The sequence below is a fragment of the Schistocerca cancellata genome, chromosome 1, assembly GCF_023864275.1.
Source record: "Schistocerca cancellata isolate TAMUIC-IGC-003103 chromosome 1, iqSchCanc2.1, whole genome shotgun sequence".
Taxonomy (NCBI): Eukaryota; Metazoa; Arthropoda; class Insecta; order Orthoptera; family Acrididae; genus Schistocerca; species Schistocerca cancellata.
The window spans coordinates 1,138,664,841-1,138,809,019 of NC_064626.1; the positions used below are offsets into that span (position 1 = coordinate 1,138,664,841).

Consider the following 144,179-nt stretch of genomic DNA (forward strand, 5'->3'; position numbering starts at 1 on the left):
TGTATTTATTGTGAATCTCTCACCGAACAAAAAGTCCCAAGTGAATGGAAAAAAGCGCGGGTGATTCCTGTATATACGAGGGTAATCCCAAAAGTAAGGTCTCCTATTCTTTTATAAGTACACAGACCTGTTTATTTCTACAATGGTTTACATCACTTTACAGCTTGAACATTTAGCTATTTTTCGACATCACCATTTCTGTCGATGCATTTTTGTAGACGCTGTGGCAGTTTTTGTGTGCCCATGCCATACCAACTCGCCGCCATGCTGTTCAGAAAGTTGTGGTCTCAGGTGTAAAGTGGTATGCCCAGGTTTCGTCACCCGTGACAATTGAATCCAAAAAGTTGACCTGTTCAGCTGCAAGGCGGTGAAGAAATGCGCGGGAAGCACCAACTCGTTGTCGCATGTGGTCCTGAGTCAGCATGCGTGGCACCCATCTTGCGCACACCTTCCGGTAGTTGAGTGTTTCCGTTAAAATTCTGTGAGCGGTACTTCGGGAAACCTCAGGAACCAACGTGCAGAGATCATCCAGGGTGATCCGCCGATCTTCACGCTTGCTTTGCTCAGCCTTCAGCACTGTCTCCTCAGAAATTGACGGACTCCCACTCCTTTGTTCGTCGTGAATTTCGGTCCTACCAGCTGCAAACTCTCTACACCACTTAGGAACATTTTTGACATCCATGCACGACTCACCATACACTCCCGTCAATTGGCGATGTATTTCAATCGGCACAGAGGCCTTTGCGTTCAAAAACCGAATAAGTGCGCGCAATTCGCACTTGGCGGTAACATCCAACAGAAACTCCATTCTCAACGGCTGCCAAGCCAAGACTGAGCGCCTCAGCGCGGCGTGCGCATGTTTACACACACCGCGTGAAGCAGTCTTCATAACAGTGTGACCAACTGCCACACAAACAGAATTCTGTACTTATAAAAAAATAGGAGACCTTACTTTTGGGATTACCCTCGTTAAGATTTGAGAAATAACTGATCCACAGAATTACAGACGAAAAATCGTTAACATCCTTTTGCTGCAGGATTCTTTAACACATTCTGAGTTCGAATATAATAAATTTCCTTGTGACAGAAAAGCTTCTGAGCACAAATTAGCACGGATTTAGAAAGCATCACTCGTGTGAAACTCTGCTGGCTCTTTTCTGACATGATATTCTACGGAAGGCAACAGCAGATTCCATTTTTTTAGATTTCCGGAAAGCATTTCACACATTGTCCCACTGCAGCCCATTGACGAAGGTCCAAGCATAAGGTTTAGCTTCTAAGATATGTGACTGACTTGAACACTTATTAAATAATAGAACCCAGTATGTGGTCCTCTATGGCGAGTGTTCATCAGAGACAAGGTGTCGTCAGGAGTGCCCCAGCAAGAGTGATGGGGCCGCTTTTGTTCCCTAAGTACATAAATGGCTTGACGGACAGGGTGAGTAGCAATTTACGGCTGTTTGCTGATGACGCTGTGGTGCATGGAAAGGTGTCGCTATTGAGTGACCGTAGGAATATACAAGACAGATAAAATTTTAAAATTTTGTACGTTGCTGGAACAGCGACCCTAGAATGAAATCTTCTTGTGCAAATGGTAATTAGCCTGTCAGTTGAAGACAAGAAGGTTTATTGAAACCCCTTTGCCGTGGTTTCAACATTTATTAACAGTTCATCCTCTGAACGGATATAGACCACCTGAAAAAGTTAACGTTTTTTTTTTCTTTATTTTCATTTCGCTCCCCTCAGTGGACACAATTTGCCGCTCTACAACCATATCAGAGTAAAAATTTTAAAACATATTTCAAAATTAGACACGGGAGTTAAGAAAATTAATGTTTGACATACTAAAAAGACGTAGATTCAGTTGATAATTTAAAATATAAAAGGCGGATTTGCTGATTAATTAAAAGACTCACACATATGAAATGAAATATGAATGTTTCCCAAAAGATACGTAAAAGACAGAGGGACAGTTGCACAAGTTAAGAAACTAAAAATCCAGTGTGTTGACTGATTAAAAAAAGATACATAGATGAGTGAAGTTATGAGTGAGCCTAAACTGTTAGGAAGAGGGATGGCATGCGAATGTTGCAGTTAGAATAGTGAGTAAGAGGCTATTTGTGTGAGCGGATGTGTGCAAGAGGAAATCAGGAGACTGAAGATGCCATTCCAGATGAAACCCTAGGATGTGGGTGGAGAGGAGTGGAGAGGAAGGAAACCCTAACAGAGGGAGGTGCGATGGGTTGTTGGGGTGGAGGGGGCTGTCAATAGGTTTGATGAGAACTGTTAGCTCTGGTTTGGCAGGTGGAGGTTGAGCCTTGCACTTGGAAGAGTAAGTTAGGTGGGGAAGGTTACAGGTATTATATGAAGGAGGAGAGGCAAGGTTAGGACATTCCTCGAAGAAACGGTGGGATTTACAATGGGAGCAGGTGGGAGGGTTTTTTCAGACAGTGGCTAGGTGCTCATTATACATTAATCATCGTTGGCAGTGGTGGGATTGAGGACGGCATTTGGATGGCTCAACAGCGTGTCATTGTTTGTAGATCCGGGCCACTTGGTGGAGAAAGTGGTCGATGGTGGATGGAGATTCAGTGAAGGTGTTGACTTTCAAGGTTGGGGTAGAATTGTCAAAGATACAGAGTGCTTTCCAAATTTCAAGGCCAGGATGGGAGCTGAGCTCAGACTCTACCTTCTCTGTTATGGTCTCAACATCGATCCCTTTGATCATGGTGGTGAGGGTGGGTGGACAACGATGAGGTTGTAGGTTGTAGTTGCTTGGTAGGTGTGGTTGTGGAAAAGGGTTTGAGGTATGCACAGAGACTGAAGGCAAAGTGGGGAATGTTCTGGAGGAGTTTGGTCTTGAATTTGGGATCAGGGGATTTAACGAGGAAGGAGTCTTTTCTAGAGATGATCTGAGTGGTTGGCAAAGAAGGGATATATTTTCCGATTTCGAAAAGGAGGAGGATTTTGATTTGAGGAAATTGGAATCAGGATGGAAGAGGAGGAAGATATGAAGTTCTGTAGTCATAGTTGCAGACAATGTGGCCTGGCAGTCCTTGAAATCTGGGCTTTCCGTAAGTTTCAGTGTTTTCCTTCTTTTTTGGAATCAGGTGTGGGCAGCATCGTAGCTTAGGCATTTGGCACAATCTTCGTGACAGGTGTAGGTAAGAAGGGAGTGGTGGTTACAACTGGGTGTAACAGGTGACAGGATTGTTTGGAAGGAGGTATGGATGAAGAGGGTACCACAGTCCAGGAGCATTCTGCAGAAACATCCGGCTGAGTCGATGATAATGGCGCAGGTGGGTCGATGTGTGGTGGTGGCAATTCAGTGTTGATGCTGCTCATGATGATGCTGGTCCTTGTGCTGCATCTGAAGAGGGTACTACACAGGGTGGCGTGCCTGTAGAGGAGATGACTGGGTGTAGGGATAAGCCTGATGGAAGGTGGATGTGCTCCAAGCGATGGTTGTAGGGAATTAGTTACATCTGGTGCTTCAAGGTTCCATCTTGGGTCCATTGCTTTTTCTTGTGAACATGAATGATCTCTCATTTGTTACATTGCCAGAAGCTAAGTTTGCTTTGTTTGCAGATGATACAAACATTGCAATAAGTAGCAAGTCAAGTACAGATTTAGAAATAGCTGCTAATCAAATTTTCACTGACATTAAGAAGCGGTTTAAAGCTGATTCACTGTCATTAAACTTTGAGGAGACCCACTACATGAAGTTCAGAACCTGTGAGAGATTTGCTTCCAGCATTTGTATAACATATGAAGAAATGCAGATCGAAGAGGTCGACAGTGTTAAATTTCTGGGATTACAACACGATAATAAGTTCAGTTTGGAATGGCATACAACAGAATTGCTTAAGCGCTTAGACAAGTCTGTATTTGCAGTGAGAATGATGTCAGATGTAGGAGATATAAAAATAAAAGACTTGCATACTTTGCTTACTTTCATTCTAATTATGTCATGTGGGATCATATTCTGGGGCAACTCATCAAACCGAGCAAAAGTTTTTAGGGTGCAAAAGTGTGTGATAAGAATCATTTGTGGTGTAAATCCAAGAACATCATGTAAAAACTGTTCAAGGAACTTGCTATTCTAACCACTGCTTCTCAGTACATTTATTTCTTAATGACATTTGTTGCAAGTAATACATCTCTATTACCAACCAATAGCTCAATACATAGTATCAATACTAGGAATAAGAACAATCTACGTAAAGTCCTAAAATCACTTATCTTGGTCCAAAAAGGGGTCCAGTAACAAGGAACACACATTTTCAATAAATTGCCAGCAACCATTAAAAACTCGGTTTCAGGTAAAGAATGGTTGAAACGGAGTTTGAAAGATTTTTTGATGGTCAACTCCTACTCCATAGATGATTATCTTAAAAGAGACTTAAGCCAGCTGAAGTAAGAACGTCTGTTAGATTTCAGTTTTGACAGCACTTGGTCTCAATAGTCAAGATTAGGTATTTTTTGTACTATAAACTTATTCATAGTGCATAACAATATTTCATTCTGACAGCGTGTTAATTCTGTAAGTATTAGCTGTTCCAGCTTCACCTATTTTGACAATCTCCTGACAAATGATCAGGGTAGTAAGTATTATATTCAAATGTTTTATGTTTTTATGATATACTTTCTGACGTGTTCCACACCCACGAGATCCTCTAATTTTTTGGGCCTGTGGAACGGCAACTGAATCTAATTTAATCTACTATAATCTTCATCTGGAATCAGTAAATTGATACACATATCCGGATGTAACTATCTGTAGGAATATGAAATGGAATTATTGCATAATCTCAGGTGCAGGTATAGCAGGCAACAGAAGTGGCAAAGTACTGGAAAAATGGGAACAGTATACGAAGGTGATTGCTTACAAAACACTCGTGCAACCCATTCTAAGATATTGGTCTAATATGATAGAGAATATGTATAGAAACAAGAGCAGCACAAATGGTCACATGGTTACTTGCGTATTTGATCCGTGGGAAGCCATCACGAAAATACTGAAAAAAAGAAGACTGAATGGCAGACGCTTGAAGACAGACATCAGATACCGTGTGGAAGCCCACTTACATAGATTAGAGGACGATAGCAGTATACTACAACCCACTATGTGTCAGTACCCTAGGGACTGTAGAGATAAGATCAGACTAATTACAGTGCACACAGAGGAATTTAAGCACTCATTTCTCGTGCACTCTGTACTCGAATGAAATTGGAGGGAATCCAAATTAGGAGTACTCTCTAACAAGTGCATGTAATTTGTGTATCTTGTTACAGCCCCTATAGGCATAATGTATGCACACCTTTCTTCTTCTGCAGAAAGACGTTTTGAAACATCCCCTCAGAAAAATTATAAACAACAATGCCCAACGCAATCTGACTTTCAGTAATCCCTACAAAAGAATGGCCCTGACAAACAATAACCTATACCTTTCATGAATCACTTACCTCTCAAAAATCTTCGTTACTGGAACTGCTGCAATACAGCGAGCAGTATAATTTTTCCAGGGGAGGCGAAATTCCCTCAGACTTCAAGAAGAATATAATAATTCCAATCCCAAAGAAAGCAGGTGTTGACAGATGTGAAAATTACCAAACTATCAGTTTAATGTCACAGCTGAAAAATACTAACGCGAAATCTTTACAGACGAATGGAAAAACTGGTAGAAGCCGACCTCGGGGAAGATCAGTTTGGATTCCGTAGAAATGTTGGAACACGTGGCGCAAAACTGACCCTACGACTTACCTTAGAAGAAAGATTAAGGAAAGGCAAACCTACGTTTCTAGCATTTGTAGACTTAGAGAAAGCTTTTGACGATGTTGACTGGAATACTCTCTTTCAAATTCTAAAGGTGGCAGGGGTAAAATACAGGGAGTGAAAGGCAATTTGCAATTTGTACAGAAACCAGGTGGCAGTTATAAGAGTCGAGGGACATGAAAGGGAAGCAGTGGTTGGGAAGGGAGTGAGACAGGGTTGTAGCCTCTCCCCGATGTTATTCAATCTGTATATTGAGCAAGCAGTGAAGGAAACAAAATAAAAATTCGGAGTAGGTATTAAAATCCATAGAGAAGAAATAAAACTTTGAGGTTCGCCCATGACATTGTAATTCTGTCAGAGACAGCAAAGGACTTTGAAGAGCAGCTGAAGGGAATGGACAGCGTCTTGAAAGGAGGATATAAGATGAACATCAACAAAAGCAAAACGAGGATAATGGAATGTAGTCGAATTAAATCAGGTGATACTGAGGGAATTAGATTATGAAATGAGACACTTAAAGTAGTAAAGGAGTTTTGCTATTTGGGGAGCAAAATAACTGATGATGGTCGAAGTAGAGAGGATATAAAATGTAGACTGGCAATGGCAAGCAAAGCGTTTCTTAAGAAGAGAAATCTGTTAACATCGAGTATAGATTTAAGTGTCAGGAAGACGTTTCTGAAAGTATTTGTATGGAGTGTAGCCATGTATGGAAGTGAAACATGGACGATAACTAGCTTGGACAAGAAGCGAATAGAAGCTTCCGAAATGTGGTGCTACAGAAGAATGCTGAAGATTAGATGGGTAGATCACATAACTAATCAGGAGGTACTAAATAGAATTGGGGAGAAGAGGAGTTTGTGGCACAACTTGACAAGAAGAAGGGACCGGTTGGCAGGACATGTTCTGAGGCATCAAGGGATCACCAATTTAGTATTGGAGGGCAGCGTGGAGGGTAAAAATCGTAGAGGGAGACCAAGAGATGAACACACCAAGCAGATTCAGAAGGATGTAGGCTGCAGTAGGTACTGGGAGATGAAGAAGCTTGCACAGGATAGAGTAGCATGGAGAGCTGCATCAATCCAGTCTCAGGACTGAAGACCACAACAACAACAATAACAAGGGGATGTTTCAGTTTTTGTGCTGAAAACACCGAAAATACACTCACACGTGGATTAAATTCCAAGTGACTAATCCCACAGCCACGAAATACTACAGGACGAGTTCCGTAGCGTGCAGCAAATGGTACGAAGACGGTGTGAGCAGTTCCACTTCCACTAGACAGGTAAGTGACAGGTGAGCCTGCTCCAGACTGACGCACGGTGTGCTCTGTTGTCCCACAGGCCAGCGGTCCCCTTCTCCGCCGCCCTGTTCGCCGGACCCGTACGCCAACATTCGGCGGCCCAAGCGTTTCTTCTCGCCACTACGAGGTGAGCCTCTGCTGATACGTCTGCCACTGTGTTCACCTATGTAGTCATACTCGAGTTCAATGGAAAAAGAATTGTGCCTCCACCCTCCAACCCCCCCTGTAGAGAAGTTACATTAGTAAGTACCCTGTGACGCTGCCTCTGTCCCCGATAGCGTGAGACTTTGAGCTCCCACTAGAGTGGACGTGTGAGTGACCCGGCCAGACTGAGCCGTGTTGTTGTGACGCAGGCCGGCGCACGCCGACCCCGCCGCCGTGTGCGCCATCCCCATGCGCGCCTGCACCCTGCGCGCCATCCCCATGCGCGCCTCCACCCTGTTCGCCAGCGCGTAGTGCACCGCCGCCCTGCTCGCCGGACCCGTACGCCAACATCCGGAGGCCCAAGCGCTTCTTCTCGCCGATACGAGGTGAGTGTCCGTGTATGCATCTAATGAACAAAGTAAGAGCATATGGACTTGTGTGATTGGATTGAAGAGTTCCTAGATAATAGAACGCAGCATGTCATTCTCAATGGAGAGAAGTCTTCCGAAGTAGGAGTGATTTCAGGTGTGCCGCAGGGGAGTGTCGTAGGACCGTTGCTATTCACAATATACATAAATGAACTTATGGATGACATCAGAAGTTCACTGAGGCTTGTTGTGGATGATGCTGTGGTATATCGAGAGGTTACAACAATGGAAAATTGTACTGAAATGCAGGAGGATCTGCAGCGAATTGACGCATGGTGCAGGGAATGGCAATTGAATCTCAATGTAGACAAGTGTAATGTGCTGCGAATACATAGAAAGAAAGATCCCTTATCATTTAGCTACAATATAGCAGGTCAGCAAATGGAAACAGTTAATTCCATAAATTATCTGGGAGTAAGCATTACGAGTGATTTAAAATGGAATCATCATATAAGCAGATCATATAAGCAGATGCCAGACTGAGATTCATTGGAAGAATCCTAAGGAAATGCAATCCGAAAACAAAGGAAGTAGGATACAGTATGCTCGTTCGCCCACTGCTTCAATACTGCTCAGCAGTGTGGGATCCGTACCAGATAGGGTTGATAGAAGAGATAGAGAAGATCCAACGGAGAGCAGCGCGCTTCGTTACAGGATCATTTAGTAATCGCGAAAGCGTTACGGAGATGATGGATAAACTCCAGTGGAAGACTCTGCAGGATAGACACTCAGTAGCTCGGGTATGGGCTTTTGTTGAAGTTTCGAGAACATACCTTCACCGAGGGGTTAAGCAGTATATTGCCCCCTCCTATGTATAGCTCGCGAAGAGACCATGAGGATAAAATCAGAGACGTTACAGCTCACACAGAGGCATACCGACAATATTTCTTTCCACGAACAATAAGAGACTGGAATAGAAGGGAGAACCGATAGGTACTCAAGGTACCCTCCGCCACACACCGTCAGGTGGTTTGCGGAGTATGGATGTAGATGTAGTGTTCTCACCTGAGGCGCCGTACTCGATCTCACTGGAAAAAAATAGTTCTCCACCCTTCCCCACAGACAAGTTGCGTTAATACCCTGTGGCACCGCCTCTGTCATCCATAACGACCTCAGCTAGGAGAGTGGTCCATTGATAGAGACCGGGCCAAATATCTCACGAAATAAGCACCAAACGAAAAAACTACAAAGAACGAAACTCGTCTAGTTTGAAGGGGGAAACCAGATGGCGCTATGGTTGGCCCGCTAGATGGCGCTGCCATAGGTCAAACGGATCAGTGACGCTACTCACTTCGCTACATCAACAACACACTACTGACGCTCAATCGTAGCGTGTTAGCACGTGCTGAAAACCTTAATCGTATATATGTTACTAATTGAAATTTAATTATAACAAATTGTACCAAGAACAATGCTTTTTGGGTGGATCTTCAGTGTGTCACTGCCTTCAAATAGCATACTCTCATAACACGCAAGTTACAATAATTCTTTTGCCACGAATGTGATGTTTCTCATTATTTTATTGGAACGAATCACACAGTTAACAACAGGTTTTCCAGTGATTCTCAATTTTCTGGTGCCCAGAAACGGCATATGTACTTATAGTAGGGTGTCCATTTCATTTTCATTGAAAATTAGAGAAAAACCTGGGACAACGAAGAAAAAACGGGACATAAATATTGTATCGATTAAATTTAATACACATACAAATTTACCTTCACAACGTGCACTCAGATGATCCCAAATCAATTTTTACAATTATTCTGCCGCACTATATCACCGTACTTTTCACTTTTATGTACGTTATCAAGAAGTGCATTTTCGTTTGAAATTGTATCATAAAAGTCAGTACACGATACACCATTAAAGTGTGTTTTGACAATGAGCAGGGCCGTCACCGTTTCACCTTTCATTCTGTTTTTTTCATCTGAGCACAAAGAGTTCACTAACGAAAACATACGTTCCACACCAGCATTTGACCCAGGAATTGCCAGACAAAACTCCACCAAAGGAATCATGTTTTTCATGTTAATGTTTTTACTTTTGAAATAAGCAAATATTTTACACCACGTTGCACTAACACTTTCTTTGTCTCCTTCTTCACTTTTTATGAAGTTCTGTGCATATGAAAATTCATCAGACAGTTCGTCTTCATCAACAGGAAAATTTGGTACAATACTTTTAACAAAAACACAACAGTCCTGAATATCCTTCCACTGTAGCTGCTCCTTTTCAGTATTAACCCAGTCAAATTCTTTAAAAGGTGTGAGAAATGAAAACACCATTCTTTAATATTTCTACAGTAATTTCAACCTCTTCTTCCAGCTTTCTTAGAGTCTCATGTATTAAGGATGTGAGAAATCTTTCAGATTTTCTACATTGTAATTTGCCCAATAATTTGTTTATTTCTTGATAAACTTCCACTATTGTCATTTCTTGTTTCTAAATACATTTACCCCCCATGAACCATGGACCTTGCCGTTGGTGGGGAGGCTTGCGTGCCTCAGCGATACAGATGGCCATACCGTAGGTGCAACCACAACGGAGTGGTATCTGCTGAGAGGCCAGACAAACATGTGGTTCCTGAAGAGGGGCAGCAGCCTTTTCAGTAGTTGCAGGGGCAACAGTCTGGATGATTGACTGATCTGGCCTTGTAACATTAACCAAAACGGCCTTGCTGTGCTGGTACTGCGAACGGCTGAAAGCAAGGGGAAACTACAGCCGTAATTTTTCCCGAGGACATGCAGCTCTACTGAACGATTAAATGATGATGGCGTCCTCTTGGGTAAAATATTCCGGAGGTAAAATAGTCCCCCATTCGGATCTCCGGGCGGGGACTACTCAGGAGGACGTCGTTATCAGGAGAAAGAAAACTGGCGTTCTACGCATCGGAGCGTGGAATGTCAGATCCCTTAATCGGGCAGGTAGGTTAGAAAATTTAAAAAGGGAAATGGATAGGTTAAAGTTAGATATTGTGGGAATTAGTGAAGTTCGGTGGCAGGAGGAACAAGACTTTTGGTCAAGTGATTACAGGGTTATAAATACAAAATCAAATAGGGCTAATGCAGGAGTAGGTTTAATAATGAATAAAAAAAATAGGAGTGCGGGTTAGCTACTACAAACAGCATAGTGAACGCATTATTGTGGCCAAGATAGACACAAAGCCCATGCCTACTACAGTACTACAAGTTTATATGCCAACTACCTCTGCAGATGATGAAGAAATAGATGAAATGTATGACGAGATAAAAGAAATTATTCAGGTAGTGAAGGGAGATGAAAATTTAATAGTCATGGGTGACTGGAATTCGTCAGTAGGAAAAGGGAGAGAAGGAAACACAGTAGGTGAATATGGATTGGGGCTAAGAAATGAAAGAGGAAGCCGCCTGGTAGAATTTTGCGCAGAGCAGAACTTAATCATAGCTAATACTTGGTTTAAGAATCATCAAAGAAGGTTGTATACATGGAAGAATCCTGGAGATACTAAAAGGTATCAGATAGATTATATAATGGTAAGACAGAGATTTAGGAACCAGGTTTTAAATTGTAAGACATTTCCAGGGGCAGATGTGGACTCTGACCACAATCTATTGGTTATGAACTGTAGATTAAAACTGAAGAAACTGCAAAAAGGTGGGAATTTAAGGCGATGGGACCTGGATAAACTGAAAGAACCAGCGATTGCACAGAGTTTCAGGGAGAGCATAAGGGCACATTTGACAGGAATAGGGGAAAGAAATACAGTAGAAGAAGAATGGGTAGCTTTGAGGGATGAAATAGTGAAGGCAGCAGAGGATCAAATAGGACGAGGGCTAGTAGAAACCCTTGGGTAACAGAAGAAATATTGAATTTAATTGATGAAAGGAGAAAATATAAAAATGCAGTATATGAAGCAGGCAAAAAGGAATACAAACGTCTCAAACATTAGATCGACAGGAAGTGCAAAATGGCTAAGCAGGGATGGCTAGAGGACAAATGTAAGGATGTAGAGGCTTGTCTCACTAGGGGTAAGATAGATACTGCCTACAGGAAAATTAAAGAGACCTTTGGAGAGAAGAGAACCACTTGTATGAATATCAAGAGCACAGATGGCAACCCAGTTCTAAGCAAAGAAGGGAAGGCAGAAAGGTGGAAGGAGTATATAGAGGGTCTATACAAGGGCCATATACTTGAGGACAATATTATGGAAATGGAAGAGGATGTAGATGAAGATGAAATGGGAGATACGATACTGCATGAAGTGTTTGACAGAGCACTGAAAGACCTGAGTCGAAACAAGGCCCCGGGAGTAGACAACATTCCATTTGAACTACTGATGGCCTCGGGAGAGCCAGTCATGACAAAACTCTACCATCTGGTGAGCACAATGTATGAGACAGGCGAAATACCCTCAGACTTCAAGAAGAATATAATAATTCCAATCCCAAAGAAAGCAGGTGTTGACAGATGTGAAAATTACCGAACTATCAGTTTAATAAGTCACAGCTGCAAAATACTAACACGAATTCTTTACAGACGAATGGAAAAACTGGTAGAAGCCGACCTCGGGGAAGATCAGTTTGGATTCCGTAGAAATGTTGGAACACGTGAGGCAATACTGACCTTACGACTTATCTTAGAAGAAAGATTAAGAAAAGGCAAACCTACGTTTCTAGCATTTGTAGACTTAGAGAAGGCTTTTGACAATGTTAACTGGAATACTCTCTTTCAAATTCTGAAGGTGGCAGGGGTAAAATACAGGGAGCGAAAGGCTATTTACAGTTTGTACAGAAACCAGATGGCAATTATAAGAGTCGAGGGGCATGAAAGGGAAGCAGTGGTTGGGAAAGGAGTAAGACAGGGTTGTAGCCTCTCCCCGATGTTGTTCAATCTGTATATTGAGCAAGCAGTAAAGGAAACAAAAGAAAAATTCGGAGTAGGTATTAAAATTCATGGAGAAGAAGTAAAAACTTTGAGGTTCGCCGATGACTTTGTAATTCTGTCAGAGACAGCAAAGGACTTGGAAGAGCAGTTGAACGGAATGGACAGTGTCTTGAAAGGAGGATATAAGATGAACATCAACAAAAGCAAAACGAGGATAATGGAATGTAGTCAAATTAAGTTGGGTGAGGCTGAGGGAATTAGATTAGGAAATGAGACACTTAAAGTAGTAAAGGAGTTTTGCTATTTAGGGAGTGAAATAACCGATGATGGTCGAAGTAGAGAGGATATAAAATGTAGACAGGCAATGGCAAGGAAAGCGTTTCTCAAGAAGAGGAATTTGTTAACATCGAGTATAGATTTAAGTGTCAGGAAGTCGTTTCTGAAAGTATTTGTATGGAGTGTAGCCATGTATGGAAGTGAAACATGGACGATAACTAGTTTGGACAAGAAGAGAATAGAAGCTTTCGAAATGTGGTGCTACAGAAGAATGCTGAAGACAAGGTGGGTAGATCACGTAACTAATGAGGAGGTATTGAATAGGATTGGGGAGAAGAGAAGTTTGTGGCACAACTTGACTAGAAGAAGGGATCGGTTGGTAGGACATGTTTTGAGGCATCAAGGGATTACAAATTTAGCATTGGAGGGCAGTGTGGAGGGTAAAAATCGTAGAGGGAGACCAAGAGATGAATACACTAAGCAGATTCAGAAGGATGTAGGTTGCAGTAGATACTGGGAGATGAAGAAGCTTGCACAGGATAGAGTAGCATGGAGAGCTGCATCAAACCAGTCTCAGGACTGAAGACCACAACAACAACAACAAATACATTTAATTGTAGTGGAGAACGCTTTTAGCTGGCTAACAAGAAAATGTAGAAGAACAATAGACACAGGGTTATCAAAGAATTGTTTAAGGATAACAGGACACTTATCAAGGGAAATAAAATATGATTTCAAAGCAGGAAATATCTCTACAATTCTTTCCAATGCTGGTAGCTGGTACAGTTTTGTATTCAGTTTCAGTAAACTTACTGAATGACTTCAGAGATTCAACCCTTACTGTATATATGTGGAAATGCTGGTAGATTTTGTTTACAATTAATTGGCAGTGGATGGGGAGGCAATCTGAGCCAGTTTGTAAGGAATTGTGCACCACATGTGTGGACAGCCAACACCTACTATATTATTCACTGTGTTCTGTTGCAGTTTATAGAACAAATTGTTTTTCCTTTCCTCTACTTACCACCAAAATTGGTGTTAGTTTTGTCTGCAGAAACTGCAATCACCTTTCCCTCAAGATCATATTTCTTTAACACCTCCAGCACATAATTCTGAAGTAAATCTGAAGTTTCTCCAGCTAAATTAACCAATTCGAGCACTTTCACCATGATGCCATTTTCAGAGTGAAAGTACCTGGTAAGGTGAGGAACTAACTACAGATCCAGAGGATTCAATGTATCAATCATTATAGAAATGAATCGAGCACTTTCCAGTTCATTTAAAACCTGCTGAGCTGCATACGGTGCAATAACATTTGAAATGATTGAATTACATTTTGTGTGTCCACATGTGAATTTAGGATGGAAAAGTTTTTTAACAACTGCTGTAGTACAGTCCATTGACTTAAAGCTATGGTTATGCATTGCACTGCGCTATGCAAACGTAGCTTCTTGTGCTGCCAACTACCTATCCATTTCTGTTAGTGATTTTAAGTTTGCATAGTAGTCACTCACGCATTTATTTGCTCTTTTCGTTTGATCACTCATGTGATGTTTCTTCTTCTTAATGTGATTCACAATGTCAGACCTTCCACCATGGCCAATAGCAAATTTTGATCTGCACAAAGTACATTCTACAGTTTTTCCACTAACAGTGATAAAAGGAAACTCGCTTTTTATATTGTTGTTAAAATTACACTTTCGTTTTGGCATAATGAAACAGTGATTCCACAGTGCAAAACATTAACAGTGTGGTGACGAAAGCCAGAGAGCACGTATCAATGGTGTAGAGTATCTCTGGACTGAAAGTAAGGAACTAAGGATTCAGTGGATCGATTTAGAAGAGAAGAATCTTCGTTGTTATTCGTAACCTATAGTGTGTTTAAAATAACTTGCGATTTTTGACAGTTCGGTACATGTTTGGGGTACGCTGAAAGTCATCACCCGCTTCCTAGCGTAAATAATTGCGCAGTTAATAGCAAGTCAAACATCCAGTAGCGTAAAATACTCTAGCCAAGAGGAATCATAAAAAAACGAGACATTTGAGCGTCCCCAAAAAAACTTTCGGGATAGCGGGACATTTTGGTAAAAAACGGGACTGTCCTGGGAAAAACGGGACGAATGGACACCCTAACGTATAGGCTTGAAATGAATGCCAATATGGCGCCTCACAACTCTGTACTGAAGGGAGACGGCGTGCGTGTGACGTAGGTGGCTTTGTGCCATCTCATTGGTCAACGCTCAGACGCACGCTCAGAATATCTGACATGCTAGATATTACTCTGCACGTTCAGAAGACTCCCAAAAGTGCTATTCCATGCTATGACCTCAGAAACTCAGCATGCTCTACGCTCAACGTTCGGTTGCACGGTCCGTGTGCCGACAACTTAAGGCTTCCCGCCAACTAGAGCTGTAGAGAAGAGGCTATGGAACAAGCCAGTACCTGCCGAATACCAATGCTGCCAACTGTTGAAGAATTACGGAAGTGGAGGCATTACTTTTCAGTTAACCCTCGTACCTTCCACACTGTAACAATAGGCATATTCAATTCTGAGCAGGGACATCTCATTGATGTACCGGGACTACGAATGGGAGACTGCTGAACTTATTCAGTTGCTGCGTCAGAGGCTGCCGGCATCCTGTGTGTGCCACGCAGCCAGTTTCTGTGAAACTATTGTATCAATTGACAACAGTTTGTTTTTGAGGTGGTGGGTTGCAGCATTGAGTCCTGAATTGTCTCCGAATTGCAGTAGTGGATTTGGATTCATGAAACCATAAACAACATTACTAACAATCTACACAGTTATACAACTCCATGATGACTGTTGGATTAACTCATTCACACATGCCACCTAGTGGGAACGTCAGGAACTAACAGTGTTAGGCGGAATAGAACTTGAAGATATACTACATTCAGTGCTGTGTCACACATTTATATAAGTTACTTACCCCTTTGACAATTAAAGGTTACTTTTGTATAAATAATTTATAAACAACCTGTATTCCATCTCGATTCATCGCAAAAATAAACATCTGCTGCTTGCATATTCTTTGCTTTTATTGCTTCTTCAAAATCTTATCTCTAAACATACCTACCTAATAATGTTCCACAAAATAGAAGCAAACTATAAATTAACCATTCATCTTCTGCCACACTAGTGTACATTGGTGATAAATATTAACATATTCCTTCTTTCACGTCTTGATACACACATAAAGGCCATCATGGATTTTTTTTCCAGTCAGTGTGTCCTTAAATTTCACTTAATGTACAGCACTATTAGAATTTAATTGCAATACCTGTTCGTTCCCAAAAATATTTGCCTTATACCTTCTTAAGAAATTCCTCCCAAGACTCATGGTAATATTTGGCCCTAGAATCACTAGGGAAACAAGTCTATACAGAACATCCTCTACATCCATACACAACATAGCCTTTGTCCTTATTGGTGCATAATAATTCTCCGTTTGTAGTTTTATCCATATACCTGTGACTGAATGTTTTTCACAATCTATTGTACCCCAGATAAAATTTGCAAACTCTGGTGATAACTTGCATAGGTAACTATCAGTGCCCACTAAACCACTCTCTTTTACATTTCCTGGTATCCAAGTAATCATAAACTGTTCCCTTTCTACTGCCTCAATTTTCTGAACTACCCCCCGCCCCTTACGGTATTAGCAGTCTACCATTACACTCAATTGCACCACCTCTTCTATTCCCTTGTAACGTTTGACGTTTGCTCATCACACACATCTGTTCCTCACTGAACACTCAGAAATCCTTATCCCCAGCAATCACTTTGTCAAAAACACCATTACATTTAGCGTCCATCTCACCAGGTTCCTTTACATGGCTTGCATAATCAAACTTAAGAATTGCCCGCTTATGATGTGCCCCTTTCAGAAACCATTTAGCTTTAGCTACACAGTCATTGCCATAAAACTCACTCTCCTCCTCAGTCAGCCAACGTTCAGTGCCATCGTCATTATCATCAACTACATTTTGTTCATCATTAATACTCAAAAATGTTTTAATTTCATCATCATCCCTACTAATTCCACTAACTTTAGTATTATTACTATCATGATTACCTGTGCTATCTTCAACAAATAAACAAACCTACCCAACCTCTTGATTCATACCATTTGCAACGGAATTTACTTCCTTCAGATTTAGTGTATCACTCACAGTTTCAGCCACAAAAACCCATTTGCAGATACATCTGCACATCACAAGAACCACTGCCAAAACCATCTGGTAGTGGATCCATTGATTACTCAGAATAAATCTCAACTGCATCACTGGAGATTGCACCTTCTTGTACACACTCATTCATAAAAACATTAGTTTGGAGTTCTATTGTCAGCACATAATTAACATCGACTTCCAGTGAAGTAAATTCAGTTCCACCTAATTTAATATTTTTACTGCTGCAGTTCACTCTCTCTCTTATAACGCTACAGCACATGTTTACTTTATCAGGCTGCACAGCTGATTGTGATTCATTCTGTAATACTGCCGCAAAACCAACACTATTTTCTTCAGCATTCATAACAAAAACGTTCCCTTGATTAAATAAACCTCCAGTATTAATTTCCGACCTTTGAGACCTTGTTTCTTTGCACAAATTTCTCGTACTAGCGTTTATTTTATCATGGTGCTCAAACCAGCCTTCTCATGATTTTCATTTCCCAAAACTATCTTCATTCTACTTATTCTCTCTTCCCTTACTTTTCAATTTTTATTGTTATTGAAACAACCCTTGTTTTTTGTCTACAGTTATATCCCCATCTTATAGTCCTATGTCATACATGATTTCTTCTCCCAATGTGGACCCTAGTTAGAACAAAATTTACGTTTCCAAATTCTGTCACTGTTGTCCTTTATTATTCAGTTCACCTATCGTGAGCTAGTTTTCTTGCATTCGCCTTGGTTCATTCCTGTAGTTATTTTTCCATGGATCCTTCTGATTCCTGTTCTCATCACTAAACCCTTGTTTCGTCTCCAATTCTCATTCTGATTCCTATTACTGTTCTGAGTCGGCTTATTCCCCCTCCCCCCCCCCCCCCCAGTTTCTGTAATTCCTATTATCTTGGTAGCGCCACTGATTGCTTCGCTGATTATTACCCTAAAAGTTTGGTTTGTGGCACATTGCCCGATTCACCGTCTCTATAGAATCTAATAAACTTTTGTGGAATCAGTAGGACAATATATAAATTCCGAGTATAAAATTTCAGGTAAACTTCTTCTTAATATCGAAATTTCAGTGTGTACTACCAATTTTACCACCCAGATCATGTATATAATTCCCCAGATTATCGAGACGCCCAACTCTGATGTTCAGATCACCCCTAAACTTACCCATTTTGATCAATTGATTCATAATTGAACTAAGTATTGAGGCTGATGGCATTTCTGCTGCTACATCCTGCCTCTGTAGGCTCTGAGGCGCATTTCTACTAGCTGCGGCCTGACAATCTAAGTTCTTTTTCCGTCACTGTGGCTAGCAAGCGAGCTGGGTTCCAAAATAAAAATGACGCACCTACTGCACCACGTAACTTTTGCTGCTTGTTGCGACTCTGCTGCTGCTGTACTGATGTAATCCGCTGTACTGAGATGTGCCGCTACCCACCCCCCTCCCCCCGTGTTGTGACTTGCTGACTTCCACCACTGGCTGCTCGTCGTGGCAGTGCAGTGTGTGGCTTTACTGCTGGCCCTACTAACCTTTCATGTAGATCGTTGATATATATAGTTTCACACACAATCCCGCACTGCCCACCAGGTCAGTTTGCTGTGGACTACCCTGGACCTAAGTCCACAAATGTGACGTACGAATCTACCAGGGTGAGTCACTAACTATTGCCCCATAGACCCCCTAGAATAACTCTGAAAGTATGATAGTAGCTGAAAAGTTTGTGGGACAAATGTTGCATGGGGCAACAAGGGCCATAACATGACGTTGGTTTTTTGTTGCTAGATGTGGTCGCGTCAGAAATATGAAGGTGAACTTTGCTTTTTTTTATTTTTTTATGGGATGCTATAGTTTGGTACTTATTTCCTGATAGCAGCTATCGAGACGAATCCAATGATGTGTACCAGTAAGGTCTTTGAAGGTCAACAAAGGTCAAAAAGGTGGCATCAACGTCCATTTACAGAAGGTGTTCAAAGTGATGACCGTTGGTATCAATGCAGTACTGCAATCTTCTTATCATGGGTTGAGTGGTACTCCTTATCACTTCAGCACTTATCGATGCACATGCTCTGACAATTCTCTCTCGTAAATCGTGCAAATAGTAAATAAGCGCCGAATACTGCGTATCCATCTAACGTGCCATTGACATGTAAACACCATTCGACGGTTTTGCAATACAACACTAATAGGGATGGTAAGACTAGTATCGTGGAATGAAGCGAATGTGAATGATGTATTCCTTCGAAGAACAAGTCGATATGCTTCTCATTTACGGAGAATGCCAACGAAATTCAGTGAGAACTAGAGACTTATACGCTGAAAGATATCCTCAATGTACTCACCCTACACTTCGTACATTTAAATATGTATATGATAAACTGAGAACAACTGGATCTTTAATGCATCGGAAACATGATCAGGCGAAGAAAAGTTACTAATGAGGAAACGGAAATTGGTACTCTTGCCACTGTGGTTCGAGATCCTTGTATTAGTTCGTGTCAGATCGCAAAGGAATCTGGCATGAGCCAGAGTAGTGTTGTTCGTGTTCTGCATCGCCATAAATATCATCCTTACCATATCAGTCTCCACCAAGAATTAACTGGTACGGATTGTATGTCACATTGAGTTCTGCCAATGGGCAGATTCAGAGAGATGACACATTTATTAATTTGATTTTATTTACTGACGAGGCTACATTCACGAACCATGGAAATGTTAATTTGCATAACGCTTTGTTGGGCAGCTGAAAATCCATGTTGGCTGCGGCAAGTTGCACACCAAAAACCGTGGTCGGGGAATGGGATTCTGGAGGACAGTATTATAGGCCCCTATTTCATCGAAGGAAATCTTAATGGTAGGAAGTACACCACATTCCTGCTAGAGACATTGGGTCTGTTGTTGGAAGAAATACCTTTAGGAACAAGGAACAGAATGTGGTACCATCACGATGGTTGTCCGGCACATATTTCGCTGATGGGTAGAAATGAGTTGCAGAAACAATTCCCAAATCGTTGGATTGGATGCGGAGGAGATGTGTCGTGGCCGGTTCGTTCGCCAGACTGACAGCTGTGGATTTTTTCTTGTGGGGATTCGTAAAAGACATTGTTTATAAATACGTTCCAACTACACCTGAAGATATGTGAGAGAGAATTGTCAGAGCTTGTGCTTCGATAAGTGCCGATGTGATAGGGAATGCCACTCAATCCCTGATAAGAAGATTGCAGCACTGTATTGATACCAATGGCATTACTTCGAACACCCTCTGTAAATGGACATTCACACCACCTTTGTAACCTTCGTTGACCTTCAAAGACCTTACTGTTCACATCATTGGATTCGTCTCGACAGCCGCTATCAGAAAATAAGTACCAAACTATAGCACCTCAATTAAAGAAACAAAGTTGACCTCCATATCTCTGACACAACCACACCTAGCAACAAAAAGCCAACGTCATATTATGGCCCCCGTTGTCCCATGCAACATTTGTCCCACAAACTTTTCAGCTACTATCATACTTTCGGAGTTATTCTTGGCGGCAATAGTTAGTGACTCACCCTGTATATGAATAAAAATCAGTTTTTGTATGAAAATCTTAATGGAAAAAATAGGACGGAAGACTTGACTGTTCTGCTGTAACATGTTTCCATCACAAAAATTGTGACATTCAGTTTGACAGTTCTGCTGTCGCATGTTTTCATAACAACAAATTCCGCATTGAATACTGTATTCATGTTCTGTGAAAAAGAATACAATTGAAACAGATACTTCAGTGTGTTATCGGTGGTGAACATATCTGAATTGATGTCAGTTTGTGGTCATTTGGCGTGTTGCAAACATTCAGTTAATGTCAGTCCATAGTTCACGTATATGGAAAAAAATACCACCAGTATCAGTCAGTGTTAAGCATGATGCAAGCCAACTACAGGATCGTGTCTACAGATCTCTCTCATACCTCGTGTTCCAATGATTCCGACCATTTTAACCACTCCTTTCGACTCCCAATCAAGTTTCTGTTTGCAATAACAATAGACAAGGCCAGAGAGAGGGGGCAGATGAACAGAGAAAGGGGAGGAAGAGTATATAAAGGAGGTAGGAGGAGATATACGGAGTTTGGGATAAGAGATGTACAGGGAGTTGGGAGAAGGTGATGGACAGAGATAGAGGAAGGAGGAAAAGATGGACTAAGGGTGGGGGGAGGAGAGGGATAGGGAGAGGGGGAGGAGGAAATTACGATGTGTATCCCAATTCTCACACATGTTTAGATGTTACGAAGCACTGACAGGTTCGCTGGCTTGTTGATCCCAGAAGAGAAGAACATATGTGACCAAACAAATGTTTATTTGCTACACTGCTGCCGACTAGTTGCTTGGAAACAAATAGTTATTGACAAGATCTTGTACTGTAGAATTTACCTTTTGGGGCCCCAAGTGCAGGTGTAAGAATTATATATTGAAAGTAACTGAAAGTCACAGTCTGTAGGGCCTGAGAATGCACAGTTTGTTTCTTAAGATTTGCCTATGCCAATGTCTAGCGACTAACCAATCACATTTGTCTCATTTACCCTCAAAATCTAGTCGCTAAGTTGAAAAATATACAGGCAAGAATTTGCAGCGAAAAATAGTGTTCCCATCTCACAGCATTTTACGAGGTCAATTCAGAAAGTAGGGAATTTTCCGTCTGACGCCGCTAGGCGCGCGCCGATCCCATGTATTTTGGTATGTGCATGCTCAGCAGCTCAGTCGGCATCCATCCGTGACAGCGGGAACGTCTCTGCGCCTCTGGGTTTTTGGATATTCGAATGTGAAATTTGTGCTGCAATCGAAAATCCCGCCATTTGTGAGGTATGGTCTGTGATACGGTTTTTGTTGGCGAAAAACCTAAAATCTATAGAAATTTAGCGTGAACTATGCGAAGTGTGAGACTTTGGTGAAACATGACAAATGCGAGAAAAAATTACAGTCCATGGAGTGGGGCCACACAAGGCCCCCCCCAAAAACAAAGAAAATGTTTGCAAACCCTGTCAGCAGGGAAGCTGATGGCGACATTGTTTTGGGATAGGCAAGGTGTGCTTCTCATTGATTTTCTCGAACGTGGAGCAACCATAAATTTTACCTGTCAAACTTTGCACAGCCTTAGAAAAGCAGTTTGAAACAAACGCAGGGGAAAGCTGACGTCCAAAATTTTGTTTTTGCACGACAATTCCGACCTCACACAGCAAACTGCACTAAAGAACTCCTTAATTCATTCAAATGGGAAATTTTCCCTCATCCGCCCTACAGCCCCAGTCTTGCACCAAGCGACTTGCACTTGTTTCCCAAGATGAAGAAATGGCTTGCAATGCAGTGCTTTGATGAAGACGCCGAACTCCAGGCGGACGTGACTCACTGGCTGAGTTCTCAGGCGGCCCAAATTTACAACGAAGGTATTGAAAATATTGTCCACCACTATGATAAGATCCTCAATGTTTGTGGTGACTATGTGGAAAATTAGTATGTCAGTCGCTCTTTCAGATGTGTGTAATAAAATGTATTTCATGTACTTAGTTTTTTTAATGCCAAAACATTCCCTACTTTCTGAATATTCTTCGTACAGTTTAACAAAACCTGTTTCTTTAACACTATAACTGCTTAATTATTGATCATAATTGAACTGAAGTATGACTGTGTGAGAGGTCAAATCGAGTGTCGCGTAAACCTATGGAAAAATCTACAAAAACAAACCTACGTTCATTCAGAATAACTAGTTCCACCATATTGAACTAGTTAAAATTACAAGCTGGGACCACTTGCAAATAATCACAGTCAAGTGCAGAGTTCAGACTGGTTGGCCTAACATGTATTATTCAAAGTTGATAGCTGAATTATGTCAGTGTGTGTGTGTGTGTGTGTGTCACACTCTCCTGAGTATCAGAGCGGAATGCTGCTCTCTGCTGGCCACCAGACTGCACAAGATGGCGTCCACTTCTCTGAGATCTCGTCTCGTCCTGAGTTAGGTTCAGATAGTTCAAATAGCTCTGAGCACTATTGGACTTAACTACTGAGGTCATCAGTGCCCTAGAACTTAGAACTACTTAAACCTAACTAACCTAAGGACATCACACACATCCATGCTCGAGGCAGGGTTCGAACCTGTGACCGTAGCGGTTGCGCGGTTCCAGACTGAAGCGCCTAGAACTGCTCGGCCACACCGGCCAGCCCTGAGTTAGGTTCACATACTTTTGACCTGCAGAACATCCTTAAAAGCTATTAATCTTGTATTGTGTACATGTATGTATGTACATGTACCACACACCAGTTTGTATGTAAATTTCAACTATCCATTGTTACCATTCGTTTTATCTTAAATGGTTTGCTCGATAATTGCTTCACCTGATGGTGAACGCTACTTTGTGCTATTATGTCGCACATAAGTATAGACAAATCAAAACTGAATACATTCATAAGTCGATGTCTTAAGTTTACTTCGTAATGCTGCCACTACTTTCAACGTTTTGTTAAAAATTCTGGTAAAAACTCATGTTATTACACACGGAATCCACATTCCGACCTTTAATTTAAGATATGCAACATATATACGAAATCTACTATTATATTCTTAATTGGCATCATCTGCTGATGACTTCAAGATAGTCGTGCGGCTCCTCTAAGCTCAGTCACTGCTATGGCCTCCACGCCTCCTTTTGCTGTCAGAATGTGTGCCAACCCAGCTGGGCACATCCTCAGGTCACAGTGGCACACACTCTCACAGCCGAGTCTGCTATTTACAGTATACAGTAATTCTTATTGGGATCCACCCTCGCATGGTGAGAAAGCAGTTCACTGCTCTCGTGCCAGTGCACATACACAGCATGCATTTGTTGGTGACACGTACAGTACTGAGGGTGGTACAGAACCAGGCTTGCACGAGAAACAGCATAGCTACACTACTGAAAATAGATAAAATACACTTGCTCGAGGGGTAAATTTTTTATCAGGATACATCACGGGCACGGAGATGCGGGAGTAATAGTTTGCCAGTGTGGGACTTGTTGCTCCCACTTGAGTGGACACGTGAGTGCCCCACACTGAGACAAACTATGCTGTGTTGTGTTGCAGGCCGGCGCGCGAGGACCCCGCCGCCCTGCGCACCTTCGCCCTGCGCGCCTGCGCCTTGTGCACCTGCGCCCTGTGCGCCTGCGCCCTGTGCACCTCCACCCTCCTCGGCGCCGCCCTGTTCGCCGGACCCGTACGCCAACATACGGCGGCCCAAGCGCTTCTTCTCGCCAATACGAGGTGAACCTCTGCATGTGCATCTGCTGGTATTCTCACTTGAGCAGCCGTTCTCAGTCTCACTGGAAAAAAGTTGTCCCCCTTTCCTGCAGACATATTATGTTAATACCCTGTGGCACTGCCTCTGTCATCTCATCTAGGTGAGTGAGACTGTATATGTCCAGCTGAAATCACTCGCTGATGATTATGCCCTGTAGTACTATCAAATTCTGAGAAGCTAATCGCTATGTTATACTCCCTGTTCCAAATGGTTGGAGTTATTTCCTATGGGATGCAAGTGCAGCACTGTGACCACAGCTATCGGCTTGCCAGTCCAAGTATTGACCTGGAGCGAAGATCGAAGATACTCAGGCTTCATACCACGGTCAGAGCTGGCTCCTGCAAAGGGCGGCACTGCAGTGGGGGACGTGTAGATACCGGCACCAAGGTTGATGCTGCGTTTGTTGACTTCTGGAAGACGTTCCACACTGTCCTGATATGTCGCCTAATGACCAAAATACGAGCATACAGAATATCAGACCAGCTGTGACACTGGATCGAAGAACAGTGTGTCATTTTCAACAGACAGAAATATTTGGACATAAAAGCAACATTGTGTACACCCCAGGGGACTGTTCGAGGACCATTACTTCTGGAAGGCATTCCACACTCTCCTGAACTGTCGCCTTATGAACAAAATACGAGCATATAGAATATCAGACCAGCTGTGTCACTGGATCGAAGAACAGTGTGTCATTTTCAACAGACAGAAATATTTGGACATTAAAACAACATTGTGTACGCCCCAGGGGACTGTTCGAGGACCATTACTTCTGGAAGGCATTCCACATTGTCCTGAGCTGCCGCCTAATGAACAAAATACGAGCATACAGAATATCAGAGCAGCTGTGTCACTGGATCGAAGAACAGTGTGTCATTTTCAACAGACAGAAATATTTGGACATAAAAGCAACATTGTGTACGCCCCAGGGGACTGTTCCAGGACCGTTACTTCTGGAAGGCATTCCACACTGTCCTGAACTAATGAACAAAATACGAGCATCCAGAATATCAGAGCAGCTGTGTCACTGGATCGAAGAACAGTGTGTCATTTTCAACAGACAGAAATATTTGGACATAAAAGCAACATTGTGTACGCCCCAGGGGACTGTTCCAGGACCGTTACTTCTGGAAGGCATTCCACACTGTCCTGAACTGTCGCCTAATGAACAAAATACGAGCATACAGAATATCAAACCAGCTGTGTCACTGGATCGAAGAACAGTGTGTCATTCTCAACAGAGAGAAATATTTGGACATAAAAGCAACATTGTGTACGCCCAAGGGGACTGTTCCAGGACCTTTACTTTTGGAAGGCGTTCCACACCGTCCTGAACTATCGCCTAATGAACAAAATACGAGCATACAGAATACCATACCAGCTGTGTCACTGGATCGAAGAACAGTGTGTCATTCTCAACAGACAGAAATATTTGGACATAAATGCAACATTGTGTACGCCCCAGGGGACTGTTCCAGGACCGTTACTTTTCTCAGTATTTATAAATGATATAGCAGATACGTTCAGAAATTCCATGAGTCTTTTCACTGATAGTTCTCTTCTGTACAGACAAGTTGCAACACAAGAAACTGTAGAGCAATGCAGGAAGATCTAAAGAGAATTGACAGTTGTTACAGGGGTTGTGAGTTAACCTTCACCTTAAACCAATGGAACGTATTGTGCATAAACAGACAGAAATAGTCGATACTGTATGATTGCATGATTTCACAAGCATCACATCACATCCGTGTAACATGTAGGAGTTTCTGTATACAAGGTGAAGCGAAATTCGCGCATTCGGGCTTTAGAACACGACTCTTCACATGCCAGCGATAAAAGAAAATGTCTCTCACCAAATTTCATCCGTCGGTACATCTGGCAGTAAAAGGACTTTACAAAGTGGCAATCTGGCAACACCATACCTACATGTATGGTAACTACCGCTGTCGTGCTGTACAGTTGGTGCAGTGGATATAGTTTTGGGGTAGCATTCAGGAGGTTGAGTGTTCGATCCTGGGTTGGGGCGCTTTTTATTATTTGCTAATCTCATTCTGGCGCTGTAATATACATTGTTTCTTAGGTGACATGTATCCTAAATTTACAATATTTTGTAACGCTGAACATAACATATACGTGGTTAGACAAATAAGAAATAGACAGTTGAAACAAATGACCTGTAATAGGACAGAATAACTACAAAAACAGCATCAATTTCGAGATGCTAAAGATGATAGCACAGTGCAACAACACAATTTCTGATTTTCATTTATAGTACATGTAATATGAGCGCTCAGATGTCGCACATTAGCAACCAGTGACAATAATAATGCCCATATTAATGACCACATGACCTTCACAACAGAATACATTGTCCTCTGAACAACAGATGCTCAAAGCGACCTCTCTGCACCTCCAGACTTGCCCAACCCGGCAGATGATACAGCTATGGACCATTCGCAGCAAAGCTGCATCTACAGTAATAAGAGTAGCATAAACATGCACTACCAATTCTTCAATATTCGTCGGCGGAGTAGAGTACACGTGCACCTTCAGGTGTTCCCACAGGAAGATATCCAGGGGATTTAGGTCAGGTGAACGCATTGGCCATACAACTGGACCTCCACATCTGAGCCATTTCCTCGGAAATGTTCTGTCCAAATACTACCACACATTAATTCCAGAGTGTGGAGGTGCATCATAATGTTGGAACCATGTCCTTTGCCGAACATTTAGTGGAACACCTTCCAGCACATCAGGCAGATAGTTTGAGAGGAATGCATGATACCTTCATGCAGTCAACCGATCAGGCAACATGTAGGGGTCCAAACACCTTTCACCCAATATTCCAACCCAGACATTGATAGTAAAGCGAACTTGATATCCATGGTCGTGATTGACGTGCGGGTTAACCTCACACCAATGGTGGGCATTGTGCATATTGAAGACCCCCTCACTAGTGAATGCTGGTTCAGCTGACCATATTACAGTGTTCACACAGTCATTGTTGGCTTCCTGTTGTTGATGGAACCATTCACAGAATTGCGTCCATTGATGGCGATTTGCAGGATGCAGGTGCTGTGTGAAAGCATAATGATAGGGGTGCAGCCCATGCTCATGCAGCACATTAACAACCGAGTGTTGCGAGACGTGCAGCTGCCTTGCTACGCTACCTGTACTTTGCTGAGGTACTTGGTGTATGACATCCACAATAGCTTCCTCAGTAGCTGGATTACGGCGAGTCCGCGGACGACCTGTGTAATGTGATGGTGGAAGGAGAGAATCTCACTCCCAAAGGTGCAGCTCCAGATGAAGGACACATTTTTATCTGGATGACGTCGACGAGGATATCTAGCAGCATATTCACAAGTGGCAACACTAGCCCGGTTATCAGATGCAACAAGGACCAGAGGCATAGCCACATATTCATTGTTTGTGTATGCCACATGTCTGCCACACTGGTTTAGAGGTTTACAATGGGAAAATTCGATATTTGTACGCATGTACGTTGGAGTCTGTCATGGGCACGTTACTCAGCTCACAACTAGTCCCTGTCCAGTAGACAGTGAATACAGCATAAACGTGCCATCAGTCCTGCACACTGTTTAACCTAACGTGAATTACCCCTTTGATGGATATAGTTCTGCATGAATCATCCTGACACTGTTAATTGTGAAGTATTCGGTTTCGAATTACATTGTTTCACTAACGCTGATAGATATGATGTTTCCACAATCCCATCGAAAGAATAGCAATAATAATAATAATAATAATAATAATAATAATAATAATAATAATAATGCATTGAGATATGTACTAAACAACAGGCAGTTACTAGACTCAATACTAAAAGGTATAATTAGTGGGACTGTGCTGATAACACATATAGTAACTAAGTTTGAACATTATTCGTAAAGCATGTTGCTAGTCCTACTGGTAACGTAAGGCCTTAACGAAATGTAGTGGACCTGAACGAGGCAAGAATAATAGTTGGTACTAATATATGGCACCATTGAAGGAGGATACAAGGAAAACAGGTTTCGCATCTGGTAGAGGAAGTGGCGCGAATAAATTCACGCCCACAACACGGAAAGGGCTTGTTTCAAAGCTGACCAATCTTCCATTTCTACAACTGTTGCATGCAAGTGCAAATGTGCTGGACTACAATTACCAAATAGGCAACATATGCCTCAACACAGGATTGAACCAGCGACGTCCTCCATCTAACTCTAAACTACACTCCTGGAAATTGAAATAAGAACACCGTGAATTCATTGTCCCAGGAAGGGGAAACTTTATTGACACATTCCTGGGGTCAGATACATGACATGATCACACTGACAGAACCACAGGCACATAGACACAGGCAACAGAGCATGCACAATGTCGGCACTAGTACAGTGTATATCCACCTTTCGCAGCAATGCAGGCTGCTATTCTCCCATGGAGACGATCGTAGAGATGCTGGATGTTGTCCTGTGGAACGGCTTGCCATGCCATTTCCACCTGGCGCCTCAGTTGGACCAGCGTTCGTGCTGGACGTGCAGACCACGTGAGACGACGCTTCATAAAGTCCCAAACATGCTCAATGGGGGACAGATCCGGAAATCTTGCTGGCCAGGGTAGTTGACTTACACCTTATAGAGCACGTTGGGTGGCACGGGATACATGCGGACGTGCATTGTCCTGTTGGAACAGCAAGTTCCCTTGCCGGTCTAGGAATGGTAGAACGATGGGTTCGATGACGGTTTGGATGTACCGTGCACTATTCAGTGTCCCCTCGACGATCACCAGTGGTGTACGGCCAGTGTAGTAGATCGCTCCCCACACCATGATGCCGGGTGTTGGCCCTGTGTGCCTCGGTCGTATGCAGTCCTGATTGTGGCGCTCACCTGCACGGCGCCAAACACGCATACGACCATCATTGGCACCAAGGCAGAAGCGACTCTCATCGCTGAAGACGACACGTCTCCATTCGTCCCTCCATTCACGCCTGTCGCGACACTACTGGAGGCAGGCTGCACGATGTTGGGGCGTGAGCGGAAGACGGCCTAACGGTGTGCGGGACCGTAGCCCAGCTTCATGGAGACGGTTGCGAATGGTCCTCGCCGATACCCCAGGAGCAACAGTGTCCCTAATTTGCTGGGAAGTGGCGGTGCGGTCTCCTACGGCACTGCGTAGGATCCTACGGTCTTTGCGTGCATCCGTGCGTCGCTGCGGTCCGGTCCCAGGTCGACGGGCACGTGCACCTTCCGCCGACCACTGGCGACAACATCGATGTACTGTGGAGACCTCACGCCCCACGTGTTGAGCAATTCGGCGGTACGTCCACCCGTCTCCCGCATGCCCACTATACGCCCTCGCTCAAAGTCCGTCAACTGCACATGCGGTTCACGTCCACGCTGTCGCGGCATGCTACCAGTTTTAAAGACTGCAATGGAGCTCCGTATGCCACGGCAAACTGGCTGACACTGACGGCGGTGGTGCACAAATGCTGCGCAGCTAGCGCCATTCGACGGCCAACACCGCGGTTCCTGGTGTGTCCGCTGTGCCGTGCGTGTGATCATTGCTTGTACAGCCCTCTCGCAGTGTCCGGAGCAAGTATGGTGGGTCTGACACACTGGTGTCAATGTGTTCTTTTTTCCATTTCCAGGAGTGTATATCCACTGCACTAACTCTACAGCATGACTAGTAAGTGCTGACAGAGGTAGTTACCATACATGTGGTTACAGTGTTGCCGGATTGCCACCCTTAAACATTCTTTTACTGCCAGATGTACTCGCTGGACGTAATTTTGTGAGAGACTTTTTTTTAATCGCTGGCATGCAAGTAGTTGCGCTGTCTAGCCCGAGTGCACGAGTTTCGCTTCACCCTGTATAGCGATGTAAAGTGGAAGGACTGTATAAAGTTAATCTATGGATGGCAGATGCCAGACTGACATTCTTTGGAAGAATCCTCAGGAAATATAGTCCACCCACAAAAGAAGTAGTTTTCAATACCCTTGCTCGAGCAATATTTGACTATTACTTGTTTAGTCTGGGATCTGTACCAGACAGGACTCATAGAGGGAATAGAGAAATACTGAGAAGAACAGCATATATTGTCACAGGTTCACAGGTTCATTACGTCTGTCTGCAGTCTGCACTCTGCAGCGACATATAGGCGGGGGGGAGGGGGGGGGCTCTCACACTGAGGCCAGGATAGGGTTGAGCATGGAAGAGCTCAGCCAGTTCCAGATCTCAGCTACACCAGTCAACATCATTATCCAGGATCAACGAGTAACTAGTTTCAGATGAACATGTAGTATTGATAGCGCTACACCTAAAGATAACAGTTTTTAATTAGTGCATCAAGTGATCCTCTGCTATTCCACAAAGAAGTGTGTCAAAGTTAAGTAAATCTTTTACTCATTAATATAATAAAGTGAACTAATATTTAATGTATTCTAGTTGATGCACCTTCTTCCAGAGCATTCAAAGAACCTACAGCTGTCGCCAGATGAAAGGGGTTTCGCCTGGTCACAACATATTGGTTGAAAATCCGAGGTGGTGGAAGAAGATCACTTGTGTTACCTATAGAATCGAAGATAGCGGACCTGGGGGTATGAGCCAAGTTCTGAGACTGCTTAAATTAGTCTCATGAACTGTGACATCATAATCAAAAATAGTGTTCAAATGTGTGTGAAACCTTATGGGACTTAACTGCTAAGGTCATCAGTCCCTACGTTTACACACTACTTAACCTAAATTATCCTAAGGACAAACACACACACTCATGCCCACCGGGACCAGCCACACAGTCCATGACTGCAGTGCCATAGACTGCTTGGCTAATCCCGTGCGGCTGTGAAATCATAATCGAAGAAGGCGATACAAGATGGCTGACCTGGAGAAATGAGCCAAGTCTAAAGTGCCACATAGGTCCGTAAATGCAAGATGATGGTCCAGCATCTCCACTGGGCTTGTCCCCTGCACGGCAACATCGGAATCCGAGATGACGATCTGGACATACCCTGCCAGTCTGCATGGTTGTGAGGTCGCTTGTTCTAAGAATAGAATTCAAGATGTACATCTACATCTACATCCACATGGATACTCTGAAAATCACATTTAAGTGCGTGGCAGAGGGTTCATCGAACCACCTTCACAATTCTGTATTATCCAATCTCGTATAGCACGCGGAAAGAAAGAACACCTATACCTTTCCGTACCAGCTCTGATTTACCTTATTTTATTATGATGATCGTTTCCCCCTTTGTAGGTCTGTGTCGACAAAATATTTTCGCATTCAGAGGAGAAAGTTGGTGATTGGAATTTCGTGAGACTATTCCGCCACAACGAAAAACGCCTTTGTTTTAATCACGCCCACCCCAAATCCTGTATCAATTCAGTGACACTCTCTCCCCTATTTCGCGATAATACAAAACTTTTTCGATGTACTCCATCAATCCTATCTGCTAAGGATCCCACACCTCATGGCAGTTTTCTAAAAGAGGATGGACAAGCGTAGTGTAGGCAGTCTCCTTATTAGATCTGTTACATTTTCTGAGTGTCCTGTCAATAAAAACGCAGTCTTTCTTTAGCTTTCCCCACAATATTTCCTATGTGTTCTTTCCAATTTCTGTTAGAATATGTTCAGTTCCCTAAGGAATGCTGGCGATTTGATGAACAGTGCAGTCATTGGATATATAGGAAAGTTGAGTCTCATAGCCGAACGATGCTTGCTGGTGGTCACCAGACTGAACAAGATGGTGGCCGCTTTTCCTAGATCTCGTCTTGGCCTCAGTCAAGCACACATACTTCTGATCTGCAGAACACTCTTAAAAGCTACTAATCTTATGGTATATATGTATATGTATGTATCTGTATCATACACCAGTTTGCATGTAAATTTCCTCAACTATCCATTGATGCCATTGGTTTTATCCTAAATTAAATGGTTTCTTAGATAATTGCTTCATCTGATGGTGAATGTTACTTTATGCTACTATGTTGCATCGACAAATAAAAGTGAATAAATTCATAAGTTGGTGGCTTAATTTTACTTCATAATGCTTACACTAGTTTTAATGTTTTATTTAGAATTCTGGTAATAGCTCATGTTGTTACACATTGAATTTACATTCCAACCTTTAATTTAAGATATGTAACATATATAAGAAATCTACTATGATATTCTTAATTGGCATCATCTGCTGATGACCCCACGATAGTTGTGTGGCCCCTCTAAGCTCAGTCATTGCTTTGGCCTCCACGCCTCCTTTTGCTGTCAGAATGTGTGCAACCCAGCCGGGCACATCCTCAGGACACAGCGGCACATACCCTCACAGCCGAGTCTGCTATTTACAGTACACAGTAATTCTTATTGGGATCCACCCTCGCATGGTGAGAAAGCAGCTGACTGCTCTCGTGCCAGTGCACGTACGCAGTGTGCATTTGTCAGTCACACATACAGTACTGTGTGTCGTACAGAACTAGGTGTGCACGAGAAACATCATAGCTATACTACTGAAAACAGATCAAATACGCTTGCTCGAGGGGTAAATTTTTTATCAGCATAGATCACAGGCACAGATGTGGGAGTATTAGTTTGCCAGTGTGGGACTTGTTGCTCCCACTTGAGCAGACGTGTGAGTGACCCAGACTGATGTGAACTGTGCCCTATTGTGATGCAGGCCGGCGCGCGGCGACCCCACCGCCCTGCGCGCCTTCGCCTTGCGCGCCTGCGCCCTGCGCACCTGCGCCCCCTTCTCCGCCGCCCTGTTCACCGGACCCGTATGCCAACATACGGCGGCCCAAGCGCTACTTCTCGCCACTAGCAGGTAAGCCTCTGCATATACATCAGCTGGTGTTCTCATCTGAGCAGCTATACTCAATCTCACTGGAAAATAGTTGTCCCCCCTTCCTGCAGACATGTTATGTTAATACCCTGTTGCACTGCCTCTGTCACCTCATCTAGGTGAGTGAGACTGTATATGTCCAGCTGAAATCACTCGCTGATGATTATGTCCTGTAGTACTATCAAATTCTGGGAAGCTAATTGCTATGTTACAGTCCCTGTTCCAAATGGTTGGAGATACTTCCTATGGGATTAGGGTCAGGCAAGTGCAGCCCTGTGAGCACAGTAGAGATGGGGGATCCGCTCTTGAACTAATTCATAGAGTTGAATCTTTCAAAGGAGTGAACAATCAGTGATTCAGAAAAAAAGAACGGTAGCTCCAAACGTTTCCCACGGCAGAGAGAGAGAGAGAGAGAGAGAGAGAGAGACGGAGCATATCAGCAGCGCCTCTGCTGGTCAGAGCACAGTGCACGCCACACAACATAGCCAGCGCCGGCCTCTGCCCTGCTTCTACCTTGGCTGCCTGCATTGTGCAGTGCCCCATTGGATTTTGTGTTTCACATATGCCGTGCTGTCTCTGTGCGTCGTCTGCCGTGTGCAGTGTCTGGCGCAGCTTAACTTCGCATCGCACTCTGTCGGCGATCGTTTCAGTCGCACGTCCTGCCCTCTGGGCAGTTGATGTGAGCAACAGGACAGAGAGCCACCTAGCGGATAACATAGGAACTACTTGCAAAAACCTGCTCACAAGGGAATGGACGATTTGTCTCGGAGCGGGTGAGTTCACCGCTCCCCCCACCCTCGGAACTCGCCCGCTCAATGCTCACCCCATCGTCTCGACTCTAGCCAGAGCGTTGAGCAAAGCGACTCAGGTATCACTGTGGTCTCTGCGGTCTCAGCTCATGCAGTAATACAGCTTGCGGCTCGACCTGCTCGACTCAGCGCCTCTGCATCGGAGTTTGTCCCCACTGGATATTGTTCTTCGTAGTAATACCGCTATGTATATTACATTATTATGTTATGTATACGTCAATTGTTTTTATTTTATTTTTATTTGTTTAAACTGATTAGATTAGGTTCCTGATGACTCCTCTTACTATAGGATTTTTATTATGGACACTCGAATTTACGCTTTAATTACGAGCGAACCGATAAACGTATCGCAAAATGTGATTCACCAATATTTTCCTTGTTTTATTCTGCGTAAGGCTATATGCAGCACTTTCGTTTTACAGTCAAATTTATATATTTTTTTCTTATTCTGGTATGGATTTTGCGATTTTAGGCGTCTTAGGAAGGAAACGTTCACTTTAAAAATATATGGCTTGCGATGTATTTGTGTGAGGTTAATGAAATTTTAATACATTATAGCCAAATATATTGTCAATGTAAATCTCAAGTTACAACATTTTCCGATCACCCAAAAAACCACGATAGTGCAAAATAAATCAATAATCAAAAACTTTGTCATATCGTGGAAATTTCAATAAACAATACAAAATTCTTACTCATTATCTGTGTTACTTCAAAATAGGATCAAATAAGATCAAAATACAGGTATAGTACTGGAATAAACCAAGTTTAAAGGGCAATGTGCCTTCCATTTATTTTCTATTGCAAATGAGTGGTGAGTCATGAAAAAGAGCTAATTCATTTCAGGGAGTGAACAGTTCTGATCCAATCTCTGAAAAGAACAGTTTTGCCCATCTCTAGAGCACAGCTGTCAGCTTGTCAGTCCAAGTATTGGTATGGAGCGAAGGTCAGAGATACTCAGGCTTCGTATCACAGTCAGAGCTGACTCCTGCAGAGGGCGGCACTGCAGTGGGGGACGTGTAGGTACTGGCACCGAGGTTGATGCCGTGTTTGTTGACTTCTCGAAGATGTTCCACACTGTTCTGAACTGTCGCCTAATGAACAAAATACGAGCATACAGAATATCAGAGAAACTGTGTCACAGGATCGAAGAACTGTGTGTCATTCTCAACAGACAGAAATATTCGGACATAAAAGCAACATTCTGTATGCCCAGGGGACTGTTCCAGGACCATTACAAGGGGACTGTTTATAACGGATCTTTTACGTTGGGATAAATTTATTTTATTTTTTGTTAGATGTTTTCGTTAAATAGCTGAATAAATTGTAATTAGGAATGATTTAATTAAGCAGAGTAGAGAAGATAAAGTCAAAGAGATGTTCATTGGGCAGACATTGTCGTAATGTAACGTCATTGCGTAGTTCGGTTGTTAAAACAAGTCGTTTGTGTTCCGTTCTGCTGTTCGGTCGTGCGCGTATCTGAAAGGAATTAATTCGGGGACTAGAATAAACTTTCACATAATAGTTGCGATTCGATGTTCCGACAAAAGGGGTTAACGTCAGTGTTAATTTGAATTATGGACGACAGGATTAGTTTTGACAGATACGTGAAAACGGACATAACGAAAGTTGTTCGCATATCATCCTTGAACGTGACTTTTTATTTAATTAACGATTGCGGGCTCATTAAAAGCTATTATCTCATGATAAGGATCAATCCCTCTTTCCTCCTAGATAGTGATCATTCATTAACATTTATGTCATAAGAAAAAGGATTATTAATAAAAGTGATGTTAAATGACAATTACGTGTTATTCCGTTAGTGTGGAACAGACGTAATATCTCTGAAATGACATTGATATATAATTTGTGTTAAATACTGAACTGAGATAGGAAGTAAATTGAAATTAGTGAACATTTGATACTGAGATTATAGAAGCAGAAGCGCTTAAGGTTTTTCTTCTCTAAAATGGCAAAATAGGTACGAACTTTAACTCAATAGTATACATTATGTATTGCAAAGACATTAGCATTTCATACTTATTTTGACGACGCGCTGTTAAACAAAGAAACGTTGAGTCTCTGTACGAGTAATAAAATTAAATCTAAAAACATAATTAATAGCGGCGAACTCCGCTTTAACAAACTGTATTGCGTGTCGTCATCGGGCAATAACTGCTCAACCCTGAAGACTTGTGTGGTGAAATTATCGGGCATATAAAACAAACTTAAAAATCCATTCAAGCTACAGTGGAGGCGTCACAACACCATGTGGGCAGTTATATGTTCCAGGACCTTTACTTTTCTCAATATTTATAAATGACATAGTAGATAACTTCAGAAATTCCACGAGACTTTTCACTGATTATGCTTTCCTGTACAGACAAGCTGCAACGCTAGAAAACTGTAGTATAATGCAGGAAGCTCTAAAGAGAATTGGTACTTGTTGCAGGGGTTGTCAATTAACCCTCACCTTAAATCAATGGAACGTATTGTGCATGAACAGACAAAAATAGTCAGTACTGTATGATTACGCGATTTCACAAGCATCACATCACATCCGTGAAACATTTAGGAGTATGTGTATGTAGCGATTTAAAGTGGAAGGACCTTATAAAATTAATCAATGGATCGCAGATGCCAGACTGACATTCTTTGGAAGAATCCTTAGGAAATATCGTCAACCCACAAAAGTAGTAGTTTTCAGTCCCCTTGTTCGAGCTGTACTTGAATATTCCTTTTTTAGTCTGGGGTCTGTACCAGACAAGACTGATACAGGGAATAGAGAAATCTGGAGAAGAACAGCATATATTGTCAGAGGTTCACTAAGTCAGTCTGAAAGCGTCTTGGAGATGCTCAGCCGGATCCGACATCAAACACAGTGAGATAGGCATTTTGCTTTATGCCATAGTTTACTGTCGAAGGTCTGAAGCATACATTGCTAGAAGCGTCAACAAATATATGGCTCCTTCCTACGTATAGCTCCCAAAAAGACCGTGAAGCTAAAATTACAGATATTTGAACTCTAACAGAGGCTCAGTAGCAATCTTTCTTCCCGTGTACCATTTGGAACTGGAGAAATGAGCCAAGTCTGGAGATCTGTGGTGGTGATCCAGCATGTCTACTGGATTTCTCCCTGGACTGTGATGATAGGTTCTGAAATGGCAGAGTGACAGTGGCACATGAAAGTTCAGTTGCTATGGGGGTATGAGCCAATTCTCGATTGTTGGCAGATATACCCGTCACCTTCTCCATACGACTTTACCATTAACATCATGCATTGTGCCAGTCTTCCCATCAGACACGATACACCATTTGCTGTAGGTATAAAACAGTGGGAAATTCACAGATTGCTGGGAATTTCAAAATAGCCCAATTTTGCCAGAAGCTTTGTCTCAGTCCTATGACATCCAAGCATAGAGGCTAGTTGTCCTAAGTGAAAACAGGAGGGAAATTTTAAAAAATCGAGATGAACAGTTATCATATTTGTGGTATTATGCAGGTATCATGGTGTCTCAGCAAAGTCAACAACAAGAACGATCCCACAGATATCAGTGAGGTCTTGCTGCAGTCTGATATGACGGATGGTTGAGGGGAGAGGGGGTAACTCCAGAAAGCCACGCCTCCCTCACACTGAAGCCAGTACAGGGTTGAGTGTGCAAGAGCTCAGCCAGTTCCAGATCTCAGCTACAGCAGTCAACATCGTCATCCAGGATCAACGAGTAGCTAGTTTCAAATGAACATGTAGTGTTGATAGCGCTACACCTCAAGATGACAGTTTGTTAACTAGTGCATCAAGTGGTCCTCTGCTATTCCACAAAGAAGTGTGTCAAAGTTAAGTAAATCTTTTACTCATTAATGTAATAAAGTGAACTAATATTTAATGTGTTCTAGTTGATGCACCTTCTCCCAGAGCATTCAAAGAACCTACAGTTGTGGCCAGATGAAAGGGGTTTCGCCTGGTCACAACATATTGGTTGAAAATCCGAGGTGGGGGAATAAGATCACTTGTGTTACCTATAGAATCCAAGATAGGACCTGAGGGTATGAGCCAAGTTCTGAGACTGCTTAAATTAGTCTCATGAACTGTGACATCATAATCGAAGAAGGCGATACAAGATGGCTGACCTGGAGAAATGAGCCAAGTCTAAAGTGTCGTATAGGTCCGTGAATCCAAGATGACGATCCAGCATGACCACTGGGCTTGTCCCCTGCACTGCAACACTGGAATCCGAAATGAACGACCTGGACATACCCTGCCAGTCTGCATGGTTGTTAGTTCGCTTGTTCTAAGTATAGAATCCAAGATGTACATCTACATCCACATGGATACTCTGAAAATCACATTTAAGTGCGTGGCAGAGGGTTCATCAAACAACCTTCACAATTCTCTATTACTTCAGTCTCGTATAGCATGCAGAAAGAACGAACAAGTATATCTTTCCGTACCAGCTCTGATTTCTGCTATTTTATTATGCTGATGGTATAAAGGTGCTTATGTGGGGAAATGCCTGATAATAGTTTATTAAACGTGTGATTAGTGTGGAACAGTTGGTAGAGTACCACTGGTTGTTGTAATGGTACTTTGATGTCATAGATTGAAACACAATAGGTCCCATGGCGAATTCAGCAAGCAGTAGCAGTAGATTCATACTGTGGTTTCAAATAGCTTCCCACCTAGCTGCAGTAGTAGTAAATTCATACGACACATTCTCAACCGGCTGTACCACAATGTTTACATACTGTTTTGACAGATGACTATGTTATTCTTTAACTAACAGTGATTTTCGCTGTAGGTAGACCTTAGTGTGATGGAAATTCAATGCCGATTTTGATGATGTTTTGAACTCCCAATTCCCCTACCTATAAATAGAAATAGATCTAATGTTCAGGCTAGCACTGCTCTTTAAATGATTCTTATGAGATTTTACATATAAATTGCAAGTGTTGTATGTTATACATAGGACATCTAGCATTTCTAGGCGATTTCTAAATTGTGGCAGTTGAGGAATCGAAAATTGATATGCAAAGGGTGTGAAAGCACTACTTTACTGTTTCTAAATCGTGGATTTTCAGAAGTTGCCTCTACTTTGAACTCGTGATCTGAGGACAGGTCCACAATGATAAATCTCCTGCCACTCACGTTCAGCTTGTACGTTGCAGAGAACACCACCACTTTCACAGGTGTGCTCCACAGTGCTAATGGCCCAACGAGTCGTGCAGACTTTGGTGATACCAGTAACTCAAAGTCGGGAAGGAATTCTGCAAGCTGATACGATTTCTGCTCTAATATGTTTAGTTCCCCAAGGAACGCTGGCGATTTGATAAACAGTGCAGACATTGGATATGTAGGAAAGTCGAAGTCTGGAAATAGTTATGTTACCTGCTCCAATATATCAGGCGCTGAATCAGGGCTACTTTCCGCATGCTGAGTTGTTTTCTCTGGTGCTCAAATTTATCAGATACCGCGCCATCAACATCAGTAGATCTTCGTACTGAGGTGAAATAATAAATGAAAACAATGAAGACACATGCGGTTACACACACTTAATACTAATATTAATAATAATAATAATAGCAAACCTTGTACCACTGATAGTCATTCCCTTTCCCATTCCATTCATAAATGGAGTGATGGAAGTATGACTATGCAGTTCTGAACGAGCTCTGATTTGTAATGCCTTCGCATCCTTGTGCGACATGTATGTTTGTGGCAGTATACCTCATATGTTTTCGGATTTCGGTGCAAATGATAAACTGCCCTGACCTGCGGTCTTAGGTTTCAGCCCTCTAGCACACCCATTGTCTGGTATCGTTTTCTCGTTAGACTTAGTGTAAAACATTTGTCACATCTGATGTAACTGCTAGCAGTTTGGGGAGAAGTTGAGCTGTTCAGTTTATGTTATGAGTCACTTAGAAATTGCAGTGCTATCCACTAGATTGCATTTCTGTTTATACGAGTATGAAATGGAGTTTAACATGCATTCTTCGTCTACATCATTAGAGAATCAACGCTAGCTCACACTGACAAGGGTACAAATCAGCAGTGAGCGTGTTGGAGGAACCACAACAGCAGAGCCATCAAATTCATCCGATCTGAACACGTCTGTGACGCCACTGGACGTCGGTTTGGTGCCCAAAATTTATAGGAATTTCGTAAACATCGTGCAGTGTGCAAGAGAGGTAATCTGGCGGAGCGTGATGTCATCGATGACATCGTAGGAATGGGAAAATTGGCAACAGTGCAGAGTGTGTATCCATATAGCTATTCTACTCACTAAGTACCCTCTGCTGCACGTTTAAGATGTTTGTGGTATACAGATGTAGATGTAGACATCGGTGTTATGTGGGCCCATCCACTGATGCGTGGACACTCGTAAACATTGTGGCCCCTCAGTTATCTGGAAGGTTTCGCTATTTTCTGCAGCCTTTTACATTTGCCATCGATTCTTGCGTGACTGACGTTGCCTGTGTATACGTTTTCCGATTGGGATTTCTGCCTGGACTTTTTGTGCCTGTTTACGACGACTTTCGCTATGCACTGGAATTTGCTTGTGGTTAGCCATTCACTTCGTCAAAACCGCCATCATCCGTCACAACGACCGCCTGTTTGTTCCACTAGTTTCTGCCTCACTGTCAGTGGAAGTCACCAAAAACATTGTATTCTACACCGAGTTGGATGCGAAAACGGATGTGTCCACAGCATATTCATTACGAAGATGTAGAGGAACAGGCAATATTATGTCATCAAGAACGTTGAAATGAAAGCCCCGGTTCACATTCACAGTGAACCTGAGTCACGGTGCTAAATGCAGCGACAAAACGTCACGGAACCACCTCCGGACTGAACTACACCTTCAGTGTAAAATCACGATCGGTGCCGCTGCAATTTGAGCCGATAGTCAGGTGTTGTGGAGCCCACTGGTAACACACAGCTTTGGCACTGTGAACGGTGTCCTCTAGGCAGGCAGCTGACTCGAAAGTCCTATGCGTGCCGTTCACTTCGCAGTGTTGGGTTGCGATTGGGTTGTTTGGGGAGGAGAGCAGACAGCGAGGTCATCGGTCTCATCGGATTATCGGATGAGGGAAGGATGGGGAAGGAAGTCGGCCGTGCCCTTTCAGAGGAACCATCCTGGCATTTGCCTGGAGTGATTTAGGGAAAACCTAAATCAGGATGGCCGCGCTCGGGATTGAACCGTCGTCCTCCCGAATGCGACTTCGTAGTGTTGTCTAGTGGAGAGGGAGCTGCATTTACTGACAGCAGCCGCTCCTGACTGGGGTGGAGCCAGGCCTCACTGGTGGTGTGCAACACCCATCCCCAGGAATCGTTAGCGTTAGGATTTCACCCGGAACAAGTCCCGCCCACACACCCCCGGTTTTCCCTGTCTATGTTCGGCGCCTGGGCATCGCTTCAGTTGACCCACGTGGTTTACCGCGTTGGGCTGCACTTGGAGTGAATGTTAAATTAATATCTTGCTAGGTCTTAAATTTTGCCAGATAGTTAAAAGACACTTTACAAAAAACATGCACAATCGGCCTCAGCTGTGCCAGGTACTTCCACAGCAAACATAAGAGAAAACAAATGGTTCAGATGGCTCTGAGCACTATGGGACTTAACTTCTGAGGTCATCAGTCCCCTAGAACTTAGAACTACTTAAACCTAACAAACATCCATGCCCGAGGCAGGATTCGAACCTGCGACCATAGTGATCGCGTGGTTCCAGACTGTAGCGCCTAGAACCGCTCGGCCACATAGGCTGGCTAAGAGAAAACAATTTAGCACTGAATTCTTTAAATACGAGAACTCAGTATTCAGGTGAATAGCCTATGAAGAAACATACTTCTATGTGAGAAAAAGCACCCAAAGCTAAAACAGGAAAAACCTACCCTCAAAGAATAATTTGCTTTGAGAAAGAGGAACCACAGTATACTTGACACTTAAGTTTCAGAACTCAGACAGTATATGTGAAACAAGCACCAATGTTCACTAAGCTTTCAGAGGGCATCAAAATTACTTTGTTCTTGCTAGATGGATCCAAGCTGATTTTGTGTGTTATTCACTGAATATTTTTGCTGAAACTTTTTAGGGGTGGAAGAAGAACTAGCACAGCATGAAGGACGTTTTACAGCCGTGAAACACTGCAGCATTTATTTCCTCCGTAACTGCTCTGTGACAAACATACACATCATCATTATTATTTTTAAAAAATGGTTTGAATGACATTTACGAAATTAAAAAATGTTTTGGTTAAAAACAGGACAAAAAATAACGACATATTATTTTCCTGAGACGTTTGCAACAGCATATAGGACACTACTCACACAGAAACAGCCACAATTCTTTATAACCACGTTTATAATGCGCAGGTATGGCACTGGAATAATTTACTAGTTAAAATTCACCCATTACCCATGGAAATAATAACGAAATATCTCATATAATCAAATATCTTACTGCTTTCATTAGGCATTTCTACGTTATGGCATTCTTATATTCTTTAATTTTCGTGAGCTACTGTGAGGACCTACATAAACAAAACGACTTTGACTTACTTCTATATAACGTTGATTTTGGACAACAGAGTTATTCGACTGCATCCGTGGCTTTACTACCAACGTGGCAGATTCAAAACCATTGTTTTCACATTGTATGTTTGCTCTGCTGTTTCCCTCAAACAAACGTATTATAATAAATGAATTAGTTAATGAAAATTTGTCCTTATTGCCCTTAAATAGGATCACGTTATTTTTTGTTTTCTATTGCTGGTGATGCTTTCAATTCTCTATAAATATTTTTATTTCTTTAATAATGCAAATTCATATTATATTGCTATCCAGAAAAACTTAAATTTCTTATCATTACTGAATTTCATCACAGTGTAACATGTGTTGGACTGTGTCGATAACAACTTTGATGTAGCTTCCAGTTTGCGGAACTGGAGGCTGTTTAGGGGAGGGTCTTACACTATGGATAGGCGTGGAGGGAGGTGAATGGGCGGGACTTGTTCCAGGTGAAATCCTAGCGCTAAGGGCACGTCCCGTTCCCACTCCCCACCTAACGGTGTCTCGTAAGTGCCTCAATCTGCATGCCATGTCTAGCGGATGCCGATGTTACGACATTCTTCACAAACGCATCGATACGCAGACAAATCGAGCAACTTCATTCACGGTGTGGTCGAAGACACGTCCCAACACGATGGCTCCTATCCACCACTGTGTTGAGTCTCCACGTGGACAGATTTTACTGTGCTGGTCCCATACAACCAACTGCCACTTGCAAGCATCTTCACAGCCACGTCTCGCTTTAGTGATGGACAGTCACACGACTGCCTGGGGCAGAGTCTGCAGTGCTCTGTAGTGACCGGCATGCCCTGTCAGAGGTGTGACTGACACTTTCTCTGCTTAGCTAACATCCAGCTAGTTCACAATAAGCGTGCCGTCAGAGTAATACTAGGTGAATGACGCAGTTTACTACAGTAATATTGTATGCCCAAAGTCACGGAAAGGCACTGGGCGTCGTGTTGTTAGGTAGTTGCTCCTCCCGAACCCTCGAAACTACAGTAATACATTGACATATAGACTGTAGCATGTGCTGGAATCGTTTTGGAAGGAGACTGGTCTCAAGTTCTTCTAACAAATGATATAACGTAGCTGGCACTGGATTTATCGAGTAGTCACAGGTATTGACTGCATCCTGTAAATGGTCAACTGAGTTAGAGTCTAATTATACAGGGTGGTCCATTGATCGTGACTGGGCCAAATGTCTCACAAAATAAGCGTCAAACGAAAAAAACTACAAATAACGAAACTTGTCTAGCTTGAAGGGGTAAACCAGATGGCGCTATGGTTGGCCCGCTAGATGGCGCTGCCATAGGTCACACGGATATCAACAGCGTTTTTTTAAAATAGGAATCCCCATTTTTTATTACATATTTGTGTAGTACGTAAAGAAATATGAATTTTTTAGTTGGACCACTTTTTTCGCTTTGTGATAAATGGCGCTGTAATAGTCACAAATATATACTGGGTGATCAAAAAGTCAGTATAAATTTGAAAACTTAATAAACCACGGAATAATGTAGATAGAGAGGCAAAAATTGACACACATGCTTGGAATGACATGAGGTTTTATTATAACCAAAAAGAAAAACAAAGTTCACAAAATGTCTGACAGACGCGTGAAAGATCTCTTGCGCGCGTCGTTTGGTGATGATCGTGTGCTCAACCGCCACTTTCGCCATACTTGGTCTCGCAGGTTCCCAGATCTCAGTCCGTGCGATTATTGGCTTTGGGATTACCTGAAGTCGCAAGTGTATCGTGATCGACCGACATCTCTAGGGATGCTGGAAGACAACATCCAACACCAATGCCTCACCATAACTCCGGACATGCTTTACAGTGCTGTTCACAACATTATTCCTCGAGTACAGCTATTGTTCAGGAATGATGGTGGACATCTACATCAACATCTACATCCATACTCCGCAAACCACCTGACGGTGTGTGGCGGAGGGTACCCTGAGTACCTCTATCGGTTCTCCCTTCTATTACAGTCTCGTTTTGTTCGTGGAAAGAAGGATTGTCGGTATGCTTCTATGTGGGCTCTAATCTCTCTGATTTTATCCTCATGGTCTCTTCGCGAGAAATACGTAGGAGGGAGCAATATACTGCTTGACTCTTCGGTGAAGGTATGTTCTCGAAACTTTAACAAAAGCCCGTACCGAGCTACTGAGCGACTCTCCTGCAGAGTCTTCCACTGGAGTTTATCTATCATCTCCGTAACGCTTTCGCGATTACTTAATGATCCTGTAACGAAGCGCGCTGCTCTCCGTTGGATCCACTCTATCTCTTCTATCAACCCTATCTGGTACGGATCCCACACTGGTGAGCAGTATTCAAGCAGTGGGCGAACAAGCGTACTGTACCCTACTTCCTTTGTTTTCGGATTGCATTTCCTTAGGATTCTTCCAATGAATCTCAGTCTGGCATCTGCTTTACCGACGATCAACTTTATATGATCATTCCATTTTAAATCACTCCTAATGCGTACTCCCAGATATTTTATTGAATTAACTGCTTCCAGTTGCTGACCTGCTATTTTGTGGCTAAATGATACGGGATCTATCTTTCTATGTATTTGCAGCACATTGCACTTGTCTACATTGAGATTCAATTGCCATTCCCTACACCATGCGTCAATTCGCTGCAGATCCTCCTGCATTTCCGTACAATTTTCCATTGTTACAACCTCTCGATACACCACAGCATCATCTGCAAAAAGCCTCAGTGAACTTCCGATGTCATCCTCCAGCTCATTTATGTATATTGTGAATAGCAACGGTCCTATGACATTCCCCCGCGGCACACCTGAAATCACTCTTACTTCGGAAGACTTCTCTCCATTGAGAATGACATGCTGCGTTCTGTTATCTAGGAACTCCTCAATCCAATGACACAATTGGTCTGATAGGCCATATGCTCTTACTTTGTTCATTAAACGACTGTGGGGAACTGTATCGAACGCCTTGCGGAAGTCAAGAAACACGGCATCTACCTGTGTACCCGTATCTATGGCCCTCTGAGTCTCGTGGACGAATAGCGCAAGCTGGGTTTCTCATGACCGTCTTTTTCGAAACCCATGCTGATTCCTACAGAGTAGATTTCTAGTCTCCAGAAAAGTCATTATACTCGAACATAATACGTGTTCCAAAATTCTACAACTGATCGACGTTAGAGATATAGGTCTATAGTTCTGCACATCTGTTCGACGTCCCTTCTTGAAAACGGGGATGACCTGTGCCCTTTTCCAATCCTTTGGAACGCTACGCTCTTCTAGAGATCTACGGTACACCGCTGCAAGAAGGGTGACAAGTTCCTTCGCGTACTCTGTGTAAAATCGAACTGGTATCCCATCAAGTCGAGCGGCCTTTCCTCTTTTGAGCGATTTTAATTGTTTCTCTATCCCTCTGTCGTCTATTTCGATATCTACCATTTTGTCATCTGTGCGACAATCTAGAGAAGGAACTACAGTGCAGTCTTCCTCTGTGAAACAGCTTTGGAAAAAGACATTTAGTATTTCGGCCTTTAGTCTGTCATCCTCTGTTTCAGTACCATTTTGGTCATAGAGTGTTTGGACATTTTGTTTTGATCCACCTACCGCTTCGACGTAAGACCAAAACTTCTTAGGATTTTCTGCCAAGTCAGTACATAGAACTTTACTTTCGAATTCATTGAACGCCTCTCGCATAGCCCTCCTCACACTACATTTCGCTTCGCGCAATTTTTGATTGTCTGCAAGGCTTTGGCTATGTTTATGTTTGCTGTGAAGTTCCCTTTGCTTCCGCAGCTGTTTTCTAACTCGGTTGTTGTACCACGGTGGCTCTTTTCCACCTCTTACGATCTTGCTTGGCACATACTCATCTAACGCATATTGTACGATGGTTTTGAACTTTGTCCACTGATCCTCAACACTATCTGTACTTGAGACAAAACTTTTGTGTTGAGTCGTCAGGTACTCTGAAATCTGCTTTTTGTCACTTTTGCTAAACAGAAAAATCTTCCTACCTTTTTTAATATTTCTATTTACGGCTGAAATCATCGATGAAGTAACCGCTTTATGATCGCTGATTCCCTGTTCTGCGCTAACTGTTTCAAGTAGTTCGGGTCTGTTTGTCACCAGAAGGTCTAATATGTTATCGCCACGAGTCGGTTCTCTGTTTAACTGCTCAAGGTAGTTTTCAGATAAAGCACTTAAAAAAATTTCACTGGATTCTTTGTCCCTGCCACCCGTTATGAACGTTTGAGTCTCCCAGTCTATATCCGGCAAATTAAAATCTCCACCCAGAACTGTAACATGGTGGGGAAATCTACTAGAAATATTTTCCAAATTATCCTTCAGGTGCTCAGCCACAACAGCTGCTGAGCCAGGTGGCCTATAGAGACATCCAATTACCATATCTGAGCCTGCTTTAACCGTTACCTTCACCCAAATCATTTCACATTTCGGATCTCCGTCAATTTCCTTTGATACCATTGCACTTCTTATCGCTATAAACACGCCTCCCCCTTTACTGTCCAGCCTGTCTCTGCGGTATACATTCCAATCTGAGTTTAGGATTTCATTACTGTTTACGTCTGGTTTCAGCCAACTTGCTGTCCCTAGTACTATATGGGCGTTGTGACCGTTTATTAATGAGAGCAGTTCTGGGACCTTTCTATAGACGCTCCTGCAGTTTACTATTAGCACATTAATATTGTTATTCTCTGTTGCATTTTGCCTACTCCTACCTTGCCGCGTCTCAGGAGGCGTCTTGTCGGGCATAGGGAGGGAATTCTGTAACCTAAAAAACCCACATGTGCACTCCACACGTACTCCGCTACCCTTGTAGCCGCTTCCGGCGTGTAGTGCACGCCTGACCTATTCAGGGGGACCCTACATTTCTCCACCCGATAGCGGAGGTCGAGAAATTTGCACCCCAGATCTCCGCAGAATCGTCTGAGCCTCTGGTTTAAGCCTTCCACTCGGCTCCAAACCAGAGAACCGCGATCGGTTCTGGGAACGATACTACAAATAGTTAGCTCTGATTCCACCCCGCGAGCGAGGCTTTCCGCCTTCACCAATTCCGCCAACCGCCTGTACGATCTGAGGATGACCTCTGAATCCAGACGGAACGGGTCATTGGTGCCGACATGAGCAACAATTTGCAGTCGGGTGCACCCAGTGCTCTCTATCGCCGCCGGTAGGGCCTCCTCCACATCTCGGATGAGACCCCCCGGCAAGCAGACAGAGTGAACACTGGCCTTCTTCCCCGACCTTTCCGCTATTTGCCTAAGGGGCTCCATCACCCGCCTAACGTTGGAGCTCCCAATAGCTAATAAACCCCCCCCCCCCCCCCGTGTGCCTGCTCGGACCTTGCTGAAGGAGCGGCCACATGTCCACTCACAGGCAGAGCGGGCGATGCCACACGGCCAGCCTCCACATTTACCTTCCGCCTCGTGCGCCGCGAAAGCCGCTGAACCTGCCACTCCCCTTGGGGAGAGGGTGGCCCACCCGCGCCCGGTACCCGCGAAAATGTCTCGACAGCAGGTGAAGCATGTAACACCTGGGGTGTACCTTGCGACGCACCAAACTCCCCACTGCCGCTGCACTCCCAGGCAGCAGCCTGAAGACGGCTGACCGCGGCCATCAACACGTTCAGCTGTTCGTGAACAGTGGCCAGCTCCTCCTGCGTCCGTACACAGCAGTCACACATCCTATCCATCCTAAGGAATCAATTTACTGAAGAGAGTTAATCAACCTTTAACTAGACTGCTAATTCACTAAAGGCGGCTGTTTATTCACTAAACTGTGGTTGCTAGCCACTTCTTGTAGAAAACAATGAAAATAGCACTATCTGTCTCTGGACTGTATTGAAAACAAACACTAGCACTATTGGCACTATGGTTGACTAAAGGGACTCTCTCTGACTGTATTCAAAACAAACACGAAATCTATGGAACACTATTAATAGCACTCGACAATTAAAGCTTCCTAAAAGAAAACCACACGGAAGAAGTGACAAGTAAGAAAAATACAGTTAATACTTAAATTAAGGTGGCTCGCTGCACAGCAGACGTGAAGTAGACGGCGGTTAGGACGAGCATTTCCTGTAAAGAACATGATCTTTGCTTTATCTTACTTTGTTATGCTAATTATTGCTGTTCTGATCAGATGAAGCGCCATCTGTCGGGCATTTTTTGAACTTTTGTATTTTTTGGTTCTAATAAAACCCCATGTCATTCCAAGCATGTGTGCCAATTTGTACCTCTCTATCTACATTATTCCGTGATTTATTCAGTTTTCAAATTTATACAAATTTATACTGACTTTTTGATCACCCGGTAAGTACGTGGTATCACGTAACATTCCGCCAGTGCGGACGGTATTTGCTTCGTGATACATTACCCGTGTTAACATCGACCGTTTACCAGTTGCGGAAAAGGTCGATATCGTGTTGATGTATGGTTATTGTGATCAAAATGCCGGGTATCCTGGACGATATCATCCAAGTGTCCGGACCGTTCGCTGTATAGTTACGTTATTTAAGAAAACAGGAAGTGTTCAGCCACATGTGAAACGTCAACCACGACCTGCAACAGATGATGATGTCCAAGTAGGTGTTTTAGCTGCTGTCGCGGCTAATCCGCACGTCATTAGCAGACATATTGCGCGAGAATCGGGAATCTCAAAAACGTCGGTGTTGAGAATGCTACATCAACATAGATTGCACCCGTACCATATTTCTATGCACCAGGAATTGCATGGCGACAACTTTGAACGTCGTGTACAGTTCTGCCACTGGGCGCAAGAGAAATTACGGGACGATGACAGAGTTTTTGCACGCGTTCAATATAGCGACGAAGCGTCATTTACCAACAGCGGTAACGTAAACCGGCATAATGTGCACTATTGGGCAACGGAAAATCCACGATGGCTGTGACTAGTGGAACATCAGCTACCTTGGCGGGTTAATGTATAGTGCGGTATTATGGGAGGAAGGATAATTGGCCCCCATTTTATCTATGAAAATCTAAATGGTGCAATGTATGCTGATTTTCCACGTAATGTTCTACCGATGTTACTACAAGATATTTCACTGCATGACAGAATGGCGATGTGCTTCCAACATGATGGATATCCGGCACATAGCTCGGGTGCGGTTGAAGCGGTATTGAATAGCATATTTCATGACAGGTGGATTGGTCGTCGAAGCACCATACCATGGCCCGCACGTTTACCGGATCTGACGTCTCCGCATTTCTTTCTGTGGGGAAAGGTGAAGGATATTTGCTATCGTGATCCACCGACAACACCTGACAAGATGCGTCAGCATATTGTCAATGCATGTGCGAACATTGCGGAAGGCAACCCACTCGCTGTTGAGAGGAATGTCGTTACACGTATAGCCAAATGCATTGGGGTTGACGGACATCATTTTGAGCATTTGTTACATTAATGTGGTATTTACAGGTAATCACGCTGTAACAGCATGCATTCTCAGAAATGATAAGTTCACAAAGGTGCATGTATCACATTGGAACAACCGAAATAAAATGTTCAAATGTACCTACGTTCTGTATTCAATTTAAAAAACCTACCTGTTACCAACTGTTCGGCTAAAATTGTGAGCCATATGTTTGTGACTATTACAGCGCCATCTATCACAAAGCAAAAATAGTGGTCCAACTAAAACATTCAAATTTCTTTACATACTACAAGAATATGTAATAAAAAATGGGGGTTCCTATTTTTAAATAAACGCAATTGATATCCGTTTGACCTACATCTACATCTACATGATTACTCTGCAATTCACATTTAAGTGCTTGGCAGAGGGTTCATCGAACCACAACCATACTATTTCTCTACCATTACACTCCCCAACAGCGCGCGGGAAAAACGAACACCTAAACCTTTCTGTTCGAGGTCTGATTTCTCTTATTTTATTTTGATGATCATTCCTACCTATGTAGGTTGGGCTCAACAAAATATTTTCGCATTCGGAAGAGAAAGTTGATGACTGAAATTTCGTAAATAGATCTCGCCGCGACGAAAAACGTCTTTGCTTTAATGACTTCCATCCCAACTCGCGTATCATATCTGCCACACTCTCTTCCCTATTACGTGATAATACAGAACGAGCTGCCCTTTTTTGCATCCTTTTGATGTCCACCGTCAATCCCACCTGTTAAGGGTCCCACACCGCGCAGCAGTATTCTAACACAGGACGAACGCAACCTTTGGCTCGCCTTCCGCACAATATTATCTGTGTGGTCTTTCCAACTGAAGTTGTTCGTAATTTTAACACCCAGGTACTTAGTTGAATTGACAGCCTTGAGAATTGTACTATTTATCGAGTAATCGAATTCCAACGGATTACTTTTGGAACTCATGTGGATCACCTCACATTTTCGTTATTTAGCGTCAACTGCCACCTGCCACACCATACAGCAATCTTTTCTGAATCGCTTTGCAACTGATACTGGTCTTCGGATGACCTTACTAGACGGTAAATTACAGCATCATCTGCGAACAACCTAAGAGAACTGCTCAGATTGTCACCCAGGTCATTTATATAGATCAGGAACAGCAGAGGTCCCAGGACGCTTCCCTGGGGAACACCTGTTATCACTTCAGTTTTACTCGATGATTTGCCATCTATTACGACGAACTGCGACCTTCCTGACAGTAAATCACGAATACAGTCGCACAACTGAGACTATACCCCATAGGCCCGCAGCTTGATTAGAAGTCGCTTGTGAGGAACGGTGTCAAAAGCTTTCCGGAAATATAGAAATACGGAATCAACTTGAGATCCCCTGTCGATAGCGGCCATTACTTCGTGCGAATAAAGAGCTAGCTGCGTTGCACAAGAACGATGTTTTCTGAAACCATGCTGATTACGTATCAATAGATCGTTCCCTTCGAGGAGATTCATAATGTTTGAATACAGTATATGCTCCAAAACCCTACTGAAAACCGACGTCAATGATATAGGTCTGTAGTTCGATGGTTTACTCCTACTACCCTTCTTAAACACTGGTGCGACCTGCGCAATTTTCCAATCTGTAGGTACAGATCTATCGGTGAGCGAGCGGTTGTATATGATTGCTAAGCAGGGAGCTATTGTATCAGCGTAATCTGAAGGAACCTAATCGGTATACAAACTGGACCTGTAGACTTGCCCGTATCAAGCGATTTGAGTTGCTTCGCAACCCCTAAGTTATCTACTTCTAAGACACTCATGCTAGTAGCTGCTCGTGTTTCAAATTCTGGAATATTCCATTCGTCTTTCCTGGTGAAAGAATTTCGGAAAACTGTGTTCAATAACTACGCTTTAGCGGCACAATCGTCGGTAACAGTACCATCGGCACTGCGCTGCGAAGGCATTAACTGCGTCTTGCCGCTTGTGTACTTTACATACGACCAGAATTTCTTCGGATTTTCTACCAAATTTTGAGACAATGTTTCGTTGTGGAACCTATTAAAGGCATCTCGCATTGAAGTCCGTGTCAAATTGCGCGCGTATGTAAATTTTAGCCAATCTTCGAGAGTTCGCGTTCTTCTGAACTTCGCATGCTTTTTCCGTTGCCTCTGCAACAGCGTTCGGACCTGTTTTGTGTACCATGGGGGATCAGTTCCATCTCTTACCAATTTATGGGTTATGAATCTCTCATTGCTGTTGCTACTATATCTTTGAATTTGAGCCACATCTCGTCTACATTTGCATAGTCAGTTCGGAAGGAATGGAGATTGTCTCTTAGGAAGGCTTCTAGTGACACTTTATCCGCTTTTTTAAAAAAAAATATTTTGCGTTTGTTTCTGGTGGATTTGGAAGAAACGGTATTAAGCCTAGCTACAACGAAATTGTGATCACTAATCCCTGTATCAGTCATGATGCTCTCTATTAGCTCTGAATTGTTTGTGGCTAAGAAGTCAAGTGTGTTTGCGCAACCATTTACAATTCGCGTGGGTTCGTGGACTAACTGCTCGAAATAATTTTCGGAGAAAGCATTTAGGACAATCTCGGAAGATGTTTTCTGCCTACCACCGGTTTTGAACAAGTATTTTTGCCAACATATCGAGGGAAGGTTGAAGTCACCACCGACTATGACGGTATGAGAGGGGTATTTATTTGTTACGAGACTCAAATTTTCCCTGAACTGTTCAGCAACTATATCATCGAAGTCCGGGGGTCGGTAGAAGGAGCCAATTATTAACTTAGTTCGGCTGTTAAGTATAACTTCCACCCATACCAATTCGCATGGAGTATCTACTTCGACTTCACTACAAGATAAACCACTACTGACAGACACAAACACTCCACCACCAATTCTGCTTAGTCTATCATTCCTGAACACCGTCTGAGACTTCTTAAACATTTCTGCATAACTTATTTCATGCTTTAGCCAGGTTTCTATACCTGTAACGATTTCAGCTTCTGTGCTTTCTATTAGCGCTTGAAGCTCAGAGACTTTCCCCGCACAACTACAACAATTTACAACTACAATTCCGACTGTTCCTTGATCCAAGCACGTCCTGTATTTGCCATGCACCCTTTGAGATTGCAGCCCACCCTGTACTTTCCCGAGGCCTTCTAACCTAAAAAACCGCCCAGTCCACGCCACACAGCCTCCGCTAGCCGTGTAGCCGCCATCTGAGTGTAGTGAACTCCTGACCTATTCAGCGGAACCCGAAACCCCACCACCCTTCGGCGCAAGTCAAGGAATCTGCAGACAACACGGTTGCAAAACCGTTGAGCCTCTGATTCAGACCCTCCACCCGGCTCTGCACCAAAGGTTCGCAGTCGGTTCTGTCAACGATGCTGCAGATGGTGAGCTCTGCCTTCATCTCGTAAGCAAGACCGGCAGCCTTCACCAAATCAGATAGCCGCTGGAATCCAGAGAGAATTTCCTCAGATCCAAAGCGACACACGTCATTAGTGCCGACATGTGCCACCACCTGAAGCTGGCTGCACCCTGTGCTCTTCATGTTATCCGGAAGGACCCTTTCCACATCAGGAATAACTCCACCTGGAATGCACACGGAGTGCACACTGGATTTCTTCCCCTCCTTAGCCGCCATATCCCAAAGGAGCCCCATTACGCGCCTAACATTGGAGCTCCCAACTACCAATAAGCCCACTCTCTGCGATTGCCCGGACCTTGAAGGCTGAGAATCATCCTCTGAAACAGGGCAGGCAGCTGCATCTGGCTCAGCCAGAGACAGTACCTGAAACCTGTTTGTCAGACGCACTGGGGAGGCTTTCTGATCAGCCTCCAGGGACGTCTTTCGCTGCCTGCCATGCCTTGGAACGATCTCCCAATCAACCACAGGTGAGGGCTCAGCCCCACTGCGGCCAGCAACCGGGGCAACCACAGTGGCAGACCGATCTGGGGACAGACGGGACGAGGTTGACATCCCCGTGATACCCAAGTCCGGCTCCCCACAGTGGTGCCCATTGACAACAGCCTCAAGCTGCGCGATCGAAGGCAGCGCCGCCTGCAGCTGTGAGCGAAGGGATGCCAACTCAGCCCTCATCCGAACACAGCAATCACAGTCCCTGTCCATTCTAATCGATGTTGAACAACAGTTACTGAAACACGAGTCCGTGCCTAGATAACGGAAGGGAAACACGCAAAGAATGTATGAACTAACCTGTACAAATGCCTAACGACTGCGCTACAATCTGCCTCAATTTAGGATTACAGTAACTAAAACTCAAAATTACACCTCCTATACGAAACTCACACGCAATTTAAATAAGAATCTACGAAGTAAACACAGAAAAGAATCTATATACGTATATTTCTGCGCTGTCGATGTGCACCAGCTGGGAGCTCAGGCCACACTGGTCTCTGCGAGCCTACTAGACAGACAAGTGCCACTGACGTACCAAAACAAATCAAATGCCTAACGACTGTGCTACAACCTGCCTGAATTTACGATTACAGTAACTAAAACTCAAAATTACACCTCCTATACGAAACTCACACGCATTGTAAGTAAGAATCTAAGAAGTAAACACAGAAAAGAAGCTATATACGTATCTTTCTGCGCTGTCGATGTGCACCAACTGGGAGCTCAGGCCACACTATGGCAGCGCCATCTAGCGGGCCAACCATAGCGCCATCTGGTTTCCCCCTACAAGCTAGACGAGTTTCGTTCTTTGTAGTTTTTTCGTTTGATGCTTATTTCGTGAGATATTTGGCTCGGTCACTATCAATGGACCACCCTGTATAATCATCTGGTGTATGGGAGAGGGCGAGGATGAGGGGGAGGAGAGGCATGCTGTGGTCATGAATTCACTGGACTGTTTACCGAGTCACCAGCGTGCAACCAGAGAGCAGTGACGTGGCAAATTCTCCCAATAAAACGTGGCATCTTCATCAGGGCGCTATAATGCCAGGAAGGGCTGCGGATGACCGGCACGAGTGAACACACAGTGCGCACCTGTCAGCGATCGTAGCAGCCGGACACTGCGGCATAACTGCAGTCACACGAACACCCGGCAGACCACAGCCGAGCCATTTTCCGTCCGGACGCGACATGCAGCCTCCAGTGGTCGGTGGGATGCCTGCTGCCGCAGCCTCACAAACAGCTGAGAGCGGTGTCCATCTGGTGGCGCCACGACCCTCCACTGTCTGGCACCCCAGTGGCCGTGCCAGACATCGAGGTCCGACTCGCGGTGGCAGCGAGCCGGTGTCCTCCGAAGCACATGTGGACCACTTCTCTCTGCGCAGTACTGGTCAGAGTGGTTTCCAGGTCCCCTACACTCGCCTTGCATGGCTCTGCACAGCCGCCCAGCAGATTCCTGCGTGTGGAAACGCAGTCCATAGATCCACTCCTCACACTGTCAATCCACAAAACCGAAATTCTTTTCTAATCTCTGATATCCTATCACCTATGCGTCTTACACTGATTATCATCCCCCATGCAAAGACGGTTAACTCGCGGAATGCCGTTACATTCACTACACGCCTGTGTACACTTTGTTTCTACATTTGCGTCATAGGCGACATCTAACCGGCACTCTTTAAAATGGGAGAACTCTTCACACTAGTTTTGGCCACTCACTTACGACATATTTGAAAATGATTGCCTCCATCTCTATTCATTTTTGTGCTCCCGAAATCTGTTTGAGTACTCTGGTGTATGTCTCCTTCAGTCAGTTTTCAGTTTCAGGGATACTTTCGTATACTCCTCCTTTGAAACTTCCTCACAGATCACAAGTGAACAAGTCTAGAGAGATGCTCGCCACCTGTCTCGGTGCAAGAAGTGGTGGGGCAGTGCGTTGTGCCCTGCGACGCTTCTCACACTTTCGCCTCTAGCATCCCACAATAGAACTTTAATGTTTTCTCTTATTCTGATTTTAAATGATAGCATTCACTTTTTATGTACTCCAGTCTTTTTCTGAAATTATTGAAATTACTCCGCAGAATCGAGGTTTCTCGAAAACGTGAAAACGTGTTCTAAGGTGCAACATTCTGTTGTACCTAGAAACAAATGCATCGACAAAAACAATGATCATGAAGTAATTATTCTAATGGGACGGAAATCGACAGATGTGATATACATGTATAGATAAACACATAATTACAATTTAAGAACAACTGGGTGATTTATTCAACATACAGAGCTTCACAAATTGAGCATGTCAATAACGTATTGGTCCATCTCTGGAACCTATGCAATTAGTTATTCGGCTTGGCACGGATTGATATAATTGCTGGATGTCCTTCTAAGGTATTTCGTGTCCAGTTCTGTCCAACTGGGACGATACATCGTCAAAATACCAAGACGGTCGGAGGGTCTTCCCTTTCTTGCAGCGGTGTACTGTAGGTCTCTAGAAGAGCGTAGCGTTCCAAAAGATTGGAAAAGGGCACAGGTCATCCCCGTTTTCATGAAGGGACGTCGAACATATGAGCAGAACTGTAGACCTATATCTCTAACGTCGATCAGTTGTAGAATTTTGGAATACGTATTATGTTCGAGTATAATGACTTTTCCGGAGACTAGAAATCTACTCTGTAGGAATCAGCATGGGTTTCGAAAAAGACGATCGTGTGAAACCCAGCTCGCGCTATTCGTCCACGAGACTCAGAGGGCCATAGACACGGGTTCCCAGGTAGATGCCGTGTTTCTTAACTTCCGCAAGACGTTTGATACAGTTCCTCACAGTCGCTTAATGAACAAAATAACAGCATATGGACTATCAGACCAATTGTGTGATTGGATTGAAGAGTTCGTAGGTAACAGAATGCAGCGTGTCATTCTTAATGGAGAGAAGTCTTCCGAAGTAAGAGTGATTTCAGGTGTGCCGCAGGGGAGTGTCGTAGGACCGTTGCTATTCACAGCATACATAAATGAGCTGGTGGATAACATCATAAGTTCACTGAAGCTTTATGCAGATAATGGTGTAGTATATCGAGAGGTTGTAACAATGGAAAATTTTACTGAAATGCAGAAGGATCTGCAACGAATTGACGCATGGTGAAGGGAATGGCAACTGAACCTCAATGTAGACAAGTGTAATGTGCTGCAAATACGTAGAAAGAAATATCCTTTGTCATTTAGCTACAATATAGCAGGTCAGCAAATGGAAGCAGTTAATTCCATAAATTATATGGGAGTAGGCATTAGGAGTGATTTAAAATGGAATGACCATATAAAATGAATCGTCAGTAAAGCAGATGCCAGACTAAGGTTCATTGGAAGAATCCTAGGAAATGCAGTCCGAAAACGAAGGAAGTAGGTTACAATACGCTTGTTCGCCCACTGCTTGAATACTGCTCACCAGTGTGGGATCCGTACCAGATAGGGTTGATAGAAGAGATAGAGAGGATCCAACGGAGAGCAGCGCACTTCGTTACAGGATCATTTAGCAATCGCGAAAGCGTTACGGAGATGACAGATAAACTCCAGTGGAAGACTCTGCAGGAGAGACGCTCAGTAGCTCGGTACGGGCTTTTGTTCAAGTTTCGAGAACATACCTTCACCGAGGAGTCAAGCAGTATATTGCTCCCTCTTATGTATATCCCGCGAAGAAACCATGAGGATAAAATCAGAGAGATTGGAGCCCACAGAGAGGCATACCGTCAATCTTTCTTTCGACGAACAATACGAGACTAGAATAGAAGGGAGAACCGATAGAGGTAGTCAAGGTACCCCCTCCCACACACCGTCAGGTGGCTTGCGGAGTATGGATGTAGATGTAGATGTATATAGAGGCAGACTGTAAAGGTGAAGGCACAGAGGTACTTGTGAAGAATCTGTTGCGTAGATGTATGTGTTTCCACGCAATTGCCAAAGTTTCTTACATCCTGAATGTAGTTGTAACACACGGGCATGACAAAAAGTTGTGGGATAGCGATAAGTGCATACACAAAGAGCGCATTGGCAGAGCTGTCGCTTATACTCTGGGGATTCATGTGAAACGGTTTCCGGCGTGATTATGGCTGCACAACCGGAATTGACTGACTTTCAAGCGGAATGGTAGTAGGAGCTATACGCACGGCACATTCCATTTGGGAAATCGTTAGAGAATTCAGTATTCAGAGATCCACAGTGTCAAGAGTGTGCCGAGAATACCAAATTTCAGGCATTTCTTCTTACCCGGATGAGGCAGACGGCCTGTTCTTAACGACTGAGTGCAGCAGCATTTGTGTAGAGTTGACAGTGTCAGCAGACAAGCAACACTGCGTGAAATGACCGCAGAAATCAGTGTGAGATGAACGTGAATGTATCCATTCGGACACTGCGGCGAAATCTCGCGTTAATGGGTTATGGCTGCAGACGAGTGACACGAGTGCCTTTGCTAACAGCATGAAATCGCCTGCACTGCATCTCCTTGGCTTGCGACTATATCGGTTGGATCCTAGATGACTAGAAAACCGTGGCCTGGTCAGGTGAGTCCCGATTTCAGTTGGTAAGAGCTGAAGGTAGGGTCAGAATGTGGTGCAGACCCCACGAAGCCGTTGTCAACGAGGCACTGTTCAAGCTGACGGTTGCTCCATAAATAGTGTGGGTTGTGTTTACAGGGAGTGGACTGGGTTCTCTGATGAAACTGAACCGATTCTTGACTGGAGATGGTTATGTTCGGCTACTGGGAGACCTTTTGCAGTCATTCGTGGACTTTATGTTCCCAAAATTGTTCACAGTTGGTTTAAAGAACATTCTGGACAATTTGAGCGAATGATTTGGCCACCTACATCATCTACCATGAATCCTATCGAACATTTATGCATGAAATCCTGCCCCAGCAACATTTCCGCAATCATGGACGACTACAGAGGCAGAATGGCTAATATTTCTGCAGGGTACTTCCAATGACCTGGTGAGTCCATGCCACATCAAGTTGCTCCACTGTGCTGAGCAAAAGAAGATCCGACACGATATTAGGAGGTATACCATAACATTTTTCATTGCAGTGTATATGGCTGAAGAGATGATGGCACACACATACAGAAAATACCAATAATGTATGATGGCAAATATGTCAATATGAAGTGCCCTAATATGAAAATTTGAGGAAAAATTGTCATGGGTTAGGAAACTCTGTTTTCATTGGTTCCTATGTAGTGAGTCCCACTATTAATATGCCAGGTTATCTGGCAGTAAACAGCCAGTCAAACCATGCTAGTTAATCCAGTTCACAGGCACTTGAACCTCAACAGAGGAAGCTGCTGGGCCAAGCTGCAGGGGTTTCTAAGAGTACATAGCTTACAATAGCTGCACTGCATAAAAATACAAAAAGAAAGCAAAATGAAAGTATATTAAAAGTGTTACATCCTTTTTGTGTGTGTGTGTGTGTGTGTGTGTGTGTGTGTGTGTGTGTGTGTGTGTGTGTTTGGTGGAAAGTCTAGTTGTGTTATCATAAGAGATATGGAACACAGCAATTTGGAGCAAAGTATCTATTCCCATTGGTTATAAACTATAAGATGGCCTACATCCTGAATGTCATGTATATATTTAACAGAATGGGAATGTGGAAAAACTGGATGTGAGATGAAGTGTAAAATATAAAATGCTAAAAATAATGCCATATTTTTTGTGTATTGCCTGTAAATCATTCCCACGTTTTTAGTTTGTGAAAATAAGATTTTTGGGACTGCTCTTTCACAATCAGAATTTACTCCTGTATTTTTAATATGCTACTGTTACCATCCTGTATCTTGTCATGTCCACTACAACTTTCAGACTCAATGTTCCCCTTCGGGCAAGAAACTGTACTGTTTGGAGCCAGTTGAGGAGGCTTTGGGGGCTGCATTCATAGGACTGGCACTTATTTTACAGCATGTTGTACTTTGAATAGGTGCAAAGAATCATCTGCAACAGAACCATTTAAATGAATTAAAGAGATTACTGTCATACATTTGCGCTCTCTGTTAACACAATAACAGGAAATACGACAGGAGGCAGGATTGACCATAACAGGAGAAAACAGAAACTGATGTACTGTTACAGTCAGCTGGGATACTTAATGGTTGCCAATAACATCTTGTAGGTTTCAGGTCCCTGGAGGATTAGTTTCCATTTTTGGACTGAAGAACATTGATAGTTACAACTAGTAGAAAGGATTTAATCTCACATCAAAAGGTGCAAGGGTGCCTAGAATGCAAACTATACCTAGGTGATGGTGTGGCATGAAACTCCTCCACTTCTGAGCACCCTCTACAGTACTGGGTTTGACTCGTGGTGGTTCTACTGGTAGCTGCCCCATCCTAGCACTGCTTGTCTGTGGCAGTGCTTCACTCTATCGAAATGGATGATTACAGACTGTTGTGTCAAACATATTTCTTTACTAACTGGAGTTGTCAGACATATAATTTCATACAGGAGAGGAGAGAACTTTTTTGTTTTTCCCTTTCTGATCATTGGATTCCACAACAACACCCAATCATCTGGATGATACAGGACTAGCATTGCTCCCTTTTTGACTCTATGAAGCTGTCTCAGAGTTTCCTTGAAGTTTTACTCTTCTCCATTCTGTTGGGATAAACTATCCACTTCACCCATACTAATATATAGTAGAAACCTACATATCTCAAAGGAAGAATCATTGGGCAGCCATATACTACCTCATTGGGTGCATGTCCTTTTGACTCATGGAACCTATTGTTGTAAGCGGACAAGATGTATGACAGATATCGATCCCAATCATTATGTGTATTTTTCATATCCTAACTTTTTAACTATGGTTTTATTAACCTGTTCTATTTGGCTATTAGCTTCAGACTGGAAGAGGATGTTCTCCATAATATTGACAAATACTATCAGGACCAAGTACTACGAAAAATGAACAATAAATGACAGAATATATTTGTTCAGTGTGCGGAATAGGACCCATATTATCTCAGTATATAACTTCAAATGACTTGAAAGCGTCAGGCAAGGTTTTGCAACAGGATTTGTGGTCTGTTGTGTCGCGCACTCTGTACACACTGAATACACACACATATATAATTCTCAGAATCGTACTGGCAGCCTTCCCACCAATAATACTCTGCATTTACATAGACACTCCACGAGCCACTGTATGGTGAGTGTCATTAGTGAGAGTCCCATGTCATTGATCCCAAACCCACTGCAACCATAATCGACTATGTCACTGAGTCAACATAGAAACACATAGGCACCATCTGCTACATAGTTCCATTTGGAGCAGTGGTTGCTGAATGGTGTGATCACCACCTGTCCTGTTCACAGAGGAAGCACAGCTCCGACCTCCACATTCTGTGATGAGCTGTGGACATCTAGCACATTGCCACCTGCTTGTGGTTTCACTGTCCTTTAGTCACTTCCCACAGATGCTAATCACACTAACCCGTGAACAGCTAACCAACTTTGCCATTTCTGAGGCGAGATGTTCATTCCTGGGTATTGAGTCATAACAACCTCCTCTTTGTCAAAGTCGCTTATGGCAGTGGATTTCCCTATTTGTGGCCAATATCATCACTAGAATGATTCACCATTTGTGTCTGCTCCACTTACACACTTTCCTAGCACACCAAGCTTCAGCAACATCTCCAGGCAGCATTCAATTTTACTGTCATAGTCACTACAGTGTTTTTGCTCATCATAATATGTAGATTCAGAAGTAGAGGTAAGAGGTAAACAGTCAGTTTCCACTGTGTGCAGCTCTGGCAAAGTCAGTAAGCTTGGAATACGACGAAGACCCATTCTACGGCAGCAACTACAGTGGGCGTGAAGTCGAGTCCTGTTGCTGCTCACCTCCGCCCCCATCTCCGGAGCCCTGCCCAGCCTCTCCGGGACGCCACCGCAGCAGCGTTCCCAAGGGCTTCTACACACTGACGGGTGATATCTCACCAAAGTCGACGCCGCGGCGCACGTAGGTAGAACTACCAGCCACCTCCTTCATACCTAATAGTGCTGCCCAGCTAGTGAAACCCATCTGCTGCTTTTAATGTTTCATTTCCTAAGCCATTTCGCTCAAGCATCAGCTAATTTAATTTGTAAGAATTGACAACAATGTGGGGAAATTCATTTGACATTTGTCGATTTGGAGAAAGCCGTTGATGAATCTGACAAAGAACAATTGTTGAGCATAATGAAGAAAAGACGGTACCACACTCCATTTATAAACACCTTAAGAAGACTATATGAAAATACAACGATCCTATTAGGTGCAAATAGAGAGCTATAGTACATTTCATCACAAAAAGGGGTTGTACTATATACTAGCTGATTATCAGTTGTCATTAATGTGGAGTATGTGCCCAGATTTCACCTTTGTGATGGCCTGAGCTCTGCTGAGAATGCTTTTAACGTTGTGTCTAGATCGTCTGTGTCAGGAATGGACGTCTGTTCTTCCTCAGCAGCCAAAACCAGAGAAGATAGTCATGTTGCATGGTGGGGTGTGAAGCGAAGTCGATGTTCCAACTCAAACTGATGGTGATGGACAAGCTAGTGTGTTCAGGACTGTTATTGTCTTCAAACCATTGCCTCCCAAACGCTGATTTATGGCAGGGCGCATTGTCATTGTCCCCAAATGCCAGCTGCTGTGGCCGAGAGGTTCTAGACGCTTCAGGCCAGAACTACGCCACTGCTACGGTTGCAGCTTCGAATCCTGCCTCGGGCATGGAAGTGTGTGATGTCCTTAGGTTAGTTACGTTTAAGTAGTTCTAAGTCTAGGGGACTGATGACCTCAGATGTTAAGTCCCATAGTGCATAGAGCCATTTGAACCATTTTTCTCTCCAAACTGTTCCTCTACTGTTCGCAGAATGGAATGGCATAAAATATGTTAATATCCTCCAACATCTAGCGTTTTCTTTTTTTTTTAGATTAGATTAGATTTACTTTCATTCCAATTGATCCATAGTGAGGAGGTCCTCCAGGATGTGGAACATGTCAGAAAAACAACAATACATGACAAATATTTACAAATAAAACAAATAAGCTAATGTACCATTCCACAGGTCCCAAGTGGAATGATCATCATTTTCTAATGAACACTAAGAGTCATTTTACAAATACTAATGCACTGAATTTAAAATAAAAAAGTTTTTTATTTATTTATAAGGTAATAAACATGTAATACAACTACTGTAATACTTATTTACAATGAACACATTACTGCACTGAAATGGTGCAGAAGTTAGATTATACTTACACACACACACACACACACACACACACACACACACACAAACACACACAGACACACAAATTTTCAGTGAACACATAACTGCACTGAAATTGTGCAGAAGTTATGTTGTACTTATATACAAATCAGTTGGTTTTACTAAGAAATTCATCAATGGAGTAGAAGGAGTTGGCCACCAATAAATCCTTTAGGCTTCTCTTAAACTTTTCATTGGTTGTTAAGCTTTTTATGGCTGCTGGCAAGTTATTGAAAATGTGTGTTCCTGAATAATGCACACCTTTTTGTACAAGACTAAGTGACTTTAAATCCTTGTGAAGATTATTCTTATTTCTAGTATTGATTCCATGAATTGAGCTGTTGGTTTGAAAAAGTGATATATTTTTAATGACAAATTTCATTAAGGAATAAATATATTGGGAAGCTGTAGTTAGTATCCCTAGTTCCCTAAACAGGCTTCTGCAGGATGTTCTTGAGTTCACACCACATATAATTCTTACTGCACGTTTTTGTACCTGGAAAACTTTAGCTTGGCTTGATGAATTACCCCAAAAAATAATCCCATATGACATTATGGAATGAAAGTAAGCATAGTATGCCAGCTTTTTCATTTTTATATCCCCTATGTCTGACAAAATTCGCAAGGCAAACAGAGATTTGTTAAGACGCTTCAGCAGTTCTGTGGTGTGCTCCTCCCAGTTGAATTTATTATCAAGCTATAATCCCAAGAATTTAACACTGTCCACTTCTTCTATCTTCTTGTCATTGTATGTTAGACATATACTCTTGGGACACCCCTTACAAGTTCTGAACTGCATGTAGTGTGTTTTTTCAAAGTGTAGTGAAATAGAATTGGCTAGGAACCAGTGATTAATGTCCACAAATATTTTATTGGCTGATCTTTCTAAGACTACACTTGATTTGCTATTTATTGCAATGTTTGTATCATCGGCAAACAAAACAAACTTGGCATCTGGTAATGTTACTGATGAAAGGTCATTAATATACACAAGAAAAAGTAAGGGCCCCAAAATGGAACCTTGTGGGACCTCACATGTAATTAGTTCCCAGTTGGATGATGCCTGATAGCTTGATACATGTCTCTTTCCTAATAACACCCTTTGTTTCCTGCCAGAGATATAAGATTTGAACCATTTTGCAGCATTTCCTGTTACACTATAATATTCTAGTTTACTTCAAAGGATATTGTGATTTACACAGTCAAATGCCTTTGACAGATCACAAAATATACCAGTTACCTGCAATTTTTTGTCTAATGAATTAAGCACATTTTCACTGTAAGTGAAGATAGCCTTCTCAATATCAGAACCTTTTAGAAATCCAAACTGTGACTTTGACAGTATGTTATTTGAGATAAGATGGTTATAAAGATGACTGTACATTACTTTTTCGAAAATATTTGAAAATGCTCGCAACAGTGAAATTGGATGGAAATTTGATGCTATTTCTTTATCTCCCTTCTTAAACAGTGGCTTAACTTCAGCATATTTCAGCCATCCAGGAAATATTCCACTGATAAACGACTGGTTACACAGATAGCTTAATATGTTACTTAGCTCAGAATCACATTCTTTAATTAACTTTGTTGATATTTCATCATACCCACTAGATGTTTTTGAGTTTAAAGATTTTATGACGGACATTATTTCTGTTGGGGTAGTGAGGGTCAAATTCATATTATGGAAGTTACTTGAAATGTTTGGTCTAAGGTAATCCATAGCAGCATCTACTGAACCTGACAACCCCATCTTTTCAGTAAGAGTTATAAAATGTTTGTTAAAAAGTTCTGCAACACTATACACATCTGTCACCAATGTATCATTTACTCTTAATGCTATTTTTTCCTCTTCATGTCTGGTTCTACCGGTCTCCTCCTTCACTATATCCCATTGTCTTTATTTTGTTATCTGATATGACTATCTTTTCCTTGTAATATATTTGCTTTGACATCTGTATTACAGTCTTTAATATTTTGCAGTATTTCTTATAATATGCTATAGCATCAACATTGGAAATGTTTCGGATTGACAGATACAGTTTTCTTTTTGTTTTACAAGATACCCCTATTCCTCGAGTAATCCATGGCTTCTTTGTAGACTTTGCTCTAACCTTGGTAAGTTTTGGGGGAAAGCAGTGTTCGAATAAGGTAAGCACTTTATTAGCAAAAATGTTATATTTTTCATTCATGCCATGAGCACTGTAAACATCAGTCCAGTGAATGTCTCTGAGGAGTGTCCTAAAATAATCAATTTTTGGTTTACTGATTACCCTCTTGAGCTCAGATTTAACAGATTTTATATCCTGTTCAGTATTAACATTTAACAGAAGGAACTGCATGTCATGGTCTGAGAGGCCATTGACTATTGGCTTTGTAATATAATTTTGTTCATTGGACTTTTCTATAAAGATATTATCAATGGCTGTTTGTGAGCAAGTGGCTATCCTAGTGGGGAACTTTACTGTGGGAATTAAGTTGAATGATAGTGTTACTAACTCAAATAAGTTCTTATTGGGAGAGTCTTTAAGGAAATCTACATTGAAATCACCAGCAACCACTATGTCTTTGTTTTTGGTTGTTAAATGGGCCAGTACAGCTTCAAGGTGGTTTACAAACAGATTAAAGTTACCTGCAGGTGCTCGATATACACTTAATATTATGAAAGATTTTTTGTGAAAATCTAATTCTGTTACACATGCTTCCATATGCTGTTCTAGGCAAAATTTATGAATGTCTATGTTCTTAAATTTATGACAGTTCCTGATGAATGTGGCAATTCATCCTTTCTCCATTTCTGATCTACAAAAGTGAGATGCTAACCTAAACCCTGTAACACTTAAAAGTTCTATACCAGTGGTCACATGATGTTCAGAGAGGCAGATTATGTTAATTCATTAATTTTATTTCTCAGTCCTCGAATATTTTGATGCAATAAAGATAGCTGACATTTCACATTGACTAAGTTAAAATTTTGTGGAGTTAAAATATCTGCTGACAGTTGAAAATTCTTAACCAATGGCTGTTTATGCTGATGTAATAAGCTGGAATTATGTTTTTTGATTTCTTTCTCAAACTGAAGGTTTGTCTCAGTTCTAACCTCTCTTAAAATTTGCTTTCTTTCTGTCCTCCCTACCCTAAAAAAGGGTCTTTTCTGAATCCTATAACCACTGGTATTTTACCACTCATGACAGTGCCTCCTCCCTTTAACTTTCCTGCTATTTCCCCAGCCAATTTACCCTTCCCCTTCCTGTTGAGGTGAAGGCCATGCCTAGTATAATCCCACCTACTGAGTGAATCAATATGAACCACACCAATGTGTGACCCCGCACCCGACATGAGCAGCCGTTCCAGCTCCAAATTAACTCTCTTGACAGAAGAGTTCAAATGAGGTCGGTCATGGCGCCCAAGAATGGATACAAACTCAACAGTAGTATGCTTCGATGCTGATGCAATCTTCGCCAGGTCACACTCTATACTGTACCCAGGATCTCTGTCAATACTGTTACCTGTCCCACCCACTATAACCACGGTGTCTTCCTTAGTGAAATCTTTGCAAAGTGATCCTAAATCCTCTGTCACCTGCTCCAGATCAGCACTAGGTTTAAAAAAATTGGTGACCTGGTATTCTGATCCTAGTTCACCCTGCAAAAGTTGGCCAACACCTCTTCCATGGGAACTATCTAACAACAACACTTTCTTTCTCTTTACTGATTTCCCTACATTCTTACTTTTCAATTTGCTGCTGAAAGTTTGTTGTGCCCCGTCTAAACCGGCAACTGCTTGAGGCTCACCAGCTTCTAACTGAAGCAACAGGTCAAATCTATTTTCCACATTCACCATAAAGCTGTCAGACAAAGTTCTAGGCCTGTTCCTCCTGTTGCCTGCCACTTCCCACCTCTCTTTACCCTTCTCCCTCCTTAACCTGTCAAGATCTCCCCTGGCCTTGTCTAACTCAGCCTGAAGGGCGGCAATTTTCCCCTCCTGTTCCAGTATCTTCCTATCTCTACTACAAATCCTACAAAACCACTGATGAGTCTCATTTACTTCCCCTATTCCCACGCCACTGCAGTCACCCACATGGAAAAAACTACAGCACCCATCACACCAAAGCCCCGACCTAACAATCCTACGGAATGTCAAGCACTTTTCACTCATGATAAACGTAATAGTTTATTAAGAATAAGTCAGTTAAATTACAGATAAACACGAAAATATGGTTACACAAATTTGGCCTATACGCAACTGTGTGTAAACAAAAACAAAAGTGCAAAGTTTCTGAAACAACAAGTTAAACTTTACGCTACTTTCCGGAAATGCTAGTTAAATAATGAAGAGGTACGCTAAGTTCAATTGCTGGAGAGAGCAAGGAACAACTAAACGAAATTCTATAGATTTGCTGCAGCAGAACGTAAACAGAAAATACGACTGTACGGTCTTTTCGCGTTTTCTGCTATATTACGCAAAGAAAAATGAAACCTTTAATGACACACTTAAACGGCACACTACTACACTTATTTACCATGTAATCAGTACTAATCTATATGTTTTATAATCTAAAATAACTTATCTTTACGAGAGCACCAAAACTCGCACTAGTCGCCTGGCTGCAGGGCTGCCAACATTTCTAAGCGCAATGACGGCTTGACACTGCAACCACAAAAAAACACCCCCATGCAATAACACCACCCCATCTGTACTCCACTGTTGGCACTACATATTATGGCAGGTAATGTTCTCCAGGTGTCTGCCAATGCCAGGCCCTTCTGTAGGGTTGCCACAGGATACAGTGTGATTCATCACTTCACTGTTTGCACCACCTCAAGTGTCACTTAGCGTTGGCTACAGAAATGTGTGGCTAATTATGAGCTGTTAGACCATTGTACCCAGTCTTTTTAATGCCCTAGGCACAATCATTGTACTAGCTGTACTGTTGGCAGCACTTTGGAACCTATGAGTGATTCCTTCCACTGATAACCACCCTTCACAATGCTCAGCAGTCCACTATGGTGATATCGGACCACAGGATATGACAAAATGTAACTATATCATCTGAAAAATGACCTCCTCGAACCTCAAGTGGACTAGAACCGACTGTGTTCAACTACTTGGACTGACAGTACTCTGATCTGCTTCCTATAAATTTACTGCACTCTGAAATGTTAAGTTAGCTGCAATCAGAAATATTCTATTCTTCTTGAAATATTCTACTCTTCTTCAGTTTCGCTGACATTAATTCGCATATTCAAGTAATTACAAAAAACTATAACATTGTGAACAGTCACCTATTAGCTCGAATGAAACAGATTACCACTGATAAATATTCTCCTATACAAATTGAACAATTCGTGACGTGTTTCTACCTACACACAGAAACCATCGGTAGAGCACAGTAATTCGTATGAGGTTAAATGTAGAACAGCGAAACATGCGAATGTATGGTAAACACATAGAAAGTACATAAATAAAGCAACATTGGCAATTAAAAGCAAGTGAATAGAAACCAAAACTGTTTAACTCTTATTTCGATAGTATTAGTAACTGTTGTTTGCAAAAATGACTGTGTCGAAAATTATTGTGGTTATTAAAACAAATAATAAAATAAATGAAACCAAATTTTAAGTACTGTTCTGAACGCTATTGAAAATAAAGTTGAATAGTATTACAGTATGACAACTTACAATTGTGTAAAGTGAATGACAAAGAAAAGTTATTCTTGTTTGTACATCAAGAGCTTTTACATAACTGATTAGAACGATGTAGTTTGCGATGTTTCTTAGCCAATATTCCTTAAAAACAGTTTCCACTTAGCTCATGCTGCTGACGAGTTGTCGATATATGCGTCATTAATCCATGATCCTTGATCGTGTAATCCAATAATTGGTGTCGTCCTGCTGATGTCTTTGATCGCGAACGCCAGTTATGAACGGAACAGGTACGCTCGATGTTTGGAGAATGAAGTCCAACCTACCAGTCTGCATACAAAGACGAAAATAAGACACGCTCTTCCCCACTAATGTGTGACGTAATCAGATGTCAGAATGTTTATCACACACTTTAGCCTCAGTTTTCAGATTTATAGTTTACTATCGTGGCGCGGCACTTTTCACAGTACATCCGTCCGCACTAAGAAAATAAATCGCGTCGATTTTACTGTTCATCATTAGCCAGCAATTGCCTACACAATCCATTCAATTATGCAGCGATCAGCATACCGTAACACTCGCAGCAAAATTTATTCGTAACAGTATACAACACGAAATGTGTTACCATATTTTCTGTTCCGTCCACAGACCGTGGTATGCACTAAACAGTTTGTGTTGTCTACAGTTGAAAACAATATTTTATGGTGTGCATACAACTTACTGGTCTGCACAACAAAGTTTTTTATTTAATGAGTCAAAAGAAAGCTCTGGCAAATGAGCAACGTGACACATAAGGTCACTGGATCTTTAATTGCGGTACACACCGAGACTATAAATGTATCACTCTCCAAACACTGACATTTCTCACTGGTGACGGGCACGATGTGTAGCAGTACATGGGCAGCGCGACAGTCCCCCCCCCCTCCTCTTTTCACACTTGCGAGTCTTTGTCAACGTCTTCTCTATCGATTCTATATGAGTCTACATCGCTCATACTTCCTCACATAAAATTTTCAAAAATTCTGATTGCATCGATTTACAGTTTTATGGAAAACACAATTTCATATTACTCTGTCCATAGAAAGTGAATTCAAATAACATGCTAACAAATAAGAAAGTATACAACATCAGAATAATTGAAAATGGCAATCACATTCATAACAGCTGAAGTCCCTTTTTCAATATATAACGAAAATGACGGAAACACATAAAAATAACTTTTTCATTCCTTCCAAATTCCTAAATTATCTTACCAATAACAGAAGTAACATGACACAGTCTATAAAGAATTATTTTCATCTACCCTCATTGTCATACAACAAAACATAATACAATTGTTCTACTTACATATAAACCTTTTCAGCTTTTATTGTTTTTAGTTGTTTTGTGTAAGTTTTCATATCTTAATTTCTCACACAAGAATTTCCCAGCTCTGTGCAATCATTTGTATAGCTATTAATGTTATGGAAATCATTGTTATTTGTTTCATGATATGAGCAGTCTTTCAACCTTTTTATTTACTACTAACCTATGTAATCTACTGAAAACTACATACTTTTACAAATGCTAATTCTGTTCACAACTTGATGTAACTCTTGTCTTTTGCTACTTTTCCTCGTGTTATTTCTCCAATTGCATGGTGTAAACATTCAGAAACATTGAACTACTATTAAATTAATGCTCATTGTCCTGTTACTGTCCTCTGCCTTAAATGGACTTGCAAACTTAAAAAGATTAAAACTTTCAGTTTTATACTTCAAAAAACAAAATTATATTCTCTCTACACCTCCATTCATTTCTCCTTCTGGGTCCTAAACATAGAGAATTTATTGCCCTCATTGCATTTACCTTCATTGTTTGCTTCACTTTAACCTTATATGGTTTCAAATTCATTGTGTTCTCAAGATAAATTTGTCTGTCACTTTGGGTAAACTGAACAGAATACATACAGGTGTGGTGTACTCATTACCTTAAATGGACCTTTGTACACATCAAGAAATTTTGATATCTCATTATTTATGTCTGGATTTTTGGTATGTCTTAACTAACACTAACTGCAAAGAAGACACATTGAGTTGCAGACTGACACATTTAAAAGACACTTACATAAAACATTCGGCCACATCCTTCAGCAGTAAAATACACTCCTGGAAATTGAAATAAGAACACCGTGAATTCATTGTCCCAGGAAGGGGAAGCTTTATTGACACATTCCTGGGGTCAGATACATCACATGATCACACTGACAGAACCACAGGCACATAGACACAGGCAACAGAGCATGCACAATGTCGGCACTAGTACAGTATATATCCACCTTTCGCAGCAATGCAGGCTGCTATTCTCCCATGGAGACGATCGTAGAGATGCTGGATGTAGTCCTGTGGAATGGCTTGCCATGCCATTTCCACCTGGCGCCTCAGTTGGACCAGCGTTAATGCTGGGCGTGCAGACCGCGTGAGACGACGCTTCATCCAGTCCCAAACATGCTCAATGGGGGACAGATCCGGAGATCTTGCTGGCCAGGGTAGTTGACTTACACCTTCTAGAGCACGTTGGGTGGCACGGGATACATGCGGACGTGCATTGTCCTGTTGGAACAGCAAGTTCCCTTGCCGGTCTAGGAATGGTAGAACGATGGGTTCGATGACGGTTTGGATGTACCGTGCACTATTCAGTGTCCCCTCGACGATCACCAGTGGTGTACGGCCAGTGTAGGAGATCGCTCCCCACACCATGATGCCGGGTGTTGGCCCTGTGTGCCTCGGTCGTATGCAGTCCTGATTGTGGCGCTCACCTGCACGGCGCCATACACGCATACGACCATCATTGGCACCAAGGCAGAAGCGACTCTCATCGCTGAAGACGACACGTCTCCATTCGTCCCTCCATTCACGCCTGTCGCGACACCACTGGAGGCGGGCTGCACGATGTTGGGGCGTGAGCGGAAGACGGCCTAACGGTGTGCGGGACCGTAGCCCAGCTTCATGGAGACGGTTGCGAATGGTCCTCGCCGATACCCCAGGAGCAACAGTGTCCCTAATTTGCTGGGAAGTGGCGGTGCGGTCCCCTACGACACTGCGTAGGATCCTACGGTCTTGGCATGCATCCGTGCATCGCTGCGGTCCGGTCCCAGATCGACGGGCATGTGCACCTTCCGCCGACCACTGGCGACAACATCGATGTACTGTGGAGACCTCACGCCCCACGTGTTGAGCAATTCGGCGGTACGTCCACCCGGCCTCCCGCATGCCCACTATACGCCCTCGCTCAAAGTCCGTCAACTGCACATACGGTTCACGTCCACACTGTCGCGGCATGCTACCAGTGTTAAAGAGTGCGATGGAGCTCTGTATGCCACTGCAAACTGGCTGACACTGACGGCGGCGGTGCACAAATGCTGCGCAGCTAGCGCCATTCGACGGCCAACACCGCGGTTCCTGGTGTGTCCGCTGTGCCGTGCGTGTGATCAGTGCTTGTACAGCCCTCTCGCAGTGTCCAGAGCAAGTATGGTGGGTCTGACACACCGGTGTCAATGTGTACTTTTTTCCATTTCCAGGAGTGTAGACACACGCCACATTCACAGGCAGAAGCAAGCACACCACATACTTGTATGTCTGCCAACTCTCAGCAGCTCAGACCAAAATTCCAGCCCAAGGTGTTCTGAAAATTCTGAACCAAGCTCTTGGAGTTGGTGACCATGTGTGTGTGAGTTGTACTTGCTTATGTGTATGAATGGTGTGTGTATCTCTCTTGCTGATGAAGGCTGTGGCCGAACGTTTTACATAAGTGTCTTTAGATTGTGCGTCTGCAACTTAATGTGTCTTCTTTAGGTACATTATTGATATTCCTACCTGGAGCTTCCATTGTTATCTAACACTAAATCTCCACTTTAATAGAAACCTTCTTTATCTTCTCATCCTATCTTCTCTTTCTCTCCTACAGTTTTCTTTCCACCAAGTCCCTTATTCTTTTCTTCTTCTCATCCCAACTTTATTTTTTTCTAAGGGGAAAATCCAGCTTCTCTTCTACAAAACTCTCTGTCTCCATCATCTCATAAGGATAAAATCCTATTACATCATGAATTACACTATTCATTACATCTTAACTATTCCCTACAATGTCTCTGCACAAGCTGTGATTGTTGCTACAGTATAGGCACCTATCCAGTTTCTCTTATAAAACGTGCTGCAAGATTTCCTGCCAGATTACGAGGGGTGTTTGAAAAGTCTGTGCAAAAATAAAAACTACTTGTGTGTTTGGGGTAAACCCTTTTCATTTTTCGACATAGTCTCCTTTTAGACTTATACACTTCCTCCAACGCTGTTCTAATTTGTTGATCCATTCAAAATAATAGGAATTGTCAAAGTCTCCAAAATACCTATTAGTTGGTGCAGTCACCTCATTCTTTGAATAAAATCTTTGTCTCACCAGCTATTTCTTCAAATGGGGGAACAAATAGTAGTCCGAGGGAGCCAAGTGTGGAGAATAAGGGGGATGTGAAACGAGTTGGTATCCTATTTCCATTAATTTTGCGACCACAACTGCTGAGATGTGTGCTGGTGCATTGTCGTGTTGGAAATGGACTTTTTTGCTATCCAATCGCCGGCGTTTTTCTTGCAGCTCGGTTTTCAGACGGTCCAATAATGATGAATAATATGCACCTGTAATAGTTTCTCCTTTTCCAGATAGTCGATGAGGATTATCCCTTGCAAATCCCAGAAGACAGTCGTCATAACCTTTCCAGCTGAAGGAATGGTCTTCGCCTTTTTTGGTGGAGATTCTCCCATGGTAACCCATTGTTTAGATTGTTGTTTGGTCTCAGGAGTATAGCAATGTATCCATGTTTCATCCCCAGTGACGAAATGACACTTAAGGTCCTGCGGATTTTTCCCAAATAGCTGTAAACCATCCATGCAACACCTCACACGATTCCATTTTTGGTCAAGCGTGAGCAATCTTGGAACCCATCTTGCAGATAGCTTTCTCATGTCCAAATGTTTATGCAAAATATTATGTACCCATTCATTCGAGATGCTCGCAGCACTAGCAATCTCATGCATCTTAACTCTTCTGTCATCCATCGCCATATTATGGATTTTACCAATGATTTCTGGAGTCATAACCTCCACAGGGCGTCCAAAACGTTCAGCATCACTTATGCCCATATGACCACTCCGAAAATTTTGAAACCACTTATAAACTGTTCTAATCGAAGGTGCAGAGTCACCATAATGTTTATCAAGCTTCTCTTTAGTCGTTTTAGGCGTTTTGCCTTTCATAAAGTAATGTTTAATCACGAAATTCTTTTTGGACTATTTTTTGACAATCACTCGACTTCCTTGATTCACACGAATGCCAAACACAAAGAAATAGACCAATATGTCTGAAACTTGGTGTGCGTTCTTTCCAAAGATGCTACTAACTAAACATGACCTCGATGCGCGCCGGTGGTGCCGTCTCTCGGACTTTGCACGAACTTTTCAAACGCCCCTCTTATATATTGCTGTATATATTATTGCTATTCCAGTTGGTAAGACCTTCCTTTTTTACATATAAACTGAATCATTATCAGAAAGTATGACTTTTGGTTTACCGAATGTCACAAAATAGTCCTTTTATGACTTATTCAAAATCTCTCTGCCACTTGCTTTGTACAGAGGTTAGAGTTTTATAAATTTAGAGAATACTTCCAACATTACAAAGATATAGGAAAAACCCCCTTTAGTCTTCAGCAAAGAACTGTAAAAGTCCACTGCTAACAATTCCATCTAATCATTTGTGTTAACACTTTGTATAGGAAGCCAATGTGTATGGTTAGTAACCTTGGCTCTTTGAAACTTGCCACACATTTTAATACGGTTTATTTACCCTCCTTACCATGTTGCCAAAAATTACACCCTCTCTTTAGTTTTTGTATAGACTCCTTAGCACCTACACATCCATGTACTCACTAGGCCTGTACATCTTTAGAAAAAACTCCACTATATATCTTCTACTATTTCAGTAGTTTGTTCTTACAATTTGGCTTATAAAAGTTCCTTTTTATCAGCTTCCATATCTCATTATGATGCTGATACTTTTCATTACAAGAGTTGCCCAAAAAGTAATGCACCAAAGTTTTTCATCAACAGTTCTTTAATGAACATAATGAGAATTACACACACGAAAGAATGGTGCTTCATCTACACACCCTATTTTTCCATGTGATCTTCATCCTGTTCTAGGGCCTTCCTCCAGGATGAAACAAGGGCGTGTACACCCTGTTGATACCAATCCTTCTCCAGGTGGCGGAGCCAGTGCTTCACTGTGTGAGTCACCGTCTCATCATCCTCAAACTGTCTTCCATGAATGGCGTCCTGTAATGGCCCAAACAAGTGGAAGTCCGAGGGGTCTAGGTCAGGGTTTTAGAGTGGATGGGATAACACTGTCCAACCCTGTTTTGCGATGTGTTCAGCAGTCCTCAGACATGCGTGGGGCCGAGTGTTATCGAGTCGGAGCAAAACATCTCCTGGGTTGCTGTGGCGCCAAAGTCGCTGGAAGTGTGTCTTGTGTTTTGTTAATGTGTTGACATATGCTTCTGAATTAATGGTGCCGCCTCTAGGCATCACATCAATGAGAATCACACCTTCACAACCCCAGAACATGGTGATCATGACCTTACCAGCAGAAGCAGTTGCTATGAATTTTTTCTTCTATGGGCAGTGGGAGTGGCGCCATCTTGACTCTTGTTTTGTTTTGAGCTCAAAGTGGTGAACCCAGGTTTCATCATCTGTTAGAATCCAGGAGAAAAAGGCCTCCTCCTCAGCTTCAAAACGTTGCAACAAATCAAGACTGTGCTGTTTGTGATCCACTGTTAGACACCATGGGACCCATCTTGCTCACACTTTTGAATATCTAAGAGTGCGGATAATTGCACCCACGCTTCCTTTGCCAATTGACAGATGCGGCACCAACTGCCGAGCCGTAATGTGTCTGCCCTCGTGAATGACAACATGAGGTCACTGCTGCATGTCAGGTGTGACAGCTGCAGATGATCTCCCTAATTGCTGCAAATCGTGGAGCTCCACTGAATCTCCTTCAGATGACCTGACCCTCAGTGTCCAGCAACCAACTGTACTTCTCTCTACAGCAGATGCTCCATAGACTTTGCACAAGCATTTGTGAATATTCACCACAGTTTCTTTCTTTGCAGTGAGAAATTCAATGATGGCATATTAATTGTAATGTACATCAGCTACAGACACCATTTGAATCTGTCCTGCAACTCTGCTGTCTGTCAGAATTGACAGAAACTTGGCGCACTCACTCATTAGATTTCAAATGATACATACGTAACGTTTCGCATTTGTAGCATTGCTTTTGGCTGAAAAAAAAAGTTGTGCATTACATTCTGAACAACCCCCATATTCACAATTCCCTTCTATGTTCTTCTTTCCCAGAACCGATTGTCCAACTTTAATATTATAAACCTCACTTCCTCATGTACTAAACCCCTCTCAATATTGGCATGTTTCCAATCTCTACTGTCTAACTTCGGATTTACTACTTCTCTAGACTTTTTTCTAACTTTGCATAAACTTCTTGCCTCTTCCTTACAAGTTGCTATTCCATTTTCATTACCAATGATGAAAATATTAACATTCTCCTCCACATCTGCATTGTATCACTCTTTATAGTATTTATAAAAGTTTCCCCTCCAGCAATTTAAGAAATCTTCCCTTCTCCTTCCTTATTGTTTTCCTGCAAGTTACCATGCAACAGAAATGCATCCCTTTGTTTCCTTTCTTCTTCTTATTCTTCTTCTTCTCCATTATAGCTACTTTCACCACTATCGCCTTCCACTGTATCAACACTTTCTTTAACTCCACCATACATTTGGGAAAACATTTCCACACATGAACCCACTGACTCTACATTACTTCTGCAATTAACTTCAGGTGCTGTCTCTTCAATCACTGAACTCTGACTTCCACTTTTCCTGTCATCATAACTAGTTGGTTGGTTGGTTGGTTGTTTTGGGGAAGGAGACCAGACAGCGAGGTCATCGGTCTCATCGGATTAGGGAAGGATGGGGAAGGAAGTCGGCCATGCCCTTTCAAAGCAACCATCCCGGCATATGCCTGGAGCGATTTAGGGAAATCACGGAAAACCTAAATCAGGATGGCCGGACACAGGATTGAACCATCGTCCTCCCCAATGCGAGTCCAGTGTCTAACCACTACGCCACCTCGCTCGGTCATAACTAGTATCACCTGTATTATATATTACTAAATGTCTTGTCTCACCAGGGCAACTTGTACCTCTGGTAGACCCAAACATTTGACCTGTCTCAGCACGGCCCCTCACTGTTGTGGGATTTCATGTCCTGTCTGAAATTTTACTCTTCTGTCATGACCTCTACTGTTACCCCAAGAACTTATTCAACCTCTTCCACCTCTACCTCTCACATTTACTTGGTTCTCTCTGTAAGTCTGCTCCTGGCTCTCTTGGTATCACTCCAAGTCTCTGTTTTCATAAAATGAGCAATTTGTTTGCTATCTATCTACATCTTTCACTTTATTCAGGAAGCCTTTAAAATTATTATTATGCCCTATCAATCCACATCTTTTGTTTGGAGGTAACCTATCCATTAGTATTTGTGTAGCATACCTATAACTCTGTGTACTATCCAAATCTTTCATTTTATTGATCCACCTCTCACAGTGTCCTGGCATACTCTCCCTATTTCTCCCATCATATCACAAAGCTTTATTAAAACCTTCTATAACATCAGTTTGTTTCTATTTGGACCAGTACTCTCCCAGAAAAACTGGCACAAACTCCTCAAAAGTTTCATATTTATCAGGCACATCCACTCCCCAGTCCAAACAAGCACTGGCCCTTCTTAACTTTTCTTTTTCTATCCTCTCTACAGTAAACTGACTCCTCAAACTATTTATAAAAGACACAGGATGTACATTCCCTTTAGGATCAAGCGCTATGCTATCGAACTACTACTGTCTCTCACATGTACGACCACAACTGAAGCTGCACCACTTCTATCTCATACTGTTCTCTCAGAACTCCTTAATCTATTCTCTGTAACAGAAGTGGTCCTTTTAGCTTCTTTCATTTGCATCTGACTCTTCTGGCTATGTTCATGGAAACTTGATCACAATATTGCGTCTTCTATTCTTCTTTGTTAACACTTTTCAGCTTGAGCATTTTACCTTTTTCTTTATCAAGCTCTCATATTTCTTTTGTTTTTCATTTAATTAAGATTCTGTGTCCTTAAATGTCTATTCAACATTATCTTTGAATTTATCAGAATCTTTATTTACCTCCAACCTGAAAACAGACATTTTCTTTGCTAACCCATCTTCCAACTCTCGTTTAAAGTCCTTTATGCTTCATTTCAATTTTAGATTTAGCTCCTTTTTTGACTCGTCTACCTTTTTGCTAACAGTTTTTATTTATCCATTCAGTTCATTCCTCGGTTTTTTCTGCCCTTCTCCCATTTTCTCCTGCGATTTGCTAACAGGTTTTCAGCTTTTATCTGCCCACTGAGGTCTTTCTGCCCTTCCCTAGTTTTTGCTAACAGGAATTCTTTCTACTCCTCCTTTCTCATCTATTTCTCTTTTCACACCTGGTTACAATTTAATGGTTAAACCTTTCTCTAATTTTTCCAAAAAGGTCCTGTATCTTTATCTGCCACTTATTCACTTCCCTGTGTCTGGAAATCAAGAGAAAGCAGAGCAATTTCAGTTTTTATTTTTTGACGTTTTATTTACATATCCAGCAGCAGCTGTTCATAGAAAATCTCAATTTTCTGTGTAATCACTAATTAAGTTTATTAATTACCCAGGTTACTTTCAACCAATTAAATTTCTCTTTTCGCAAATCTCTCTTAAGTTTTTGCTTACCTTAGGAGGTCAGTTTGGTGGGTAATATAAGGATGAAATTTATGGTTTTATGCCCACCCCTGACGCTGAGTCTTTCCAAAGCAACCTTGCAAGTTGAATGTTAACTGACAAAAGATATCTGGTTAGATTTAAGGTAGAGCCTAAAGCTGTAATTTTGCCAGATGAAAAAATAATGTAAAAATGAAAAAATAACATAACTTGAGTGACGATGATCCAAATGGTGAAGCATTCTATATCTTTCTTTGAAACAGGTGGAGAATTTCATAATTTGTAGAAAATGTGAAAGAAATGAAATGTGACACTGCTGTAGTTATTGCGGTGAGTGGTCGACTGAAGTGGGTTTGGCTGTGTAGAGAATTACTTTCTTGACTTTGGCGAACAGAAATGATTTTAGTGTTTAAGCGTTGTGGAAACCGCATTCAAGAGCCAAAGAAACTGGTGCACCTGCCGAATATTGTGTAGAGCCCCGCGAGTACGCAGAACTGCCACAATGCGACGTGCCATGGACTAGACTAATGTCTGAAGTGGTGCTGGAGGGAAATAACACCATGAATCCTGCAGGGCTGACCATAAATCAGTAAGAGTACGACGGGGTGGAGATCTCTTCTTTACAGCACGTTGCAAGGCATCCGAGACACGCTCAATAATGCTCATGTCTGGAGAGTTTGCTGGCCAGCAGAAGTGCTTAAACTCAGAAGAGTGTTCCTGGAGCCACTCTGTAGCAATTCTGGGCTTGTAGGGTGTCACATTGTCCAGCTGGAATTGTCCAAGTCTGTCGGAATGCACAATGGACATGAATGGATACAGGTGATCAGACAGGATGCTTAAGTACGTGTCACCTGTCAGAGTCATATCTAGACGTCTCAGGGGTCCCATATCACCCCAACTGCACAAACCTCACACCATTACATAGCCTCCAGCAGCTTGATAGTCCCCTGTTGACATGCAGGGTCTATGGATTCATGAGGTTGTCTCCATACCCGTACACATCCATCCACTCTATACAATTTGAAACAGACTCATCCGACCAGGCAACGTGTTTCCAGTTATCAACAGTCCAAAGTTAGTGTTGACAGGTCCAGGCAAGGTGTAAAGCTTTGTGTCATGCAGTCATCAAGGGTGCACAAGGCCCCGGAAGCTCATATCGATGGTGTTTCATTGAATGCTTCCCACGGTGACTCTTGTTGATGGCCCAGCATTGAAATCTGCACCAATATGCGGAAGAGTTGCACTTCTGTCACGTTGAATGATTTTCTTCGGTCGTCGTCGGTCCCATTCTTGCAGGATCTTTTCCGGCCACAGCGATGTCGCAGATTTGATGTTTTACCAGATTCCCGGTACGTTCATAAAATGGTCTTATGGGAAAATCCCCACTTCATCGCTACCTCGGTGATGCTGTGCCCCATTGCTCGTGCACCAACTATAACACCACGTTCAAGCTCACTTAAATCTTGATAACCTGCCGTTGTGTCCGCCCCCAGTAGCTGAGTGGTGCACGATAGACTGTCAATCCTAAGGGCCCAGGTTCGATTCCCGGCTGGGTCGGAGATTTTCTCTGCACAGGAACTGGGTGTTGTGTTGTCCTAATCATCATCATTTCATCCCCATCGACACGCAAGTCGCCGAAGTGGCGCCAAATCGAAAGACTTGCACCAGGCGACCGGTCTACCCGACGGGAGGCCCTCGTCACACACCTGCCGTTGTAGCACCAGTAACCTATCTAACAACTACGCGAGACGCTTGTTGTCTTGTATAGGTGTTGCCGACCGCAGCGCCCTATTCTGACTGTTTACATATCTCTGTATTTGAATACGCATGCCTATACAAGTTTCTCTGGCGCTTCAGTGTATATAGGTAGGGACTTGGGAAAGTAAGTGACACATGTCGTAGATTGCGCGACAAAAGTGGCGCACTGTGAGAAGAGAGAACTTGTTGTGGATTTCCCGCAGCCATGGTTGTACTGCCGTACAGACGACAGGTGCGCCACAGTGAGGGACTGAAATGGCAGCTCGAAACACGCTCCGAAGTACGTGGGGCAGCGCAGTTCTCGACTAGCTCCGTGACCGAGGGTCGGGGTTTCTGTTGTTGAGGAATGTAGCGACTTCTAGAAAGTTCCTACTGTTGTTTACAGAGCTGCTGACTCAGTGGATTGAAACACTGGGAAAAACGGTCAAGTGTTTTGTGAATTGATTTGTCTGAAATTAAGAAGTAAAATAGAGAAACATTCGACACACCTCTGAATGTTACTCGCAATAATGTACTGCAGCTGAGGCCCTCATACGCTAGTGACGTACGGAGTCTACTAAGTGGAATTCCACCGGACAAATATCTTCTAATAGTCTTTAGAAGTCCAAGCGAAAGAATGAAATATCTCAATTGGCCCCTCAATAGGTGTACATGGTCTTAAACACCATCGAAAGGCACGTCAAATGTTACCCAATGCACTTTATTTGTCAATTTTAGATAAATTGTTTGACGAAATGTTGAGGCATTTTCTCAATTTTTTTTCATTTTAACGTTTTGTTTGAAGAGTATGAAATATAATATATTTAAATATATCTCGGTATTCTATTATTTTTAAGAGTATTATTTTTAAGGGAAAGTGCAGGAATTTCAATTTTTTTTTTACATTGCATTTACATATCTAGGAGCAGCTGTTCGTGGAATATTTCAATTTTCCCTGTAATCACTAATTATGTTTCTTAATTACCCAGATTACTTTCGAGCAATTAAATATGTTTTTCCAAACCTAGATCAAACTATAGTGAATTTGGTACCCAAATTTTTCAATTTCCCCCTCTTTGTTCCGACAAGAGTTATCCATTAAATCACTAATTATATTTTCTTTAATTAGCCACACTGCTTTGAAGCAATTTAACCTATTTTTGGAAAAATAGACCTCATTCTGGTCAGTTCGATAGCACGTTTGTCGTTTTCTCAGTCTTCGTACGGCTGTAAATAAAAAATACACTAAATTTCTTTGTGTAATTCGTCCTCGAGTAGCTTATTAAGTTTTTCTCAGTTACCGTCATTGCTTTGGAGCAATTAAATCTTTCTTTACATACGATATCCCACTGGTTCATTTCGCACTCTTCATTTGGCTACGAAAATTGGACAATAAGTCCATTATATGATTTCTGGGGACTCATCTTTTTGCTCCTCTAGCGTCATATGCTTGTGTCACCTTGAAGGTTAGTGCAAAGTTTGGTAAAAATCACTCCCTCTGCCACAAATAATGTGTAGCTAGCTTTCTGAAATGACCTCATAACTTCGTGCTCGGATGGTTCTTGGACACTGACTCGGGCGGTGTCGTGTGCCCCCCTTGACAGTCTATGGTCACATGCAGTGTAGATGTAGTGCAGCTGCCATTGTATGTGTGCCCGCACCTGGACATGCATGCACCCCCCCCCCCTCCCACCCTATACAACCCACACCCCACACAGCCCACACCCCACACAGTCCACACCCCACATCCTCCCCCCCCCCCCCCACAGCCTGCACATCATACATACGGCACCTCTTCAGTCCTGTCCTCCTCCTGGTGGCTACGCTTTTCCTGGAGACCCACTGACCGCACACGCTGGCTCGCCACCTCTACGGCTCAGGACAAATTCCATGCTAAGCAGCGTCCAGTATTTATTGTCCGAGATTGACCAGATTTGGCTGGACATTGGCCACAGCAAGTTTGCTTTGCACGAGAGAAGAGGGCGACTGCTCCGAGACCGCTGTCACTCCGTGCTGATCGTGGCATGGGGGGAGCCCTTTGCATACACAGTGTGTGGTCAGTAGGAGGCACATCAGTGACCGCATGCTTACCATCTGCAGCCACAACAGCAATTAGGAATTCGTGAGTGCATCCCGTACTCGGGCTAATTAAGCTTTGCCGATGTTCACTGAATTGTCGAGTCCTTGCGTCGTGTTAGCCGACACGTACAGCCAACAGAGTAAATCTCCAGCTACAGTAATGCACTTCAGGTCTGTTGTAACTGTACATCCACCTCTTTATCACCCCATATTACCACATCATCTGCAAAAATCATCTTTGTGTCTTTTTCTATATCTTTAACTTCCTTATTCATTCCCTCCAACAAGACATTAAAAAGTGCAGGAGATAGAATACTTCCTTGTTTAAGCCCTTCTCTTATTTCGAAGTATTCAGAGTTCCCAATTGTATTCTGATTCTACAGTTGTGTCATCTGTATATTGTCTTTATTACATTAAGGTATCCATCTTCTACACCTATCTTCTTCATTTCTTCCCAGAGTCTTTCCCTGCTGTTCACTGAGTCATATGCCATATGTCTATAAAAACCATTATCACCCGTTTGTTATACTCTCAACTCTTTCCATCAGTTGACAAATAGAAAATATCAGATCGATCATGCTTCTTCATTTCCTAAACCCATGATGTTCTTCACTCGGCTCCTTTTCTATCATTTCACTTATTCTATTTAGTAAAATCTTGGGTGTATGACTCATAAGGTTTATTCCTCTGTAGTTTTCACAAAATCTTTTATTGCCTTTTTTGAAGATGGGAACAACGTCTCCTCCAATCATCAGGTATTGTACTATTTCTCCACACACTTTTAGCGGTTCTGTCTGCTTTTATTTTCTTCGTTTGTTGTCCTCAGTGTCGACGTACTAGCTGAAAAAACGGGGTGTCGAAGTCAAACATGGACTACTTCAAAGATGTAGCTGACAGCTGCTCAGTTGCATTTCACTGTCTTTTACTTTCACTTTTCATAACCTCCCATATACACATTTAATATGGCCAGTGCACTATTGTTTAACTTTCCATAAGCCTCATTAATAGTTTGCAGGCAAACCTCCACATACTGCTACAATAATTTACTGTTGAACATCTACGAGCAGTAAAAACCTAACCATTAAGTTCACAGTTCTTGAAGAATAGAAGGGTACGTATGGAAACAGAGAATGTCATTATTTTTACACACAGCTTATTGGTGTAACACTTATTTCACTGTTAAGTCGATGCATTGTTGTCATTCTAACAAACACAGGTTCCTTGTCTGAAACTCGGCCGTGAACTGACTTTTCTGTGACCAAAAATCGGGCCCTTATATATCATCACAATAATAGGTGCTTAAACTATACACTGTTCGAAGTTTAATTTACAGAAATTACAATTAAAACTTAACTCATTAAATAAACTGTATACATCAAAAAATTCCGTCTTTTTAACGAGTTCTTCTACTACAAGCGTTAGGCCGATTTATTTGTTTAAATGATGCAATTAACCAATATCATTACACAAACAATACTTTTGACAAAACTGTTAATTAATTTGGAATTAATAAAGTGCTGGTTTTGCTAACATGTTTCCGACTAGAACCAAATAGAGAGGGGTCCAAACAAAATGTATCCACTGTTTAAAAGTCCATAACTGGCAAACTAATTGACAGAGTTGTCTCATCTTTGGTAGTGTAATAGTTTGTAGTTCCAGCAATCGCCACACAAGCATTGTATTGCGTTGTTTTGTTTTGTCAGATGACATTTCCCAGATAGTCAGTGTTTTGTTCTTAGTTGCACCTATTTACTCGAGTAACCAAAAATGAGACAACTCCGTCAATTAGTTTGTAAGTTATGGACTTTAAAGAGTGGATACATTTTTTTTACCCCTCTGTAGATACTTTAAGAATACTAGCACTTCGTTTTCCAAATGTTTATAATTAGTACAGAATTTATATTTGTTTTTATGTCAACAATAGAATTTTAAGTTATGAAACAATTACTGATCTCGCCCCATAATGAAAATTACGAACTAGGAATAGTTGAAATAAATTAGAAAATCAATTACATACATAAAACTATGCACGAAATTATGTTATATTCTTTAAAACTGAGGGCCAACCTTTCTCCTTATGAGAATGCAGATAATATCCACGTATGTTAATGGTAAATAGTTAAAAGTAACAAAACGAATTTAAAGACGCAGATGGCAAAACAAGAGGCGAATTAAAATTATCCCAGCTTGCTTCCTCACATACTCTATACAGCCTCTGTATTCCCACTGGACCTGCTGCTCTTATCATGTCCACTGATACTTCATCCGGTCCTGGGGCTCACTCCCCATTCGTCTTCTTCACAGCTATTTCAATTTCTTCCCATGTAATTTGTCCTAATTATGCTTCCCAGATTCTCTCAATTTCTCCATTATTTGTTGTTTCCTCGTGTACCTGCTCACCAGCGTTTAACAGTTTCTTAAAATTTCTCTCCAGAGATCTTTTATATTCCCTGGATCTTCATTCACAGTACCATCCTCTGTTTCCATCATTATTGGTACTTCAGAAGCATTCCTTTCATTTTTCATCATTTTATAGAACATTTTCTTATTGTTCTTCATAACTTCTTCAAGTTTTTTTGTAAACTAATCCCATGCCTATTTCTTTGCTGTTTCCACTATTTCTTTGTCATTCCTTTTTTTTACTCTATATATCTTTTATGGTCCTCGTCATTTTCAGTTTTCCACGACTTTCTACATGCTCCATTTTTTTCTAGTAATGGCTTGGATTGTGGTATCATCCCACCAACTTGTCCATCTTATTTTTTCCTTTCCAGATGTTCTGCCAGGTACTTTTTGTGCTGCTTCGACTAAATTGTCTTTGAATAAACTCCATTGTTTTTCTACATCGCAGAAAACTTCTTTTGGAATTCCTTGTGTGATTAATTCTCTATACTTCTCAGCACTTTCACACTCTTCAGTTTCCAATCTTGTTCCTCATCACTTTCTTCTGTTTTCTATTTTCACACACTGATTCATTTTCCATTGTCCCACCAGTAAGCTATGGTCTCCATCTGCACTCACACCTGGAATTACCTTCACATTTGTTACTCTCCCTCCCCATTCTCTATCTACTAGAATATAATCAATTACACTCTTGGTTCTTCCATCCCAACTGTATCTGGTGATAACATGACTTTCTCTCTTCATAAACCGGCTGTTTGCTATTTTCATTCCATTTCTCTGGCACAAACCCAGGCATCTTTCCCCTTCTTCATTTCTGCCTCCATATCCAAAACATCCCCATACTTGCTCAAATCCCTTTCTGTCTTTGCCTACCTGTGGATTAAAATCTCCATCACTATATTAGCACTATATATATGGTCCTCTGACTCATTTTCAAAGTATTCCTTCTCTTCTTCGCTACATCCCACTTGAGGTGCATAAATCTGGATAACTTTTAGTGTTTCTTTTTAGAATCTCAGGTTTAAGATTATGATCCTGTCTGATTCAATACAGCTATGTACATTCTTATTCACCATCATCGCCACACCATTTCTTCCAAACCAGTCGTTCCCACTCCAGTACAGTTTTCCTCCTCATCTCAAATTCTTCTCACCTTTTCCCTTCCACTTCGTTTTGCTTAATCCCAAAATATCTAACTTTCTCTCTGTTAATACATCTTGAGCACAAATATATTATGGGTGCCAATATTTAGGTCATTTTTTACTCCATTTGGTTTCATCTTCTTGTACTGATGAATATCATTAGGTCTCCCATCATTCGCACCAGTACTTGGAAGAAGCAGTGGGATCAAATCCTGAGTGGTTCGTTCTGAGGCTTGTCTGTGTTTTGAAAGCAATATATGAAGACGTTCCTACTGGCTTGCTAGGCCTAACGCAAGAATGGATTTTCTGTTGGGGTTGGAGTTTCTCCTCCACCACAAGGAAGTGGTTCCGTCTCATTTAATCGCCATAAAGGGGAGTTGCCTCATCTGCCAGCTCCACCATTCCGAAGTCTTTCTTCTCTGTCGTTGCTGCCATTAAGCTCTCCACCCATAACCCTGGGCATGGGTTTCCGTGTTATATCCCACAGGATTGGGTCCCTGCCTGAACTAAGCCATCCTATCAATCCAGCCTTCTGAAGTGCAGGACGCCCACCACTGCAACGTGGACGTGCCAGACAGAAATTACCCCAGTGGAGGAATAGGGAAGGAGACCCTACCTCCCAGGAGCTGAGTTAACGATTGTGTATGGAGCCACAATCAAAGGCTGAGATACAGTGTATCACGTATGTCATTCATTGTAATTTTTTGCTCTTTTATTGTCAACTAAGTCTTTAAATTCTTCCTCCATGGTGTTGCAATGTCATTTTATAGTGAACCTGTGCGACCTGAGAATTATGCAACTGCGTAATAGATATTGAGAATTCTCACCTGTGTCTTCTGTTGTTTGCTCTGTCCTTAGCGGAAGTACCTGGAATGGCACCACATTCCATTTACTATTGCAGTGTCACATTCTTTGGCTGGCACAGTTCTCTTTGTTTCAGCAGATTCGTGGTGTCAGCGCCATTCACTCTTCGCCATTTGTTCGTGGCATGAAGGAAGTTCACAGGTCCAATGGCAGTCTGTACAAAAAGAGTTAGTCTAGAGATCCATCATCACAAAACTGTAAAGATTAGCTTCGCTGAGTACTGTGGGAGAGCTACACTACCGCACAAAACGTAACGTTGTTGTTGTATCCGACTGTACAGGGTGTTTCAAAAAGGACTTTACAAATTTGAAAATTCATATAAATTAATTCATACTACTTACAGAGGTGAGTTTAGTGTCAATTTGTAGGGAAATACATCAAGTTTTGTGTCGCATAGTTCATTAGTGCCGAATCGCACCGTAAGAAGCGCTAGTGACAGTTGCGTTAAAGATGGCTGCCTTCACTGAACCCAAGGGTGCTAGCTGTGTGTTTTGGTTTGAAGAATCGAAGTCGGTGACAACAGTTCAGCGTAATTTCCGTACCAAGTATGCTGACGATTCTCTCAGTAGGTCTACAATTTATGAGTGGCATAAATATTTTGTAGAAACAGAGTGCTCGGTAAGACATGGGAAATCATTAGGTTGTCCAAGCACATCTGCCGACGTCGTTGAGCGAGTGAGACAACGTTCTGTCAACAGCCTCACGAAATCTACCCGGCGTGCGTGTCGCGAATTACAGATCCCACGTACGACTGTTTGGCATGTGTTGAGAAACCATTTGCCTTTGAAACTGTTCAAGCAATAAACGACGCTGATAAAACTGCTTGCAAAAACTTTTGTGCGGATATGTTAAATCTATTACATGAGGATGGGCATTTGTCAGACAAAATCATCTTTTCTGACGAGTCGACTTTTCACTTACGTGTCTAGGTTAACACACATAACTGTAGGATTTAGGGTAGTGAAAATCCACATCAAACATTGCTAACATGTTCGTGATAGCGCTAAACTGAACGATTTTTGTGCATTGAGCAAGAACATCAACATGGTAGTGTACCTGGATACGTTACAACAATTTTTGATATCACAGGTCGATGAGGGTGACCAAGAACGAAATGTTTGCTTCGTGCAAGATGGTGCACCACCCCGTTGTCTGGCTGACGTCCAAGATTTTCTCAGTGACTGCTTTCCAGGTCAATGGATTGGCCGTGATGCGACAATTGCATGGCGCTCACTTTCTCCAGACCTGACACCACTCGATTTTTTTTTACGGGGATTCATCAAGGATACCGTGTTTGTACCTCCTGTACCGCCTTTACCGCCGGCCGTGGTGGCCAAGCGGTTAAAGGCGCTACAGTCTGGAACCGCGCGGCCGCTACGGTCGCAGGTTCGAATCCTGCTTTGGGCATGGATGTGTGTGATGTCCTTAGGTTAGTTAGGTTTAAGTAGTTCTAAGTTCTAGGGGACTGATGACCTTAGAAGTTAAGTCCCATAGTGCTCAGAGCCATTTGAACCAACCGCCTTTACCTGAACTCAGAGCAATGTACGCCGCCACTGAGCAAGTAACACCTGCAATGCTACAGCGATTGTGGGAAGAAATTGACTTCCAATGAGATGTGGGCAGCATAACCTACGGAAGCCAAATACATCTTCTTAAGTTTTGAGGTGAAAGAACTTGATGTGTTCCCCTACAAAACAGCACTAAAGTCAGTTTTGTATCTTCTTTCAGTAAATTTATATGAATTTTTAGTGTTGTAAAATCCTTTTTGAAACACAGCTGAAGCTCCGCAGAAGTTCTGTGTGGTAATAGGAAACGGAAGAATATGCAACGTAATGTTTACAATGAGCTTGTTCCTGCGATGAGTAGACTATAGTGAGTAGTATGCCAGTGATCGGTGTTAACTGTTTGAACGATTGACAACCATTGTGGCGTCGGGCGTTAAATTTCTATTGCATTGACATAGAGCGGATACGATGGAGACGAAAAGCGAGACGACGATAATTCTAAAATTTGCCACCCTTCATACATCGTTTGAATCGTTTGGCGCAACTTTTTTCATTCTGTCTGCTAAGTACGATTCAAAATAGTTGAATGTAAAAACAGAGATTCCATAAAACTCGGGTTTTTCTAAGAGTGTAGCACGAGCTCAGAGAAAAACTCGGGTGCTTTTTGGAGTCGAAGCTTTTGCGCACAAGTGGCTGGTAGCTTCTAGAGGGAGAGAGGCGAGGTTTCGTGCAGCCGCCTTACCTCCCCCCGTCGCTGCCGCAGCTCGCCGTGCCCGTCGCCGGCGGCCTGCTACCCGTCCCCGGCCGCCGCCCCCTGTCCGGCCAAGTCTTCGTACGAGGTGGAGCGCAGTTCAGGCGGCGTAGTACGTCGCACTTTCAGCCGCGACTGCCCCGCCGGCGCCACCAGCGACGGCCAGTCGCCCGTCTCCGCCAGCGCCACCGCCTCCTTCACCGTCACCACCCGCCAGCCCGAGGTAGGCAGCGGGCACACACGCCGCACACTGCGCTCCCGCCTCCCCTGTGCCGATCGTTCGGCCCATGGAGGCAGAATGAGAGAAGATGGCGCTACAGACTTACGCCACAGTCTGACATAACAGTCGCGACACTCACTGCTGTAAAAGTTGTTACCGTTTGACAGATGGAGCGACACTAGCGCTCCAAGCGGCGAGTAAGACGAACGTCAGACGTGTCGTAAGCATCAGTGTGCGATTTGCAGGGGGGGGGGGGGGGGGGATGGGGGGGGATTTCCCCTCCTTTGCATCAGACCATCCCCTTCTCTGGTTTTAGTTTATGCATCCCAACCTGGGATGTTTATTTCCCAAGCACTGGAGTAAAACTTTACATATATTTTTGTGGAGCCGAACACTGAAAGTTTACGATTAATACTATTAATATGTTTGCTTATTAACATTGAAAAAGTGTTATGTAGTAGTTAAGCATTTCAAAACATTTAGAACTAAATGACAAGACGACGCACGCCACATTTCCTTAGCATGCCACAATGTTGCAAGACGTCGCCCCAGCGTAAACGAGCCTTTAGAGCCAGGTCTGTATTGTATGGTGGATGTGATGTGTTGCGTACGAAACTAAAACCTGCAATCAGATCCAAACGTCGAGGAAAACTGTGAAGAGGTGTCATCCTGCAACAAGATAACGCTCGCCCACATTCTGCCAAACGGACAGCCGACGCAATAAAGGAGTTGAGATTCGAGGTTCTGGAACATCCACCATACAGTCCAGACCTGGATCCAAGCGATTTTCACATGTTTGGACCCTTAACGGAAGCACTACAGGGAAGAAGATTTGAAAGTGATGAAGACGTCATTGGTGCGGTGCAAAATTGGTTACGGATGCAACCGATAAACGTATTTTCTGATGAAATAAAAAAACTCGTAAAACGTCGGGAAGACTGCATTGAAGTCCAGGGAGTTTACGTAGAAAAATAATGCATGTTTCAGTTTTCTATCATCAGAATAAGTACAGCTTTTCACAAATGTGCCTTTACTTTTTGAATTCCCCTCGTATACCTGTATGTAGATGATTTTGTAAATAAGCTTTACCTATAATGTACTTTTAAAGATATAACAAGGGATGGCTTTTCTGATAGCGCATACTCGTGAATAGTGAGTTTCGGCATTAACATCTATTTATAAATAACTGTTTAACCATGGGTAACGCCACGGTCCAAGCTAGTAACATATATAATTATACTAACCCCCTAAGACATCCCCCCCCACCCCCCTCCATGGTAAAAGCACAAATCGCACACTGGTAAGCATAATGTTTGTTTTGCATCCATTTCCTACGTAATTTACGAAATATTTGAGTTAATTTCTTTCCTTTAAGGGTTTGTGTCGTATCGGAAGGCATATATGTTTCTAAAAATGATTGTAAAATAAGCGCAAGTGTGGACAAAAACCGTGTATCGAGTGGCAAGCTACAACACATTCGTGAAGAAACACTTGTGACATTGGATAGAACTGCAGTTTACCGCGTTGATATCAAAAGAATATAAACACACAGATTCACACGTAAGAAGCACAGACATGTACCTCTACATGCAAAAGCGATCGACAGCTCATTAATCTTTCTGTAGGCCTACTGTCTTTGTTGTCGCCTGTTGCCACAAGTACGACCTTCATCTTTATATTATTCTAAGTGGGACAAACCACTGCCAAATAGTGGGAGAAATATGTTGAAAACATTATAATGAGCTGATTATATTACATTTCACGCAAAACCAAATATTTGAGTAATTTTCAAACAATCCGTCAGTAGTGAACAAGGTGCTAACAAAATAATGTCATCGCAAGAAGGAAGCAAGGAAAATTAAGTGACTAACAACAGAAGTGAATGAAATACATACCAAACTCTTTTGTAAGACACGAATAACTCCACTTAATCTAACCACTTCATCGTGAAAGCATGTCTGTGTTGACGATTTACTCGAATTTGCCACTGATACATGGAGAGTTGAACTGGCTGCTTCTGTGTCATAGGACTGTTTTACAGCTTTAGATGGATTGTCGAATCTTTGTGGCAGTTTCCTCTTCATCGTCAGTTGAGGTGGCTTATTTGGGATGTCAAACAGTGTGGGTACTGCATTCTACACGAGTTTATTATTGTCTGCGTTCATGAACTGGTTTTGTTCGAAATGTAGCGAACAAAACCTAATATTATTGTACAGGTAAACTGGGTCTTTTTTAATAAGGCCTTCTCGTCTGCTACTAACTAACCATTTTCTGCTCCTGAAACGAAACATCAATCATTAATACACATGAAGTTTGCAAGTGAATCCTGACGATACACTTTCGTAACATGATGGTATATACCTCTCATGATCCTTAGGAAACGTGAAAAAGACAGCTGTGGTGTCTTCTTCCTGTTGTTGCTGCAATTTATTGCGCTAAAAACGCTCCAGCTTGTAAAAACCATTATTCGCTTTCACAATCGCGCCGAACTCACAGTGTAACCTACTGGCCGTTTGGGGCACTGCTGGCAACAAAATCAAGGCGAAGTGTCGCGACTGTTATGTTACACTGTGGTTACGCTGTACGTTATTTTGAAGCCAGTTGGCGGGGCTTGCCGCCATCTTGGATCCCCCAAAACATTACCAGACGATTGTTTACAATTCTTGTTCGTTACTTTTGTCGTGTGCACGCGATATTTATTTTATATAGCAAATGTTACTCTGTTTTAGTGAACAACACAGTATAAAGAACGCAACTTCAAACGTGTTTCTGGTCTTAAATGCGTATTCGATACTATGTTAGACTGTGAGTAATACGACACAAAAAATATGACGCTTCTGGCCTCAGTACTGTAATTCGTTAAATGTTCAAGTTTGCAAGAAACTTGTCTTATTTCCTGTGGTGTTCCATAGATGTATGCAGGGATGATATAAACAAGCCAGCTGTCATCTCAACAAAGTGAAAGATTCGTTAAAAAACGAAGGAAAAGAACGGAATTTAAGATTGTTAGGCCCATTGTAGTTTACACATCTGCTTTTTTTAAAAATTGTACCTACCAAGTGACATTCAGCGTGGCAAATAACAGCAATTTACAGGGTAACACGACAACACAGTGATTAATGTAATGATCTAAATAGCCTCTACATAGATAGGGAACAAATATGTAACCCTTTAAGTACTTACAATTTAACCACTGTAACAGGTGTTCCACACATTTTACTCAAGATTTAATTAACTACATGAAGCTACATTACTTTTAACTAAAATTATCGTATTTTAAAACGTTAGTCCCCATTTCCAGGATATTTCTTGCCAGAACTTTTCAGTTACTTGGGAATAACCAAACAATGAAAACCAAATGTATTGCTCACCTCCAGAGAGCTCTTCGCATTGGATTGATAGGAAATCTAAAGTCATATCACAGAAATAAAACCATATTGTAAAACTTTACAGCGCATCAGAATTTCAAGTATACATAAGAAAATAGCGCTTAAATAAGTCCACTTACGAATGAAATGTGATTTGTTTAAACTTAAGACTACAATCAGAGTGAATAGTACACCTGTAAGCGAGTCAAGCCGGCATTTTTTTTTTCGTTTTAATCAAAACATTTCACAACCAAACGGAATCAAACTACCAGAAGCGAATGTTTTGGGGTAGCTAACATGGCGGATCTTCACTTGGGTCGGGTTCAAGTTTGTGTCTTCATGACAACTCCTCTTATTTTTTCCTCCATGGTTCGGCATTTCTGGTGCGCGCAAGTTCACTTACACGTCCTACGGGCGTGCTGTCTCGCCTTCTCCATGTGCACCCAACAAACCTGAAGGCCATGCCGTCTGCTGGTCGTGCTACTGGATCCGTGATTTCCTGTCGGAAAGGTCACAGTAATAGACGAAAGTCGTCGAGTAAAACTGAGCTGAAATATTCAAAGGTCTTTTGCTGTTGATGAACTATATAAGCGATTTAGTAACAATCTGAGCAACCCTCGTACATTGTCTGCACATCATTCTGTTATTTACCGTCGAGTAAACGCATGAGACGATCAAAAACCCGTTGTAAAATCACTAGGGCCCGGATTTTAATTACCTAAAAAACAGTGAAGTATGCAAGCATTTATGACGAAAAACGTAAATAAATATGACCTTAAAAATAAAATATGACTTAATAGAAGTTTATTTAAAGCATTCTTGTTTGTTTGTTTAATTATTTATTCACCATAAACTAATACAAAATTCACTTCTCAAAATATTGTAAGTATAGTTCTTTCTTTCTGTAGGGTTTGTGGCTAATTTGCACCTATTTTTGAATGTCTGAATTTTTTATTTTCTAAACAGAAAGTATAGTGAAAAGATCATCTATCGAAACAGTAAAACAATGTTTTTATTTCTACATAGTATTTAAAGCGTTTCACATTATTTAATACCGTGTGCCAATCTTCAGTATCTGCAAAGTTGCACTGGATCACAAGGTGCATTTTCAGGTTTTCCATTGTCAAAGATCTACGGTTGTCGCCGAGGATAGTTTTGTACCTGGAAAAGCTCCTCTCCACTTCACAAGACGTCACTGGAGTTCAGTTTTGTTTCAGTATCTTCAAATGTTGCGGCATTCCCTGAAAGACTGTCACTAATTTTGCACAGTGTAGAATATCCAGGAGAACACTTTGCAATTTGGTTTTCACTTTGTCAGCCACATGACCACGAACTCGACCCAACTCACTCACAATACTCAGGGCCTCATATAGCTGAGTGCCAACAACTTCCAGTCGTTTGATGGCTTTTGATATCACTGAAAAATTGGCGTGGATGAATGCCAAGTTTCGAGACAATGTATCTGTAAAAACTTCTTTCACAATTTTGATAGCACTTGATTCATCGCTATCAAGCTCACAGAAGATTGTCTTTATTTGGCTATAGCTGATGCTGATGCAGTATTAAGCCAAGAACCCCATCATGTAAGAACAGGTTTAGGTGGGAGGGGCGTTGAAGGTGCTTGTTCCTTAAATTTCTGCACCCGTAGCGGAGCCTTCACATAGATTTTCTTGCCACAGGAAATTAATTTGTCCACGTCAGGGTAATTTGATCGCACGTCTTCGACAACTCTGTGCAACGCATGTGCAAGGCAAGTGGCGTACACCATACTGGGGTAGAAAATCTGAAGCCCTTTGGCTGCTTTAGCCATATATGATGCACCATCTGTTACAAGCAGCAAAACGTTGTCTCTTTTCACACCATCCGGCCACAGTAGCTTCAGAGAGCTGTCAAACAAAATAGCAATCGTCGAATTGTTTACTCTATCGACAGCTTCACACGTTAGTAGGAACTTATCTCCAGGGCCATCAACTTTTAGAACACCATCAACAACATTTGCAGTATATCGCCCACTAATATCCGTAGTTTCATCTATCGACAGCCAGATCTTTTGCTCAGCAATAGGAATTCGTATTTTGTTGAGCACATCAGATGTAATAACAGTATTGCTATGTTAACTTAATATGTAATCCCACTGCTTACATATCCAGTGAAAAAGCAAATACAGAGCCACAAGTTAAACAGCACTAGACTGTGAAAGTAATCTGAGTGGATAATCACTGTTCTCAAAGTACATAGCACAATATTCAATTCTGGCCCTAATAGCAAGAGTCTGCAGAAAAGAAAATTTGAAATTTTTTTAGTTTTGATAACTTGATTTTTATGTAGTTTTTGGCACTGATCTCAGAAATGATATTAGTTTTTTTTCTATCACACAAGGTTTGTCTACAAAAGGAAGTAAAAGTTTAAGGACAGATCCTAAAAAGGCCATTTTTTATATCAGTATTACATATGTACAATGTCATTAAACCTCATTAAACTTAGCTTAATCTTAAATACAGAGTAAGAAAAGTTGATAATTGCTTATCACAACATTATTACAAGTGTTGTAATATTTCCTTTTTCCATCCAAATTTATTTTTATACCTTTCCTGCTGTAGAGTTGCGGATTTTCTCTTTTTAACATCCAACTGTAGTCATCCATTATGTTCACGTCCTAGCATCCTTGACATCTTCGTTCCATTGCTTGTATGTCTTGACAGAATCGTTCTCCTTGTTCTTCACTGACACCTCCAAGATTTTCCAGAAAACTGTCTGGATGAGAATGAAGGAAATGAACTTTAACACTCATGTTGCAGCCTAGCAGTTTGTAGTTAGTTAACAGATCAGCAACAATATTCTTGTAGTTTGGGTTTTCTTTATTTCCTAGAAAGCCAGTTACTACTTGTTTAAAAGACTTCCATGCTTTTATTTCCTGGTTTTCCCATTTTCAACTCACAGTTTTCATCCTCCATAAGTTTTCAAGCTCAACAAATACCCCTTCTTTAAGTTTTGCCTCAGAGAGGCCAGGGAATTGCTCACCAAGATTATCTAAAACACTGTCTTTTTTAGACAATTCCTTTGACGAATTGTTTCATTAGTGTCATCCTGATGTGAAGTGGCAGAAGTAAAATCTTTTTAGGATCCAATAAGCCCTCTTTCTCAACGTTCTTAACTCCTGGAACCAAAATTTTTCTTACTGGTCATTCTGTTTTAACTTACAGTCAAGGCCATCCCATTCACAGAGGAAGTAGGGGAACTTTGGCAAAGTAGCATAGAGATCACTTCCAGATCCCTACGAACAGTCCACTTATGATCAGAGTACTTAAGCTTTTTAAGGACCAATTCAATGTCCTCATAACATTCTTTCAATTCAGCTGAATGTTCTACTGGTACACATGTTGATTGGTAACCATTGTGCAGCAGAACAGATTTTAGTCTTCTTTTGGAGCAATCAATGGAAAGCTCCATTAATCACATTTGTATTTAATATTGACTGTCTGCATCAAGCCAGCAACATTAGTACAAAATAAAAGGTTACCCAATTGAGAGAAAAAGGCACAAACTCTTTTTCTCTGCTCTTGTACCAATTAAAGGATGTTCCATGAGCCAACAACACTTTTTCTTTCAACCTTGACCCTAAAAACTCAGCTGAATCCTTTGGAAGGCCTAAGTCTCTAACCAGATCATTTAGTTCTGGCTGTGTGAATAGTTTTGGCTTATTATTGGGGATCTCAACTACCATCATCATAACATCATCACAACTGACTTGGGATATCTGACCAACATCATCTAAAATGTTTTGAAGTGTAACTAGAGGACAAGGTACAGGTAAATGAAGCCAATGAGGAACAGCTCACATAGCTGTAGGAATGTTCAGATACAAAATCTTCTTTTTATTTTTCAAATTAAAACCTTTAATGCAGCAAGAGCAAAACAACAGTCTTCACAGAGATTTTTTGGTTCTCTCCAAATCTTAGGTATTGCAAAACGAAATGATTTCTTCTTATGTTGAAACCATTGTCTTAGTTCTTCTTTGTGAGGAGCTCAAGATTTGTCTTGGTAGCTCAGTTTCATACCAAAGTAGGCAAAGTATACATTTTAATAAAATCAGAAATATTTCTCTGCTGCTTTTTACAGTACAAGTCCCACAAATATAGAACAAACAATCAGGAGAGTTCACACAACGTCTAAAACCGTTACAAACACAATAGCTTGACCTTGAGTGGAGAGCTGACAGTGGGTGGAAAGGGGGGTGGGATAGGAGGAAGAGTGTAAGGGTACTTGTAACATTCACCTACTTTATTTCTTCATTGATTGTCCTTGGCGTTGACGTACAGCATTGTTATACTGGCTGAAAACTGGAGGGGGGATGAAAGTTTAACACTGACTACTGCAAATCATGTAACCAACAGTTGCACAGTTGCGTTTCACAGTTCTTTACTTTCACTGTCCACAACCCTCCAGTATTACACAGTTAATATATGACCAGTTCACTATTGGTTAACTTTTGATAAGCCTCATTAATACATAGTTTGCAGGCAAACATCAGAATACTGCTACAATAGTTTACCATTCAACACCTATGAGCAGTGAAAACCTAACCACTCTGTTCTTGCAGAATAATCCGGTATGTGTGAACTATTGGACAGACACTGTCATTGTTTTAACACACGGCCTATTTGTGTTACACTTATTTCGCGGTTAAGTTGGTGCATTGTTGTTGATCTAACCAATACAGGTTTCTTGTCTGAAAATGGGCTGTGGAGTGACTCTCTCGGGACCAGAAATTGGGCCTTTCAATTATATCCTCACAATAATAGGCACTGAAACTATACATTGTTTGATATTTAAGTTAAGAAACTACAATTAAAACATAACTCATTCAATTAACTAAAATTCTAGAAAAAACATTTCTTTTTAACAGTTTCTGCTTCTACAAGGGTTAGGCCGAATTATTTGTTCAAATTATGATTTTAAAAGATATAGTTATAAAAACAATATTTTTGACAAACCTGGTAATTATTTTGGAATTAATGGCTGGCTTTGCTAACATGTTTTCAAAAAGAGCCAAATAAATACTTAAACAATGCTAATGGTTCATCTTCCAAATGTTTATAATTAGTACAGAATTTTTATTTGTTTATAAGTCAACAATAGAATCAAGGTCCCTGAACAATTACTGATTTCATCCTATAACAAAATATGTTAACTAGGAATAGTCAAAATAAATTAGAAAATTGATGACATACACATAATTAAGCACAAAATTAGATCTGGTACTATATTCCTTAAGACTGAGGGCCAACCTTCCTCTTTTATGCAAATGCAGATGATACTGATGTATGTTACAGGTAATTAGGCAAAAATGAAAGTAAAATGAATTGACGGAGGTAGATGGCAAAACAAGGGAGGAAGTAAAGAGATCCCTTCTTGCTTCATCACACACTGATACACACAGCATGCTGGCAGCAAATGTAGTATGAACCAGATTGTACCAGTTTTACTGAACAGTTTTTTTTAACAAAGAAAAGACTGTCTCTTGATGGCAACCGAAATTTAGACTGAACATATTTGAAAGTTATTTTATTAGGTTAAAATGTTATATTTTAAAGTTGTTATTTAGATTTTACTGAAAGGTTATAGTTTGTACATATGTACAATACCTTAAAAGTAAAAATTCAGTGTGTGATTTGTGGGTAAACAAGGGATGATGCAGTATTTTTGCTATTTTTTCTGTGTTCAGCGTAACAAACACCATAAGAATCATTATAAAAATTTGAAACAATTTTTTCATCACATTACATTACATTAATACCTGTTCCATAGATCATGAAAAAAACATTTTGTAATGATTTTAAATGTGTCAGTTTAACATAAGTATTTTTGCAGTTACTGCTTCATATCTAAAAAAATTTTAAGTTTGTTTTTAAATGTTGATTGGGTGACCAAACATTTTTGTGGCACCATAATTCACCTCTTTCTGTGCCAGAGTCAGATTTAACCCAGGCACTTCGCTATTATTTTTTTAACTGAGATGGGTTATTAATTACAACTTTCATAAGTGAATATATGTGTTGTGAATGTACTGCAAATATCTTGAGTTCCTTAAATAAATGTCTGCAATGTGATTTTAGGTGGACTCCAACTATTATTGTGATTACATGCTTTTGTGCAATGAATATTTTTTCTCTTAATGATCAATTGCCCCAAAATATGCCATATGAAAGCAATGAATGAAAATAGGCATAGTAGGGTAATTTACTGATATGTTTTATCACCTACATTTGTGTTTCAGCAGATCATCAATGTGTTTCTTCCAATTCAATTTCTCATCAATGCACACACCCACAAATTTTTAATATTCTGCATTAGCAACAGATATCTGTTCATAGTATATTTATCAATATGATGTTATGCCATTTACTGAACAGAATTGTATATACTGTGTTTTCTCAAAATTTTGTGAGAGTCCATTTGCAGAGAAGCACTTAATAATTTTCTGAAAGACATTGTTTACAATTTCCTCAGCTGATTCTTCTTTGTTGGGTGTGATTACTATACTTGTACCATCAGCAAAAAGAACTAGTTTTGCATCTTCATGGATGTAGAGTGGTAAGTCATTAATATATATTAAGAACAGAAAGGGAGCCAAGAATGAACCCTGTGGGACATTATGCTTGAGACCACCTCAATTAGAGGACTCTCCTGATTTTTGCAGATTATCCGTACTGTTAAATTTAATCTTTTGCATTGTTCCAATTAAATATGAAGTAAACCATTTGTACACTGCCCCACTCATACCACAATACTTAAGCTTACCTAGAAGAATTTCATGATTCACGCAATCAAAAGCATTTGAGATCACAAAGTATCCCAATGGGTGATGTTCAGTTATTCAATGCATTTAATATTTGACCAGTAAAAGCATGTGTAGCATTTTCTGTTGAAAACCTTTGCTGAAAACCAAACTGACATTTTGTTAGTACTTCATTTTTACGAATATGTGTTGCTACTCTTGAATACAGTACTTTTTCAATAATTTTGGATAAAGCTGTCAGAAGTGAGATTGGGCAGTAGGTGTTAGCATCAGACCTATACCCTTTTTATGCAATGGTTTAATAATACCATATTTCAGTCTATCTGGAAAAATGCTCTGTTATAGAGAGATGCTACATATGTACTTATCTAGCTTTTAGTACCCTGTTGGAAATGCCATCAATTCCATGTGAGCTTTTACTTTTGAGTGAATTTATTATTTTACTGATTTCAGTAGGGAAGGTGGGTTGAATTCCAGTTTCATAAAATTGCATAGGTATTGCCTCTTCCACATATTGCCTTGCATTTTCTAATGAATAGTTGGATCCTAGTTTCTCTACAACACTTAAAAAATGATTACAAAAATGTTTTCTACTTCTGTCTGCTTGTTAAGAAACTTTTCATTGAGTCTGATAGTAATGCAGCCTTCCTGTGCTCTCAGTTGCCCTGTTTCCCTTTTAACAATATTCCAAGTTGTTTTAATTTTATTATTAGATCTGCTAATCTCAGACATAATGCATGTACTTCTGGAATTTTTAAACTTTTTTTAAATCAGTGCAGTAGTTTTTGTAATGTTTTTCTGTTTATGAATCATTACTCCTTCTAGCTATAAGATACATTTCCCTTTTCTGTTTACAAAATATTTTTATCCCTTTACTAAGCTATGGCTTTTTAGGTGGTTTTTTACAATTATATTTCACTGTTTTCTTAGGGAAATTGATTTCAAATGTACTGACAAAGGTATCATGAAATATGTTAAATTTTAAATTAGCATCAGATTCCTTGTACACTTCACCCCAGTCTAAAAGTTGCAAGCTATTCTTAAAATTTCCAATTATTAAATTGTTAATTGAACAGACTATTTTGGAGGATTGTTTTGCATTATTGTATGGAGCAATGTCATATACTATAACTAGCTGTGCATCATGATCAGACTGACCATATTTAACAGGAAAAGTTCTTTTTGTTTTGATTGACCTTGGACTATTGTTGTTGTTGTTGTCTTCAGTCCTGAGACTGGTTTGACGCAGCTCTCCATGCTACTCTATCCTGTGCAAGCTCCTTCATCTCCCGTACCTACTGTAACCTACATCCTTCTGAATCTCCTTAGTGTATTCATCTCTTGGTCTCCCTCTACGATTTTTACCATCCACGCTGCCCTCCAATGCTAATTTTGTGATCCCTTGATGCCTCAGAACATGTCCTACCAACCGATATCTTCTTCTAGTCAAGTTGAGCCACAAACTTCTCTTCTCCCCAATCCTGTTCAATACCTCCTCATTAGTTACACGTGATCTACCCACCTAATTTTCAACATTCTTCTGTAGCACCACATTTCGAAAGCTTCTATTCTCTTCTTGTCCAAACTAGTTATCGTCCATGTTTCACTTCCATACATGGCTACACTCCATACAAATACTTTCATAAACGACTTCCTGATACCTAAATCTATACTCAATGTTAACAAATTTCTCTTCTTCAGAAACGCTTTCCTTGCCATTGCCAGTCTACATTTTATATCCTCTCTACTTCGACCATCATCAGTTATTTTGCTCCCCAAATAGCAAAACTCCTTTACTACTTTAAGTGTCTCATTTCCTAATCTAATTCCGTCAGCATCACCCGACTTAATTCGACTACTTTCCATTATCCTCGTTTTGCTTTTGTTGATGTTCATATTATAGACACTGTCCATTCCGTTCAACTGCTCCTCCAAGTCCTTTGCTGTCTCTGACAGAATTACAATGTCATCTGCAAACCTCCAAGTTTGTATTTCTTCTCCCTGGATTTTAATACCTACTCCGAATTTTTCTTTTGTTTCCTTTACTGCTTGCTCAATATACAGATTGAATACCATCAGGGAGAGACTACAACCTTGTCTCACTCCCTTCTCAACCACTGTTTCCCTTTCATGCCCCTCGACTCTTATAACTGCCATCTGGTTTCTGTACAAATTGTAAATAGCCTTTCACTCCCTGTATTATACCCCTGCCACCTTTAGAATTTGAAAGAGAGTATTCCAGTCAACATTGTCAAAAGCTTTCTCTAAGTCTACAAATGCTAGAAACGTAGGTTTGCCTTTCCTTAATCTTTCTTCTAAGATAAGTCGTAAGGTCAGTATTGCCTCATGTGTTCCAACATTTCTACGGAATCCAAACTGATCTTCCCCGAGCTCGGCTTCTACCAGTTTTTCCATTCATCTGTAAAGAATTCGCGTTAGTATTTTGCAGCTGTGACTTATTCAATTCAATTCAATTTATTAGCATCCTTGTGGTACATCATCAAAATTACATAGGACTTGTCAATAAACAATTTAAAATACATGTACATGAAAATTACAATTTTAATAGAACTATAAGAACATTAACATAAAAATATACAAGTAGGATAACAATGTACAAAAAAAAAGGTTCGTGATTCTCACAATAAAGATTATTTCCATTCTTGCATTAACACTGCTTCACACTTTCATAGAAACAGCAAGTATTTAAATGTGAGCAATTACACATATTTATTATGTCAGGGAAATATTAACTGTGCTTTTATTGTTAATGATTCATAAACTCTTCAGTACTGTAAAAACTATTGCTCAATAACATGTTTTTTAATTCTCTTTTAAATATGTGCAGTTTTGGTATTATTTTTAGTTCTGTGGGGAGAGCACTGTAGAGGATTTTGGGTTGGTATAGTACACTTTTGTGATACATATCTGTTTTATGAATTTCTCTGTGGAAATCATTCCTATTCCTTGTTTCGTAGTTGTGAAATTCTCTGTTTAATGTAGAAAGTCCCTCGTGTTCTTTCAAGAAACATATGCTTTCATATGTGTATAAGGATGGTAGTGTCATGACTTTTAATTCTTTGAAAGCATGCCTACAAGAGTCCCTATATCCTATACCTTCTATTAATCTGACTGCCTTCTTTTGTAGTCTGAATGAATGTTTTGTTAGACTGTTGTTCCCCCAAAACTGTACACCGTATCTTAATAAACTGTGCATGAATGAGAAATAAACACATAAAACTGTTTTAATATTACATGAGCTTTTAAGCATTCTAAGTATATAACATGTTTGACTTAATTTTTTGTTCAATGGTATTACATGCTTTTCCCATCTTAAGTGTTCATCAAGCCATACTCCCAAGAATTTAGTGTATGATGCTTGTTCAATCTTACACTTACCCAGCTCTACTGTAAGGTTAGTTTTTATTTGATTTGTAATATGTCTGAAGTTGATCCACGTTGTTTTTTTGGCATTGATAGTTCGGTAATTTTCACATCTGTCAACATCTGCTTTCTTTGGGATTGGAATTATTATATTCTTCTTGAAGTCTGAGGGTATTTCGCCTGTCTCGTACATCTTGCTCACCAGATGGTACAGTTTTGTCAGGACTGGCTCTCCCAAGGCCGTCAGTAATTCTAATGGAATGTTGTCTACTCCTGGGGCCTTGTTTCGACTCAGGTCTTTCAGTGTTCTGTCAAACTCTTCACACAGTATCATATCTCCCATTTCATCCTCATCTACATCCTCTTCCATTTCCATAATATTGTCCTCAAGTACATCGCCCTTGTATAGACCCTCTATATACTCCTTCCACCTTTCTGCTTTCCATTCTTAGCTTAGAACTGGGTTTCCATCAAATGTCTTGATATTCATGCAAGTGGTTATCCTTTCAAGTAGTACCTGAATTAACTGGTGAAATTGTAAATGATGTTTTTCAGAAAATCATTAAGTGGTTCTCTGCAAATGGGCTCTCATTAAACTTTGACAAAACACAGTATATACAGTTCCACACAGTAAATGGAATGACACCATTGATAAATATAGACTTTGATCAGAAATCGGCAGCTAAGGTAGAATATTCAAATTATCTAGGTTTATGCATTGATGATGGTTGAACTGGAAAAAAACACGCTGAGGATCTGCTGAAACGTTTGAGTTCAGCTACTTATGCTACTAGGGTCATTGCAAATTTTGGCAATATACATCTGAGTAAATTAGCTTACCATGCCTATTTTCATTCTCTACTTTCCTCTGGCATCATATTCTGGGGTAACTCATCATTGAGTAAAAGAGTGTTCATTGCACAAAAATGTGTAATCAGAATAATTGCTGGAGCTCATCCAAGATCATCCTGCAGACACTTATTTAAAGAGCGAGAGATCTTCACTGTAGCGTCACAATATATATATTCACTTATGAAATTTGTTATTAACAATTAGAATGAATTCAAAAGTAATAGCAGTGTACATGGCTACAACACTTTGAGAAAGGATGATCTTCACTACTCAAGGTTAAATCTAACTTTGGCTCAGAAGGGGTAAATTATGCTGCCACGAAAGTCTTTGGTCACTTACCTAATAGCATCAAAAGTCTGACAGATAGCCATATAGCATTTAAAAGGAAATTAAAAGAATTTCTTAATGGCAACTCTTTCTACTCATTAAATGAATTTTTGGATATGATAAGTGGATAAGTTCCCCAACTCCTACAAAAAATAAATAAATAAAAATATTAAGTGTCATGTAATATTCTGTGTAATGTATTATCTTGGATAGAAATCTTTTATTAACCTGACATGTTCCACATCATTACAAAGTGTCGTACTCATGATCTATGGAACAAGTACTAATCTAATCTAATCTATTATGTTGCTCTACACAAAACATTTTAGTTTCTACATTTTTCACACTATGACAGATTTTAACATATATGGCAACTCATCATCTCTCCATAGTGTCTCTATATACAAGTACTGAAAGCTTATATCCATCTACATTTACTTTTCCATATATGTGACTATATGATGTTCAGACAGGCACAGTGCATCTATTCCACCCTCAGTTTCTAAATCTTCAAAACAAACAAGAAGATATACTTTGACCTGTGTAACCACTGTGGCTTATCTCTGTGAAGACAGATAAACAGATGTGCCCTGCAACTACTTTCGTGAGGTAAAACACACTACTGTGCTGTCATTTAAATAATCATACCATGTGCCATGCAAAGTATTGCATCAGCTTAAAATGCTGTTAACAGTGGGTTCTTGTGAGATACAATGCAGGTCCAAAATATTTTTATCTTTAAACTTTTGAATAGCAAGTTGTGGAGGCTTAAGACTGCATAATTTGAAAGTATTGATTGACCTTCACGTTTTTGTTTCAGTCAGCAAAACTGAAAGAGTGTGAACAAGACAGTGTTACTGATATTATGGCTTTAATGAAAATATCAAATATAAAACTCTTCAAATTAATACTGCAGGCAAAACTTCAAACATTCATAGTATTAACACCTTGAGCAAAATTTGCATTCAATATTTAAAAATGAAAACGGATGCAGAGTGAGGTATTCCTTTCCTGAGTTCACACATTTACCAGATAATAAAATGACAGTGCTGGTACCATAATCGTCAAACAATGCAAGTTATGTAATTTTAAAAAACCAAAATTGAAAATGTTCCCTCAATGCATTATTTCACTTTCTACAAAGCTAGTACACATGGCTGGATTTTACCTTCTTTCATAAATTCCAGGTTACAGCAATACCATTTGGAAATTAGACATCCACACCAGTACACACATTTGCTTCCAACCAAACCTGACACCAAGTCTCTGTCTTATCTCCACGGACTTACTACTTGCAAGGAACATAAAATTTGGAGTCCAGAGAGCCTCCTTTATACATATACTCAGGAAAAATGCATACTGTGATAAATGTCACTGGCAAGATTGCCACTTCTTGTAGTTTACAACCTTTTCACCTGCTGCAGTCATACCATTTGCAAAATATTTTGGATTGTGATTGTGATGCAGGTATTCATGATACTATGGTATTTTCTTCAGCCAGTTTGTTTCATGATTGCATGGGTGAAAACACACACACACACACATACACACACACACACACACACACACACACACACACACACACACACACACACACACACACACACCCTCACTCACAGATCATTGTTGAATTAGGCTTCAAAAGATGCTTACCACAGAAATTCAGCTTCATATGCACATTGAATGAGCATTGTAAAGAAAATTTTTCCAACCTGAACTTAGTGTCATTTCATTCACATTCAAAAGACTACAAGTAAAATGACTAAAAAATAAGAACCCAAAGGTAACCACACCAAAAAACGTACCAAAGGTGGGCAAGCAGGATATTCATATTTGTTCGCCACCGACCGTTTACACAATGGAACAGGCTTCATCTCTCACACACATCTCTCATAAATACACATATGCTTAGTTATATACAAAATTACAAACATTTAGCATACATTTCAAATTTTAACATATGTTCCCAATATTTACATAAAAAATTCTTGTATATCACAAAATGGATTTTCAATCACATTAAAAAAATTAAAAGGCAGGGACCATGCAGAGGGTGGTAATGTGTTAAAGACTTTTTAGGGAGCTGACTCATGGGGAGTAGGCTGCTTTTACCAGTCTGTCTCTTGGAATATCCTTTTTAATTTTTTCTCTCATGTTGTGTATGCGTACACCTCCTTCCCTTTCAAAATTCTTTTTCATTTAGTTTAATGGGTAGTGAAGAAACATATGTGTATAGATTTACAATAGTATATCTAAAAACAAAGATGACGAGACTTACCAAACAAAAGTGCTGGCAGGTCAATAGACACACAAACAAACACAAACATACACACAAAATTCAAGCTTTCACAACAAACAGTTGTTTCATCAGCAAAGAGGGAAGGAAAGGGAAAGACGAAACGATGTGGGTTTTAAGGGAGAGGGTAAGGAGTCATTCCAATCCTGGGAGCAGAAAGACTTACCTTAGGGGGAAAAAGGACAGGTATATACTCGCACACACACACACACACATATCCATCCGCACATACACACACACAAGCAGACATTTGTAAAGGCAAAGAGTTTGGGCAGAGATGTCAGTCAAGTCGGAAGTAAAGAGGCAAAGATGTTGTTGAAAGACAGGTGAGGTATGAGTGGCGGCAACTTGAAATTAGCGGAGGTTGAGGTCTGGCGGATAACGAGAAGAGAGGATATACTGAAGGGCAAGTTCCCATCTCCTGAGTTCTGACAGGTTGGTGTTAGTGGGAAGTATCCAGATAACCCGGACGGTGTAACACTGTGCCAAGATGTGCTGGCCGTGCACCAAGGCATGTTTAGCCACAGGGTGATCCTCATTACCAACAAACACTGTCTGCCTGTGTCCATTCATGTGAATGGACAGTTTGTTGCTGGTCATTCCTACATAGAAAGCTTCACAGTGTAGGCAGGTCAGTTGGTAAATCACGTGGGTGCTTTCACACGTGGCTCTGCCTTTGATCGTGTACACCTTCCGGGTTACAGGACTGGAGTAGGTGGTGGTGGGAGGGTGCATGGGACAGGTTTTACACTGGGGGCGGTTGCAAGGGTAGGAGCCAGAGAGTAGGGAAGGTGGTTTGGGGATTTCATAGGGATGAACTAAGACGTTACGAAGCTTAGGTGGACGGCGAAAAGACACTCTTGGTGGAGTGGGGAGGATTTCATGAAGGATGGATCTCATTTCAGGGCAGGTTTGAGGAAGTCGTATCCCTGCTGGAGAGCAACATTCAGAGTCTGATCCAGTCCCGGAAAGTATCCTGTCACAAGTGGGGCACTTTTGGGGCTCTTCTGTGGGAGGTTATGGGTTTGAAGGGATGAGGAAGTGGCTCTGGTTATTTGCTTCTGTACCAGGTCGGGAGGGTAGTTGCGGGATGCGAAAGCTGTTTTCAGGTTGTTGGTGTAATGGTTCAGGGATTCCGGACTGGAGCAGATTCGTTTGCCACGAAGACCTAGGCTGTAGGGAAGGGACCGTTTGATGTGGAATGGGTGGCAGCTGTCATAATGGAGGTACTGTTGCTTGTTGGTGGGTTTGATGTGGACGGACATGTGAAGCTGGCCATTGGACAGATGGAGGTCAACGTCAAGGAAAGTGGCATGGGATTTAGAGTAGGACCAGGTGAATCTGATGGAACCAAAGCAGTTGAGGTTGGAGAGGAAATTCTGGAGTTCTTCTTCACTGTGAGTCCAGATCATGAAGATGCCATCAATAAATCTGTACCAAACTTTGGGTTTGCAGGCCTGGACAACCAAGAAGGCTTCCTCTAAGCGACTCATGAATAAGTTGGCATACATGGAGGCCATCCTGGTACCCATGGCTGTTCCCTTTAATTGTTGGTATGTCTGGCCTTCAAAAGTGAAGAAGTTGTGGGTCAGGATGAAGCTGGCTAAGGTAATGAGGAAAGAGGTTTTAGGTAGCGTGGCAGGTGATCGGCGTGAAAGGAAGTGCTCCATCGCAGCGAGGCCCTGGACATGCAGAATATTTGTGTATAAGAAAGTGGCATCAATGGTTACAAGGATGGTTTCCGGAGGTAACAGACTGGGTAAGGATTCCAGGCGTTCAAGAAAGTGGTTGGTGTCTTTGATGAAGGTTGGGAGACTGCATGTAATGGGTTGAAGGTGTTGATCTATGTAGGCAGAGATACCTTCTGTGGGGGCTTGGTAACCAGCTACAATGGGGCGGCCGGGATGATTGGGTTTGTGAATTTTAGGAAGAAGGTAGAAGGTAGAAGGTAGGGGTGCGGGGTGTCGGTGGGTTCAGGAGGTTGATGGAGTCAGGTGAAAGGTTTTGTAGGGGCCTAAGGTTATGAGGATTCCTTGAAGCTCCGCCTGGACATCAGGAATGGGATTACCTTGGCAAACTTTGTATGTGGTGTTGTCTGAAAGCTGACGCAGTCCGTCAGCCACATACTCCCGACGATCAAGTACCACTGTCATGGAACCCTTGTCCGCCGGAAGAATGACGATGGAACGGTCAGCCTTCAGATCACGGATAGCTTGGGCTTCAGCAGTGGTGATGTTGGGAGTAGGTTTAAGGTTTTTTATGAAGAATTGAGAGGCAAGGCTGGAAGTCAGAAATTCGTGGAAGGTTTAGAGGGGCTGATTTTGAGGAAGAGGAGGTGGGTCCCACTGTGTCGGAGGATGGAACTGTTCCAGGCAGGGTTCAATTTGGATAGTGTCTTGGGGAGTTGGATCATTAGGAGTAGGATTAGGATCATTTGTCTTCGTGGCAAAGTGATATTTCCAGCAGAGAGTACGAGTGTACAACAGTAAATCTTTGACGAGGGCTGTTTGGTTGAATCTGGGAGTGGGGCTAAAGGTGAGGCCTTTGGATAGGACAGAGGTTTCGGATTGGGAGAGAGGTTTGGAGGAAAGGTTAACTACTGAATTAGGGTTTTGTGGTTCCAGATTGTGTTGATTGGAATTTTAAGGTTTTGGAGGGAGTGGAGCTGGAAGTGGGAGATTGAGTAGATGGGAGAGACTGGGTTTGTGTGCAATGAGAGGAGCTTGAGGTTTGCTGGAAAGGTTGTGAAGCGTGAGTGAGTTGCCTTTCCGGAGGTAGGAAACCAGGAGATTGGATAGTTTTTTAAGGTGGAGGGTGGCATGCTGTTCTAATTTGCGGTTGGCCTGTAGGAGGATGCTCTGAACAGCTGGTGTGGACAAGTTTACTTAACAGAGGTGTATATATATATATATATATATATATATATATATATATAGGGAAACATTCCACGTGGGAAAAATATATATATATAAAAAGAAAAGAAAAGCGCTGGCAGGTCGATAGACACACAAACAAACACAAACATACACACAAAATTCTAGCTTTCGCAACCAACGGTTGCCTCATCAGGAAAGAGGGAAGGAGAGGGAAAGACGAAAGGATTTGGGTTTTAAGGGAGAGGGTAAGGAGTCATTCCAATCCCGGGAGTGGAAAGACTTACCTTAGGGGGAAAAAAGGACAGGTATACACTCGCACACACACACATATCCATCTGCATATACACAGACACAAGCAGACATTTGTAAAGGCAAAGAGTTTGGGCAGAGATGTCAGTCGGGGCGGAAGTACAGAGGCAAAGATGATGTTGAAAGACAGGTGAGGTATGAGCGGCGGCAAATTGAAATTAGAAATTAGCGGAGATTGAGGCCTGGCGGATAGCGAGAAGAGAGGATATGCTGAAGGGCAAGTTCCCATCTCCGGAGTTCTGACAGGTTGGTGTTAGTGGGAAGTATCCAGACAACCCGGACGGTGTAACACTGTGCCAAGATGTGCTGGCCATGCACCAAGGCATGTTTAGCCACAGGGTGATCCTCATTACCAACAAACACTGTCTGCCTGTGTCCATTCATGCGAATGGACAGTTTGTTGCTGGTCATTCCCACATAGAACGCTTCACAGTGTAGGCAGGTCAGTTGGTAAATCACGTGGGTGCTTTCACACGTGGCTCTGCCTTTGATCTTTGCCATGAAGAAAAATAATCTTAATCCTACTCCTAATGATCCAACTCCCTAAGACACTATCCAAATTGAACCCTGCCTGGAACAGTTCCGTCCTCCGTCACAGTGGGACCCACCTCCTCTTCCTCAAAATCACACTCTCCAAACCTTCCAGGAATTTCTCACTTCCAGCCTTGCCTCTCAATCCTTCTTGAAAAACCTTAATCCTACTCCCAACATCACCATTGCTGAAGCCCAGGCTATCCGTGATCTGATGGCTGACCGATCCATGGTCATTCTTCCGGTGGACAAGGGTTCCACGACCGTGGTACTTGATTGTCGGGAGTATGTGGCTGAGGGACTGCGTCAGCTTTCAGACAACACTACATACGAAGTTTGCCAAGGTAATCCCATTCCTGATGTCCAGGCAGAGCTTCAAGGAATCCTCAGAACCTTAGGCCCCATACAAAACCTTTCACCTGACTCCATCAACCTCCTGACCCCACCGACACCTGGCACCCTACCTTCTACCTACTTCCTAAAATTCACAAACCCAATCATCATGCAGTCTCCCATCCTTCATCAAAGACTCCAACCACTTTCTCGAATGCCTGGAATCCTTACCCAATCTGTTACCCCTGGAAACCACCCTTGTACCCACTGATGCCACTTCCTTATACACAAACATTCCACACGTCCACGGCCTCGCTCCGATGAAGCACTTCCTTTCACACTGATCACCTGCCACCCTACCTAAAACCTCTTTCCTCATTACCTTAGCTAGATTCATCCTGACTCTCAACTTCTTCACTTTCGAAGGCCAGACATACCAACAATTAAAGGGAACAGCCATGGGTACCAGGATGGCCCCCTCGTACACCAACCTATTTACAAGTCACTTTGAGGAAGCCTTCTTGGTTACCCAGGCCTGCCAACCCAAAGTTTGGTAGAGATTTATTGATGACATCTTCATGATCTGGACTCACAGTGAAGAAGAACTCCAGAATTTCCTCTCCAACCTCAACTCCTTTGGTTCCATCAGATTCACCTGGTCCTACTCCAAATCCCATGCCACTTTCCTTGACATTGACCTCCATCTGTCCAACAGCCAGTTTCACAAACCCACTAACAAGCAACAGTACCTTCATTATGACAGTTGCCACCCATTCCATATCAAACGCTCACTTCCCTACAGCCCAGGTCTTCGTGGCGAACGAATCTGCTCCAGTCCTGAATCCCTGAACCATTACACCAACAACCTGAAAACAGCCTTTGCATCCCGCAACTACCCTCCTGACCTGGTACAGAAACAAATAACCAGAGCCACTCCCTCATCCTCTCAAACCCAGAACCTCCCACAGAAGAACCCCAAAAGTGCCCCACTTGTGACAGTATCTTTCCGGGACTGGATCAGATTCTGAATGTGGCTCTCCAGCAGGGATACGACTTCCTCAAATCCTGCCCTGAAATGAGATCCATCCTTCATGAAATCCTCCCCACTCCACCAAGAGTGTCTTTCCACCATCCACCTAACCTTTGTAGCCCTTTGGTTCATCCCTATGAAATCCCCAAACCACCTTCCCCACCCTCTGGCTCCTACCCTTGTTACCGCCCCCGGTGTAAAACCTGTCCCATGCACCCTCCCACCACCACCTACTCCAGTCCTGTAACCCGGAAGGTGTACACGATCAAAGGCAGAGCCACGTGTGAAAGCACCCACGTGATTTACCAACTGACCTGCCTACACTGTGAAGCCTTCTATGTGGTAATGACCAGCAAAAAACTGTCCATTCACATGAACGGACACAGGCAGACAGTGTTTGTTGGTAATGAGGATCACCCTGCAGCTAAACATGCCTTGGTGCACGGCCAGCACATCTTGGCACAGTGTTACACCATCCGGGTTATCTGGATACTTCCCACTAACACCAACCTATCAGAACTCTGGAGATGGGAACTTGCACTTCAATATATCCTCTCTTCCTGTTACCTACCAGGCCTCAACCTCTGCTAATTTCGAGTTGCTGCCTCTCATACCTCACCTGTCGTTCAGTAACATCTTTGCCTCTGTACTTCCGCCTCGACTGACATCTCTGCCCAAACTCTTTGCCTTTACACATATGTGTGCTTATGTCTGTATATGTGTGGATGGATATGTGTGTGTGTGTGTGTGTGTGTGTGTGTGTGTGTGTGTGTGTGTGTGTGGGCGCGCGCGCGAGTGTATACCTGTCCGTTTTTCCGCCTAAGGTAAGTCTTTCTGCTCTCGGGATTGGAATGACTCCTTATCCTGTCCATTAAAACCCACATCCTTTTATCTTTCCCTCTCCTTCCCTCTTTCCTGGTGAAGCAACGGCTTGTTGTGAAAGCTTGTATTTTGTGTGTTTGTTTGTGTGTCTATCGACCTGCCAGCACTTTCGTTAGGTAAGTCACATCATATTTGTTGTTATATATATATATCTGTGTGTGTGTCATTTATATGTGTAGAGATGTGTAGAGGAGTGCCCCCATACCAGCAGTCCATAACAAATGTGAGATTGGAACAATCTAAAATAGTTCAATCTTAAATACTGTGAAGTAATAAATTTCTCTGTTTCTGTATTAGGTATGTTACCTTTGACCTTTTTTAGGCGGTGTACCTGATGTGTTCTCCCCATGTCAACTTGGAGTCAATATGGAATCCTGTGTTACTAAATCTAATGGAAGATGATAGATCTTGTAGGGTTACACAGAAGTTTGTTAGAGGAGAACAATTTCACTGCAGCATCTAGTGATTCCAGTGACAGTTGTTGTAATACTGTGCTGTCTTGCTGAGTTGCAATTACTTCTGTGTCATCAGCCTAGCAGATCACAGATTGAAGAACATCCTGGGCAAACCAATGACTGCAATTATGAAAAAAAATGTTCTAAGAACTGACCACTATAGTGCCCCTGTCTCAACAATTTTTACCAGAGATTGTCTGTTTCTCATTGAGACATATTGTTTTTTGTTATTTAAGTACAAAGCTATTACTTTTATTAATTATTAAGTACACCTTAAAATTCAAACTTCTCATGCAACATTTTGTAGGGAATAAATCAAAGGCTTTACTTAGGTGACATAGAACTGAGTGAGGTCTTGTTCTCATTTTCAGAAGCAATGATTACCTCGTTTACAATGTTAAGAACTGCTGAGTTGGTATTTCTTCCTCATCTGTAACCAAACTGACTGTCTGAAAGGAGATTACTTTTCTGAAAATAGTTGGTTGTATACAAGAGTTTGAAATATTTTGGAAATTGTAGGAATTATTGAGACAGATCAATAAATTCATGGGAGATTATTGTCTCCATTTTAAAAAAATGGTGAAAGTTTTGAAATATGTTATGACTCAGAGAATATTCCACACTAAAGACGTTTGTTAAAAAATGTGTTCTAAAGGTTTGAAGATCAAATGAATAGTTGTCTTGATAATGAAGTAGGTAAGTCAGTAATTATCCATAGTTCTAGAGGGAGAATTTTGTAATGTTTTGTGTTACACCTGTGGATGTGATAATTTTCCACTTAAAACTCTGTTTCACTGGCAGCAGCTTGCCAAGTATTTCACTTGTTGATGTGTTGGCTGAGTTGATTCCCGTTTCCAACTTCTTTCACTGAAGACACAAAGGATTCATTCAATTGGTCTGGTTTGAGTGACTCTTCTTATGTGTGGGAAGGAGAGTGTTTTTATGTGGTAATCTACCATGCTGCTTTGATCTTGTTTGGAGCAGTTTCTATAAACTTTTCATAGCCTAACTTTTTTGCATGAAGCAGCTTAGTATTACAAAAAATATATGTTTTGATTATTTCCTGTCAGACTGTCTAGTGTGTGTCTTACAATTATTTTTATGCACTTTTTGCACTATTAAAATTTGTTCCCTACTACTTCCTAGTTCTTTAATATATCAGTTTGGTAACTTTTTCTATGCTTACCTTTGAAATTACTCTATCTTAGAGGTGAACAAGTGTACCAGACATCAATATACTTGCTGAAGAATATATCAAACATAGTTTCAACATTACTCTGTCCAATGTGTGTTTCACACAGAAAATCCCATTTTATATAACAAGTCTATTAGCAGACAAATTCACAGATTCATTTTTCTGATGTCCCACCCAAGTCACTACACTTTCTTCAACAGTGGTGTTATTGGTGTGACATGAGGCTTTGCTGTAGAGTGTGAGGAATAATGGTTCACAGAGAAACATCCATCTGCATGAATAATATTAAAAATTAAAAAGATATGCCAGTACACCAACTCACAAATTTTACAGTGCACCCACATATCACCTAGGCAGAGAAATACACACACATTTAAAGAAACAGTATATCTACCAACAGAAGTATACACAACAGTGAAGAACTTATAGAAAAGATTAAACATATCAACATACCAACAACAGCCACACTCACATCATTTGACATCACATCCATGTACACCAATATCCCCACCACAGTAACCATCGACATCTTCAAACATAAATTAGACCAAGAAAAAGACATCCAAAAACCCCACAAAAATAAATAACTAACATTCTAAAATTAGTCACAGAACAAAACTATTTCACATTTGACAACCATTTCTACTTACAACAGGATGGATTCCCCATGGGATCACCAATCAGTGGACTCCTAGCCAACATCTTAAATCACACTAAGTACAAAATATTTGAAACCATAGTGAAGCCCTAACAATGCAGCAAATATACTGATATCATTATGTAGATGGTTGTGTGCCTTCTAGGTGAAACATCAGATCATATACAACTGCACAATGATATAAATATGTTTCACCCACAAATAAAATTCACCTTAGATTCATAAAAGGTCAAAAAGCTAAATTTCTTAGCCTTTGCAATATGCAGACATAATAATGTAACCAATTTTTCATATTCAGAAAACCCATAAGCACCACCACAACCATACATCAAAAAATGAACCGTCCCATCAGAACATCAGATACAATGAATGCAGAAGAACACTTAAAGAGTGACAGCAGTCATCCCACATTTGTTTATCTTTTCTTGGGGAAGAAACACAAACCAACAGACATAAATACAAACTGTTGTTGTTGTGGTCTTCAGTCCTGAGACTGGTTTGATGCAGCTCTCCATGCTACTCTATCCTGTGCAAGCTTCTTCATCTCCCAGTACCTACTGCAACCTACATCCTTCTGAATCTGCTTAGTGTATTCATCTCTTGGTCTCCCCCTACGATTTTTACCCTCCACGCTGCCCTCCAATACTAAATTGGTGATCCCTTGATGCCTCAGAACATGTCCTACCGACCGATCCCTTCTTCTATTCAAGTTGTGCCACAAACTTCTCTTCTCCCCAATCCTATTCAATACTTCCTCATTAGTTATGTGATCTACCCATCTAATCTTCAGCATTCTTCTGTAGCACCACATTTCGAAAGCTTCTATTCTCTTCTTGTCCAAACTATTTACCGTCCATGTTTCACTTCCATGCATGGCTACACTCCATACAAATACTTTCAGAAAGGACTTCCTGACACATAAATCTATACTCGATGTTAACAAATTTCTCTTCTTCAGAAACGCTTTCCTTGCCATTGCCAGTCTACATTTTATATCCTCTTACTTTGACCATCATCAGTTGTTTTGCTCCCCAAATAGGAAAACTCCTTTACTACTTTAAGTGTCTCATTTCCTAATCTAATACCCTCAACATCAGACGAATGGAAAAACTATTAGAAGCCGACCTTGGGGAAGATCAATTTGGATTCCATAGAAATACTGGAACACGTGAGGCAATACTGACCTTACAACTTATCTTAGAAGAAAGATTAAGGAAAGGCAAACCTACATTTCTAGCATTTGTAGACTTAGAGAAAGCTTTTGACATTGTTGATTGGAATACTCTCTTTCAAATTCTAAAGGTGGCAGGGGTAAAATACAGGGAGCGAAAGTCTATTTACATAATGCAACAGTAGTCCTCCACAGAAACTTATAATTGGAGAAAATTACAATATTCAAAAAAGCACAGTGGAAGGAAAAGAATTAACGAATGAATGCAGAGCACAATGCAATGGAACCCTGTTCTCAGCTGTAAAAGAACAATCAGAAAATTGGCATGTGCACACATGCGTGCCACAAGCGTGCGCACACACACACACACACACACACACACACACACACACACACACACACACACACACACACACACAGAACCCAGTGTCACTACAGAATTGAAAACTCCCAGCCAGGACACAGAACAAGATGAGAGAACAAGTGCACATCACACAAACAGTGAAACAGTTTGTTAGGAAGTTTCCCTCAGTCACCTTGAAGAAGAATGAAAACGTGACATCTGCAGAAAGTAAGTAACTGCATTTACATACATAGTCCCCCAACCCCACCTCCCTATCCACTCACCACTTAGCAAAGCCTATTCAGAATGAGCAAATAGCTCAACAAATTTTTTGAAAACTAGTACAATAATCTGAAAAACATTGGTTAAAGAGTAAAAGTGTGAATCTTTGTTTACAACACAACATAGTATAATGACAGTAGAGTTATAAAAAGAAAACAATTATAAAATTATCTATAGTTTAGCACTAGGCATATAATTTGGCAAATTACATATCAAAACATTGATAAATGTGTATTGATTGCAAATGATGTACTGAAAGGTAACTATTGTAGCTGTACTGCAGTTATCAGACAGCCATGTGAGCACCTGTATGTAATACAGGATGGCGCACGAAATGTGTTACCATTTTGTTTTTTAATAAGAACATCATTCTCAATACAATCTGAAAGGAACATATACTACAATGAAGAGCCGTCCATGGAGATTTGTTCTAACTCAGCACATGTTCAATATGTCCACCATTTCGTTTCCTAACTTCCTTCAAATGAACCCTGAAGTTTGTGATTACCCTATGGCACATGTCTTCCGTAATTTCCTGGCAAGCTTGAAGAATATGTCTTCTGAGCTCCATTAAATCACGTGGATGTTTCGGGAAAATTTTTTCGTTTAGGTACCCCCAAAGAAAAGAGTCACATGGATTGAGGTCTGGACTATTGGGGGGCCAATTTTGTCCATCATTGAAGCGACCTGGAAACCTGAGTGAAATGATCCGCATGTCGAAATGCTCATGTAAAAACTCCAACACAGTGTTTGCAGTATGTGGCCTTGCTCCATTTTGCATGAACCACTGCATGTTGAAGGGCAAGACAGTAGCAAGAAGCTGTGGAATGAAGCTATTGCGAAGCATGCTCAAATAACGCTCGCTGTTCAGTTTCTTCAAAGAAAAAGGGTCCAATAAGTCCGTGACTGGAAATTCATCTACATCTACATCTACATCTACATCCATACTCCGCAAGCCACCTGACGGTGTGTGGCGGAGGGTGCTGCCGACGCTGTAATCCTTGGGGCATAATGTTGCCGTTCATGAATCTCTTGTGGGTTTTCAGTGGCCCAAAAGCGTACATTTTGTTTGTTAACCACACTGAGTAAATGAAAATGTGTGCCTCATCTAAAAACCAAACGTTGTTGAGAGTTTCTTCCCTATCCTCCACCCACTGAACAAACAGTAGTCTCTGCTGCTTGTGTTCTTCAGTGAGCTTCTGTGCACAGGTCATCTTGTATGGGTACATATGGAGGTCACTTTTAAGAATGCATTGAACGGAGCATATGGATATTCCCAGTTGCACTGCTGCCTTTCTACATGATTTCCCGGGACTTCTCTGTACAGCAACTCGTACTGCTTCAATATTCTCCAGTGAACAAACAGGCTTAGGCCGAGGTCGCTTCGCTTCCAATACTGTTCCTTCCTGTACAAATTTATCATACAACCTGTGGATGGTCTTCTTGAAAGAGACCCATCATGTGTTAAATTGTTGTCGAAAATGCCTCTGAGTCACAAGGCTTTTCGTTTCATGAAAAAGTAACACAATTGCCGATCGTTGCTGTGTCATCAGTCTTCCATTGTCAGCCATTGCTGCTTACTAGTCTCCTAGCGGCAGTATCGTGAATTACATGTCATTTCGTAACTCATTTGTTTTTCCAAGCATTGCTGGTACTGCTGTAGAGATCCCAGCGGGATATCTAATGTGCATCGTATATTGTGAAAGAAACAATTGGTAACACATTTCGTGCACCACCCTGTACTAAAGTATACATTTATTTTTCCTGTTAATGTTTCTGATACTATTTTTATTAATGTAAATACTATAATCTCTAAAACTGTTCTGTATTATAATGCACAAATTCTTTATGTCATTTAACAGAGGATGATTGAGCTTCTCTGAAAAGTGTTTGGATACTAAAAAAAGAAAATTTGTTTGCCTCATTACATATTAGGAAGCAAACTCAAACAAGAAAAGAGCTCCAACTACAAAATGGCTTTAATGTAGAGTAGTCAGTTCTCTGACTCTCTGTTGTTCGGCAGGAATTCATCGACATGCCGCTCCAGGACCCGCTGGGACCATGGGTGGACCCAGGCCCCATGTGGCCCCATGCAACCCCTGGCCAGGACGACTCCATCGACTGCAGCTGCGAGATCTCTGGGGACGATCCCTTCACGTTCCTTGACCGTGGCCAGGGCCGCTTCAACATCTTCCGTCCAAGGTAATTGTGCACCACTAGCAATGCCCTGCATAATGTACTAGAAAACATAAAAAGTTTTGCTTTTGTCAAGAAACTGTCTATGCGATGCACTCCAGCATCAATGGTACACATACACAGGATGTTCCAAAAAACCGTACCTTGGAGTGAAAATTGCATTATTTCTCCTTTTTTGTGCTGCTCATATTTCGGAACATTCCTCTTATATTTACTAATAAGTCAGAGTGTACCATTCCACTAAAGTGTTTTTATTTATTGAGTTCCTATTTACAATGTGTTACAAATTTCAAAATTATACAGAGTGGCTTTTGGACGGGTCTCTAAAATCAAAGACATGGGACAGCAGTTTCTATCTGCAAACATTCTGCCCTTTCCTTAGATGAGATTTCGAGGTTTCCATAAAAATACCTGTCCTAACTCTGTCCGTCATTTTGGCAGTAAATGGCCAAAAGTAGAGAGGCTCTAAGATGAATACTGGCTACAGCAGGAAAAATATTTTTCAGAATGAGAAATTTGTTAACATTCAACAGAAATTTAAATGTCAGAAGGTCTTTCTGAAGGTATTACTCTGGAGTGGATCCTCGTTTGGAAATGAGATACGGATGATAGCCAGTGCAGATGAGAAGAGAATTGAAGTGTTTGAAATGTAGTGAACTGGAGGCATGCTGAAGAAAAACAAATGAGGTGGTGCTAAATCAAACTGAGTAAAAGATAAATTTATAGTACAACTTGAATAAAAGAAGAAACCGATTGACCAATTACATATTGAGGCATCAGGACTAAATTGTCATGTTACGAAGATCTTTTGCTGAACAACACATGTCGGACTCAAAATTCACAGAAAGTTTCAGCAGTGAACCACACTTCTGTAGATAGCATACTTCCTCTCAACAGAGTCAGCATTAGTGCTCAGTGTACGTTGTAGAGCTTGAGATGTTTATATTTTCCCACCTCCGCGTTGCAAATGTTTTGACTTTTGAGTGAAATGCCCAGTCGATGTGCTGTTGTTTTCACGTCAATTCTACCAACAGTGAGAGTTGTTTAGTTCTCGGGGTTTTGTAAAATTCCTGGATTCGTCTCGTCGCTGTGCAGCCAATGAAAAGGATTGTGGAAGACTCCCAAATAAATTCCAAAGTACAGTGCAGTTTCGACACCAATATATTTCCAGGGCTCTAGTGTCCGAGCCTGGTGAACTGTACCGGTTACATCACATGTACCCAAAGTTGACATCAAATGACACAGAGTTCACAACAATCAACAAACGAATGAGCCTACAATACATTTGCTCGCAACCCTAGCCAAAAAACGAGTGCTCCAAGGCGCCTGCATGACCTCTATTTATACTTTTGTTAACAATTACCTACAATGAAAATTACAATTTTATGTAAAAGCACAATTAAAAGTTAAACTGAATATGAGATACACATTGCTAAAATTTTACAATCTCAGTGCTGAACAAGGTGAACCTATTTTCAACTTAGTTACGAGTTAATATAACATTTTCTGACTAATTATGTTACAGGTAACAATTACATTTCTAAATTTGTTTATAACAAATCAACTAGTGCCTGAATTTTAGTGCTAACATATATCGGAGATTCAATTAACGTGCTTTATTTATATGTTCTATTTAATTTGCTGTAGTAATTTTATAATGATAGGTTTACTGGTACATCCTGACCATATGCTACATTTCTTTTGATTAGTTACAGTATTAATTTCACATTTATATTGTGTTTTTCACATAAGAACAATGTTAATCAGCAAAGCATCATTTTCGAATTATATGTATACTGAAGTAGTGGTTATTTTTGTATGTAATTTGGAAACAGGTCACTTTACAATCAGGCAATTAGGACTGGTGTTTATCTTTAATGCTCTCCAAGGGGTTCTGATAGGGCAATGAGATACAGTAATATTTCAATACCCCCCGAAGAGTTTTGCCTAGCCTGATAGACGAAACTCTTCTCACAGAAATATTAGTGGGATTGATGTGATACAGTACTAGTTGGACAAAATAACACAAACTGCATATATCTTAAAAGGTACAAAATTGAATCATGCAACTTTACATTCAGATAAATTTTCCAAATAGCTACAAACATATACATCAACAAAACAAGAATTGGAAATATGAGGTTACAAAGAAATTTCCAAACTTTTACAAAATCAATATTTACATCAAATTTTCCGAATCAATGTTTTTCCGAAACTATCACTTCTAGAGCGTCCTTGTTTTTGTCACTTCTAGAGCGTCCATTAATTTTCCCTCTTCAAACACTCAAACACAACTAAGCTAACAAATCACAAATTTGATTGGATTGATTACGTTGCACTTTTAAAGTGCCCATATGACATGTTCTAGAATAATATTATCATATAAAAGTCAGAAAAATAAAATTTATCCCAACAGTTTGCAATACCATAAAATATTTTACAAATTTTATCAAACATGAATATTCAAAATTATATTTGTATATTTATATTGTGACAGTATAGAAACTATTCATTTATATCCAATCCAGGTTGTTGTCACAAGTATCTGAATATACTATGTATAGTCAATATTTCTTGGCTTTGTACATCAAATGCAATAACGTTTCAAAATGTTTACCAGACATCCAGAAAGTCAGATCAAATTAACACTGAGAAACAGCTTTAAGATTTTATAAATTGTGACAAAATAAGTATTACGTCAATAAAATTCCTGAAAGTGGCAAGGTACACTTAAGCAAGTTGAAATGTAATTATGCTATAGTTAGCAACCTTGCAATAAGATTCTGTAAAAAAAAGTCCAGAACCTTGTCACATAGCATCTTATATTTCATTGCGTCAAAGTCCTCAGTCTGTCTATTAAAGTTGTCATTTCCTACCCCTCAATACCAAACTAGTCTTCAGATTGTGTCTTGCGAGATGTGAGTAGTGTAAAATAATAGTTTTTCAATGTGATTATTGTGCTATGCATTGTCATAATTGTTCAAAATAACTCTCAAGTTTAATTTCACATCAGCATTTCCTTCAATCAAAATGTATAAGAGTTCTACTTCATGCAATTCAAATGATTCATTAGTTCCGTTATGTGTGACTGCACAGTCCCATCATCATCACAATCCTCTCAATTAAATGAATCATCAAAACCATTAATAAATGAGGGTTGAATACCACCAACCACCTCAGCAGCATTGCATATAATATAACCTAAACCTATCATCATCATCCAAATACCCCTATGAAAATGCAAGCCAAAACAAAATCATCTTCCATCAATAAACCGTAAACATCAATTCATGTGAATCAGAAACAGGAATGAGTCTGCAACCTCAAATCCTTAATACAAATGCAAATCACAACATCACTTACCTTATTTAAAGACAATCCTCAACAATTCATATCAATTTCAACGTCTCTCTCGTGTGTACATAACTGAGTGAAACATGTATAGAGTATATCATGGTGATAGTCCCTTCTTAACAGCATAAATCACTTCAAACCTTTCATAAATCATAACGTCTTTCAACATCTCATGTGGTCTTATATATAGTAACACATTAATTTAGTTGTCAATCGTATAACGGTATGAGACAATCCACCTTTCATTTCTGCATAAGCTGATATAATTACAGTATGGTCTGTTGTCTGTAAAGATGTGTAACTGTTCCTCACTAGAAAATACATATTGGTTTTCCCTGGCAAATCATAGTCCTCACATATCAGTAATAGTCACAATCAGTAGGATGTAAATGTCAAATTATCAATACATCTGATGATGCAGATTACTCAATCAAAACAAAATGTATCTTATACTACAAATTAAATCACATGAAAATATCTTACATAACAAATATAAGCAAACATAGGTACAAAAAATTAACGTATGTATTGTCAGAAGTTTTTGTGTCAGAAAGGTATCGTAGAATGTGGCATCAGTGTTTTCGAGAAGAAAATGTCACATTAGCTGGGGCACCTTGCATAAGCCACACGCATAGTACTCAAAGATTGTGTACCCCCTGAGGGATTGCAATTATTGCACATAAGGTTTCAACTGAGTGACATTTCTTAAACTAAATAGCTTTTTTGATTTGGGATAGATAAGTTGGTAGGTGTTTGGATGTGGTTTTTCATAAACTTCAAATGGACCAATGTAAATATCGAAAAATTTCTTGATCTCTCTATTGATTGCCTTGGATTTCTCATAACTTTTGGTTAAGACTAGATCACCTACATTGTACTGTGTAAACTTTCCTTTTGAATCATGTTTAAGCTTTCTCTTGGCACAGTGTGTTTCAATATTTTTCTTTACTATTTCCATTCTCTCATCCGGTGTTAACTCATTACAGACAGGAAAATTGATCAATTCATACAAGATGTTTGGTGGGTGTTTGTTAAAATGGACTTCATAAGGTGTAAAGCCAGTTGTTGTATGTTGTAAGGTGTTCAAAACATCTTCAAAATTACATATGTAACTTGACCAATTTGTATGATCTTTAGAGCAGTAAGTTTTACAAAGCCTGCCTATTTCAGGCATATAGCGCTCAGTTGGGTTGCAAGATGGAGAATACATGGAAATAAGAACGTGTTTAATGTCTTCATCTTTCATGAAATCTTAACAAACGTTAGATGTAAATTGGCTCCCATTGTCTGAAAGTATGGCTTTTGGTTTTCCAATCTGTGTGAAGTAATCATTACAGAAACAGTTTAAAATTTTCCTGCTTGTTGCCTTCTTTAGTGGATACAATTTTACTAGTGAATAAGTCAACAACTACAAACAAATATGTATAACCCTCTTTAGTTCTTGGCAATTGACCAAACAAATCAATTCCTATCAGTTCCAATTTGCCTTTTGGCACAATACTTTGTAAATAACCTTGGTATTTCTGATTTGTGACTTTTACTCTTTGACACCAATCACATTTTTGTATAACCTGTCTTACTCTTCTAAACCTAAACATATTATTAAAATAGACATTTTCCTTAAGTTTGTCAGTGCATTTCATGATTCCACAGTGTCCATAGCTCTCATGTGTGTACTGAATTAAAACATCAACACATTGTATAGGCCAACAAACCTTCCAGATGTCAGAGTCAGTGTTATGTCTCCTGAATAAAATACCTTTAAAGTTTTGATAATACATGCCAACCTTTTCATAACCCTTTTTACCAATAAGGCTTTTCACAAGTTTCAAATCATCATCCTGGTTCTGGTATCTCCTAAGCTGACTGCAAATGCTAGTAATTTCCTTTTCACCCTTAATCCCTCTCATGTGCATTATTTTAAACACTTTGTTATCCAATAGTTCTTCTTCCTGACCACCCCCCACAGGTAATCTAGACAAAGCATCAGCAATTATATTCTGATCCCCTTTTATATACTGAATGCTATAATCAAATTGTAAAAATATGGCCCACCTGGTTAATCTACTATTGAAAAGTTTACAGTGTTGAATATAACATAGAGCTTTGTGACCCATGAAAACTATGACTTTATGGCCTGCTAGATAGTTCCTGTATTTAGTGAAACCCCATACAATGGCAAGTAGTTCCTTCTCAGTCACTGTGTAATTACGTTCATGTTCTGCAGACCTCGGCTGGGAAAACTGATTGAAAGATGTTCTATTTTTCCATCAATTTCCTCCTGTTGAAACAAATGTACACCCAATCCATAATCTGAAATATCTGTCATTAGGCAAAATGGTAGTGAAAGGTCAGGTCTGTGGAGTAATTGACTGTTATTTAGTTGTTGTTTGATCTCATCGAATGCTGCTTGACACTGATCTGTCCATTCCCATATGGTGTTCTTTTTTAATAGCTCTCTCGAACACGGTGCATTTAAAGCTTGGGTGCTGAGATACTTACGATAAAAATTACATATACCATAAAATTACCTCAGCTGTTTCTTGTTCTTTGGACATGGAAACTGGACAATTGCAGAAATTTTATCACTGTCAGGTAGGATGCCTTCACTGTTAATTATATGGCCTAAAAACTTCAAGTCTGATACTCCAAATTTGCATTTACTTAATTTAAGGGTCATACCACCTTGTCTGAACTTATTGGCTAATTTATACAAAGTATCAAGGTGTTCCTCCCAAGTTTTGCTGGTTATTAATATATCATCCACGTAAATAATTAGTTTAGATAGTAGTTCACTTCCAATCACATGATCCAAAGCTCGAATAAACTCAGCTACAGACACATTCAGCCCAAACGGAACAACACAATAATGAAAACTTTTACCATTATATAAGAAGGCTGTGTACTGCCTTGAATTCTGTGCTAATGTGATCTGATGAAAACCTGAGGTCAAATTCAGGCTAGAAAAATATTTTGTGTCATTGAATTTGTACAGGAGTTCCTCCATGGATTCAGGATGATCTGTTTCTCTTTCTATAAACTTATTCAGGTGACATGAATCCAATACCAGCCTAACACCACCATCCTTTTTTGAAATACAGACCATCGGGTTGTTATATGGACTGTGACTTCTCTCTATTATTCTCCATTTTTGCATTTTCTGGATTTCCCTCTCCACTTCTTTCCTTTTACAGATGGGTACCCCATAAGGCTTAATGAAAAAGGGTTTGTGTGGCTTTAACTTCAAATGACATTCATAATCTTTGATCCTACCAGGTTGATCACTAAAAATGTTACAGTTCTCCCAGAGAAAATTTTCTAATTCCTGCTTTTCAGACTCAGTCAAGTCATTTGCTTCTTTTACCTTTTCTGATATGGTTAGGGAGTAACTATCATCAACCAAATTCTGGTTATTGTGATCTTTATTTTTCTCTTCCACCATGTAATGGCTACACTCTGGATCAATTATTTCCCTAATATGGTTACTACTGTTTGTACTTGAATTTAACTGGATCACTACTTTTCCTTGAATACTGGTCTTTGGTTCAGTGAACAGTAGTTCTGAATTTTGCCAATCAAAACTCACCTTTGCTTTAACTATCCAGTCCATCCCTAAAATCATTTGCTCATTGAGGTCTAGAATAACTAAACAACCATGTTCAATATTAATGTTGCCAACAGAAAATGTAATTAAAGCTTGTTTATTTATTAATTTACTAAACTTGCCAGTGGCACCTTTAATCCGTACACCTGTGATTGGAAATTCGATGTAACTTTCAGTGTCTTTTATCCTGTTCCGCAACTTGTCTGAGATACTACTAATGGGACTGCCAGTTTCAATCAAACAAAGTCCTGACCGATTGCTAATGCTTATTTCTACTTAAGGGCTACCTAAGGTAATATTTGGCTCACTATTCACATTCTCTGCCAACAAGTCACTTTCTAATTCAGTTGTATCGATGTTGTTACATAATTCTTCACTACAGGTTTCAAAGTCAGAATCAACACAAGATTGAGTGTCATTATGACTGGAATCAAATACACATGAAACAGATACCTTACTTTCACTAGACTTAAAATTATCTTTCATGGACGGATCTGATTTGATGACTTCACTTTCCTTATTATTTTCTAAACAAGCTTCATTTTCACTGATAATGGATTCCAAAATCTTCTCACCTATCAACTTAGCTCGTTCCTTCTTATTAGTAGATTTACTTAAGATTTCTTTTATACAAATTGGTACCAATACATTGTTTGCACTCTTAATATCTTCACGTGAACCAACTTCGCATTCAGAGTTACTTTCAGCTGCAACACCATTATCAATAACTTCAACATAAATAATGCCATCTAATTTCTCTTGTGTACATATATCATCAAATACATCATCCTTCACAACACTATCTTTATCAAAATCATCATCAAAATAATCTGTGGGTGATGCCTCTGCATGCACTTCTGCCTTAACTACTAAGTGTTCAACATCTGAAGTTACACTACTGAAATTGCTACCTGTTTCATTATCAGAGTCAAGTGTTATTTCCTCATTTTGGCTACCAATTTCTACTAATATAGATACCGCATTATCCTTACCTTCATCAGAAAACAAGATAGTGATACCATACATATCATAAGTTTTGTCTACATCAGGTGTTAATGTGTCATCAATTAATGCTAAGTCATGGTCATTAAGTTCAAACTGTGGTCCTGCTTGAGTATGTGCATTATTCAATTCACTCAACATGTGATCCCAAAAGTTTTGCTTATAACTAGTACCATCTAAGTAGTAGTCCCTATTTACATTACATTTATGATTGCTTTTACGTTTCTGTCTCTTTAACCTCCTATTTGCCTGGTTTGTGCCATAACTATTCACCTCAAATTGACAGGCTCCCAACGAAGTGGTTACCAGTTTCCCTGGTTGGAATTTCTGTTGTGAAGCTGGTTACTGTTTCTCTGTTCTTGATGGTTTTCGTGTCTGTTGTAACTACTGTTTTGGTAACCATGCCAGTTATTATTTCTGTGTCCATTATATTTTTATGACTCCCCATTCTTATTGTGAGTGTTTCTGGGGATTTGATTGTACTGTCTGTCATCATTCTGCCATGTACGGTCAATTTTGTCTACATAACGTAAAAATTTGTCAACACTGTCATATGGTCCGTATACAAGTCCACACTGAAAATGGTTTGGTAGACGCCGTTTCAGTGTGTCAATCTGTATCAGTTCGTCCAATGGTTTGCTCAAATGCGACAATGTCTCTAAATGTTTTTCACAAAATTCTTGCATGCTAATTGCAAGACCTGTGTGATATTTGCTACCGTTAAGAAATTCAGGTTTTACTCTTGCCTGTTTGTTTTCTGACCAAAACTTTGCCAAGAATTGGCATTCAAAATTGGCAAAAGACGTAGTATTTGTATCAATGTTTTGGTTCGCCCATGTGAGGGCTTCACCATCCAAAAAACATTTCGCAAATTTAACTTTAGCAGACTCTGGCATGTTAGGTTGGAAACTGTCTTTGCACTGATGCACAAAGTCAACCAGATGCAATTTCGCATCACCTGGGTAACATTTTAAACTAACATTGTTACAATTATGCACAAACATCTGGTTTGAATCAAAATTGGGTATTATATTATTTTGCAATTTTGAGACTTCAGAGCTGACTGTTTGCAGTTCTATTGTTACATTTTCTACTTTCTCGTCAATTCGAGATATCTTGTCAGAAACTACTTCAGAATTTAATTTCAATCTTTCCCCTACCAATTCTTTTTCTGAAACAATGAGTTCCTGGAACATTTTTAACTCGTATTTTCGGTTCACTAATTCATTTAAAACGACTACTTCCGTGTTTTTGACACGTTCGTTAACTAATTCAATGCTTTTGTTTGTTTCTTTAAATTCGGAGATTGTCGAAGCCTCCAAACAGTCAACTTTGGTTTCTACCCTTTCTGTGTCACATGCAACAATTTGTACTTTGTTATTTGTTCCATTGATTTCTTCTCTCAATGATTTTAAATTTTGGTCCATCTTTTCTGTGACCTCTTTAATGTTGCTACCTAATTGGTTATTTTGAGTTACCAATTGTTCTAGTTTATTATTCAACAATTGAGATACCAGTCAATTAAATTCGGTTGCTGATTTGCTCCTGAAAAACCATGAAAAGGCAAACAACTACTGCTCGTGGAATTTGCTTCACTGTTTAAGTGTACATTTGGAGTTGAAGCATGAAAGTGACGGCCTGACCGCGTGGTCATGCCTATTTGATTTAACTGAGTTTCGCTCATTTTGATCAAAGTGGCTAAACACTAGACAAAACACTTTCCTGCCTATCAGGTGAAATTGTCACACACACACAATGAAACAAGAACAGAAAATTGTAGGACACTGTCTGTAGGACACTGTCTGCGACTGAAATAAAAACAATTAAAAAGGGTACTTATCTGATTCATTTTCGATGTCATTCCACAATTTCACTTTTGCTCCTGGCAACATTCGTGGCACAGTCTGCAATGTACAAGATTATGGTTCCTGCCTCTTGTACATGAAATTCTTGCGAGTCATCCTCTGCACAGTCTTCCAATTGATCCCAGCTCCTTCACCACATTGAGATGTTTATATTTTCCCACCTCCAAACGAGTGCTCCAAGGCGCCTGCGTGACCTCTATTTATACTTTTGTTAACAATTACCTACAATGAAAATTACAATTTTATGTAAAATCACAATTAAAAGTTAAACTGAATATGAGATACACATTGCTAAAATTTTACAATCTCAGTGCTGAACAAGGTGAACCTATTTTCAACTTAGTTATGAGTTAATATAACATTTTCTGACTAATTATGTTACAGGTAACAATTACATTTCTAAATTTGTTTATAACAAATCAATTAGTGCCTGAATTTTAGTGCTAACATATATCGGAGAGTCAATTAACATGCTTTATTTATATGTTCTATTTAATTTGCTGTAGTAATTTTATAATGATAGGTTTACTGATACATCCTGACCATGTGCTACATTTCTTTCGATTAGTTACAGTATTAATTTCACATTTATATTGTGTTTTTCACATAAGAACAATGTTAATCAGCAAAGCATCATTTTCGAATTATATGTATACTGAAATAGTGGTTATTTTTGTATGTAATTTGGAAACAGGTCACTTTACAATCAGGCAATTAGGACTGGTGTTTATCTTTAATGCTCTCCGAGTGGTTCTGATAGGGCAATGAGATACAGTAATATTTCAAGCTGCTGTGACATACTTCCCCTTGTACGTGTTAACCACATGCTGTAACACAAATCGGGAAGTACCCGACACAGCTGTCCATTCCAGCAGCTGTGTGTGACTGCCCACCCCAACTACAGATGGTCTCTGTAGGTCATTACTTTTGGTGTTAATTATTGACCAAACTGTAGGCCAAACAAATACATGGGACAGCAGTTTCTACCTGCAAAAATCCTGCCCTTTCCTTAGACGAGGTTTCCATAAAAATACCTGTCCTAACTCTGTCCTTAGATGTCTGTGGTGTTGTCCAAGTCAATTAACCACAGAGTACATGGAGCAATTCAGACAGTGTACAAGCAGAAGAGATACTGTGCGAGCCCACTTTAGTAACTGCCCTACCGTTGCAAATAAAGCCACTAGCGGATGCCTTGTTATACGAGTATAACTGCTATTCGTGACATGTAGTTTGTGTTAGACACCACATGTATTTCAAAATGAGTGTGACTGTTACTAGAGATTCTTGAATTGCCTGCTTCTAAATTTGGCCTCCACAGTGCATCTTCTGCACTTATACTGAGTTTTCAATGAACTCCACTGTATGATGCAGGCTGTTCTAGGTCAAATTGCTTACCTGCGGACAGTGGTGGGCAGTCAGCTGAGAAGTGAACAGTCAGGTATCCAGGAAGTACTGTGCTGGCCACACGGCCGGAGGTAGGGGTGGTCGAGAGGGCCATGAACACTCAGAGGGCATGCAGCTTCCAGCTGGGGAGCTGATGGCTGACGGTGGGTGCCTTGTAGGGCAATATTGGAACAGCATGGCCTTGTCTAATGATCTGGATAGATGTGTCAGCATATAAGGATCGAGCAACAAAACTCCAGAACTAATAAAACAATGTAAATGTGAGCATAATAAATAGAGATAGCTGACTGGAGTACTCGAGAAATATTTTAACAGCAGTCTCAACTTTTATGCATGTAATAGTCCTTCGCTACATAAGATCCTGCAAATATCTTTCCCACTGGTGTACAATCTGTCTGTAATGGTTCAACTACATTATTAGTAATGTAGAGACATTTCTCCCTCTACTTTTTTCTACTTTGTTTTTATGTATTAAAGCCACAAGTAATTTTTTTGGTAGTAATAATGAAGTAAAGGTGTCAACTAAATTCAGAGAGAAGAATTCATGCCACCCATACGGTGATGTGAATAAGCTATTTACTATGTAATTATATTAACATAAGAGAGAGCTTTTGAAATGGAGTTAAGCAGGCGGACACATGGACATTACATATAGGAGACGGTGAGTCGATAGGTGCGGTAAGGTGGAATAGTCAGCACAACCCGAAATTACATGGGCATGCCATTCACGCAGAAAAGCAGAGAGTATTTTGACGCTGCTAGAACAAGCTTTATATAGCAGGTAGACTTCAGTCAGTATAAAATCACTCAGAATGGCTCTGTCAAAGGGGAATCACCACACTGCTCTGTCTTACAATACCTCAACATACTGCAAAGATGTAAAATAGTCCATGTAGTTTCTTAAGCCTTCTGGTTAAGAACCATTTATTTAATAGTATACTAAAGAAGTTAATAGAGAACAGAACTTAATGAGCTCGTTTCATCTGTTACATTTTGTTTGTTTGCAAAATTGAGTACTGTATCATATTGCTCAGGTTGGAAGATCCTCTTGAGGTTGTGGCAGCATCAGTAAACAGAGTCAACAGAGGACAAATGCAAAAATTTAAATAGTAATTAATCAATGATATGTTGATTGTCTTTGCCTTTGGTAATACTAGCTTCTGTGATACTTGTGTAAGGCTGTCACTATTTTGATCATGTAGTAAAAGTATTCTGCTTTGCATAAAATGTAATTAATTCAAACTAAAAGAGTTAATTGCTCATAACTCACATACAAGGTTAAAGCGGATCACAATGATGTCCACAGTGGTGATGCCAAAACTAATACTCTACACTTGAACATGGAACAATAGACCTGATTGATAACATAGCAGTGAAAGAGGAGCCTCCAGAGCTTGCTGGAAGCTAGCAATGTTGTTTGCACCTTCACCAGCTACATAGAGCAACAACAAACCAACCATGACACAGGACCGAGCGAGATGGCGCAGTGGTTAGCACACTGGACTCGCATTCTGGAGGACAACGGTTCAATCCCGTGTCCAGCCATCCTGATTTAGGTTTTCCATGATTTCCCTAAATCACTCCAGGTGAATGCTGGGATGGTTCCTCTGAAAGGGCACGGCCGACTTCCTTCCCTGTCCTTCCCTAATCTGATGAGACCAGTGACCTCACTGTTTGGTCTCTTCTCCCAAAAAATCCAATGCAGTCCATGACACAGGAGTTGGCAACAGGAACAATAACATCAGACTTCTGCCTTTTAGACCCACAGTGACTCAGCTATGGTTAACCCAGGTGGAAGCCATCTTTCATTTATATGGACAGGTGTTGGAATTATAACAGTTTACAGTGGTTGCAGTGCAGTTGAATGCACAGAACAAATGGATGATGCTCTCCACCAACACTCACATGCAGTTTCTAAGGAGACAGTGCTCCACTATTTCATGTTACCACCTGATTTGTGGCTACAAGGAATTATTGAATGTGACACTTGTTCCAGTGGTTCCTCTTCATAAGTACTTCATGTGCTGGTGGGAGATGTACTCCTGTCTTGACAGTCTCTGACAATATTTAGACTATATAGATGTTAGAATGTTAGAGCTATTTTCTCTGCCTTCACAGAGCTTCCTACAGGTGGCCTGACATGAGAGGTGGACAGTATTACGATTGCATGTAAGAACAATAATTCGTGCAGCAGTTACGGTGGTTATGGTGGCAGGCCCTGAACCACAATTGGCACAGACAGAGCCATCTATGGGCCACTGGTGCACAAACTAGCAAGTCCAAATGTGATTCTACAGAGGCAGGAAGGCAACAGCTGTTTTTGAGGCCTTTATAGTAACCAACAAAACTTAAATGGGGTTGGTAGCACAGACGCTTCGGTGAGGCAGTAAGACAGTGCATCAAGCCATGGCGCTACCTGTAGCTGCAGGTGACGAGTGCCAGTAGGCACATGCACTAACCCAGAACACCCAAAGTGTCTCAAGTTTAATAAAAATGCAGTGTGTTTGCAGTTTCAGGATCAACTAGACTATTTGTGAAAGACTGAAAATCTGGTGACTTATTCGTGAGTAATGCTGGGTCTCAGATAAGTGAGTATTCAGAGACGCCAAACAAACATTGCTCATATACAACAATTCCGCTTCTCACAGCTGCTAATAATTCAGAAATTTAGACATTCAGGAAAATGGAATTGACTTTAAAACTGGACAATGACTTACACCCTATGCGTACATTTATTATCATAGTTGTGAATGGCCTGATGTTGGGGCTGATTTCTCTGCCATTTTTTTGTGATGCCAGATCTATTAAACCATTGCTTGATCAGAGTGCCTCTATCTCCTCTCCTCTCTATCACGTCAGGTCATGTTTTGCACAATGCCACTGACTGACATCATGCAAGTCTTTTTTATCATTTTATTGGTGTTTTTTAGGTTTGTGTTGTTTGTGTCTGACTAGGTGTAAAGATAATGCATTTTTGAAGGTAATTAATAGTCTAACTGGACAGTTATTTGTATGTATTTTTGGTAAACTATTTAGATGGGTGCTTTGGGAGTCTTTTGTGTTATGTATTTTGCTCAAGCTTTTATGGTATTATTTTTCAGGGTTTTTAGGAGTTTCTGTACATTTCTTTGGGTACCTCACCATGGGATCACTGATTATGTAATGATGTTGTTCGCTTCTGTGCATCCATTTGTTTTGTTAATGTATTCTGCCTCACTCATAAGGACCAGGGTGATCCTTTTATCTGCCATCTTTTAGTTGACATGGATGTTGTTTTCATCAATTATATGTTTTAGCTCTTTTGCTACCAGTTCCGTTGCCAAGTTGACACTGAAATTTGAGGTTTCTAATTTTCTTCTTGTTTTATTATGAATTCTGTTTCTGTGATTGGGTTTTCTATTATTTTGAGTGACATGTTTGTATTTGTGTTGTGCTTGGACCCCTTTTCAAGGAAATCTCTTTCTTGCTTTGTTCATTTTATTTCAATTAAATTGACCAGTCTATCATGGAACTTGTGTTGGGCATCCATTCTGTCTTCTTGTTTTCATTGGTATGTTGTATCATAATGAAATTTGGTTTCTTGTTTTGTGTTTGTTTCTTCCTTTTCATTACTGTTTCTGTGTATGATTTGACTCCTTGTTTGATGCCATAGTTGGCTGGTGGTTTTATGTGATTAGCTAATTCAAAGTGTGTTTTATGTAAGTGAACATTGAACAGCTGTTTTTTATCGCGTAGGAAACAAGGAAACAATTTAATTTCAAACCAAATAATTTCTGCTATTCTTTTGGCTACTTGAGCTTCAAGTGACTTGCTGCTTACATGAACTTTTACAAAACCAGGAATAATATTATTACTCAGACAGATTTTGTTATATCTTATGTAGAGAATTGTTTTGTGCATCTGTACTGTTGTATTCTTGAATTTGTTGTAGACTTTCATGGGAAATGCTTGGCATGGCCTCGAGAGAGCCATATTGCTCATAATGGAAGCTCCTCTAGAGGTTTATCAATTTTTGTGATTTAAAAAACCCATATCAACTCAGAAACAGAAACAACAGAAAAAACAAACCCAGAAAACTAAAGAAAGAAACTACAAGAACATAAGGCAGTCATCACCAAGGCAGATAAAGGGAATACGCTTGTCCTTATGAATAACTATAAGCCTGTGTCACTTATGTCAATCTGTTGTAGAATTACTGAAGACATTTTACACTCACATATTATGACCATTTCTGGCAAACAAACCTTCTCTTCAAACCCAAATATGGACTCCCAAACAACACTTTTGGAAAAGTCATCTCCATGTATTTGTGCTGAGTCTTAGAGGATAAATGGTAATGGTGGGTAGATTGATGCAATTTTCCTTGTTTTTCATAGGGCAGTTGAAATAGTTCCACACTGTCATCTGGTGAACAAAATATGGTCTTATAGAATATTGATCACACTTGATTACTGGATTCAAATCTTCATACTGTGAAGAATTTCAACACTTTGTTTTCAATGGACAACAGTTATCAAATTTAACAGTGACTGCGTGAGTATGCAAAGAAGTTTGACTGATCCCACAGTGTTCACTGGTGGATAACACACAAAGTTCACTGAGGAGACAGAAAATATTTAAAGAAGTATAGAGTGTATGATCACGAGATTGTTTAGTTAGTCGGAGATCTTCACAGACATTGTTGTGAAACTGCAATGATTACCACTATAAGAGAGGCATTGTGTGTTGTGGAATGGGTTGCTGTTAAAATTCAATGACCACCGGTCCAAATGCATCAGCTTCTCTCAAGAGGAAATACACTTCACTCTACCAACAGGCTCCATCTTTTTTAGAAAAGAATTTTAGCTTTCAGCAATAAAATCATATTATAAAAGGTCAACTCATTACGATGAACTCAGCTCAGTATACTGCTGGGTCAGGTCCAGCAGATGAGATTCTGGGAGGTGTGTAAAAGGTCCATCAGATGTGATTGTGGGAGGTGTGGAAATAAAATCCTGCGATATCTGCTGCTGTAGATGCATGTTTCAACTGCTAATTAACTTCCAATGGCTACAAAGGCTCTGAGCACTATGGGACTCAACATCTTAGGTCATAAGTCCCCTAGAACTTAGAACTACTTAAACCTAACTAACCTAAGGACATCACACACACCCATGCCCGAGGCAGGATTCGAACCTGCGACCGTAGCAGTCCCGCGGTTCCGGACTGCAGCGCCAGAACCGCTAGACCACCGCGGCCGGCCAATGGCTACAGACTAAACTACTGCCATAAAGACAAGTTATGGAAATAGTGATACCATGCTGGACAGAAAAAAAACTGATGACAGAACTAAAGATGGTTTAAAGTGCATATTGACAACAGCAAGAATCTATTTTCAGAAAAGGAAAATGTATCACTAACTAATCTAAATATTAAAGTCTAGAATACTTTTCTGAAAGTATTTCTCTGGATAATAGAGAAATATGCAAGAGAAACAGCATGGATAAGATGAGAATAGAAGCTTTTGAAATGTAGTGCAGCAGGATGATGCTAATGATTAGTTGGGTATAAATGAAAAATAATCAAGAGATACTGTGTTGAACTGTATAGAAAAGGGTATTATGGCCTAACTTTACTAAAAGGTTTTGTTGTTGGTTGGTTTGGGGAAGGAGACCAGACAGCGTGGTCATCGGTCTCATCAGATTAGGGAAGGATGGGGAAGGAAGTCGGCCGTGCCCTTTCAGAGGAACCATCCCGGCATTTGCCTGGAGTGATTTAGGAAAATCACGGAAAACCTAAATCAGGATGGCCTGACGCGGGATTGAACCGTCGTCCTCCCGAATGCGAGTCCAGTGTCTAACCACTGCGCCACCCCGCTCGGTCACTAAATGGAGGAGTAGGCTGACAGTGTACATATTTAAGATTGTTGTTGTTGTGGTCTTCAGTCCTGAGACTGGTTTGATGCAGCTCTCCATGCTACTCTATCCTGTGCAAGCTTCTTCATCTCCCAGTACCTACTGCAACCTGCATCCTTCTGAATCTGCTTAGTGTATTCATCTCTTGGTCTCCCCCTACGATTTTTACCCTCCACGCTGCCCTCCAATACTAAATTGGTGATCCCTTGATGCCTCAGAACATGTCCTACCAACCGATCCCTTCTTCTGGTCAAGTTGTGCCACAAACTTCTCTTCTCCCTAATCCTATTCAATACTTCCTCATTAGTTATGTGATCTACCCATCTAATCTTCAGCATTCTTCTGTAGCACCACATTTCGAAAGCTTCTATTCTCTTCTTGTCCAAACTATTTACCGTCCATGTTTCACTTCCATACATGGCTACACTCCATACAAATACTTTCAGAAATGACTTCCTGACACTTAAATCTATACTCAATGTCAACAAATTTCTCTTCTTCAGAAACGCTTTCCTTGCCATTGCCAGTCTACATTTTATATCCTCTCTACTTTGACCATCATCAGTTATTTTGCTCCCCAAATAGCAAAACTCCTTTCCTACTTTAAGTGTCTCATTTCCTAATCTAATACCCTCAACATCACCCGACTTAATTCGACTACATTCCATTATCCTCATTTTGCTTTTGTTGATGTTCATCTTATATCCTCCCTTCAAGACACGATCCATTCCATTCAACTGCTCTTCCAAGTCCTTTGCTGTCTCTGACAGAATTACAATGTCATTGGCGAACCTCAAAGTTTTTATTTCTTCTCCATGGATTTTAATACCTACTCCAAATTTTTCTTTTGTTTCCTTTACTGCTTGCTCAATATACAGATTGAATAACATCGGGGAGAGGCTACAACCCTGTCTTACTCCCTTCCCAACCACTGCTTCCCTTTCACGTCCCTCGACTCTTATAACTGCCATCTGGTTTCTGTACAAATTGTAAATAGCCTTTCGCTCCCTGTATTTTACCCCTGCCACCTTTAGAATTTGAAAGAGAGTATTCCAGTCAACATTGTCAAAAGCTTTCTCTAAGTCTACAAATGCTAGAAACGTAGGTTTGCCTTTCCTTAATCTTTCTTCTAAGATAAGTCATAAGGTCAGTATTGCCTCACGTGTTCCAGTATTTCTACGGAATCCAAACTGATCTTCCCCAAGGTCGGCTTCTACTAGTTTTTCCATTCGTCTGTAAAGAATTCGTGTTAGTATTTTGCAGCTGTGGCTTATTAAACTGATTGTTCTGTAATTTTCACATCTGTCAACATCTGCTTTCTTTGGGATTGGAATTATTATATTCTTCTTGAAGTCTGAGGGTATTTCGCCTGTTTCATACATCTTGCTCACCAGATGGTAGAGTTTTGTCAGGACTGGCTCTCCCAAGGCCGGGGGCCTTGTTTCAACTCAGGTCTTTCAGTGCTCTGTCAAACTCTTCACGCAGTATCGTATCTCCCATTTCATCTTCATCTACATCCTCTTCCATTTCCATAATATTGTCCTCAAGTACATCACCCTTGTATAGACCCTCTATATACTCCTTCCACCTTTCTGCTTTCCCTTCTTTGCTTAGAACTGGGTTTCCATCTGAGCTCTTGATGTTCATACAAGTGGTTCTCTTATCTCCAAAGGTCTCTTTAATTTTCCTGTAGGCAGTATCGATCTTACCCCTAGTGAGATAAGCCTCTACATCCTTACATTTGTCCTCTAGCCATCCCTGCTTAGCCATTTTGCACTTCCTGTCGATCTCATTTTTGAGACATTTGTATTCCTTTTTGCCTGCTTCATTTACTGCATTTTTATATTTTCTCCTTTCATCAATTAAATTCAATATTTCTTCTGTTACCCAAGGATTCCTACTAGCCCTCGTCTTTTTACCTACTTGATCCTCTGCTGCCTTCACTACTTCATCCCTCAAAGCTACCCATTCTTCTTCTACTGTATTTCTTTCCCCCATTCCTGTCAATTGTTCCCTTATGCTCTCCCTGAAACTCTGTACAACCTCTGGTTCTTTCAGTTTATCCAGGTCCCATCTCCTTAAATTCCCACCTTTTTGCAGTTTCTTCAGTTTTAATCTACAGGTCATAACCAATAGATTGTGGTCAGAGTCCACATCTGCCCCTGGAAATGTCTTACAATTTAAAACCTGGTTCCTAAATCTCTGTCTTACCATTATATAATCTATCTGATACCTTTTAGTATCTCCAAGGTTCTTCCATGTATACAACCTTCTATCATGATTCTTAAACCAAGTGTTAGCAATGATTAAGTTGTGCTCTGTGCAAAATTCTACCAGGCGGCTTCCTCTTTCATTTCTTAGCCCCAATCAATATTCACCTACTACGTTTCCTTCTCTCCCTTTTCCTACGCTCGAATTCCAGTCACCCATGACTATTAAATTTTCATCTCCCTTCACTATCTGAATAATTTCTTTTATTTCATAATACATTTCTTCAATTTCTTCGCCATCTGCAGAGCTAGTTGGCATATAAACTTGTACTACTGTAGTAGGTGTGGGCTTCGTATCTATCTTGGCCACAATAATGCATTCACTATGCTGTTTGTAGTAGCTTACCCGCATTCCTATTTTCCTATTCATTATTAAACCTTCTCCTGCATTACCCCTATTTGATTTTGTATTTATAACCCTGTATTCACCTGACCAAAAGTCAGGTGTCCTCGGGAAAAATTACGGCCGTAGTTTCCCCTTGCTTTCAGCCGTTCGCAGTACCAGCACAGCAAGGCCATTTTGGTTATTGTTACAAGGCCAGATCAGTCAATCATCCAGACTGTTGCCCTTGCAACTACTGAAAAGGCTGCTGCCCCTCTTCAGGAACCACACGTTTGTCTGGCCTCTCGGCAGATACCCCTCCGTTGTGGTTGTAGCTACGGTACGGCTATCTGTATCGCTGAGGCACGCAAGCCTCCCCACCAACGGCAAGGTCCATAGTTCTTGGGGGAACTTAAGATTAGATCAGATTAATAAGCATAAGCGTAAGATAACCGTTAATTTGTTAATTGGATGGGGGGAGGGGAATGGGAGGGGGATAAAAAGTTGTTGGGAAAGACCAAGACTTTAGTACAGTAAGCAGGTTCAGATGTATGTACCAGGTGTTTCTGTAACTATACATATATGAGGAGGCTGCAACAGGACAGACTAGTTTGGAGAGCTGCATCAGACTGTAATTCAGATGGTAGCCTCCAGAGGCTGCCACATAATTGCTTCTCATCTAGTTGGCAATGTGTTTGTGGCAGTGATTTATGGACGTGTACCCTCCACATTAATCCACTTGAAGTGGTGCTAGGCTCATTTTCACTTTTCAGCTTTACTGAATATTTCATTTATTGCTTTTTTGTTTGTGCATGTGTACTGAGTTGATTATGATTATGATACTCGGATCATTAGCAAAGAATGGTATTTAGATATAGCTAGAACAGGAGCAGTACAAATAGTGGACCTTGTTAGTTTGTTTCATGTTATGACATCTCTCTTACTTTATGAATGTATATGATTTATTTACCTGTGCATTAATATAATTATTATATATTTGCACCTGGAGTGGACGTAAGTAAGGGCGATGCATAACACAGTATTTTTGTTGTACTTATCTTGTAATTTGCCTGGGTCTGGTAGCTAGGGATTCCTTCTAATTAAAACTCCAGGTCATAAAATTTGTGGAGGTTTATTTGTTGATGATAACATTTTTCCAAAGTCATTGCAGAATACATCAAACTTCACATATAGTCTCTTTGACAAACCAACAGCTGACAGACTATCTTACTGACTGAAAAGACTTCACTACAAAGTGGACCCCTAAGCAAAATAATGCTGCATTGCCACGTTTGCTTATATATATTCCAAACAATGAGTGTTCAGTACTTCAATTATTACACCATCATGAAGTTAATAGTTACAATTAAAAGTTACAAACATACAAAAGGTTGACAATCAGATTACTTACAACATAAAATATTAGTTCATTACACATGAGTTTTAGGTTAGAAATTGTACAATTTAAGATTGAAAATTAAATATGACTTTTTTACAATAATGAGTTTCATTAATTTAATAAATACAAATCAATTATTGATCGGAAAATATTGCTAACATTTACGTATTATATACAACAACCTGAAAACAGCTTTCGCATCCCGCAACTACCCTCCCGACCTGGTACAGAAGCAAATAACCACAGCCACTTCCTCATCCCTTCATACCCAGAACCTCCCACAGAAGAACCCCAAAAGTGCCCTACTTTTGACAGGATACTTTCCGGGACTGGATCAGACTCTGAATGTGGCTCTCCAGCAAGGATACGACTTCCTCAAATCCTGCCCTGAAATGAGATCCATCCTTCATGAAATCCTCCCCACTACACCAAGAGCATCTTTCCACCGTCCATCTAACTTTCGTAACCTCTTAGTTCATCCCTATGAAATCCCCAAACCACCTTCCCTACCCTCTGACTCCTACCCTTGTAACCGCCCCCGGTGTAAAACCTGTCCCATGCACCGTCCCACCACCACCTACTCCAGTCCTGTAACACGGAAGGTGTACACGATCAAAGGCAGAGCCACGTATGAAAGCACCCACGTGATTTACCAACTGACCTGCCTACACTGTGAAGCTTTCTATGTGGGAATGACCAGCAACAAACTGTCCATTCGCATGAATGGACACAAGCAGACAGTGTTTGTTGGTAATGAGGATCACCCTGTGGCTAAACATGCCTTGGTGCACGGCCAGCACATCTTGGCACAGTGTTATACCGTCCGGGTTATCTGGATACTTCCCACTAACACCAACCTGTCAGAACTCCAGAGATGGGAACTTGCCCTTCAGTATATCCTCTCTTCTCGTTATCCGACCGGCCTCAACCTACGCTAATTTCATGTTGCCGCCACTCATACCTCACCTGTCTTTCAACAACATCTTTGCCTCTTTACTTCCGCCTCGACTGACATTTCTGCCCAAACTCTTTGCCTTTACAAATGTCTGCTTGTGTCTGTGTATGTACGGATGGATATGTGTGTGTGTGCGAGTGTACACCTGTCCTTTTTTCCCCCTAAGGTAAGTCTTTCCGCTCCCGGGATTGGAATGACTCCTTACCCTCTCCCTTAAAACCCACATCCTTTCATCTTTCCCTCTCCTTCCCTCTTTCCTGATGAAGCAACTCTTTGTTGCAAAAGCTTGAATTTTGTGTGTATGTTTGTGTTTGTTTGTGTGTCTATAGACCTGCCAGCGCTTTTGTTTGGTAAGTCTCATCATCTTTGTTTTTAGATATAGAATTACATACTGATTATTATGGTTCTGAGTAAATGTTGATGGTTAATAGTGATTATTATGTCACATATTTACATATTATTTAATTATTTGCAAATTTTGTTTAAATGTCATTCATAGTATTATATAGTACAATTACATAACAGGAAAAGGTGCCATAGTGGCATGATTTTTATTCTTGTATAACAGAGAGTACCGATACCCGGCTACAAATTCCGGGTATTGTATATTATAGTAATGCTGGAGGGGGGTACATTACAATGTCCCATGGATCATTTGAAAAATTCTTCTATTGGAATGATGTGGAATGAGTTAATTTACAGGATATGTATACATGATTACCATTAACATAATTAACACATTCTTCTTGTTAGTCCATCTCACGCAACTGAACTTATAAAAAAGATTTTTCTTCTTTTTCCTCCTGGCTACCAGCTTTTAAGTAGAGACCCATCAATGGAATAGGAGGAGTTGTGCAGGAGAGATGCCTTTAAATTTCATTAAAACTTGCTTTGCTACCTGTCAGACATTTTATGTTATTGGAAAAATGATCAAGCATTTTTCTTGCTGCATACTGAACTCCTTCCAAGTCACCAACACCTTTCATAATGGGTAATAAAGGTCATTTTCCTCTCTGATGTTGTAGCTATGTACATCGTCGGTCTTTGCAAACAGTGATCAATTATTTATGAGGATTCTGATTAGCGAAAATATGTATTGTAATGGCACAGTTAAAATGCCTAGCTCCTCAAAGAGGTAACTTCATAATATCTGTCAGTAAACACCACATATTATTCTCATTGCTCCTTTTGTGCAGTCAATACTTGCTTTCTAAGTGATGAGTTAACTTAGAAAATTGTTCTCTAAGACATTACTGAGTAGAAATATGCAAAATATGTCAGAAGGTTGACTTGTTTGTTTTCAAGATTAGCAATTATATGAAGAGGAAAAGTAGCTGAACTTAATTGTTTGTGAAGCTCAGTACTATGTTTCTTCCAGTTCAAGTTTACATTGATATGTACATCTGAAAATTTGAAGGTATTCTACCCTACTTACTGACTCCTGATCATGTGCTACATCAACTGTTGATATGACTGTTTATTGTACAGGACTGAGTGTTGTGTGCCTTTTTCTTTTCAAAATTTAGGGAGTGTCCATATTCTGAGAACCACTTAAGAATTCTTTGGATAATGTTATTTACCATTCTTCTGTTGCTTTTTCTCTAATAGAATTTATTATAGCACAAGTATCATCTGTAAAAAGTACCGATTCTGCTCGTTGAATGTTAAGTAGAAGAATATAATGAATAGGAGTGTGGTATGTCAGTATTAACTAGTCCCCATTCAGAAAAACATGAAACAACATTAGCTACATAACACATCTGCTTCCTTTCAGTTATATATTAAATTCCCCCCCCCCCTCCCCCCCCCAAAGAGTACTGCTGCTGTCCACTCCCTAAGTAATTTAAGGGATATATTGACAGTTGTTTACTGAACTGACAAAAAGACATATATTATAGCTGATCAACATAAGTGTCAGAATTCTATTTTCATAAATGTTTTACTCAAGAAACAAAAAAAATAAATTAGATTGGGATTGTATTGCCCCCAGTTGTACTCCGTTCAAAAAGTTGTGACTAAATTTTAATGTGTTGTAAACATAAAACTGAATAAAGTATGATTGGATACAACTGGTTCAGTGGGAGAAAGTCATATACATTGAAAATAATAGCTTTGAAAAGAAGGAAGATATAGATTTCCAGTTTGTTTATAGGTTCATATTAATCCCAATGATACTAGGGAGGTTAAGTGAATGAGTAACTCATTGTGCCTTGAAGGTACATATTTAAGTGAGACGGAAGACCTATCACTAATTTGGTAGCACCACATGAGGGATTCTGGTGCCTCCATCAACCTGCTGTGCCGCCCCTTCTGCAGTGACACCTGCTGCTGTGATGAAGGACCACCTGCCCTGCAGTATGAGAGTGTGCCCTGCCCAGCCAACACCACATACGAGAGAGTGCCGTGCCCGGGCAACACCACGTATGAGATGTCACCCAAGGTCGTCTGCACAGACTCGCGCAGCCGGTCAGGCAGCCCCTGCCCCTGCCCGGACAATGAGGTAAGCTGCTGCACGGCCCGTGACCTTGCGATGAGAATTACTGCTGCCCAATTATAAGTCCTGGACTACTGCTAAGGGGTTAATGGATTAACGCTTCAGAGCACATACCTTTCAACTTCCCATGAAGACAAAGATATAAATCAGTATAAACTGTTTATAGGTGCATGGTTTCTCATTGCTCACTTTATAAGCTGTCTAAATGGCATGAAGTTGAGTGAACTTACGTTTGGGAATAGAACTCAATATTGTGAAAAACTCTGAATTTAATCATGGAAGCAATCCAATGAACTCAATATGAAATTAATCTAACCTAAGAATTTTACTCTCTGTAAATCCTGAATTGTAACAAAGAAATTGATGCATGAAAGTAAGCTTGCCCTGGACACTTATAAAAAAGTTTAATAACTGAGTCATACCTTGAAACTGTGACGACTTCCTTCCTTGAAACGAGATGATATGCACAACAGAACTTCTCTGTGTCACTGCTGTACATCTCTTTGGACTCCCATAGCACAGAACTTCCTGTATCATCGTAAGGGAAATACTTATATTTATGTGTCTACACCCAAAATACACAGCTTAAAATGTGTGGAAGGGCTTGATTATGACCTTGGGAGCAATACTGATATTAACAAAGATAATTTGAATTCAAATTACAGATTTAAAGTAACTTAAGCAACCACAGAAAGATAAAATATAGACATTATGAAAAGAGAACACAAGAAACAAAGATGTCCATATGCGCCTGCACGCACTTTGAATTGTCAGTTGGCATCTAAAAATGTTTTGGTACAAGTGCAGGACTCAAGATCGTCAATTAATTGCAACCCCACAAACATGATTTGTCCAAGCCGTGATCAGAATAAGAAGTAAGGACAATATAAATTACAATATACACTTGTACAACCTCTAACAACTCTTTATCAATGTCCATCCACCATCTTACCATCTCCCTCTGAAGAAAAGATC

General features: G+C 41.0%; 1 protein-coding gene across 1 annotated transcript; it reads left to right on the forward strand.

Annotated features, from left to right (window-relative positions):
* The first annotated feature begins 2,992 nt into the window (after positions 1-2,992).
* Positions 2,993-61,830, forward strand: LOC126135097 (uncharacterized). Its single transcript, XM_049915197.1, has 6 exons — positions 2,993-3,074; positions 7,117-7,203; positions 7,430-7,606; positions 24,078-24,254; positions 32,963-33,109; positions 61,616-61,830. The coding sequence occupies exons 1-6, from the start codon at positions 2,993-2,995 to the stop codon at positions 61,828-61,830; spliced, it is 885 nt and encodes a 294-aa protein (XP_049771154.1).
* Positions 61,831-144,179: the final 82,349 nt, after the last annotated feature.

Coding starts and splice junctions, on each gene's coding strand:
- LOC126135097 (XM_049915197.1), top strand. CDS start 2,993: ATGGAAGAGGAGGAAGATATGAAGTTCTGTAGTCATAGTTGCAGACAA. Junction 3,075..7,116: donor CCTTGAAATCTGGGCTTTCC/GTAAGTTTCAGT, acceptor GTTGTCCCACAG/GCCAGCGGTCCCCTTCTCCG. Junction 7,204..7,429: donor TTTCTTCTCGCCACTACGAG/GTGAGCCTCTGC, acceptor GTTGTGACGCAG/GCCGGCGCACGCCGACCCCG.